A 144,179-nucleotide genomic window follows, 5' to 3' on the forward strand; every position below is an offset into this window, starting at 1 on the left:
ACTGCAACATTGGGGCAGACAAATCGGATACCAAGTGACACTTTTTTGGGGACCAGTGACACCAATACAGTGATCAGTGCCAACAAATATGCACTGTCACTGTACTGACACTGGCAGCGAAGGGGTTAACATCGGGGGCGATCAAAATGTTAAATGTGTTCCTAGGGAATGCTTGCTAACTGTGTGGGGGAGGTGTTGTAACTGTGAGAAGACAGAAATCTGTGTTCCCGCCGAGCAGAAACACAGTATCTCCATCTTCCCTACTAACAGAACGATGATCTGCCTTGTTTACATAGGCAGACCACTGTTCTAGCACTCTCAGCAACGATCGGCAGGTCCTGGCAGACATCGGGTCTGCCGGACCTGCTGATTGGCTCCTGCTGTGTCCATTCACAGCTGGAGCAGGTTGCCTGCGGCGCTCATGTACGTCCCAGACCCAGAGGTGCAGAATCACGTACCTGTACATGATTCTGCGCACAGGAGCCGCCGCCCTGCAGGAAAATGTACATGGGGCGGTTGGCAAGGCGTTAATCCCATATACAGTATCACTCCTGCCTGCCACACTTAGACAGGAATGTAACAGAGTTTATGGTAGCAGTAGCTTTCTCCAAGACGACATGGCAAACCTCACCTCTCAGGAACGATCGGCAGGTCCTGGCGGACATCGGGTTTGCCGGACCTGCTGATTGGCTCCCGCTGTGTCCAATCACAGCTGAAGCAGGTTTCCAGCAGCGCACGTGTGCCCCAGACCCAGAGGTGCAGATTTACGTACCTGTACATGATTCTGCGCACAGGAGCCTCCGCCCCGCAGTAAAATTTACGTGGGGCTGTTGGCAAGGCGTTAATCCTATATACAGTATCACTCCTGTCTGCCACACTTAGACAGGAATGTAACAGAGTTTATTGTAGCGGTAGCTTTCTCCAAGACGACATGGCAAAGCAGACACTTGAAGATGACCTTATGTATGCTTACAGGGCATCTGTGGAGCTATGAAGACCATGGCTCACTAACGAGCAGCAATTTCCAAACCTGAAGTCACATTGGCCCTGCTTCCTTAAGCCTAGTACACACGGGCCGAAGGTTGGGCGGTCGGGCAGTCGAAGGGTCATGACTGAAAAAGGTCTGCTGACCGTCTCCTAGTCAGTGCTATCAGCCAATGGCCGAGAGCGATGACAGAAGTGTTTGGGGCGGGGGAACTGTCCCCGTCAGAAGAAAATATCACAGCATGGAAGATCGCTGTACTAACATCAGATTGTTACTACACTGGCTCTTCCTGAGCCATCATTTTTTATTCCAAAAAAAAAAAAAAATGTTTGTTCCAAACGACAAAAAACTAGTAGTGTGTACAAGGCTATTGACCACTCACAATTATTTTGTCCCCAAAACAGCTAGGCTTACTGGCCAATAGTGAGACACAGGAGATAAAAGGCGTGGAACCAATCACAACTTGTATAATAAAACTGCCTGCTTTATATATTTCAAATCTAACTACTATAAAAATCAACTTCTAATGAAAAACACAGGATACAATGACACATAATAATTGTAAATACCTAATCCAAAATGTCATGTGGAAGGAAAAGGAATAGAAGGACACCAACAATTACTAAATGCATACTGTGCGTAAACTAAATCCACAATGGCAGTTCATGAACTCAAACACATTGTGCAAAAATAAATTAGTCATTTTTTGAAAAATCTAAAAACACATGAAACAAGAACAATTACCTTGTGAAACTGAAACACTTCCACTGACAAACCAAATGAGCATAGGCATTATGTATGATGTAGTAGCTCTACTGCTACTGCTCTCTTGCCAGTGTGACATCTATGTAGCACCCTCCTAGATAGGTGCTATGTAAAGGCATCTAATGCTCCTGCTGCTTATCAGGGGAGCCTGATCTTTAGTTAGGTCTGCTCTCTGCGCTCAGTGTGTATTCATCTGGTCTGAGGGAGTGTCCAATAGGGAGGCCTGTTGGACTTTGGAGGAAACCTGGCCAATGATACACAAGCTTTTGTAATGTCCCAGTGGGTTGGCACCTGCAGAGGTGCATCATGGGATTGATGATAAAAGCGGGGAGTGCATGAAGCAGGGTGTCTTTTGGAAGGAGCAAAGTCCCAGGAGGAGGCAGATGGCTGTCTCTCCTCCTGTAGGTGTGAGGAAGGTGGTTCACGCAGTCGGCCTAGTGAACCGGGTGTGTGAAGCTGAGCTACAGAGGATCCAGGGCGCTGACAAATGGAGCTGCTGGCAGAGACTTTGGGGAAAAACAGTATCGTGAGTACCAGGAGATCTGCTTCAGGCCCCTTTCACACACGCTGTCCGTTTGTCCGTTTTTTCATCCATCCGTTGACGGATGAAAAACGGACATCAATGCATCTCTATGTAAAAACGGATGACAACGGATGAAAGACGGATAACAACTGACGAAAAACGGATAACAACTGACGAAAAACGGATGACAACTGACGTTGTGTGAAAGGGGCCTAAGGGTCTGTCTAGGAGAGAGGACCACTGCATGAGAAGTCAGGAGATCAAGGAGCTAGCTCACACAGGGAGTGTAATAGTAAAGGGGGTGCCGTGTAGTTGACCCTGAAGATTAGGAACAAAGGGGGTGCCAGAAAGGGCTCTGAAGTTGTTCAGCAATACAGTACAGATTACCTCAGAGAGCTCATTCACTTATACTTCACAGCTAAGGGCAAAGTGAAGCAGCGGCCTAGCCGTGACTAGCATTACTCAGCATTTTAAAGCCGTCCCAGCCTATTGTGCATAGTTGTATAAAGTTGGAGTATCCCACTCATTCCCTTCTCCTATCCAAGTTCCAAATAAAAACACAAAAACCAAAGCTACCGGACTGTTTCCTGACTGAGCTAAAACACTTGGGAAAATGTTAAACTGTCATGTTGTTGCTAATGGTAACCCAGGGGAACCCGTAACCAGCAGCTCCCAAGGGAGTAGCGTACATCTATAAGCCTTGCAACAGGGCAGCAGTTCTCAAGCCATGGCTGCAACTGTGGTGCCACTTGGATCACGTGAACTGTCTTAGCTTTCTGTCCTTATAAACATAGTGCTGATTCACACTAGTGCAATGCCAGACATCACATATGATTCACACCGCATTGCTGTGTAGATCACATGCGATATCTGTGCGATGCGATTTCAGCCATACAAGATTTATGCCTGAAATCGCATCGCTTTCGCACCAAAATGGTGCAGGACCCTTTTTTTGGTTCGCACTGGAATCGGATTTCATGGGTGTTTACTGTGATCTGCAAACCAATCTGGGGGTGTCATTAACTTTACATTGCACCCCACCCCCCCCCACCCAGCGATTTTCAGATCTCAATGTTAATCATTGTGCGATATGGGAACCAACACAGATTCACAGGGCTTCCCGCATTGCACCAGTGTGAACTGGGACTTATTGTGCTTTACAAGGTTTCATGGGCATCCGCAAGGGGAGGCAAGTGCCCTCCCCCCCTGGAAATTTCCTGGCCTGCTTTAAGAAAGGAATCTATGGAGACCCTGCTCTAAAGGGGGATCTATGGGGGACCCTGGCCTGGCCCTCCTGCTCTAAAGGGGAACTATTGGGACCCTGGCCTGATCTAAAGGGGGTCATATTTTGTGTGTGTGTATATATATTTATATATTTTTTTTTTTTTGCAGGGAGTGCCTGGAGTTCCTGGTGGTGCAGGAAAACCTGGTAGCATGGGGAATAAAGGTAAGACTAAAGAGGGATCTATGAGGACCCTGGCCTGCTCTAAAGGGGATCTATGGGGGACCATGGCATGGTCTGTTTTAAAGGGGGATCTGTGGGGGTGAAAATGGGCAGAGCATGGGTGACCTTAAAATGAAGCCCCCTCCTGAAAAAAGTTCTGTGGACGCCCATGCAAGGTTTGCATTTCTTTTGTTTTTGTTGTATGCTTTCACTTTGTTTGCCTACAGATTAGCAGATTCTCTTTAACTAAACTAATATCAGCCCTGGGGCAACACGCTGCAAAGCTGTAAACAGGTTCATTTCATTAGTGTGACTACTCTAAAGCTGGATACACACTATACAACTTTTGTTGTTTGATTTCCTTTAGATTTAAGCCCCGTGCACACGCACAGATTGTTGTACGTAAATTGTTGGCCAACGTCCGATCTACCGATTGTAGGCTTGTTAGTATGATGCTTCCGACAACCAACTGCGAATTTTCGGCCGAAGAAAATCTGGTGTGCATGCTATAAAATTTTTGTTGGCCAACAAAGAACGGCCGATTGTTCCTCAGTCAGTACAGATTTCGGCAGACAAAAATCAGATAAGCAAGACTGGGCATGCTCAGAGAAGAAAAAACACACGGAAAGTCAACCATCACATGACATCACTTCTGAAGTTGGTTTTTGTTGGCCAACAAAAGTCCAGTGCAAGTCTAGAGCACATTTCAACCAACAAACAACACTGGACAAAAGTTGGCCGATCAGTTGGCCAACAATCTGTGCGTGTGTACGGGGCTTTACCTTCAACTGTGTAGTGCAAGGGCCTGCCTAATTGCATACTAATTGAAAGTGTTTAGGTTTGACCTCATATTATATAGTTTTGGTAAATCCAAAGTAAAAAGTCTAAAGAAAATTGTATAGTGTGTATCCAGCTTTACCATTAGGCCTCATGCACACTGGACATTTTTACAGCGGCTGTTTTGGGCGTCAGGTGTTTTTTGCTGCAGCCAGTCAACGCCCCAGCATGTTATCCTATGTGTCCATGCACACATAGGCTGTTATCAGCAGTTTTTGGCAGGGGCGTTTTCTGGCTGGAAAAAAAACCCACAACTTTGTTTTGAGAGGAGTTTTTCCGCATGCACACGGGACATTAAAAAAAAAAAGCCAGTAACTTTGTAGTGAGTTTTTCAGCTTTTTTCAGCTTTTTGCATTGGCGTTTTTAGCTTTTTTTTTGGGTTAGCGTTCTTTTTTTTTTTGTTTTTAGCTAAAAATCACCTCTCTGTTATTTTAGTAACTCCGACTTTCCCACAATGCAATGCTTGCCAGAATTGCATCGCATGGGTGTTCACACCCATGCAATAAGATTTAGGTGCAATGCGATTCTGTCAAGCTCATTGCATTTTGAAATCTGTTTCGGGGTGTTGTTCGTGGAACATTAAGCCCCCGTTCACATCGGTCAGATTTGACATGCGATTTAAGATACCGAATCACAAGCCATATCAGAGCCTATTGCCGGCAATGTCACTGTCCTAATTGGTGCAACCCTGACTTTGCAGCGCCACATCGATTCCCAAAAGGAGTTTCTGCACTACTTTTGGCGACTTCAGGACGATTTGAATAGACATCTGTGCAAGAACCGGTGCAGATGTGTGTCAAATAGCCGCCGAGCTTACACTGAGATGCGAGTTTGAAATGCACGTTCAGCTGAATGATTTCAAACCCACATCTCAGTGTGAATGGCAATAGGTTTAGATTTGACATGCGATTCGACATGACTAATCGCATACCAAATCGACACAATGTCAACAGGGGCTTCATGTTCCATGAATAATACCCCGAAACAGATTGTAAAATACAATGTGCTTGCCAGAATCGCATTGTATGAGTTCACACCCATACGATGCGATTAGGTTTGGATAAAAAAAGGGTTCTACAACATTTTGATTCAAATGTGATGCAATTTGAGGCATACAAAATATATGGCTCAAATCGTATCGCACAGACATAACATGTGATGTGCACAGGAATGCTGTGCATTTTGGTGCAAATCACATGCGGTGTTCAGCATGCATTGTGAACCCAGGCTATGTTCCATGAACGACACCTCGAAACCAAACCCAGGATTAAAAAAAAAGCAATGGAATCAAAAATGTCAAATGCCAGTTAGCAGTGTTTCTTCGGCGTTTATTGACATTAGAGCATTTTTACAGCTGAAAAACACCACTCAAAGCCCACTAGTTTTCATTTTTTTACAGACAGAAAACGCCCCTGCCAAAAACTGCTAATAACAGCCTATGTGTGCATGGACACGTAGGATAACATGCTGGGGAGTTTATTGGCTGCAGAAAAAACACTTGACCGCTGAACACACGAACAAATGGGGCGCCCGGCGGGAAGTTCGCCAGCCAATGAGCACCCCATAATGCACTGCACTGGTGCAGTGAATAAATTATTGATGTTTGGCCAAAGCATGCACATGACCTGTATGATTTGGCCAATCACAGCACAGTGTTATGTCAGAGTCATGATTGGCGAAAGTCAGGCTGCCTTTAGTCAATCATAGCACCATCAAGTCCATGCCCCACACTATATAAGGCTGCTTACATGGCAGCCGTGTATAGTGTATGATAATAGAGATTAGGCAGGTAGTTAGTGGATAGTGTGTGGAGTTATTTAGTGAAGTCAGTGTAGTGTACAGGCATACCCCACTTTTAAAATGTATAGATATGTTGTAGTCCTGGGTCCCCTCTCGGTGCTCCCCAAATTTTGTATCCCTTTCACTTAGAGTTTGTGAGCAGTGCCAAGCCAAGCTGACCAAGATTTCCCAAAGATGGCACAGGGAGCAGTGCCATGTGAAGCTGACCGATATTTTCCATAGACGCCGATGAGCACTGACAGCTGAAAATTGGTCTGGGAAGGAAGGGGGTGAAAGTGCCTTCTATTTAGGTGATTAAGGGCCCCCCCCCCCCAAAATCCCCAACAAGCCCTTTGGGTCTGGTACAGATTTTTAAGGGGAACTCTGTGCTAAAATTGAAAAAGAAAAAACGTTGTGGGGTCCCCCCCAAAAATCCAGACCAGACCCTTATCCAAGCTAGCAGCCTGGCTGGCCAGAATGGGGGGGGGTGGGATTAGCGAGAGCCTCCCCCCCCCCCCCCCTCCTGAACCATACCAGGCTGCTTGCCCCAAACCAGAAAAAGATTAGTGCTGCTCAGCACCCTACTCCTGCACTCAGAACCTGGTCCTCAGGCTGCCTCAATCTTGGAACTTGTACTCATACTCATACTTGGCATCCACTATGGCTAGGCTTTGCTGCCCCCTACGACCGGGGCGGTCGACCAAACACTGTAGATACAAAACAAAGAAAGGGCGCACCAGCCTAGCACATTATCCTCAGCAAGTTTATTAATAATAAAAGGATAAAAATCAGCTACTCACAAACATGCGTGAAAGTCAAGCATTTCAATTCCATAAAGCAGCATCTTTACAGGAGTCCAATATCTCATAAAAGCAGAGGGCTGACACGTTACGAGGCCATGCCTCTTCCTCAGAGCCTGGAGGCCATAACCAAGTCCATGGCTTGAATATGGTAGACTAGGCCTCCACATGACCCTCAGAGATGTGGGAGGAGATACCACCCATATGGGCGTGGCTACACAGTTGATTGCCCAAAACACAACAGATTTTAATTGGTGAGCCCTATAGATCCACTGGCTAAGCTGGTATATTAGCCAATCAACATCACCTTCCTAACTCATTTTAGATTGTACATTTAAAATTATAAATTATGAATAGTACAACCCCACATAGTATACTCAGTCAATGCGGCACAGACCAACTCATCCTCCTCTCATGGTACATGCACAACACCAGGGGATAAGAATCGATATGGCACATGGTGGTTTACAGCTATTGCTGAACCTGACCAGACTGCTGCCAGTGTGCAACATAAATCCATGCCTGCAAGTGTACACTGATGCAATGTGTAGGACAGAAGTACTATGCTGTAGGAACGCCAGGGGGGATCTCATAGCGATCCATAAGAAATCTGATGGACCCCTCCTTGATATTGGTAAGAAGCAAAACATTTACCTGGGAGGCCGCTAGGCAATAACATAATGCCCATCATTATTGAGGCATCGCTACAAGATTGCTCCATTCGTTACCCGTTTGGCAATAAGACAGCAGTGGAATGCACGCCGCTCATGCCGGAACTGTCATGCGCGGCGTGTATGTGAGTAGCTGATTTTTATCCTTTTATTATTAATAAACTTGCTGAGGATAATGCGCTAGGCTGGTGCGCCCTTTCTTTGCTTGCCCCAAACCCCCTTGTCCCCATATTGATGGGGACAAGAGCCTCTTCCGCACAACCCTGGGCTGTGGTTGTCGGGGTCTTCGGGTGGGGGGCTTATCTGAATCTGGAAGCCCCCTTAAACAAGGGGGCCCACAGATCCGGCCCCCATGTGATTGGATATCGGGTACATGCTACCCCTACCCATTCACAAAAGAAAAGACAGTTTTTGACAAATCCTTTATTAAAAAGTGACATCACGAGCACCCAGTAATGCACTGCACTGGTGCAGTGAATAAATTACTGACATGACGTCAGAAGGGGCGGTGCCACCAGGTGATGTAACCGGTTGTACCCGTCCCTTTCCTATAACAGAGCTGTCATGGCTCAAACAGCTCATTAGCCAGGAGGCATGTGCTTTTTTTTCCTATTTTCGGGTTCGGCAGGGGAGGTGATTGACGATGGATTTACATTGGGGGACACTATTTTTTTATTTTTAAAAATAAAGGACTTGTCAAAAACTGGCTTGTGTTTATTATTTTTGTACACTTTTTTGGGTAGGGGCACGATGTACCCAATATCCCTTTACAAGGGGAGGGCGGGATCTGGGGGGCCCTCTTGTTAAAGGGGGCTTCTAATAAACCCCCCCACCTGCAGACCCCGACAACAACAACCCAGGGTTGTCTGGAAGATGGTGTATGGGGCGCAGGGGCGCCGCCCCCCCATCCATGTGTCCGGCCCCCAATCTACATGTGGGGCGTCACACGCATGGAGTTCAATGGGGATTTTTTTAACCATGTGACTAGAACCAGAGGCTCTCACAGGCTAAAAAGAAGGGTGGGCTCGGGGCGCAGAGCACTGCGCCCCAAGCCCACCCAGTTGTGTGGCATTAGCGAAAGACAATTTGCTATTGTCACCCGGATCCTCCTCCTGGCCAATCAGGAAGCAGGTTTTGAGACCCGTTTCCCAATTGGCCGAAAGGAGAAGCCATTGGGCATGGAGGAGGAGGGAGGAGACGCAGAAGACAGGCTGAAGCTGAAACTAGTGCCGCCTGCTGCTACATCCAGGCAGGGGGAGTGAGGGGGGGGTCCTGTCTTGTCTCTCCTCTCTCCTGTCTCCCCTGTCCTGTCTCCCCTATTTCCTGTCTCGCTGTGGTCCGGGGGGGGGGGGTATGGTGTGTGCAGCCTGGTGTGGTCCGGGGGGGGTATGGTGTGGTCCGTCTGCCGCCCCCCCCCCCCGACCCATGGAGCACCAGCCGCCACTGCTCTGGTCCCCATCAACATGGGGACTAGGTGGTTTGAGGGCAAGTGGCCTGGTATGGTTCACTTCCTGTTTGGCTATGGGACAGGAAGTGAAGGGAAATCTCCACAATGGAACACAGATGGCGGAAAAAAAAATGACAGGGGCTATAACCCTCCCTACGGGCCAGTTCATGCCACATGCAGTCCAGTGCGCTTATTTTTTTTTTTTTTTCTGCATCAAAAATGCATTGAAAATAGATTATATGGTTTCCAATGGCATAGTTTACACCAGTGCAGTCAGTTCTATGGCTTTCCAGTTTCAGAAAAAAAAGAGAACATGCTGCATTTTTCTTGCACTGGACTGTACTGGAACGCAGTAAGGGTTGGTTCACACTACAAAACGCATTCCAGAACCGTTCCGGATGTGTTTTTGCATGCGCAATCTCCTTTTTTTCCCTGTTTTTTCCCCACTGTACTGGGGTCCAGTGCATTTTTGATGCGTTCCAGTGCATTTCTGATGTGTTTTACTGCGTTCCAGTACAGTCCAGTGCAGGAAAATATGCAGCTGGAAAGCCATAGAACTGACTTCACTGGTGTGAGCTATGTCATTGGAAACCATATAATCTACTTTCCATGCATTTTTAATAAAGAAAAATGCACTGGACTGCATGTGGTGAACTGGCCCTAAAATGCATCAAAAATGCATCAGAATGCACTGGAATGCTTTAAAAATGCATCAAAATTGCACCGTACCCAAGTACTGTGAAAAAAAAAAACAGAAAAAAAGAAGAAAAGCAGCTGGAATGCATCCGGAAACGCATTAAAAAATGCACCAGAACGGACAAAAAATGTGTTAAAAATGTGCATGTAAAAATGCATCCGAAACGGATCAGGTGTGCGTTTTTGAGGCGTGAACCAGCCCTTACTGTATCCAAAATAAAAAAATAAATAAAATAAAAATTTGCCTATAGTTCTACTTTAAGCTTAAGAAAAAAGAGGGGGGGGGGAAATGCAATAGACTGTATTAAAAACGCATCAAAAATATCGAAAACGCACTGGAATGGATCAAAAACGCGTCAAAAATGTGCATGCATAAAAGCATTGGGAACGCATTCGGACTGCGTTTCCTTGCTGTGAATTGGCCCTTCCACTTTTTTTTTTCTGAAACTTCCGTCCCATAGCCAAACAGGAAGTGAGAGGAAATCCCTGCAAATTAAAGGAATTCTTTAGGGACCCCCAGCTCACCAGAACTTGTGTCCCCATTGGAAGATTTCCCCTCTATTACTTTTCTGGGGGCAACCCACAATTTTTTTTTTGGTTTTTTTTCCACTTTCAATGATAATGGTAAACAGGACAAATGGAGAGGGTGAATCTCCCTCATGGGGGTACAGACAGCAATAAAACCTGACAGGGATTCTAATCCCTCTCCACTCTATCCAAAACAAAAAAAGTTTTGCCTTTAGTTATACTTTAAAAAAGGACATGTGTGTTACAGTGCGTTTTAGTTGTGCTTAGGTGCGCTCTGGTGCATTTTTGATGCGTTTAACCGTGTTCCAGTACAATCCAGTGCAGAAAAATGCAGCATGTTCTACTTTATTTTTCTGGAACTGGAACACACTGGAACTGACCACATTAGTGTTAACTATGCCATTGGAATCCATATTACTATCCATGCATTTTTGATGCATAAAAAAAACGCACTGGACTGCATGTAGTGTGAACCCTAAGGCCCTGTTCCTTTTTCAGCTCGTGAAACGCTCATCTCTGAAGTCTCAAAACGCCCAACAAGCAAAATCCCATTCATTTCAATGGCCCCTCTTCACATTTGAGCGTTTTGTCACCTGAAGCAAAACGCCTGAGGCTAAGTTCACATGTAGACGTTTTTGGGCGTTATTCTGCTCTAAGGATCAGCTCAAAAAGCGCCCAACAAGACAAATCCTATTCATTTCAATGGCCCCTGTTCACATCTGAGCGTTTTGACGTTTTAAGCAAAACGCCCAACGCTCAAAAAGTAAATGAGCTTCTTATTGGGCAGATTACAGGCGTTTTTATTTTTTTCCATTGGTCACTTGTCAACCTAAAAATGCCTGCACAAAAACACCTGTAAAACGCCTCAAAAACCGCCTGTAAATAGCAACGCCAAGATGTGAACGTAGCCTTAGGCTACGTTCACATCTTGGCGTTGCTATTACAGGCGTTTTTATGGGTGTTTTTTCAGGCGTTTTTATGGGCGTTTTTGCAGGAGTTTTACAGGTGTTTTTACAGGCATTTTTTGTGCAGGCATTTTTAGATTGAATAGAGACCAATGGAAAACGCCTGTAATCTGCCCAAAAATAAGCTCATGTACTTTTTTGAGCGTTGGGCGTTTTGCTCACGGCGTCAAAACACTCAGATGTGAACAGGGGCCATTGAAATGAATAGGATTTGTCTTGTTGGGCATTTTGAGAGCTGATCCTAGAGCTGAAAAACGCCCCCAAAACGCCTACATGTGAACGTAGCCTAAAAATGCCTGCACAAAAACGCCTGAAAAAACGCCTGTAAATAGCAACGCCAAGATGTGAACGAAGCCTGCAGCTCAAAAGTACACGAGCTTCTTTTTTGGCAGATTACAAGCGTTTTTGTTAGATGTCAATGCCTTCCTCCAAACACCTGCAAAAAACGCCCGAAAAAACACCTGTAAAAAAACGCCTGAAAAACACAGAAAAATGCCTGAAAAAGCCCAATAAAAGGCCTGAAAACGATACGCTCAGGCTACGTTCACATGTAGGCATTTTGGGCCATTTTTCTGCTCTAGGATCAGCTCAAAAAACGCCCAACAAGACCAAACCTATTTATTTCAATGGCCCCTGTTCACATCTGAGTGTTCCGACACCTTGAGCAAAACACACGACGCTCCAAAAAGTACATGAGCTTCTTTTTGGGCAGATTACAGGCGTTTTTGTTAGATGTCAATGCTTTCCTCCAAACACCTGCAAAAAACGCATGTAAAACGCTTGTAAAAACGCCTGGAAAATGCCTAGAAAACACCTATAAAATAGCAACGCCTAGATGTGAACTTTAGGCTGCATTCACATGTCAGCGTATTGATCGCGGGCAGAATCGCCGCGATTCCGCCCGCGATCCGGAAGTCATTGCAAATCGCGGGACGCCTGTGCGTTGCCCGTGATTTGCAATAGCACCCCAAACGCTGAGCGATGTTGCCACGATTTCCGCCTGCCGAATTGAGGTAACATCGTGCAAAAAAAAATCGCGGGACGCATTACGCCCAGAAAAGTACAAGAGCTTCTTTGGAGCGTAATGCGTCCCGCGATTTTTTTTGCGTGATGTTACCGCGATTCGCGGCAAATCGCGGCAACATCGCTCAGCGTTTGGGGTGCTATTGCAAATCACGGGCAACGCACAGGCGTCCCACGATTTGCAATGATTTCCGGATCGCGGGCGGAATCGCGGCGATTCTGCCCGCGATCAATACGCTGACATGTGAATGCAGCCTTAGTCTCTTCTAACTAGCGACAATTATGTCGCAGCAGATATCGCTGGCCTTAGTCAACAGTGCATGAAAAACGCAGATAAACAAGCTCAGAAATGGCAGTGAAAGATGCATGATTTAGTAGCAGTGTGAAATGATTTTAGAATGTTGCTTTCTTTTGATGTGTACAATGTGTCATCTTGCACAGAATGTGTGTTGTAGAGCTGTGTAGTAGCAGTGAGAAGGGTGTGGGAAGTGTGTAGTTCTTATGGGAAGGGTGGATGGGTGGATTCATCCTGCAGCCTCCTCTCCTCCTCCCATTCTCTATACTACGTCTAGACCATTGGCTGCTCACAGGTCGCCATACTTGCTCCATTCCTTCAGCAGATGCCTTGTACAGATCACTCCCCCCTTGGTGAGTCATGAGCAGTGGGTGTTGGTTCATCTCCCTCCCTCCTGTTGTATGAGTCTGATGCGGAAGTGTCACACTTCTGCAGCATCTCATTGTATCTTTAGCAGCTCCTGAAACTTTCTCTTTACTTCTTGAAGGGTCTGCACACGAGGGCAGCGCACGTCATCGCAGAAACTGAGCCCCCTCTGCCCTTCCACAACAGCAAGACTATACTTCAGGAACAGCGAACGAGCTATCCGAGGGCTGCGAAGACACTGGAACGTCATGAACCCATCAAAAGATGCCCCGGACACGACTCTGCAACCCAAGACGGAGTCATTGGGTCCGCCGGACAGCAGCGAGGCCAAGGCGTTCTATGACAGCGTCGCCTCCAAGAAAAAGCCCAAACTGGTACGTACAGAAACATAAACGCACATTAGAGATCACCTGTCCCCTAAGGGGGAAAACGTAGACATTGCTGTCAGGACCAATAGGAGGACGAGGCCTGTCAGTTCATGAGAACTGGTGACAATGCTCGCTGTGATGTCATCAGTTTGTAGTGAACATGTAATAAATCCCTCAGCACTGGGCCTGCCTATCTGATGAAGAGGGCACGTCACACTTACCGGGTCCCCGACCCTCTTCTCTTAGCGTCTACAGCAGTGTGGTTCATTTGTATTTAGGCGCGGTTCACACTGGTGCGATGCGGGAACTCTGCAAATCCACTGCGGGTTCCAGCATCGCACTCGACACGCAGGCAGTTCACACTGCCATATGCGAATCGCTGGGGGAGTCAATACAAAGTTATCGACACCCCCAGATCAGTTTGCATATCGCAGTGTGAACTGTCAGTTCGGAAATAAATCGGATCGCATAGGTGTGAACCACCATGCAACCCGATTCTGGTGCGGACCCAAAAAAGGGTCCTGTTTGAGTTTGGTCCGAATGCAATGCGAATTCAGCCATACAATCTGTATGGCTGAATTTGCATCGCACAGACATCGCATGTGGTTTTCAGAGCAGTGCACTGTGAATCACATGCAATGTCTGTCATCACATTTGTGCCGGTTCACATTTGTGCGATCACAAAGATCGTGTGTAATTCGGAGCACACTGCTCCAAAATTATATGCGATGTCTGTGCGGTGCAAATTTCAGCCATACACTTTGTATGGCTGAATTCGCACCGCAATCGCACTAAACAAGCACAGGACCCTTTTTTTTATCCGCAGCAGAATTGGATCGCATGGTGGTTCACACTAGTGCGATCTGATTCTGTGCAAACTGTCAGATCGCACTGCGATATGCGATCTCAACTGGGGGTGTCGCTAACTTTTGACACCCCCAGCGTATCGCATTTGGCAGTGTGAACTGCCAGGGGTGCGGATGCGATGCGGGAACAAGCTGCATATTCGCAGCGTTCCCGCATAGCAGAAGTGTGAACCGGGACATATGTGTGAACCAGGACTAAAAGCTAAAACTATATGTCCAGGGTCGTATGTCCCTGTGATTGGTGCAAACACTGGTGTATACCTGTATACAGCCATTGATTTCTGTGGGTGACACCCAGGCAGGGAAATACACCCGAATGTCTGTTTCCATTCCCTATCTGTGTTCTGATGTCTGATTGTTGTCACCAGGAATGAAAGTTGGGGAAAATCTTATATCACCAAAACAGGAACATCGGCTCATTTACACTTGCATTGTCTGTGAAAAGTGATCTGCAGCTGCAGCATGCGTATATCCATCCCCGTATGGCTGCCTTTGCATCTTAAGAGGAGGCGATTGGGGGGTGGTAAAAACTTAGTTTTGTGCCTATTTTTACCACCCCAAATCAGAAGTGTAAACTAGGCCTAAGGCTGGGTTCACACTATTGTGATGCGGGAACCAGCGTGATTCCAGTGCGGGTACCCGCATCGCATGTCTCTGGCAGGCAGTTCGCACTGCCCCATGCGAGCTGCTGCGGGTATCAATACAATGTTAATGACACCCCAAGATCGGTTTGCAGATCGCAGTGCAACCTGTCAAATGGTGTAAGAATATGATTGAATAGGTGTGAACAGGGCCGGGACAAGGGGTGGGCAGGAGGGCAGGTTGCCCTGGGCGCAATGGTTTATTGCAGGGATAGGGGGGGCACCTTGACCCTAACCCTAAGGGGGGGTGCAGTTCTGGGTGACCTTGTCCTGGCATTGGGTGTGAACACCCATGCAATCCGATTCCAGTGTGGACCAAAAAAAGGGTCCTCCACCATTTTTGTCCGAATGCGATGCAAATTCAGCCATATAGTCTGTATGGCTGAATTATCACACAGACATCGCATGTGATCTGCACAGCAATGCGGTACGAATCACATGCGATTCCTGACATTGCAATAGTGTAAACCCAGCCTTATGGGGGACAAGGGAGGAATCCCCTCCCTTTGGAATGATCTCCTCTCACTTCCTGTATTCTCTATGGGACAGGAATTTAAAGGGTAATCCTCCTAATGGAACACAGGGAAAACCAAAAATTGACAAGCGGTTTAACACTCTACACAAAACTAAAAGAAAATAGTTGGCTTCAGATATACTTTAATATAGCCCCATTCCTTAACTTGTCTGTGTGGCCCAGTGCAGTGTTCTCTGCACCATGGGCCTCTGGTTTGTACTTGCCCCCTGGGCCGAAAGTTGCCAGTCAGCCCCTGGCAGCAGAGGAGGGGACGGGACTAAGAACCAATGAAGCTCTGCTGTAGTGCACATGTGCTGACATTGAACATGGGATAGGAGCATGTGAAACAATTCCAGGAAATGTATGTTCCCTATTGATGGGTATTGCCATATATGCATTTAGGCTTTGTACGACATGACCTACAGTCATGAATTTCGATTTAGCTACCTTTAGGTCTTTTAATGACAGGTTTCTTTACAAAAACACACAACCTATTTAGGAAATGCACAGTAGCCAATCAGAAAGCATTGTCTAGTTTATACTGCCAGCAGCAATGCTGGACAGATACTGGCAGATCTTTGTTTTAACCAGTTCCTGCAGGGTGATCGGCCGTGGAGAGACAAGTCAGCTTTGATTATCCTTTAGGCTTGAATATATACCAGCGTGAGGCCGAGGGCTGTGTTTGCCTGTACGGGATGCACAGGTGTTTCATGCATCCCCATGCAGGAAGTCCCATTCATACCTATTGGGACTCAGCAGCTGCACAGACACAGCTGCTGATCCCAGTATGGCATCCACGTGGGTGCAGGTGCGTATCCCTGAACTCACAGTGTCTGTGTGCGGGGACACGCACCCACACAGGTGTCAGATTGGGAGCAGCAGCTGTGTCTGTGCAGTCGCTACATCCCAATAGATATAAATGGGACTTCCTGAACATGGATGCATGGAACACCTGTGCAGCCAAACAAGCCCCTCGTATGGAGGTACACTCATGGCAACGGAGCCATACATGCATACACTGAGTATGACTAAACTAAAATCTTCACAGCAAAGTCATTGTGAACGGTGTGTGGGGTTGTCCAGCCCTGCAGGTTCCCAAATCATTACACTTTGCACAATGATATCCTCTAAACCCAACACTAATTGTCATTTATCTGCCCTTTCAGCCCAAGCCGCAGACTGCAATAACCATCGCAGTGTCATCCCGCGTCCTGTTCAACATGGTGGATGAGAGGAAGATGTATGAGGAGGAAGGTGTAGAGAAATACGTCCTCTATCAACAGGAACATGAAGAGGAACCTCTGAGGCCAGGTCCTGCGTTCCCTTTTGTAAAGGTATGCTGGGGTACCTGACTGCTTGATATGTTATTATACAGTTGGGGCTCATTCACACTATCTTTTATTCTGCTGTGTTGATTTGCATGGATCAACAAAGGCTCAATACAAGGACACACAAATACCAATTGTTTTCTATGTGCCTCATTCCCACCACAGCGATGCATTGAGGTCGGTTGCGGTGCATTTGCCATGCTGCCTTTTTAAATCTCAAAAAAAATCAATGCTAGGTCAAGGAGTAATATATAGCAAGCAGCCACTTAATCAACTGTGATATCAGCTCTGAACAATATCTATGCAAAATAAAAAGCAGTGCTAATATAAACTTCAGCTCAAAAGAAGTACATAAAGTGCAAAATATAAAAAGTTCATGTGAAAATATTGTTAAATACGCAAATTCATATAATTACACATACTCCAAAAGTGAAAACAAAATAACATTATAGATATATATAAAACATAGGTGAAAAAGTCCTTTAAATATTTGGAACCAACATGAGGTATCCAAAAAGTGGAAATGAGGTTGAATGGTGAGATCCACCACTGGACATAAACACTCAGCATACACCTCTTACCAAATGTGATGGACCAAAAATGATAATGGTCATAAGTGCATGCGATACAACATGGGAAACCAGCATCATAAGCAGGTGATGGCCACTCGGGATTATCTCTGAACTCTGAATGTAACGGGGAATAAAAGAACAGGTCAACATAGTGAAGCCTGTTTAAACTTCCCTCTTTTATTAAAAATAGTAAAAAGTACCTTCAAGCAACTTGTAAGCATACAAAGCAAAAAGATTTCAGCAGACTTTACAAAGCGTGTGATAAAGTCAGTATCAGGCCAATTTCGATGTCTTTCACCATCCATGATGTCCTCTTAGTGGTGGGCCGAACCTGGCTTTTTACAAAGTGCAAATCACCGCAGCGCATTGCACCTCGCCGCAATGCATAGGCTTGAATGAAGTGACCCTACCATAAACTCGGAAAAAAAAGTGCCTTGTGTTGTGGTAGCAGCACAGAGCACCACCTGTCATTCCCCCACATGCAGGCTGGTGTAAATGAGCCCTGAGGGCTTAGCAGTGATGGGCCATTGACCACAACAGCCAACCCAATTTTGTGTATTTAGACAAAAAATAAGTTTTTGAATGGTTGCTGTAGATTACTCCTATTTGTATTACTGAAGGAACAGCTCCATACAAAACCAAGGCCTGGAAAGATTGCTCAAATCACACCCACAGCGCTATTGCATTATGCCAATGGGGAGCCCTCCCCATTGGCAGAGTACAATGATCACTGCTGTGCAGCTGTCGCTGCTGCCAATAATTGGGCAAAAAAAACGGACAGGCTGATTGACTTCAGTACAACCGGCCTGCTCATAGACAGATCAACGTTCGGCCAGGTCCTGCTGAACTAGCCAATGTTTGATCCATCTATGGCCAGCTTTAATGTCCATGGCATAGGGCATGATATACTTCTATCAGTATTGACATCCTCCTAACCTCATCTGTGCTTTGCTGAGCTCCTGTAATTACAAGCAGCAGGCCTGCAGGCACCCCCTACACTTAACATTCCTCCTGGGCTGCAGAGCTGACATGCCATACATAGTAATGTGACAGTGAGGCTTCAGGCCTAGCCTATCTCACCCTTCCCATCCACACCGCATTCCTGCTCTGTGGACATGACTCACACATTGGCTGCAGGCAGTGAGGGAGGGGATAATAAGTGAATGACTCCACTAAATCCCAGCTACTGTTATCATGTTGTTAGACGGGTGTGTTTACATCCTACGCTTTGTATACATGTTTAACCCCTGTCAGGTTTACTTAGGCAATAATAAGTAAAGTAGAAGTGATGTAAGGCCTCATTTACAATGGCAGCCACACAGGCTGTGTTTATACATGGGGTTGAGGGGGGCAGTAAAAATTATAACCCCCCCCCCCCCATCATCCCGTTCACCAGGCAGTGTACTGCTTACCATATGTGACCCATTTATCTGAAGGGGGCTGCCTTTTAACTGCATGCAATGCACACATTTGCAGCAAGATGGTAAGGGTTTTTAGGATTTAATATAGTAGTTGAGGAGGCCACATAAGGTCACCGCATACAAATGAGCTCCTATGTGTGTTTGTAGCAAATTTCTGCACATATACTGTACATGCAAGTAATGATTTCTAATGATAGGATTTAAACTCTGCATTTTGGTGGGTTCAGTTTACCTAAGGTGACCAGATTTTTAAAATGAAATCCGGGGACATGGCAAATGGCACAGGACTGCATAATACACAAAGCGCTGGACACAGGACTGCATAATACACAGAGCGCTGGGTACAGGACTGCATAATACACAGAGCGCTGGGCACAGGACTGCATAATACACAAAGCGCTGGACACAGGACTGCATAATACACAGAGCGCTGGGCACAGGACTGCATAATACACAAAGCGCTGGGTACAGGACTGCATAATACACAGAGCACTGGGTACAGGACTGCATAATACACAGAGCGCTAGGCACAGGACTACATAATACACAGAGCGCTGGGCACAGGACTGCATAATACACAGAGCGCTGGGCACAGGACTGCATAATACACAAAGCGCTGGACACAGGACTGCATAATACACAGAGCGCTGGGCACAGGACTGCATAATACACAAAGCGCTGGGCACAGGACTGCATAATACACAGAGCGCTGGGCACAGGACTGCATAATACACAGAGCGCTGGGCACAGGACTACATAATACACAGAGCGCTGGGCACAGGACTGCATAATACACAAAGCGCTGGACACATGACTGCATAATACACAGAGCGCTGGGCACAGGACTACATAATACACAGAGCGCTGGGCACAGGACTACATAATACACAGAGCGCTGGGCACAGGACTGCATAATGCATAGAGTGCTGGGCATGGGACTGCATAATGCATAGAGTGCTGGGCATGGGACTGCATAATACACAAAGCGCTGGGCACAGGACTACATAATACACAGAGCGCTGGGCACAGGACTGCATAATGCAGAGTGCTAGGTACAGGACTGCATAATACACAGAGCGCTGAGCACAGAACTACATAAATACACAGAGCGCTGGGCACAGGACTACATAAATACACAGAGCGCTGGGCACAGGACTGCATAATGCACAAAGCGCTGGGCACAGGACTACATAATACACAGAATGCTGGGTACAGGACTGCATAATACACAGAGCGCTGGGCACAGGACTACATAATACACAGAGCGCTGGGCACAGCAGGCTGTTTCTCAGGCCAGCCTGTCTACGTTAATCTGGCCCTGAATCCAGGGACAAAACCGGGGACAGACTTGGTCCGGGGACAGTGTCCTGAGTCCAGGTACTGTCCCCGGCAACTGGGGACGTGTGGTCACCGTAAGTTTGCCTGCAGGCTGTAATGTGCTTTAGCATAAAATTCCCAGCATTTTCACATGCCCGGGGTGTTGCAGGTGGCACATACATTCAGCCATAGAAGTGAATGGCTGTTCATGCTTGAGCTGGAATAATCGTTGATGCTATTTTGCTTCTGCATTCACCCATGCATACACGCAGACTTGTATAAAGTACTCGAAATTTCTACTTGAGTAAAAGTACAAGTGCTCGATCAAAAAATTACTTGAGTAGAAGTGGAAGTGCTCGCAGAAAAAGTTACTTAAGTAGAAGTACTAAAGTATTCAACATTTTTTTTACTTAAGTATTGCAAGTAGTTTTTTCAAAAAATTTGCTACTTAAGTACTAAAAGTAAAAAGTACCAGTAGTTTTGAAAAAAAATTTCTACTCAAGTACTGAAAGTAGAAGTACAAGTACTGTGTTATGTAGTTATTAAAGAAATAAGTCAAAAGTTTGAACATCATATTGTTTTTATTATTTCAAATGATTTATTCAAATGATTAACCTGTGTTTGTTAGTAGTTTCTTGATGCACTTTAAGCGCTGTAGCACCATTTATTTGTTTGTTTCATATTTTCTTTTTATTGGAAAGATTTGGTATAGCAGCTTTTATTATACACAGCCTTTATTTTCGTATGCGCTGATTTACAAATGACATTATACACATTTTTTTGAGCTTTATGTAACCTGCCATCTACTGTTCTGGCAGTGGTAATTTTTTTAAAAGTAACGAGTAACTATGCAGCACAAAAAAAAAATACTTGAGTAGAAGTATCGAAATCATCGAAAAAATGTAGTGAAGTAAAAGTAGAAGTAGGAGAAAAAAATTCTACTCTAGGAAAGTACAGATACCGCATTTCGGTACTTAAGTACAGTACTTAAGTAGTTCTACTTCGTTACTATACATCTCTGCATACACGTATGGCGGATTTTTTGAACACCAGAGTGTTGCATTTGGAGATGCCGTCATATGCGAATGGGGCTCCCAGGTGCAATACAGCACAGGGAATTTTACGCTAGAGGATATTTGTGCCTGACAATGTTTGTGTGCTTGTACCCTTAGAAGAAAATCTGTGTATCCATGGTAGGGATGACCTCAGGCTTGTTGGAATTCTAGGCTGAATCCCCCCTGACCTATCCTTCTAGGAAGCTATACACCACCAATCAGGAGCAGCCAAGGTACACTAAATTATCAAAAGTATTGGTACACCTGCCTTTACACGCACATGAACGTTATTAGCATCCCAGTCTTAGTTTGTAGGGTTCAATGTTGAGTTTGCTCACCTTTTGCAGCTATAACAGATTTAACTCTTCTGGGAAGGCTGCCCAACTAGTTTAGGAGTGTGTCTATGGGAATGTTTGACCATTCTTGCAGAAGCGTATTTGTGAGGTCAGGTGCTGATGTTGGATGAGAAGGCCTGGCTCGTAGTGTCCGCTCTAATTCTTTTAAAAGATGCTATATCAAGTTGAGGTCAGGACTGTGCAGGCCAGTCAAGTTCCTCCACCCCAAACTTGCTCATCCACATCTTCATAGACATTGCTTTGTGCACTGGTCCTAAACATTTGGTGGAGGGGGGATTATGGTGTGGGATTGTTTTGTTGTTGTTTTTGTTTTGCTGTGAGGGGAACTTTTAAGGTGTCAGCATACAAAGACATTTTGGAAAATTTCATGCTCCCAACTTTGTGGGAACAGTTTGGGGATGACCCCTTCGTGTTCCAACATGACTGCGCACCAGTGCACAAAGCAAGGTCCATAAAGACATGGATGAGCGAGTTTGGGGTGGAAGAACTTGACTGGCCTGCACAGAATCCTGACCTCAACTTGATAGAACACCTTCGGGATGAATTAGAGCTGAGACTGCGAGCCAGGCCTTCTCATCCAACATCAGTGCTTGACCTCACAAATGCACTTCTGGGAGAACTCTTCCTAGAAGAGTTAAAGCCGTTATAGCTGCAAAGGGTGGAACAACTCAATATTGAACCCTATGGACTAAGACTGGGATGCCATTAAAGTTCATGTGTGTGTAAAGGCAGGTGTCCCAATACTTTTGACAATATAGTGTATTTCCCTACCTGCAGCGCATGTATACACACTGCCTGTATACAGGTGGCTGTGAGGTGGGGAATGCCTTGGGCACTTATGATTGGTCCAGTACAGGTGACAGCTGTCTGGCAGGGTTCAGCCTAGGATCTAAACGTGAGTGAGCTCATCCCTAGTCTAGGGGCAGATTATTTATTCTGAATGCATATAAATGCATGTAAACACAAGTACATTTATACACAGGACAATGTGATATGGTAGGTATAACGTTTCTTTATACTTCTGTAGCACCCTACAGGTAGGTGCTAGGTAAAGGTATAGTGGGACTTGTCTGCCTAACAGCAGGGCTAGGATTTATTAGTCAGGGTGTCAGGGCTTCCAGATGTGCCTGCTGAATGGGGAGTCTCCCCACTGGCTCCAGTGAGAGGCTTCTCATAGGGCGGTGGAGGAAACCCAATCAGGGGAGACATCCCAGCTTGTAACTACCCCAGAAGGCAGATTGTGCTGCAAAGGATTCTGGGAGTGGGTATAAATTTGGGGGTGGCGCATGACACAATGTCATTGGCGGGAGCAGAGTCCCAGGAGGGAGAGAATGGCTGTCTCTCCTCCTGTCTGAGGAGGAGGATCTCGGGGTGCTGCCTGAAGATCCAGAGAGTGCTGAGCTAAGCTGAGGGGATCCGGTGTGCCGAGAGCCTGCGGAGAGAGAGAGAGGGGTCCAGTCCCAGGAAAGCCTACACAGGTCATGAGTACTGAGGATTGCCCCTGGGGGTCTGCCTGAAGTTAGAGGGGACCGCTCCGGAAGAGGTTCGGGGATCCAGTGCCAGCTAGTGGTGAAAGGGGGTACCTAGGTTGAGGACCCTGAAGTGACAGAGGGGGTACATAGTCAGTGGACCCTGAAGAGCTTAAAGTGTAAAGAGGTGCCTGTGTTTTGGGCCCTGAAGTGCCAGTGTGAAGTGTGCCAGTTGAGAGTTACAGCAGTACAGGAACTTACAAGGAGTTTCTCAGCCAGTGCAGTGCTGGAGGAAGCCATTCAGTGACTCTGAGCTATTGTAGTGTTACAAGTCAAGCGGTTCCACAGTCCTGGATCTTCTGGACTAAAGTCGAGGATCCAGCACAGTTTCAGTGATACACAGTGTTCAAGCGTCAGGAAGCGTTGGCTGGCGTCACGACAGTGCTAATAGGCATTTTTGCCAGAAAAGTCCCACAATTGTATTTAGTTGAGCCTAAAGGAGTATCCCACTCATTCCCTTCTCCCATCCCCTCAAATACAATAAAACCACAAAACAAAGATCCCGGAGTTGTCAATGTCTCACTGCTCACACCCAGGACCGCAGCTCACATGCGCTGGAGGGGTAACCGGTAACAATGGCAGACCCACATCAGACCACAGGCCTGGAAAACCTGCTACACTTCCCTGATAATTTCTCCTGCATTTACCTGTAAATAAACCACTAGCCAGAGCTTAGTGTGAATGAGGCCCAAGCCTGGATTCACATATAAGCAGATTTTGGAGCATTTTTTTTGTGCGTGCGATTATGTGCATATTTTTCAGACGTTTGCAAATTTTCTGGTGTTAACCAGAGAAAAACAAATTACTAGGAGAAGGAGACAGTTTTTAGGCAGAACATTGAGTGTAAAAAAGCAAGTTATGCGAGTTATTCAGGCACTCCCTAATCTTTTCTATGGTTGTGTTCACTCTCTGGGCAGACCAGCGAGGTTTTCTATCACTGCTGCGTCACTGGCGAGTGAGATTCTGCCAGTGAGGTAGAGACACCATGAAAGCAGATAATAATTCTTCTTGGAGATCCTGTTGCTCATAAGTTGCCTCTAGTGACAACCTAACATGGGCCTCGCAGGATTATGGGTAAGAACACATGGTATTCAGCCATGATGGCCCTGCAGTTTTCTGATCCTCCAGGCTAATAATGTCAAAATGCAGCTTCAGTCCCGTGTTGTGGGTATAAAAACTGCAGTGTAATGTGCAAAGTGCTGGATTATATGAGACTGAAGAAACAGCTACTGTATATAGGTTGGCGCTGTGTACTGTGACTGTGTACTGCTGTGTTGGACTGTATGTACGAACTTCTCTCTCTGTCGGGTACTCTTGTATTTAAAAACTGGATACATAAAAAGACAAGCTAAATATTTGCCATGGACCCTTGTTGTCAGCCCTACCCTGGAGAGGATTGTTCTCAGTTGGCCCTGTCATTCAGGACACATGAAAAATGATGCTTCTGAGGAGGCCTGTAACAAATCCATTGTCAGTTACTGGCCTGTGCCATTTTCATTGTGCTGATCTGGGAAACCGTAGAGCTTCCTGGCCTCTGACCACCTCAAATCACATTAATCATTCAACAGTGAACTGTTTATGTTCTGTTACTATCTGTATCTACATGTGGGATACTTTCCTTCACTTCCTCTGTGGTCACCAAAACAGGAAGTAAGCAAAACCCTACAGGCAAAAATAGGGCACTCTGTTCACAGGTAAGGGAAGTGTTAGCTTTTATTACATTCTAAAAAAAAATAAAATTCCCCTGACTTCTGTATTTTCTCTAGGCAGGGCTATATCAAGACATTGTACTGCCTGGGTCCAAGAATAAAATGCTGCCCCCCCAAAAAAAAAAAAAATCATGCCCAACAAAAGGCCCCCACATTCATTGTTTTATATAAATATAACATTTATAAATAAATATATATACATTAGTATCTTCTTCCATAACTCGCCACCAGACCGGTCCACCAAACACCCACTGTCTGTCCTTAGTCCTCCTGTCACTCCTGTGTCTGCCGCACCCACCGCCCTGGAAGACCCAGCCTGCCCTGCGTGAGATGGAGTGCGCTGATGTCATTGCGCACACTACCATCACTTGGGAGGCGTTCCCCAAAGGAGACGCTCCACCGCCTCAAACTCATCTGTTAGCACTATGGGTGGCAGTATGAGATGGGAAAATGCCACCCTTAATGCACCCCAAACTGATGACACACAAAACTGCTAGAAAAAGGTATAAACCTGATGCTTTCTTACTATAAACCTGACAAAGATTATAGGCTTTGTCCTAGTATAATGCTTTCTTACAGTATAAACCTGAAGGAGGCTCTGACACTTTCTTACTCACAGAATGAACCTGACAGGGGCTCTAACACTTTCTCATTCACAGTATAAGGCTTTTTGTACATTACAGCTCCTAAACTTGAGTTTAGGATCTTTTGGCGTTTTTTTGCCAAAGCTTCTAGACTCAACTCCATAAAAGCCTATGTATCCATGTACACATAGGCTTTTACCAGAGTTTAGGAACTGCTGCTGTTAAGGGAGGTTCAACCTCTTCATTCTGAACGTGGAAAAATCTCGTTCAGGATATGAAAGTTTTGGGCGCCGGCCCCAAAACATGTCAAAATCACTGTAAAATTGTAGCGCCATTTTGCTGCATTTTCCCGTAATCCCATAATAGGCTATGTGTACATGAAGCCTAAACCTGACAGAGGTTCTAACCCTTCCCAAATTCTATCCAAATAAAGAAAATCTTTCCTAAAAAAGGTCTAAAAAAAGAAAAGGTTTAGTCTAAGGCCCCTTTCACACGGTCCATTGATCCCCGCTGAGCAGGCGAATGACAGGTCCGTCTCCACTCACTGTGCAGAGACAGACCTGTCAGAGCCCCGCTCTCCTCTATGGGAGATCAGATGAGAACGGACAGCCTGTCCATTTTCATCCGATCCAACCCGCTGGACGGACGGCGAACGTATTGCCATACGTCAGTTTTCAGCCGATCTTGTCAGATCAGATGCTAGGCAGGTGTCTGCTGACATCCACCTCCCCATAGAGGACAATGAAAAACGTAAAGGCAGACCCGATCAGTCTGACCGTGTGAAAGGGGCCTAAAGTTGGACTTTTCAGTTTCTAATATTATTCTTTGTTTAAAAAAATGGGACAAAATGATGACACAAAGGACATGGGGGGGGAGATTTACTAAAATCGGTACACTCGTGCATGGTTGTTAAGTAAAGGGTAACTCCACTTTCGTGGCAAAAAAATCGGAAAATAATAAAATAATATAGCATATACAATTGTGACACAATTCATATTGTATGTTAATGTTATTAAAATTGACTTTTCACTTTTCAATCGGCAGCTCTGTAATTTTCTGTGAAATGCAATACAATATGGTTACCTGGAGGTGTTCTGTACACAGAATGTGTACATAACGCCCCCCAAATATGTAATTTCCTGCTTGTGTGATCGGCTCACTGATTTTCCCAGAAGTCTGCCCTAAGATACAAGTCAGATTTCAGGTATCCCCTGCAACAAAAAATTTATTTTTGGTCAGATACTCCCAATAGGAAATCACATCTAAAGGGATGCAGACCCTGTAATGTTCCTCATTAGAGCTTTGCAGATGCACAGCTGATTGATAATTAGACTCTCATTAGATATACTTCCTCACATGGGCACAGACAAACACACAGGGGTTTCTTTAGAATAACATCAGGTAGAAATCTGCAACAAAGTTTTTTCAAAATCCTTGCAAAGTACATACATCACTCAGAGGGGAATGTTTTTTTCTAAACAAAAGTGGAGTTAAGCTTTAACCACTTAAGCCCCGGAAAATTTTACCCCCTTCCTGACCAGGGCCTATTTTGCAATTCGGCACTGCGTGACTTTAACAGACAATTGCACGGTCGTGCGACACTGTACCTAAACGAATTTGACGTCCTTTTTTTTCCCCACAAACACAGCTTTCTTTTGGTGGTATTTGATCACCTGTGCGATTTTTTGATCATGCGCTATAAACAAAAAAAGAGCGTCAATTTTGAAAAAATAGCAATATTTTTCACATTTTGTTATATGAAATTCCCCCAAAAAAAAAAGAAAAAATCTAAATTTTTTAACATTTTCGGCCAATTTGTTTTATGCTACATATGTTTGGTTAAAAAAAAAAAAAAAAAAATGCAAAAAGCGTATTTTGATTGGTTTGCGCAAAAGTTATCGCGTTTACTAACAAAGGGAAAGATTTGTCATTTTTGTTGTTTTTTTTTTTTTTTAACGCGTAATGGCGGCGATCTGTGATTTTTTTTTTTTTTTGCGGTACTGCGACATTGCGGCGGACAGATCGGACCCTTGACTGACATTTTTGACACTTTTGGGGTTACCAGTGACATTTCTACAGTAATCAGTTCTATACATATGCACTGTTACTGTAAAAATACACTGGCAGTGAAGGGGTTAACTTTTTTGAGAGGGAGGGGTGGTGTGTGTCCCTAGGGGCGTGATTCTAACTGTGATTGGCTGTGGCTTGAGCTGTAGGAACAGTGATCAACGGTCCTACATAGTAGAACCGTATGATCACTGTTTCTACACAGGGGAGAATGACAGGCGGCTTGTTTACATCAGCCGCCTGCCTTTCTCCCTCTGCAGCGACGATCGCAGATGTGACCGGTGGACATCGGGTCCGCCGGTCACACGCGCGCGGGGGGGGTCCGTGACCACGTGGGAGCGGGAGCGTGCCTCCGGGGGCGCGCTCTCGCTCCCTAGACCCTCACAGGCTAGCAACGTAGATCTACGTCACTCTGCCTGTGAGGGGCTGACTGCCGACGTAAATAGTCGTGCGGCAGTCGGCAAGTGGTTAAAATTTGGCAATGAAACCTGGAAGCTGATTGGTTTGTATGCAGAGCTGCACCAGATTTTGCATGCTCAAGCTTTAGTAAATCAACCTCTGTGTGACCCCCTTGTAGGTTTATTGCTCTAGGCCTGTGCTGCTTCCCACAAATCCAGGCCCAGAGAAATTCTAAACACAATACATCCATGGCCAAAAGCTTTGAGAATGATACAAATATTCATTTTCACAAAGTCTGCTGCCTCAGTTTTTATGATGGCAATTTGCATATACTCCAGAATGTTATGAAGATTGATCAGATGAATTGCAATTAATTGCAAAATCCCTCTTTGCCATGAAAATTAACTTAATCCCATAAAAATAACATTTCCACTGCATTTGTGAAGAAGGCTTCAGGGTGCCCAAGAAAGTCCAGCAAGCTTTAGGACCATCTCCTATAGATGATTCAGCTGCGGGATCGGGGCACCACCAGTGCAGAGCTTGCTCAGGAATGGCAGCAGGCAGGTGTGAGTGCATTCATGATCTACATGCACAGTGAGGAGAAGACAATTGGAGGATGGCCTGGTGTCAAGAAGGGCAGCAAAGAAGCCACTTCTCTCCAGGAAAAACATTAGCGACAGACTAATATTCTGCAAAAGGTACAGGGATTGGACTGCTGAGGACCGGGGTAAAGTCATTTTGTCTGATGAATCCCCTTTTGATTGATTGGAGCATCCAGAAAAAACCTTGTCTGGAGAAGAAAAGGTGAGCGCTACCATCAGTCTTGTGTCATGCCAACAGTAAAGCATCCGGAGACCATTCATGTGTGGGGTTGCTTCTCAGCCAAGGGAGTGAGCTCACTCACAATTTTGCCTAAGAACACAGCCATTAATAAATGGTACAAAAATATCCTCCGAAAACAACTTCTTCCAACCATCCAAGAACCGTTTGTTGAGGAACAATGCCTTTTCCAGCATGATAGTTATCACTTTTGCCTTTATGGCAAAGTTCTCCAAGTGGCTTGGGGAACAAAACATCGAAATTTTGCGTCCATGACCAGGAAAGTCCCCAGACCTTAAACCCGTTGGGAACTTGTGGTCAATATTCAAGAGGTTAGGTGAACAAAAAAAACCTCCACAAATTCCGACAAACTCCAAGCATCGATTATGCAAAAATGGGCTGCCATCAGTCAGGATGTGGCCCAGAAGTTGATTGATGGCATGTCAGGGCAAATTGCAAAGGTCTTGAAAACGAAGAGTTAACACTGCAAATATTGACTCTTTGCATAAGCTTAATGTAATTGCCAATAAAAGCATTTGACACTTATGAAATTTTGTTAATTATACTCAGTATAGTAACATCTGACAAAAAGGTCTAAAAACACTAAAGCAGCTGACTGTGTTTAAATGAATATTTGTGTCATTCTGAAAACTTTTGGCCATGGCTGTAGATTGCTGAACCATGTTCAAAGATGCAAATCTCCAGGAGGCCTTCCTTGTACGAGTAGTTACCAGTTTTCTGATTTTAAGTATATATGTTTTCTGACAGAGTAGAGGAGGTCAGGTTTTTAAAGCGGTAGTATCCCGCTTTTTGACACTTTTACCTACAGGTAAGCCTATAATAAGGCTTACCTGTAGGTACAAATAATATCTCCTAAACGGTTTAGGAGATATTTGCAGTGCATGCAGCCACTCGCGCGAGCAGCGCACGCGCTCTGAAGGTCCGGGGGGACCTTCAATTATGTTTGCCGGGAGCTTGCCGGAAAATCACTCCCGCGCGCATGCGACGTCATCGCGGCTCCGGCCAATCATCGCGCCGGAGCCGTCTCTTCCGGCCAATCACCGCGCCGGAGCCGCCGAACCCGGAAGAGACGACGAGGGATCATGGCAGCGCCCGCAGCGATGTCCGGGGGTCCGTGTCGGGGCTTCGTTCTAAGGTAAGTTACACATAACATTTTTTTTTTTTTTTTAGGGTTTACAACCGCTTTAAGCTGTCTGTGGTTCTGCTGGGGAGAGTCATTCTCTTTGCCTGTCTTTGCTCCAGTAAAGAAATGTTGGGAAATCCACAGTTGTTACTGAAAATAATTAAGGGGAAATCTTTAATATGGATACCTGTTCCAGTGACAGCTGTCTAAATCTGGCTATACACTATATAATCTGATTGTACGAACTCTGGATTTGGATTTACTAAACCTATATAATATGTGGACAAATCTAAGCAATGCTCTGAATTTATAACCAATAAGGTAGACCCTTGTACTATCTAGTTGATGGTAGAACTATGGAGATTGAGATTGCACTGTGTATGGTCACCTTAAGGGGAATACTCCTTGTTTTTGAGACCTCTTTCTCTTCCTGCTGTGTCTCTGGGACAGGAAGTGATTGAAAATCTTCCTGATGGGACACATATAGCACATGCCTATGCCAAACTGTATCAAAAATAACAAAGTTTTAGCTTTACATACACTTTAAGAGGCAGAATTCTAAGGGCTAGCTTCTAGGAGCAATCAAAATGTTTTACGTTTGGATTGCTCTTCAGAGACTTAACATGTGGTGACTAGGCGTTGTATCGACTCCTCACAACCTTTAACCCCTAAACCTGGCACTGGCTGGCCGCAGGGCGCCCTTATTCAGTTGAGTGGGTACTGCCCACTGAATGCAACAGCGAGGATAATTTATGCTCCACTACAATGCAAAGCATTATGGGAATATGTGCTCCCCCTTCACTGCCTTTGCAGCATTATGGGGAGTAGTTTGGGTAGTAAAAATGCATGGCTGAGCCCCACAAACACAAGTGTAAGCAATTGCTAAAACACTTAGTCCTTGTTCAAACTGTACGCGGCTTTGAAATTGTGCGAGTTCATCTGAACTCGTACGATTTCAAAGCCGCATTTCAGTCTGACTTCAGGGGCGACTTCAAAGACATCTATGCAGCTTCATGCACAGATGTCTATTGAAAATACCCCCGAAATTGCCAGAAGTAGTGTAGGAACTACTTTTGGAAATCATTATGGTGCCGCAAAGTAGGCGTCGCACTGATTGGGACTCTCCCATTGCTGGCAATAGGCTGCGATTTGACCTGTCAAATCGAATGTCAATTTGCGCAGATGTGAATGGGGGGCTAAATCTGACACCGAGGAAACATTCACAGGTGAGCCTTCAGGTGCATATGTTTTAAAATATTTTTTGATATTATTAATTCATCACAAGTGAATGTTTGATGAATGTCACATTCACTGCTTTGTAACTATGCCCCGAAATGTGTTTCCTTTAAAGTGGGCTTTACGATAACGTATTATCTGTGTCAGAGACATTTAGATGAATTCTTTGTGGGTTCAAAATAGGCAGACAGGAAAAAATGAATCATGTAATAGGTGTGTAATAGCCTATTCATTATGATGTTTCTATATAAATCATTGCCAAGGAAATGGTTAATGATTATATCAGAAGAAGAGGAAACCTGAAATGAATGCAAGACATCATGTAAAAGAGGTACTGAAATATTTCTGTTATGTATGAGAAAGTAGCAATGTCTTTAGAGATAAGGAATTGAATGACATTTATATACATATGGCATGCAGTTTGTTGCTCTATGTCATCTGGAATGCAAGACAAACAGAGGCATGTCCAGACTCTCGATATGCTGGCCATAGTAGACAACTCTTAAAATAATAGTAAACCGCAGTTAAAGAAAAAAAAAAAAAAAATCCCTTACAAGGCAATGTCATAATGTGCTAGTATGCACATTATGAGAGACTTACCTTAAAACGAAGACCTCCTGTGCTGCACTATCACCGCTGGGAGAGCTTTCATTTTCACCCGGTCTTCCTTTCAGATTCACGTCCTCCCGCTACATGCACAATTAAGTCACATCCCCATGCATGCACGGGAGTCACTGTTTATGGCATGGACTCTGAGGGTCTGGCACGGTATGCCGTCTCCGGTTGTTTGCACTCTGAATATCTCCTAAGCAGTACAAGTTTAGGTGATATTCACAGTACTTACAGGTAGGCCTTATTATAGGCTCACCTGTAGATAAAAGATGAAAAAGTGGGTTTACTACCACGTTAAGGAAAAATTCCAGGTATAGATATTTTATACATAGTTACAATAGCCCAGGTTGAACCAATGTTACTATGTATATACTATACCTGACCGATGCCCCTAGAAGCTGGAAATAAGTGAAGAAGGCATTTTTACCCCAGTAATATCCACTTGATTCTGGGTCCCGAGCACCTGGCCTGCTGCATTCTGAACCCAAGAGGTCAGCCGGTTGGCACAGGCGCTATTCAGAAAGGGCTTTGCATATTCTGAATGAATGCAGAGGGGTTAATTTATTTGAAAAATCTGGTGCAGCTGTGCATGGTAGCCAATCAACTTCTAACTTCAGCTTTTTTAATTAGGGTTTGACCAAAAAACCCAGAAGCTGATTGGTTTCTATGCAGCACTGTACCCGATTTTTCACTCTTCGATTTTAGTAAATAAACCCTACAGTGTTCTTTGATTTGGATAAGGTGTAGACCATGATATGTCTCTGCCCTGCCTCTCTACCTCCTCCAATCAGAGAATGCTTTGCATTCATGCAGAAAGTGCAAAGCATTCTCTGAAAGGAGCTCATGCCAACCAGCTGACTTTCTCTGTTCCAAATGCAGCAGGACAGTCGCTCGGTGCAGGACCCTGAAGCAAGTAGAGATCACTGAAATAGTAGTGTCTACTTCACTGATTTCCAGGTTCCAGGGACATCAGCCAGGTATGGTATATACATAGTTACATTGGTCTGAACTTGAAAATATCAATACCTGGAATTTATCTTTAAAGGCTATCTATCTATAGGCTTTTTTTTTAATATGCACACATTTTGAGCTATTGTTGAGGGGGCTACTTCTAAACACAGGGCCAATTTTCTGTCCTTCTGTCCTAGTGGGGCTAAACTGTGGCCTGCAAAACTGGCAAATGTCCTATCATCATAGGTCAGTGGGAATAAAAATGCCCCTACCTCAAAATGTCTGACTATCTTCAACTCTATCCACTTTTAGGCGATCCCTGAAAACTTTTCTCTTCAGAGAAACCTATCCTGCCTCCACCCAACAACTGCAATTTTTTTTTCTTCATCACCTCATCCCCCACAGTTTTTAACTTTTGTATCACTTGACCCTTCTTTTTAGATTGTAAGCTCCAACAAGCAAAGCCCTCTGATTCCTCTTGTATTGAATTGTATTGTAACTGTAATGTCTGCCCTCACATTGTAAAGCACTGTGGAAACTGTTGGCGCTATATAAATGCTGTATAGTAAAAATAATAATGCCCCTGGGTTGGTGAGCAATAGGAGTAAAAAATTACTGACCCAGCTGTGGTTACTGTTAGGAGAAATAAAAGCCCACCTTTGGTGTCAGTGGAAGGAATAGTGCCCCATCATTGATATCATTTGTAGCAATAGTCCCCAATCATTGGTATCAGTAGAGGGAATAGCGCCTCATCATTATTGTCAGTGGGAAGAAAAGTGCCCTATCATTGGTGTCAAGGAAATGAATAGTGTCCCATCGTTGGTGTCAATGGGAAGAATAGTGACCCGTCCTTGATATCAGTGGGAGAAATAATGCCCCATCACTAATGTCAGTTTGAAAACTGTGCCCCATCAATGGTGTTAATGTGAGGAATTAAGGTCCCATCCTTGGTGTCAGTCGGGAGAATAGTGCCCGATTGTTGGTGTCAATGGGAAGAATGGGGCCCTATCAAGAGGTATAGTGCAACAAGTTCCTGTTCAATGCAAGTAAAGGGTCACAGTTTAGGGACTATTGTGTTCTTGTGATGGGTTCAGTGAAAGGAATAGTACTCCATCGCTGGTGTCATTTAGAGTAATAGTCCCTAATCATTGGTATCAGTGGGAGAAATAGTGCCTCATTGTTGGTGTCATAGGAAGAATAGTGCCCAATCATTGGCACCAGTGAGAGGAATAGTGCCCCACCATTGGTGTCACTGGGAAAAATAGAGCCCCTTTATTTTTATCAATGGGAAGAATAGTGCCCCATTGTTGGTGTCAGTGGGAACGACCGTGCCCCATTGTTGCTGGCAGTTGGAGGAATAGAGCCCCATTGTTTGTATCAGTGGGAAGAATAATGCAACATTGTTGGTGTCAGTGGGAACGACAGTGCCCCATTGTTGCTGGCAGTTGGAGGAATAGTGCCCCATTGTTTGTATCAGTGGGAAGAATAGTGCCCTGTTGTTGGTATCAGTGGGAAGAATAGTGCCCCGTTGTTGGTATCAGTGGGAAGAATAGGGCCCCTTTATTGATAACAGTGGGAAGAATAGTACCCCATTGTTGGTGTCAGTGGAAAGAATAGTGCCCCATCATTGATGTCAGTGGGAAGAATAGTGTCCCAATTGCCAGTTAAAGGAAGACAGAAGGAAACAGTTTAAGGACTAATATACCATTATAATGGGTTTCAGTGGAAGGAATAGTGCCCAATTGTTGGTAACATTTGACATAATAGTGCCCAATCTTTGGCATTAAGAGGAAAAATAGGGCCCCACTGTTGGTGTCAATGGAAAGAATAAAGCCCTGTCACTGGTATCAGTGGGAGCAAAATGTATTTACCGTTGATGTCAGGGGGAGGAATAGGTCCCCATTGAGGTGTCAGTGGGAAGAAAAAGGCCACACTGGGGTCCCTGTGGACTACCTCCAGTACCAAAGATCACATGTTGCTATTCAGTCATGTGACTCAGTGAATTTGTGCGCACACTCCTCAGGAGCATTTTTAATCATTGGCTACTTTAGTCAGTAAGCTAAACTTTCTGTCCTGGGACATAAACACCGCCAGGTTTTTTTGGATAAATATATGGAGAGGGAGAGCCTGTCAAGTGATATCTGTTTCTGAGATAAGGGGATCAAAGTACTACCAGTCCACCATATATCACTGGTTATATTTGCATACAGCAAGGAAAGGAAGAGTACAGTACAACCACTGTGCAATACTATGAATGAATCAAGTAGATCTGAATAATATGTAATGAGCAAATACATCTGCCCTATGTACACATATAGTTAGAATCTTGATTTTTGACCAAGGTTTTAAAACATTAAGATGAGATAACCTTTGTTAATCCAGGGCTTTTTTTCAGCGGGAACGCGGGGGAACGCAGTTCCGGCACCTCCAGTATGAATGTATGCAATGGCAAAGGGGTGCTGGGGTCAGTGGGGTGAGCTGAATGGCCTATTGATGCTGGCTGCTGGGGGATCTATTGTTGCTGGTTTGAATCTTTTGTTGCTTGAGGGCATTTTGTTTGCAGTGGAGGATTTATTTTTGCTTCGGGGAACTATTGTTGCTGGGGGTTATTGTTGTTGGGGGGGTCTATTGTGGCAGGGGAGGATTTATGGGGGGGGGGGCGATTGTTGCAGGGGAGGATTTATTGTTGCTGGGGGTCTATTGTTGCTGATTGCAGGCGATCTATTTTACAGTTTTTTCTATTGTTGCAGGGGAAGATTTATTGTTGCTGGGGGATCTATTGTTGGGGGGGTCTATTGTTTCTGATTCCACTGCTTTTCTAGTTATCATTAACAAATTATATACAAATTACCTAGAACCACAACATGATACTTGGTTCTGTATTCTCTAAAAGGGGGGGGGGGGGTACTGGGAGGTGGGTAGAGGGTGGAACCAAAGGACAGCGCTCAGAGGTGGGTAGGGGCCGGAGACAAGGGGTGACTCAGAAGAGGGGAGTACCTGCACCTATTCCCTGAGAAAAAAAGCCCTGTGTTAATCTAATCACATTCACATTTATAAAAATAAATAAATAAATAACTATAGATGTATTGAGGAATGGCCATCAGAATCACTTTGTTACTATCTTTCAAAGTCTCTGACCTTAATCCAAAAAAACAATGTTTCAGTTTTTGAGAATCGCTTTCAAAAGAAATTGTATTGCAAGAAATGTGGGAACTGCCATTGGTTACTTTCTTTGCAAACTTTTGTTGCTGGCTCCTTCCCTATTGGAGAAATGTCCCATCATTTTCTAAACCTCTGACCCCCTGTCATCATAACAGGAAATGAGGGAAAATGAACCTAATGGAGGCATAGACAGCAATACAGTTTATACCCTAAGGGGCAATTTAAATCTATGGATTGCGGGAACACGTGAGTTAATGCACATGGTATTTCAGCATATGTTACATGCATTGACGCATTGTGGTGCTGTTCATTTGGAATAGCACCCCATTGCACTGAGGTACATTAAAGCACATGGCAATGCACCGTAGTGCATTACGGAGCCTTGTCGCAAAGTCTGTGACATCTTATTTTTGGATATTTTGGTGCATCAGAATTGGTTTTAATGGGCTACCTTAATGCAATTCACATTAACTTGTGATCTATCACACGTGCATTAAAATGGTCCTAAACCCACCAATTTGAAGCCCGACTCTGGGCAACAAAAGTTTGCCCTTGCTGTAGGGCAGTGCCTGCACTATAAGGGTTAAGTGATCATCTTGTCCAGGGGAGAGGAGAAAGCCTTCTACTTACATTATCCTCTGTTCCACCTGCAAACAGCGCTCCCCCACAATTCAGTGATGGACTGTTCCTGGCATCCTCGCATGCAGAGCAAGTCTATGGAGCCTGCTCTGGGCATGATGATGCCAGATATAGTCCACCGCTCAAGACCACTACGGGGTGGGGGTGCAGGAGCTGCAGGGACCGGTCAGGGTAATTATATCTCCTTTCATCTCTGCCCTAAACAAAAATGAGCAATTAACCCTTGAAATTAAAACAAACAATTACCCCTGTTGTCCAGTGTTCAGCTTTATCTGTTTCCCAAAACAGCAACATGCAAGGCATTGCTAGTGTGCTTATGTCAGTTCTCAACTGAACTGTCAAGCAATCAAATATCTGGTGTCCTAGCCGATCACTTGTGCAGCAACATGCTGCTGATCAAAGCAAGATTGCACCGCTTCAAGCTCCGTGCATAATTCTCTGGTGCTTCATTGCTCCAGGTGTTGGCTTCTAACTGAACATCCCACTGAACATGAATAGAAAGGCAGAAAATGAAGCCGCACTCTATGAATGTCACAGCATAGGGTTTATTTTGGTTACATTGAATAAAACCTATGGTGTGACATTTATAAAGTGTGGCTTAATTTTCTGTCTAACTTCAGATCAGATATTTGCTAAAATGGCAGCTTCCATGGATTTAGGGAGGAATAAATTCCACGTTAAGGCACCACATAAATGTAAATGTGTCCTAAAGTATTTTTTAATCCCCTATGCATTTTATCCAAAACTATAAAACTGTCTTTAGAGTTGGGATTTTTGACCAGTACAAGCATATATGTATGCATGTTAATCTGGGGAAATAAAAAACCCTTGGTGTGTCATGTCACTCAAAAATGTGTCATTGGCATTGGCTATGCTCTATGGCCATGTTAGATCAGTAATTCACCAGCTGGTAATTAAAAAAAAAATGACTGACAACCATTTTTTGTTTCTCCTAAATTATTTTTAATTCCTTCTTATGTGTTTCCCTGTAAAACTTCAGTTTAGATGTTGTAAGTTGTATACTGAGAGATGGCTTCATCTACAGATTACACAGGATGTGGTTGTGTAAATTCCATCAGGCGGGACGTGTGGGGTTTCCCATCTCGTTAATGTCAGATCTGCTGAAAAAAACTTCAGGTGAAGGATTGCTTTAGCTAATTGTCAGAACATGTTTGTGATCCTGATGGACGTGTTTACAGGAGATGTAATTTGTAATTATAACATTCACACTTTTCAGTAGTTTCTGTAATTATGTCATCATTACTGGGACACAGGATTTCTAGAAGGGGAAGTGGGTCATCCAAAGGGTCTTGGTACACAGGTCTTGGTACACACAGGTCTTGGTACATACAAGCTAGGTAAGAATGTAATCTAGAGCAATAGAAAAAGCTTGAACTGTATGTCTCATGATGAATTTCTGCTTAAAGAACTCCGGCTTTTTTTTATCAATCTTAATTTGGCAAATTAATGTTATTTAAATACTTAATTCAAATAACGAAAGAACCTAAAAATGAATATGTGACTTATAGGGGCATTCATCTCTGAACAAGTGTGAAAACAGATAGTGTAGCGCTAGAAACTGATTAACGTAAATATGCACATATAAATAAGATAGGATAAAAAGAGTCCATATCAAATAGGCTAGGTAAAAAAGTCCATGCAAAGAGAGCCCTCAGGTGCAGAATATAGTGGCTCAAAATCCTGATGGGAGGTATATGCAGTACAGGTGCAGATAAAGACAGGTGCTCTTCAATATAAAGACACACAGCCCACCACCTTACAAACTGGCCTCTCACCTCAGCCCGATTGAAACAGGCAACCAAAACAGCAATCTCCTTAGACAGGACACAGACACCAATATGTGCAGGGACTCATGGATCAGTATGCCTCCGGACTCTCTCTCTCATTAAGACATCTTGCAGGAGACTTGCAGGAGTGACGAGGAGGATCCAGTTCCTTTGCCATCGGAGTAAAGCCCGCATTCCGGAGGACCTCACAACAATGATAAACTTCTAAATACAAATACAATGGATCAGTATGCCTCCGGACTCTTTCTCTCATTAAGACATCAGAAAGGAATACAGAGAGTCTACGAAAGAGACTTTCCTGAAGATTCCAGAATATGAGAAAGGGGGCTAATATAAGCCCCCCTTTCTTATGGGATGGTGGAAGGGTGAGAGTAAGGTAGTTAGCATTAGTGAGGCCATTTTAATGTGGGTTATACTGGTAAGCCATGTCAGGGGTTAGTGAACTTTTGACCCTGAGGCTTGTTTTCCTGGCTTTCCTGCTCAGGTTTTCCCGCCTCAGGTGTAGCTGGGCAAAACTAGTTGCAGTAACTAGGCAGTTTTTAGTTAGTGCAGTGGTTCCAGCGAATGAGCCCCTATCCACGCCCACACTCTCCCTCCTATGGGAGGAAGGTTACCTCAGAAGGGGGGCTATTTAATGGTCCGCCCGAGCCTTCACAGCTCAATCTCTTCAAAAATCCTCACCTGTTTTTCCCCTCCCTCCCTCCCTTTAGGTTTGTCGCGGCTTACAATATTAGTCAGGTTGGGTCACCTCTGTATCAGAGGGGGACGTTTTTTGTTATATAAGTTATGTTTATGAAATGGTATTTTGGATAATTGCTAAAATTAATGATAATTTTATTCTTGTACAACCCGAGCTGTTCATGACTGGGTTGGTTGTATTTGAATTTGTTAAAGAAAATATTGTTGGTTGAGTATTTCAAGTTTGTACCAGCTAATAAAATAAGCCGCGGTCTTTTCCATCCAGCGGAGTGTCCGAGTGCCTTATTTATTTATTTATTTATTTATATATTTATTTATTAGGAAGTAAAAAAAAAAATAAATAAATAAAAGGGTAGTTTTGTTTACAAACAAACTCCTTCCTGCCGTCCCATATAATTCCCGTATGGGGGAGGCTGTCCATCGATCTGGAAGCAAGATTGAATTTTGATGAGAAGACATTGTATTTAGAAGTTTATGACTGATATAATGCACATAAGGTACCAAGTGAGTTTAATTACCACCTTAATCAGCCACAGAACCTGTGTAATTAATGTGTGTCCTGGTTTAAAGGAATGAGGTGGCAACCCTACTGGTGAGGCTGCATAGATCGGCACTGATGAGACTTCATTGCTGGGCACTGGGCACTGGTCAGGCTGCATTGGATGGGCACTGGTAATGCTGCATTGGATGGGCACTGGTAAGGCTGCATTGCTGGCCACTGGTGAGGCATCATTGCTGGCCACTGGTCAGGCTGCATAGATGGGCACAGCCTAGCCTTGCATTCTTTATGTAGCGCACTCCTGAGCCCTGCATTCTTTATGTAACACACACTGAACTCTGCACTCTTTTTTTTCTCTATCTTATCTTCATAACATTTGGTAGTCATATCTCAAAAAATTCTAAAAAGTATCTTTTTTTTTTTTTTTTTTATTTCATGGACGAAATGTGAGAAATAACTTTTATCTCATACAATCATTCCATAAACACATACCACATACACTGCATATATCATTTGAGGAAAATATGCTTATAAAATAGTTTACTATTTGCCAATAAAAAAAAAAAAATCTGGTCACCTAAATAAAAAGGTGCTGAAGTGTTTCATGTAAACATGCTGTGAAGTGTGCCACACTCCCCTCTTGTATCCCCACTCACCAGAAAAAATGGACCCCCAGATTTTCAGTCCGGGGGTCAACCACGCTTGTATTTGGTGTTGTGAATACCAGGCCTCTTAGTGTCTTAATCGGGTCTCACCAATATTACTATTGGGGCGGCTGTAATGTCCTCCAGGCTCAATAAAACAGAATGATACTCATAGTGAAGTACTGTAAAATTATATTTATTTGCGCAAATGCAAAACAACTTACAAAATTGTAGATAAAAACGGGCATAAAACAACCGTGAGGCTCTTCTGGGTTCGCCGCAGCTCGGCGTGCGTTCCACGGAGGACGGAAGTGACGTCATTGGTTAGTGGAACCGGAAATAACGTCAACACATTTCGCCCCTCCTCCAGGGCATCATCAAGGACATAATTTCCGGTTCACTAAGGGACTAATTTATACACGCGGGGATGATACCTCCCTCTTACGTTGGGCAATCAGATAGCAACAATTAGAATGGGTGTACTGGCCTTCGCTTCCTATATCCAAATTACATCATTTCCTGAATACATTACAATGTCGTTTCTCTCATAAACTGTGCCATTATTTAAATAACATAAAAAAAAAAAAAAACTTTATTATGCAAATAGGCTCTAAAGCAGTGGTTCTTAACCTTGTTGGAGGTACTGAACCCCACCAGCTTCATATGCGCATTCACTGAACCCTTCTTAATTGGAAAAATAAAATATGATTTTATGAGTCTAGTCTCGGGAGGGGCACTGCCAGAAAATAAGGTGTTGTTTACAGAACTGAATTAAACATATCATACAAAGTAAAATGTACAGAGGTCAGTAGTATGTAGGGCAGCGTACAGAGGTCAGTAGGCTGTAGGGAAGCGTACAGAGGTCAGTAGGCTGTAGGGAAGCGTACAGAGGTCAGTAGTTTGTAGGGCAGCGTACAGAGGTCAGTAGGCTGTAGGGCAGCATACAGAGGTGCTGTAGGGCAGCTTACAGAGGTCAGTAGGCTGTAGGTCAGTAGTGAGTAGTTTGTAGGGCAGTGTGCAGTGCTCAGTAGTATGTAGGGTAGTGTACAGTGCTCAGTAGTTTGTAGGGTAGTGTACAGTGCTCAGTAGTTTGTAGGGCAGTGTAGTGAGGTCAGTAGGATGTAGGGCAGTGTATAGGGGTCAGTTGATTGTAGGACAGGATAGAGTGGTCAGTAGGCTGTAGGACGGTGTACAGAGAATAGGGCAGAGGACAGGAGTTGACAGGACAGAGGATAGGACAGTGTACAGGGATCAGTAAAGCCACACACCAGGGGGCTGGGAGGGCACACACCGGGGGAGGGTCAGGAGGGCACACACGGGGGGGGGGGTCAGGAGGGCACACACCGGGGGGTTATGAGGGCACACACCAGAGGGTTGGAAGGGCATACACTGGGGGGGAGGGTCAGGAGGACACACACTGTGGGGGAGGGTAGTGAGGGCACACACCAGTGGAGAGTCAGGAGGCCACACACTGGGTGTCAGGAGGGCACACATCAGTGGTTGGGAGGGCATACACTGGGGGAGCCAGGAGGGCACACACTGGGGGGGTTGGGAAGGCATACCATGGGGTATCAGGAGGGCACACACTGGGGGGGGGGTGTGCGAGGGCATACTATGGGGTGTCAGGAGGGCAAAATGGGGTGGGGTTGGGAGGGCATACCATGGGGTGTCAGGGGGGCACACACTTGGGGGGTTGGGAGGGCATACCATGGGGTGTCAGGAGGGCACACACTGGGGTGGGGGGTTGGGAGGGCATACCATGGGGTGTCAGGAGGGCACACAATGGGGGGGAGGTGTTGGGAGGGCATACCATGGGGTATCAGGAGGGCACACACTGGGGGGGGGGTTGGGAGGACATACCATGGGGTGTCAAGAGGGAACACACTGGGGGGAGGTGTTGGGAGGGCATGCCATGGGGTGTCAGGGGGGCACACACTGGGGGGGGGGGGTTGGGAGGGCATACCATGGGGTGTCAGGAGGACACACACTGGGGGGAGGCGTTGGGAGGGCATACCATGGGGTATCAGGAGCTTTATTGAGCTAAATGAAAAGGACATGCATCTCCATTTGTCAGCTAACAGCACCTCTATGCTAAGCTTCAGTAACTCAGCAGACTTAGCATAGAGGTTCTTGCAAACGAATCCACCATGTACAGCTAGCTGAGCCTACCTCCAGGAACATTCACTCGGCTCCCTCTGCTCAGCTGCTCACACTTCCCTCTTCCAGGCGGGCGCGATCTCTGTGGTCAGGTACATCCCCATCCCGCCCACTCAAGCAGCAAGCAGCCTGCAGGAGATAGGCTGGAAACCTGCTGGGGGAGGTACAGGGGGCAGAGCGTCAAGTGTCTATGTGTAATGGCTGTGAGTCGTCCCGACCGCAGCTCTGATTTCCTGGGGGGGTTGGCCTCACAATCAGTAATATTTTCTCGGGGGGAGCAATTGCCTCGTTGCCCCCCCGCAGAAACCCCTGTGACTGACTCACCGAACCCCTGGGGTTCGATCGAACCCAGGTTAAGAACCACTGCTCTAAAGTACCTATACAACCAATCCATCATTCTATATACAAACAACTGTAATTCTAGAACATAAAGGATAAATAATACAAAATGGTGAAAAAAAAATAAAAAAAAACTAAAAATAAAATAAAATAAAATAAAAATGAAAATAAAAAATAATACATTTAAAATAAAAATAAAAAGACAGCTCCTTTCCCTCTTTTCTCTCTCTCCCACTCTGTCCCCTCTCTGTACTCCTGGCTCTTCCCTTGAGTCTGGTGGGTGGGATATTACCTGACTGCAGATCAGCCAATCACAGTCCTGCATCCATCTATGTCCTTGCAAAAAAAACAAAAAATGGGGAAAAAAGCTCTATACTAAAGGAGAGTTATAACACCTAACGGATTGATGTTATAACTGTGCTTTGGTATAGCACTTTTTTCAAATTTTTTTTTTTTTTCATCTGATCTCATTGGTTAGGAGTCTGGGATAGTAGCGACCTTTCAGCAGACTATTTTATCCCAGTTGAACAGTGGCCCATGCACCTGGACATGTGTATGGGTATCTATCTCCTTGCAGCCTATCAAGCTGAGGGACGAAGTGAATCCAGCAGGGAGTCAGCAATGATGCCCTAAGTAGAGATGAACTTAAAATAGAACTAGAGGCAAAACTTTTTTTTTAATTTTGGGTAGAGTAAGGGATGGAGGGTTATAACCCCCGTCAGCTTTTTTTTTGCCATCTGTGTCCAATTGTGGTGATTTCCCTTCACTTCCTGTCTCATAGTCAAAACAGGAAGTAAGAGGAAATCCCTGCAAATTAAGGGCATCTCTTGGGGACCCCCAGATTACCAGAAATAGTGTCCCCATTCCAACATTTTGCCTCTATTACTTTTCTGGGGACAACCCAAAATTTAGGATTTTCTTCTACTTTCACTTTCAATGATAATGGTAAACAGGACAAATAGAGAGGGTAAATATCCATAACAGGGGCACAGACCGCAATTAAAACCGACAGGTGCTCTAGTCCCTTTCCCCTCTATCCAACACTATAAAACATTTTGCCTTTAGTTGCACTTTAAGCATCCTCTTGAATAATTTCTAACACAAACTTGTACTCCAATGAGCCAAGGGTCAGGTCATTCCCCACCATGCAGCTGATGTGGACTGTGGGATGGGGAATGACCCAACCTGCAGCTCATTGGAATACAAAAAAGCAGAAGTTTGGGGTTTTGGTTAGAGATTAGTTTGGAGGACACCCAAGCTCCTCTTTAGCCATGAACTGTGTGGGTTCTGCTTGATAAAAGGGCCACCAGCCAGGGCTACATCTGTATACATATGAAAACAGATTACCAAACATTATTAGCATATCACAGAAGGTTTTAAATGTAATCTAAGGAAGCTGGTTGCTGGGAGCAAAACACTGCTTCAAGCAATGCATTTCATGGCATGGTCCACTTCATAGTGATGCATCACAGCGATTCTGATTGGTCAGTGCCGGGACACAGAAGTGCTGCAGAAAAAGAGGGGGGAAGAACAGGTATTTCAAATTCACAGACCGTTGCATGGGCACTGACAGGTCATCACCCATGGGAGTAAGTACAGCTAGGGTGACCTAACCTTTAAAATCTGCACCCTCTGGTATACTTTTTAAGCATGTACTGTCTGTTGACCACCCTCTACAATATATGGACACCCTTAGAGGCATAGGGACCATGTAATGAAGTGTTTTAATTCAAATAAATATAGTTGTTTATCTGAAACTGCATTTAAACTTTGCTATTAATAAGCACAGTAATATTTGCTTAGTGGCAGCCGCCAATCCAGTCTTCTCGAAGCAGATGTAAAATGACAGCTTCGAAGACCTGACATGTTATTTTTATTTTATTTAGGTTCCTACTGACATATTGGCCTAATCCTGGTTAAATACTGGTGACTTAAATGTAATTTAAAGTGTTATGTGAGAATCTCAGTTCATTAATTGGGAGATTAAATGGTAGCTTCACAATGACTTTTACTTCATGCTGCCTAGTTATTCGGGACTTTGTGCAAATATTTCAGTTGGAGATCACACCTTGCAGCAAGCTCTGACCTGTAGTATTAGATAACATATGTGAATTGCATATTATATTGCACTTCTGTTAGAAGATGAATGTTAAAGTAATATTGCTCTTTAAACGAAAAGTGGACTCTGAAAGTGACAATAAAGTCTACATTAAAAAAAAAAAAAAGTAAAAATAAAGACAACCCTTAAGTGCTATGTTCTATAATATTGCACAGAAATATACAGTAGTTTTCCTGCTCTTCTGGCAGTCCCCGTTTTGCACTGTAGGCTCCTCCCTCTGGGTGCTTCCTGTAGCAAGCTGCGTGTTAAGAAGGCACTCAGATTGGGTCCTGTGCATAGATGTGTGCCCACCCCTTTTATTGCTTTAATTTTAGTTCTTTCTCAGCATCACGTATATATATATTAGCACATTGGTGAGGGCAGAGGAACCAGTAAAAGAAAAAAATAATCAGATTAAACTCTCTATTCTAATTCCTGTCACTTTGTGTCCCGCTCTTTTGACCTAAGGCCTGCCTACTCACTTATTACCAACCTGAGACCTGTTACCCAGAATAATAAACAAATGTCCAGTCCACATGCATTTTAATGCTTTACTGCACTGAACTCATGCACATTAACCAGTACATGTTCTTCACAAAACAGTCATTATCACGACTTCCTGACAGTAGTCTCTAGTGCAGAACACTCTTTTCAGATGTTATCAGACTGTTTCCCTAGGTGGTTCACACCAAGGGTGTTTCTTCCTCACACATGAGGTGCTTCTCACTTAGGCCCCAATGACTTCCTAAACCAAGCCACGGAACCAAGGCCTTCCTAAACCAAGCCACAGGTCAGGTTGGGTAGGTTTCTCCATCTTTCCTCTATGGGTCCTTCTCTGGTCACCCTGCCAGTTCAGCCCTACAGAGGTCTCTCTCCTCCAAGCACAGCACTACATCTTGCTGATCGGGGGTGTCCTACTCCAATACCCCAACTCTCCAGGCCCTACCCACAGCTGACATATAAAGGGGCTGCCACTATTTAACCAAGCAAGGGGCATCAAATAAAGGGCAATTACACCTGCCAACAAGCTGGCACTGTTAAGGTAAATTGCCTTTTTTTTTTTACAATTGCAGCATTATACTTTGAAAATGACTTACAAGTTGTCTTTTTTTAGTACAGGTGTTTTTATAGAGCCTTCAGTTAACACATCGCTTTCCGTATATATATTGTGGCAGTGCGGTATCTTGCCAGGGTCTAAATAAAGGTTATAACCCAGGATTCTCAACCAGGCAGGTTGAGGGGCCCCAGTGTGTTTATTAATGCAAAGGAAACTGGCTTTTCAGTTTTCTCATTGTCTTGTAAAGTCCGTTTTGGGACTAGAGATTTCTTCGAGATCCAGGTGGGATGAAATTTCCAATCCTGGGTCCAGATTATTGAACAGCCAGCACATTGATTGCACAGGTGTGTACTGAGATTTTTGTAGAGAATTGACTATGGTTCTGGACTTCACCTCGACAGACAGAGAAGATCTTAGCCTAGAAGAGAGGCGGGAGCCAGAGCAGCAAGGGGCTGTTAAGTGTATGGTATAAAAACAGTTGTGAGAGAATGGTCTGTAGGAAACAGACAAGGGCATGAAGAGCATGGCCAAAACTGCAGTAATGCAGGTGTAAGCACGAAGGGCTGAATGCCACTTGTTTTTTGATGGAAAAGGAATGCTGAATATCCCTGTGAGGGAAACCCATGTTTTGTGTTTTCTCTGGAACTTTCTTTTAATAAAGTTGAGCAAGAAAACCCCTAAAAAGAAAAAAGTGATATATATATATATATATATATATATATATATACAGTATCTCACAAAAGTGAGTACACCCCTCACATAATTTTTGTAAATATTTTATATCTTTTCATGTGACAACACTGAAGAAATTACACTTTGCTACAATGTAAAGTAGTGAGTGTACAGCTTGTATAACAGTGTAAATTTGCTGTCCCCTCAAAATAACTTAACGCACGGCCATTACACCGCTGGCAACAAAAGTGAGTACACCTCCAAGTTAAAATGTCCAAATTGGGTCCAAAGTGTCAATATTTTGTGTGGCCAACATTATTTTCCAGCACTGCCTTAACCCTCTTGGTCATGGAGTTCCCTAGAGCTTTACAGGTTGCCATTGGAGTCCTCTTCTACTCCTCCACGACGACACCACAGAGCTGGTGGATGTTAGAGACCTTGCGCTCCTCCACCTTCCGTTTGAGGATGCCCCACAGATGTTCAATAGGGTTTAGATCCGGAGACATGCTTGGCCAATCCATCATCTCTACCCCCAGCTTCTTTAGCAGTGGTCGTCTTGAAGGTGTGTTTGGGGTCGATATCATGTTGGAATACTGCCCTGCGGCCCAGTCTCCAAAGGGAGGGGATCATACTCTGCTTCAGTATGTCACAGTGCATGTTGGCATTCATGGTTCCCTTAATGAACTGTACCTACCCGGTGCCGGCAGCACTCATGCAGCCCCAGACCATGACACTCCCGCCACCATGCTTGACTGTAGGCAAGACTTTGCCTAGGTTGCCACCACACAAGCTTGACACCATCTGAACCAAATACATTTATCTTGGTCTCATTAGACCACAGGACATGGTTCCAATAATCCATGTCCTTAGTCTGCTTGTCTTCAGCAAACTGTTTGAGGGCTTTCTTGTGCATCATCTTTAGAAGAGGCTTCCTTTTGGGATGACAGCCATGCAGACCAATTTGATGCAATGTGGAGCGTATGGTCTGAGCACTGACAGGCTGACCCCCCCACCCCTTCAACCTCTGCAGCAATGCTGGCAGCACTCATATGTTTACTTCCCAAAGAAAACCTCTGGATATGATGCTAAGCATGTGCATTCAACTGCTTTGGTTGACCATGGTGAGGCCTGTTCTGAATGGAACCTGTCCTGGTTAACCGCTGTATGGTCTTGGCTACCGTGCTGCAGCTCAGTTTCAGGATCTTGGCAATCTTCTTATACCCTAGGCCATCTTTATGTTGAGCAACTATTCTTTTTTTCAGATCCTCAGAGAGTTATTTGCCATGAGTTGCCATGTTAAATTTCCGGTTACCAGTATGAGAGAATGAGAGCGATAACACCAAATTTAACACACCTGCTCCCCATTCACAACTGAGACCTTGTAACACTAACGAGTCACATGACACCTGGGAGGAAAAATGGCTAATTGGGCCCAATTCTGACATTTTCACTTAGGGGTGTACTCACTTTTGTTGCCAGCGGTTTAGACATTAATGGCTGTGTGTTGAGTTATTTTGAGGGGACAGCAAATTTACACTGTTATACAAGCTGTACACTCACTACTTTAGGGTCCTTTCACACGGCCGCTCCGTGTGTCCGCAAATCATCCAATCCGTTTGCGGATGATTTGCGGACATAATGTAAGTGAATGGCACTGCGGGTGTCAGCGGAATACCATGGACAAAGGCATGTTGGACAAAGGGAGGAAACCTGACGAATTAGTGCACAGGCGTTTAATACAGCCCTGGTGATTTGCCAGTGCCTTTGTGCAGGCTGGGATACTGTATAAAAGCCAGGAGCACATGTGCTCGGGGTCTTTCGTCTTCACAGTGGAGTCCCAGAGAGAGAGGGCGGCTGCCTCCTGCTCTGTAGAGGTGCCATGTGGCCTCAGGTAGACAACCTGAGGGACTAGCGTGCTAGAGAGGAACTAAACCCAGAGGTCCTGTGAAGCTGACTGAGAGAGGAGACACTGCAAGGATCTGATTCTGCATACAGTGAGTACAGATCTGTGTCAATGGGGCCTGACCTGAGGGGGGTCACCCCTGCCGCTAGAAAAATCATTGGACGGGTGTCAGAAAAGGGGATGCTAGAGAGTATCCTTAAGATAATGTAGTTCATTAAGTCTAATGTTGGAGAGAGAGCAAGGAGACTTAACCCTTTCAATACCTGTGGCAGTATGATTCAAGCAGTCCAGCTGCTTCCACAAGCAACCTGGTGCGGCAAAGTGAGAGTTGCTCTTATCCAATGTGCATAGTTCCAGTTGGAGTATCCCACTATTCCCTTCTCCCATCCAAGTTCCACAATAAATACTAAAAACTGATACCCCTGGACCATTTATTGAGCAACGAGCCATTGGGAGTAAGGATGAATGTGTGAACTGTACCCTAAGTGACTGTTTGCTGGTAATCAGAGGAGGCCCATCAAGTCATAATACAGCAAGCCCTGTGGGGACAGTGCTATACACCCAAATAAGAAAAGCTCCACATGTTTGCTTCCTCCCTTTTTTTTGTTGTTTTTGACAGGTACCCATCCCCACTTCTGTTTTGATCTCGCCACGGCGAGGTCTCCCAGAAATTCGGCCCCCCATCCATTCTTCCCCTGCTGTCCTTTTCTTAAAGTGCAGTGTGCATCGCACATGCGCAGTAGTGAACTGGCTGTGAAACCGCAAGGCTTCACTGCCGGTTTCACTCACAAGCAATGGCGGCATCTGCAGCACCCGAGAGCTGATTAAAAAATTGGCTGGGGTGCCAACATTGCGGGATCCCTGTACAGGTAAGTGTCCTAACATTAAAAGTAAAAAGCTACAGTATTTGTAGCCTCTGACTTTTGATTTTTTGGTGGGGAGCTCAGATGTAAGTAACATTACCTCAAAACACTGCACATTGTGCAAGCCACATGGTACTGTAAGAACTTACCTTTTGATAGGCAGCCAGAGTTCAAAATGCCTCTAAGAGGCTGTTTACCTTGTAGACCTGCTGCCGATATGGGTACAGCTGGCGTGAGATTTACACCCTCTCCCCCAGATTTTCAAGGGCCAGCGAAAGCTTATCGGAAACAGCCATAACCGCAACACTTTCCAAGGCTCAGGCCCCTCTCTTCTGGCGAACCCATTCCAGGGCTCCCTGCCCTTCACAAAATTAAGAGAAATCTCCCAGGGGCTCCTGCCAGCTTCTCTGGGATTGGCCACGTTGCCGCACTGACGCTGCTTACAGCATCTATAGCCTAAACTATTTATGGGTATATTGCTATCTGTGCCCCGCTAGGAAGATTCACCCTCTCTATTTGTCCTTCTAACCATTCCCGTCTGGAACAGAAAATTATGGTAAATCCAAAATGTTATGGTGAAGGGAATTTTTTCCAATAGGGACACCTTTTTCAGCCATATACTGATAGATTTTCAAACAAGCATTCGTGCCAAAATTCTTAGTACATTTGATAGCTTGACGAATGTCATTTTAAAAAAATACTTGAAAATGTAGTTTTCTTTTAACATTCAATTTAGGAATGAATGGACTTTACAGAATAAAAACCACATACACTGTTATAAATTCGTTAATTTAAGAAAAATGTTCAATCCTGATCCTTTGGGCTCCATTCCCACTTGTACGACTGCAAAGTCCCACGACTTTGGAGTGAAACTTTGAGCAACTTTGGATGGGTACGACTTGGATGCAATTTTGGCTTCGACCAATGTTAATGGACAACTGTTGCACAACTGTCACATGTATAACATTTGGGAGCAGGAGAGTCAGACCAAAGTAGTGCAGGAAAGTTTTAAAGTTGCTGCGACTTTAACCACTTGCTGGCCGCTCTATATCAGTTTTACTGCTACAGGGCGGGAGCTCTGCGCAGGATCACCTATATAGTTGTGATCCTGTACTTCTGCCTGCAGGAGGCGTGCACGCACCGCAGGCAGGCTGCTTTTGCTGTGATTCTTCACAGCAGAAGCTGATCTGCGGGTGCCAGGCACTCAATGTCCTCCGGCACCCGCTAATCGTCGGTAAACAACACAGAAGGGGATTTAAACAAGGCAGATTGCCGTTATGACTGGGGGGAGGGATAGATTGCCCTAAATGTTTAATCTCTTCCCAGCCAGTGTCATTAGTACAGTGACGGTGTACAATTCTAGCACTGGTCACTGGTTCCAGCAAAGTGTCAAAAGTGTCAATGCGTGTCCAATTGTCCACCATATTATCACAGTCCTGCTATAAGTCGCTAATTTTCACCATTACTAGTAATAATAAATATTAAAAATATAAATAATCCAGAAATATACAGTATACCATAGTTTTTAGATGCTTTAACCTTTGCATAAACCAATGTGCACCAATTTCGCAGTGCCTTGCGAAAGTATTCGGCCCCCTTGAACTTTGCGACCTTTTGCCACATTTCAGGCTTCAAACATAAAGATATAAAACTGTAATTTATTGTGAAGAATCAACAACAAGTGGGACACAATCATGAAATGGAACGAAATGTATTGGATATTTCAAACTTTTTTAACAAATAAAAAACTGAAAAATTGGGCGTGCAAAATTATTCAGCCCCCTTAAGTTAATACTTTGTAGCGCCACCTTTTGCTGCGATTACAGCTGTAAGTCGCTTGGGGTATGTCTCTATCAGTTTTGCACATCGAGAGGCTGAAATTTTTGCCCATTCCTCCTTGCAAAAAAGCTCGAGCTCAGTGAGGTTGTATAGAGAGCGTTTGTGAACAGCAGTTTTCAGTTCTTTCCACAGATTCTCGATTGGATTCAGGTCTGGACTTTGACTTGGCCATTCTAACACCTCGATATGTTTATTTGTGAACCATTCCATTGTAGATTTTGCTTTATGTTTTGGATCATTGTCTTGTTGGAAGACAAATCTCCGTCCCAGTCTCAGGTCTTTTGCAGACTTCATCAGGTTTTTGTCCAGAATGGTCCTGTATTTGGCTCCATCCATCTTCCCATCAATTTTAACCATCTTCCCTGTCCCTGCTGAAGAAAAGCAGGCCCAAACCATGATGCTGCCACCACCATGTTTGACAATGGGGATGGTGTGTTCAGGGTGATGAGCTGTGTTGCTTTTACGCCAAACATAACGTTTTGCATTGTTGCCAAAAAGTTCGATTTTGGTTTCATCTGACCAGAGCACCGTCTTCCACATGTTTGGTGTGTCTCCCAGGTGGCTTGTGGCAAACTTTAAACAACACTTTTTATGGATATCTTTAAGAAATGTCTTTCTTCTTGCCACTCTTCCATAAAGGCCAGATTTGTGCAGTATACGACTGATTGTTGTCCTATAGACAGAGTCTCCCACCTCAGCTGTAGATCTCTGCATTTCATCCAAATTTCGTTCCACTTCATGATTGTGTCCCACTTGTTGTTGATTCTTCACAAAATTTACAGTTTTATATCTTTATGTTTGAAGCGGGGGCCGAATACTTTCGCAAGGCACTGTGTGTGTGTGTGTATATGTGTATATATATATATATATACAGTGCCTTGCAGTACTTTCTTCTTGCCACTCTTCCATAAAGGCCAGATTTGTGCAGTATACGACTGATTGTTGTCCTATGGACAGAGTCTCCCACCTCAGCTGTAGATCTCTGCAGTTCATCCAGAGTGATCATGGGCCTCTTGGCTGCATCTCTGATCAGTCTTCTCCTTTTGTATGAGCTGAAAGTTTAGAGGGACAGCCAGGTCTTCATAGATTTGCAGTGGTCTGATACTCCTTCCATTTCAATATTATCGCTTGCACAGTGCTCCTTGGGATGTTTAAAGCTTGTGAAATCTTTCGCAAGGCACTGTATATACTGTGTATATATATATATATATATATATATATATATATATATATATATATATACTTATTGGGATTTTTTTTTTTTTACATGATTAAACATGTAGCAGAATAGATATTGACCTAAATTTTATGAAGACATTTGATTTGTTAAATCAATTTTGGATGTTTTATAGCAGAAAGTAAAAAGTATTGTTTTTTCTTTTTTGTTTATAGCGCAAAAAAAATGTAAAAACCCAGAGATCATCAAATACCACCAAAAGAAAGCTCTATTTTGACATTGTTGCATGACCACGCAATTGTCTGTTAAAGTGCCGTAAAAAAATGGCCTAGTCATGAAGGGGTATATCTTCCAGAAGTCAAGTGGTTAAGTCGCACATATTTGAAAGGTTGTCATTGAAAAACATGGGGTGCGACTTGCCATGTGATTTAGTGTCTAAAGTCACATGGCATGCCACACAAGTTTGAATGGAGGATTACATTTTCTAGTCACATTATGTCGATTTGTCCCCACTAATGATTATAAAATCAAATGAACATTCTTAAAGCAAAACCTTTAGAACAAGATTCTTCTAATGTATAGCCAGCTTAAGTCTCACTTTGGAAAGTTTCCCTGAACCTGAAATCTGCTAGGAGATTTCATCTTCCTTGACAAAAAAGGGAGCAATATTGGGTCAAGCTTAGAGCAAAAAATGTATTGATCTATAGCAAAGTCTTTTTTTTCACAAAAAAGACCTATCCACCAAACCATCCATACTGCTCCCCTAATGGTCATTGGGCAACACTGCCTTTCCACCTGCAATCTAGGGTCCTCTGTTCTCTTCCCTTCAGACAAATTTTTGGTTATCCAGAGATAAGAATAAATCTGAATCTCAGAATTAAATAGTAAAATTTGTTTAATTTAGCTTTGTGTAATTGTTTTCTAATGTTCCAAACAAAAAAAATGACAGCTAGGAAAAATTCAGAAAAAAACAGCGGGGGTCTGGTAAAGATTTTAAGGGGAGCCCCATGCCAATCAAATTTTACCCTAGCCAGTGGTTGTGGCGGTCTGTAGGTGGTTGGCTTATCAGAATCTGGAAGCCCCCTTTAACTAACAATTTGAATTGTTCCGAAAACTTGGAATTCGTTAGAAAGTTAATAAACTAAACCAAACAAATTCTGAAACAAATCAACAAAATTAAATTGGTAACATAACGAAACAAAACAAATTTCTCAGTTTTGCACATGTCTACCTCTGATCACTTTTGGAGATGTGGGAGTTCGAATGGTGACATTCAGCACATTTTTTGGTCTTGCCCAAAGCTTGACCATTTCTGGAATCAAGTTCTTGCAACTATTTAAAAATTCACAGACAACCCTGTTCCCAAGTCCCCTGGCCTTCTTACTATACCACAAAATCATACCACTTAGAAGATACAAGAGCTCCATCTTCATCCATATGATAAATTCTGCCTGCGCTTGTATACCAGCCCTATGCAAGAAGCCTTCCCCTCCCACAAAAAAAAACAATGGTTTGACAGAATACACTATATCATGCCTATAGAAGACCTTACTAGCACAACTGAATTACACCACCATGACATTTACACCTGGATTTATTGGCCTGACCCTCCAACCCCCCCCCTTTCCTTCAACCACCTTTTCCATCCTAAAGCTTATGCTATGTTATTCTCTAATAACAACCCAGTGTGAGATGTTGCTCTCGACACACTTACCTTCTTTCCCCTCTCACTCTCCCTTACCACCCTTCCATTTATAATATAAAACCTGCCATATTGCTGTAGACTCTGCTGTACGTTGTTGAAGAAACTCTTGTTACTACTACTAATGTGTGCAGTTGACCTAATTGTAAACTTGTAATCTTATTGATGCCAAGCATTTATGTTTATAACTGGACTTCTTTGTCTATATTGTAACCTTATTAGTGACAAAATAAAAACTTTACAAAAATAAATAAATAAATACTTGATGTTCCACAAATGGCTAAATCGTTTTTCATAGATTCAATCACTTGCTCCAGGCCATCTAACTAAATAACAAATATAACGTCACCAAATACTCTTCTTAGTACTTGGCAGCATTTGGGCAATACTTGGATCCCTCGTTTAGAGAGACTGTCCCTCTTTTGGAACAAATTCCATCAGTCCTGATTTCCTCCCCCATTTTTGCCCTCATGTATAGACCTCTATACATGAAGGCACTATTTATTTACTAAAATGATTATACTTTACTAAACCTTTTATCCATCCTACTGCATTTTTAATTTTGATTCTGTATAAGGCTCGGTTCACACTTGTGTGACTTAAAGTGATACTAAAGTCTTGTATTTTTTCATTAAAAATAACAAACATGTTATAGTGACCTACTATTTGTAATGTTTTTATACAGAGCAGCTCAGATCCTTCTATTTTCAGGTCCCTCTTTGGTGCTCCTGGTACCTCCCTCCTGTTTAGTGCCTCACCAGCAAGCAGCTTGCTATGAGGGGCACCCGAGCACAGCCGCAGCTCCCTGTGACCATTCAGACACAGATACATACATATTCGCCAGCATGCAATGGATCTTGCAAAAGCAGTCCAAAAACTGTGATCACATGCCTGACAAAGGGGTCCTGCGTGACTCTGAAACGTTGCACTGTTTTTGATGTGATCCTCTCTGTAATAAAAAGTTTTTGGACTGATTTTGAAAGATCCATGGTGTGCTGGCGAAAATGTATGTGCCTGTGCTTGATCCAGTGTCCAGCTGGGGATCGCTTCAGCACCCACAATATATGTGTCTATATCCAGGAAGGTGTGCGATGGGAATATGAACTTTACATTCAAACACAGAGCCGTGACCCGGCTCCACCCCCTTCCTCTCTTCATTGGCTCACTGACTGCTGTCTCAAACAATCAGGATGGGAGTTCCAGACAGCCAAGTCTCTTGGGCTGAGGGGGGCTGCTGCACACCGAAGGTTTTTTTTAATTTCATTGCATGGAATGCATTAAGAAAAAAAAAAAACTTCTGCCTCCACAACCACTTTAAGCCGGGTACACACTATTTGTTTTTTTCCGTTCAACCCAACGGGTTGAACGAATAAAGTGTTAGCTCCAGTCGGAGCTGCTATACTAACTATGCCCCCCCACCAGAACACTCCGATCTACCATTGGCTGAAAGTGCTGATCTGGAGTCAGTCGGCTGCTGGTTTTCCAGCATGCACTTCCGATAGGGAGCTGTTTTTCTTTTGAACCGGAAAATGTCTCCTGACATTTCGCCCATGTGTACCCCGCATTAAGATCCAGCAATTGAGACCCAAAGTTGCTGGACATGTGAAATGCCATGTACCTCTATGAGAGTTATTCCAATTGCCACTACAGAAGTTGCTGCAACTTCAGAAAAGGTTCCTGCACTACTTTGATTCTACTTTGACACGGCTTCAATGCCAGAGAGTGTAAAACTCTTATCAAAGTCACTCCAAAATCATATCAAGGTCAGACTCCAAAATTTCACTGAAAATCACGCAACTTTGGAGTCAGCTAGTGTGAACCGAGCCTAAAGTAAAACATTTGTGGGAACAGGAACCATCATTACAGATTCTTTTCTGGAAATCTCAAGGGGGTTTTAGTTGGTCTGGTTGCATGGCATTACTCTCTGGTTACAAAGCTCTCTTTGATCAGTTGCAAGTATCATTTCACTTTATTGTTTTTAACCAAGGAGTTGATAATTCATACAGCTATATGGTGAGCATAGCTTCTTTTGCAATCTATAACCCTTTAAAACAAAACCATACCATGGTTCACCCTGCCAAGTGACTTTGTTTTATTTAATTTATTTATTTGCCATTTCAGTTGATTTGGGATTTTTAAAGTCAATGGAAAATTCTACTCAAAAGTGATTTCCCGTTTGTAGGAGTACTTTTAGGTCTTATTATACGTTAGGTTCTTATGTTCCCCAGAAACCTCACTGATAAGCAATTGTTCTCTGAATTTGCATCCAGATCCAAAAAGCAAATGGGTATTTCAAATCAATATCATTTAACCAAAATTTTAAATAGGTGTAGATTTATATTTTACCACAGCCTGATGAACAACAGTTGTGGTAGTTTGTGGATCAAATAGAAACTGGCAGGGACCTTTTTAAATTCCTCTGGAGTTGGGGGTAGGATAAGTGTCAGGGTAAGGATAGGGGATTGATTGTATTGTTTCAATAAAGATACCAAGGAGTGCAGCAATATTCTGGATTTGTGCATGTTACTGAATCTCATAGATGAGCTGTGCAGCACCCTGGGTTCCAGTTCACAACATGTTAGAGTTAGTCACTCACCTAGAACGGCATTACTTTAGGTATGGGAAAAAAATTTTCACATTTTTTTTTTTTTTTTTACATCAAAAGATTCACTTCCAAATCAGGCACTAGGTTCCTGGCACTTAAAACCAACATACCACCATTAGTGCTTATTTATGTACAAACTGTTCCTTAAAAATGATAAATAAGGCCATTATTCTCTGTTACCACAAGCATTACTTAAATTAGTTGTTGGCCCTGTGACTTTAATCTCTTGGGATCATATTGAGCCAATGTGCATGAACGTAGTACATTGATGATGTTGCAGAAAGCTTCTAAAGGAAAAATACCTTTACTTACTAAGTAAAAGGCATCTGTTTAGTCTTTGTTAGCCTGACTACAGTAAAGTATAGATATGATCTCTGCTTTTTGTGTGTTAGTACATATTAATGCTCATTGCCATGTTTTCAAAAGATTAGTAAGCTCTTGAGTAAGATCCAGGGCATTCAGGGATTTTGTTTTTTCTGCAGTTGAAGTACTGTTTCTGCTGGGTAACCCATCTTTTATGTTACTGAGATTTTTCTAGTGGTGGGTTTACAAGATCTTGATTATAATGCCTGTGCTGACCTTCTGGCTTTCACTGGGAAACTGGAGGCTAAGGGCAGGCACAGGCGATGTAATCCAGGGCCATCTCATAAAAGACAGCTAATGTAGGTATATCCAGTAAAGTTAACCATCAACATCATGGAATGGTTACACTTATGGGCATGACCCGAACATCTGATCGTACCTTTGGTCCAGCTTAAGTGAGAACAGCTAGGGATGGAGGCATATGACTCTACCCAGTCATTGCCTCATTTAAAGTCCCACCTATCCCCCCTTCTGTCTCCCAAAAGCAGTTACTTGTTTGTTGACCAGAAAAGCCATAAACTGCTGGTTTGGGAGACTGTCATGTAGGCTATATGGGCACCTAAAAGTGAACCTGAGCATTACCAAATACTTGTTGTCGGTCAGCAACTGAGAAAGTAGTGATAATAGTGGGTTAATGTAACCGGCAACTAGCATTTTCAGAAGTAAGTCAGCAATCACAGGTCAAAATTACGTTAATGCTGGATTTAGTCAACTGCTTGAACACTATTTGCAACAGTTGGGATGCAGCTGCCTATACATCATATTGTCCCCACTTTGGGGAAGAGCAGTTAGAACGTGGGCAGAAAAGAACACCACTCTTACATCATGGGTGTCAGATGCTTTTTTTGCTTCCATCTCTCATATGAATCCAGCCTAAATCCTTGTTCTGGGACCTGACCAGAAGGGGTTAGCTTAAGAGTTAGGGTGTGAGGTATGTGTTAATTATTAAGTGTTAGGGTAACAAATACCTGTTTTAGGGGTTAGATGAAATATTAATTAATTGGGCAAGGGGGGATTATGCATTAAGGAAGGAATTGATATCAAAGAACACACATTAGGTACTAGACTCCTGGTGCCAAACCATAATGTACTACCTTGCTGAAAGTTTTAGTGGAAGACATATTAGTTGTAAAAAAAACATAAAGAACAGTATTTTTAATATGAACTAATTTAATAGAGATTTTTTTTTTTTTTAAAGAGAAAGTCATCTTGTCCATTCGATCCCAATATACAGTCTCTCTGCAAAGGGCCCCTCCCAACCCACTGATCAGGGGCGTAACTACAGGGGTTGCAGGGGTTGCAATCGCTACCGGGCCCCATGCTCCAGGGGGCCGGTAGCAAACCAGTGGGTGAACTTCCAGGATCGCAAAGGTCACACTTGCGACTGGACCCTGGCATTGCACCACTGTGGGGAGGCCCCAAGATTGCAGGAAGGGGGCCCACTGCAGAACTTGTGAAAGAATCCTGCTGTGGGACCGTAATAAAAGGCCATGCAACGAGTGTAAAGAGCCCCAGGATTAGTGGGAAGAGCCCTGGGCTTGAAGGTAAGGGCCCCCGGCCAGGGGTCTGGGGGGCCCTTCATGGTTTCTTGCATCAGGGCCCTGAAGGTTCTAGTTACGCCTCTGCCACTGATACTCTCCTTGCCAGTACTTTGCTACTGCTCCATCACATTGCTAGAGTCTAGGACCCAATGGATAGTCTAGAGACATGTCACATGAGGGAGGTACATCACCATTCCCTTTAGTGCCCTTCACCAGCGGACGCTAGGGATTTTAGTGCAGAATTAAACAGAGGAAGGAGTTGTAGGAAAGGTCTGGCAAGATTTCAGTTGGGGGCGGCTTTTAGGGGACACCCCAAGCAAAGGAACTGACGTTTGCACTAAATAGACAAGGTGACAGTGTCTCTACAAGCCAGGTGTGACTCAGTCCTGACAACAATCCGTGTAAGTTAATTGATTTATCTGCACAGAAAGTGGATGACTTCCTGCAGAAACGGAATTATCTGAGAAAAAGGGGACTTTCCAGTTGTAAAGATTAACTGAGTACTACAACTTTGTTCATATATTGGGATTGAAGGTGTTTAAAGAGCAGGTGCGTTTAGGCGACGGTTACAGATATCTGACATTTGTCAGATGTGCTCTGCATCCAGCCTTGGAGAAAGTTCTAGTTCTGCATACCATACAGTCTTTTCCTGTAAAGGTATTGTCATAACTAGAAAGCCCTAAGGTGCTTATTGTAAAAGTACAGCTGACAGATAAACTTTCAAAGGTAGAGCTGCAAGAATGACTTCTCTAGTATTGGGCAGGCTAGGTCCTTTTAGCCAAAATCTGTAGATAATCAGGTAATATAATATGTGTAGATTGCGCACAATGTCTATGGCTAACAGATATGTGTTTGGATAGAAGAAGGCTTGGAAGGTACATGTAATCATACAAGGATCACATTTATACATACAACCCCTACTAAGGTCTGGAAGAAGTTCAGCCACTGACCGATTTGATAGATTGGGATGAACAAACCAGTTAAAGGTCAGGGCCACCTACAGTTTGTTTGTAAACTATAGTGGGACCTTCAGTTAGATAATGTTTTGTAAAATCTGTAGAAATCAATCATAAAGTAGTAAATTATGTGTTCCATGAATATGATCTCAGAAACCATAAATTTACTTTCTTGTAAATCCATAGCGCATCGGGGGGGGGTTGGCTTACTATGTCGCTCAGTCCCTGTTCACCCCAAATGCATGATCATGTGCGTTTTCCATACGAAGTCTGGACTTTGTTTTTATTAACACCTTTTCCTAGCAACTCATCAAGGTGCTCTTGAAGCAGTATAGTGTTATCTGCAATTTCCAACCTTCAAATTAAAATGCCTGAAAACTCATGGTAGCTCATGCTTATGGATGCATTTTCAAAATCAGTAGATGGTCTGTAAGCCATATTTTTTTGCAAATGATTGAATAGTGGCCAACATTCTCAAACAAGTTTTAGGGACACTTTTTTGTGTGTAGGTAGAATCTAATTTTAATTAGGGGCGGGACATTCATTTGTGGGCATGGCCTTGTAGGAATGAGAAAATGCAGTGCATGAAAAATGGGTATGGTTGAAATAAAGCTAAATATTGGGCATGGCTTAAAGGGGGTGTGGTTAGCATCTGAGATTACTTATATCAGTGGTTCTCAACCGGGGTCCCATACTGCTCTCTCCGGGCCCCCTTGTACTATCCTCTCTTGCCCCCCTGTGCTATACTGTTCCCTCATGGTCCCCCTATACTGTTCTTTCCTGGTGCCCCTACACTGTTCCCTCCTGGACCCCTGTGCTATAAGGTTCCCTCCTGGTCCCCCTATACAGTTCTCTCCTGGTTCCCCTTTATTGTTTCCTCCTGGCCCCCTTATACTCTTCTCTCCTTGTCCCCCTATACTGTTCTCTCCTGCCCCCCCCCCCATTATGCCATTGCCTGCACTAAAACACAAATCTATCACGTGCTGCTGCAGAGCCTGCTTCTCTGCCCCCCTGAAGAAAGCATAAAGAACACAAAACTCACAGTGGATTTTGAAGGGCTGAGTAATCTCTTTGGCTTCTTCCTCTTGTTCTGCAGCAGACTGCCCAAAATGTTGTGGGAGGGGAAGGGGCTGCAGAATTGACTAAGCAGCAAGTGAGTGAACATATTCTTTCCTCCCTCTACTGATCGTGGCACCCTGCTTCTTATTGATGTTGAAGTCTCTGTACATTACAGGTTAAAGAAACCCTGCAGTTTACACACAGAGGCAGGCTGGAGGGCGGGAGCACTGATTGAATTAGGAGCCAGGTCAGCCTGCAGTCATCATAACAAGCAGGAGACCCATGCTCCACATGGTGAATCCCTTCCCCACGGCACCTGGGGCGCTGCTGATGGGTGTGCTATGAAAATTTTTGGTGGGACTATAGCACCCCTCAACCACCCACCTTGCACCGCCCCTGATTTGACCTCTGGTTGGGTCTCTGTTTTGCTGTAGTCTGCTCCTTCCTCACACATGCTGCACCTGGCAAGACTCGCTATGCCCCCTCATGAGTCCTACCCAATCATACTGTGAGGCAGGCTCCACCTGACTTCCTCAAGTCCCTAATAATGAGCCGCTGAACAGCTTTGCTGCTGAGGGAGCCGGAGGAGGTAGGGGGAGCGATCTGATTTTGCCCAATGTCCAGGACATTGGCAGTTTTTGGGATTTTTCTCCAGGACACGCTCAGACCGGGAAATTGTTCTGATGTCAGGGAATGTCCCGGGCAAATCAGGACTGTTGGCAACTATGTGATTGTGACAGGTAGCCTTGGATACTAGGCAGATTGTGCTAGCAACTGAACTGTTCATTGCTGTTGCAAGAAGTTGCTTTCTTACCCACAAATAAAAAAAAAAAAACCTGACATAAATTTTAGAGCACAACTGAGGTTTCAATTTAAATCACACAAACACACTACAGGTGCATCAAAGCAAGAGGTGTGCAAAGTCTTAGTTTGTTTTATTTAGAAAGAATTCAAAGCCTATCCCCTGCTCACATGCTGCAGAGAAGAACCCTGGCTCTCGGTTTGGAAGCAGTGGTCTTTCTGCAGAGGTGTGAAACACCCCTTGCTGAGTCAGCACTCCAATCAGCAGGGTTTAGGAGCTTTGCTAATTGCACAGCTCTTGCTGTGACTAAGCTAAGGATGTGTGTGATCTCAAACGAGAGACCACTGCTTTCACACTGCAGGATCCTGGCAGTGAAGAGGCTATGAGTGGACACTTAGGCTGTGGCTGCTTTTGAAAGAAAAAGAATGGTAAGACTTGGCTTACCTTTTGTTTTATGCATTTGGAATGTATTCGCTGTTCTAAACCTAAAGTCCAGTTGGGCTTTGACTTTTACCTACTGTCTGAAACGGAAAAAAAAAATAATAACAAGGCCAGGCTATGGACAATGAAATATTTACTTATTCTTAGCAAGCAGAAAAAAGCTTTTGGAGCACACCTCCATACAAATATTGTGGCTCCCTAAACTCCCTTACTTCTGCCCGTCTACCCACCAAATAAAAAAAAAAAAAAAAAACCTTACCGGTATATTGTTTTTGCTTACCTTAATCTGCCACATGTCTCTTGTTAGTGTTTTCTGATAGTAAAGATGTATGTTCCAGCACTCCAGTTTGTCCCCCCTCACTGACCTGTCCATTTGTGCTGATGTCATCTTGCTACTGCAGTCCTCTGGAGCCCAAGAGGACCCCACCATTGAATAGCCAATGGAAAGTCCTCACTAATTCCTGTAGTTGCCACCACAGTGGGACAATTCATCCTCAAATTTCACAGCAGAAATTATTTTCAGTTTAATTTCACCAGCTTAGTTTATTCTGCTCCCCCTTCCCAGTAGTGGATTGGCAACCTTTCAGCCTTCTAATCTGTAATACAAACATAGTGGAGGAGCACAGGAAGAAGAGATGGGAAGGGAAAGTGTATTTACTGCTATGTAAGACAATGTATATATTTGAATATCCATAGCCTGGCCACAGTTCAACTTTAAAGTGTAACTGCACCACCTGTGCCCCTAGACCTCTCAAACCGTGCGGGTTTGCAGAGGCCAGGCTGGGAAGATTTTTGACAAGCCACCGAGCGATCTAGGGAGTGACCACTTCATAGGACAGACATGACTGACCATAACCCTGGGAAGAGGGCTGGGGGTGCCAGATGCTTTAATTGTGCAGTTATACTTTGAGCATTGTAGGAACTATTTTAGTAACAATAGATGGAATCTGATTTTTTTTTGGCTATTGCACACCCTCATTGTTCTTCTGACTGTTTTAATGAATAGAGCCATGATTAAGTTGCTGATAAGAATCCTCTATTGAGGTCACCCATAACCTCTCTCTTGGCATTCCCCTTTTGCAGGCAGTGGAGGAGGTGAATGGTAAGCTGCGAGAACTGTATCCAGAAAGCGAAGAACTCTTTGATATCGTGCTGATGACCAATAACCACGCCCAGGTTGGCGTACGGCTCATAAACACCATCAATCATTATGGTAAGTCAAATAAATAACTGGCCAGCCTCAGATTTGCTACCACTGTGAAGGGAAGCGTCTGCTTCATCTGCTTGGCAGTCCTCTTTAATGTAGATACATTTATTTGCTTATGTCAGGGTTTCGGTGACAACACACATTTTTCTACTTTCAACAGACTCTCAAATCCCAGCGCCGCAGACTTAACTTGTCACGTTAGAACCATCACTGAGCAAAATGGCTGCCACCTCCTTCCATAGGCCTCTTATATCCAAGCTCTGCTGATACAGTTGTCTTAACAGAAGGATTATGTGCAGATTTCTCAGCCATGAGTAATGATGACATCTCCCCTCTTGCTGCTGGGATGTGTGAGAAGTTGAAAGAGAGAAACACAACAGGCAGCTGGGGTAGGGATGGATCAGTAGGTTTGAGGTCAGCAGATAGAGCTCAGTGAGGAGTTAATCAGGAAGTGGTGGCTTGCCCCAGGGTGGTCTTACTGAAGACTTTCATCATGACACCTATGTCAGGCACTGAACAATAACAAACCCAAGTGTTTCTTTTTCAAGTTAAACACACAGTAAGCCTAGGCCTTTTTTCTCTGATGAGAACAGCGTTTGAGTCCTGCTGTTTCAAATCATTTGCTCAAACTGCAGCATATTTTCTTAAAATTGATTCCTCACCTCTCTACAGTACAAATTACCACGTATCAAAGACTCCCCCCTCTGAAGGCTTTCTGGAATGCAGACATAAATTCTGATATTTATATTTAAGTGCATGTATTTAATTCTGATATATAGCACCAAAGTATGCCCCAGCAATTTACAGGGAGCACTGCCTTCAGTTGACACAATAGAGCTTGCAATCTAATATTCCTATTACAGTCATGCAGGCAGAGGAATACAAGGACTAATTTGAAAAGCCATTAACCTAGGCAACATTAAAATATAGTGTTGATGTTATTCAAGAAACACTGCAACAATGCTGAAGTTCGGAATCTTTTAGTTTTTTGCGCATGTACAGTGGGTATGGAAAGTATTCAGACCCCCTTAAATTTTTCACTCTTTGTTATATTGCAGCCATTTGCTAAAATCATTTAGGTTCATTCTTCTTCCTCATGAATGTACACATAGCACCCCATACTGACAGAAAAACACAGAATTGTTGACATTGTTGCAGATTTATTAAAAAAAGAAAAACTGAAATATCACATGGTCCTAAGTATTCAGACCCTTTGCTGTGACACTCAAATATTTAACTCAGGTGCTTTCCATTTCTTCTGATCATCCTTGAGATGGTTCTACACCTTCATTTGAGTCCAGCTGTGTTTGATTATACTGATTGGACTTGATTAGGAAAGATACACACCTGTCTATATAAGACCTTCCAGATCACAATGCATGTCAGAGCAAATGAGAATCATGAGGTCAAAGGAACTGCCTGAAGAGCTCAGAGACAGAATTGTGGCAAGGCACAGATCTGGCCAAGGTTACAAAAAGATTTCTGCTGCACTTAAGGTTCCTAAGAGTACAGTGGCCTCCATAATCCTCAAATGGAAGAAGTTTGGGACAACCAGAACCCTTCCTAGAGCTGGCCGTCCGGCCAAACTGAGCTATCGGGGGAGAAGAGCTATCGGGGTAAAGAAGAACCCAAAGATCACTGTGGCTGAGCTCCAGAGATGCAGTCAGGAGATGGGAGAAAGTTGTAGAAAGCCAACCATCACTGCAGCCCTCCACCAGTCGGGGCTTTATGGCAGAGTGGCCCAACGGAAGCCTCTCCTCAGTGTAAGACACATGAAAGCCCGCATGGAGTTTGCTAAAAAACACCTGAAGGACTCCAAGATGGTGAGAAATAAGATTCTCTGGTCTGATGAGACCAAAATAGAACTTTTTGGACTTAATTCTAAGCGGTATGTGTGGATAAAACCAGGCACTGCTCATCACCTGTCCAATACAGTCCCAACAGTGAAGCATGGTGGTGGCAGCATCATGCTGTGGGGGTGTTTTTCAGCTGCAGGGACAGGACGACTGGTTGCAATCGAGGGAAAGATGAATGTGGCCAAGTACAGGGATATCCTGGACAAAAACCTTCTCCAGAGTGCTCTGGACCTCAGACTGGGCCGAAGGTTTACCTTCCAACAAGACAATGACCCTAAGCACACAGCTAAAATAACGAAGGAGTGGCTTCACAACAACTCTGTGACTGTTCTTGAATGGCCCAGCCAGAGCCCTGACTTAAACCCAATTGAGCATCTCTGGAGAGACCTAAAAATGGCTGTCCACCAACGTTTACCATCCAACCTGACAGAACTGGCGAAGATCTGCAAGGAGGAATGGCAGAGGATCCCCAAATCCAGGTGTGAAAGACTTGTTGCATCTTTCCCAAAAAGACTCCTGGCTGTATTAGATCAAAAGGGGGCTTCTACTAAATACTGAGCAAAGGGTCTGAATACTTAGGACCATGTGATATTTCAGTTTTTCTTTTTTAATAAATCTGCAACAATGTCAACAATTCTGTGTTTTTCTGTCAGTATGGGGTGCTATGTGTACATTCATGAGGAAGAAGAATGAACCTAAATGATTTTAGCAAATGGCTGCAATATAACAAAGAGTGAAAAATTTAAGGGGGTCTGAATACTTTCCGTACCCAGTATAAGCTTTCCCAGCCATATTCCTCAGGCCTCCCATGTTGCCTAGCGGCTGGACTTAAAGAGGTTGTACACTCTTTTAAAAAAATTTTTTTTTTTTTAGAAGCTGCAAGAGAAAGACATAATGAGCTAGTATGCTTCGCATACTAGCTCATTATGAAATACTTACCTTAGAACGAGCCCCCGCCGTGCCGCTCTCTTACCTGTATGACGGGCGACATGACATGTCGCCCGTCTTCCGGGATCGCGGCATCCGGTCATCTGATTGGCCGGAGCCGCGGTGACGTCACTCCTGCGCACGCGCACAGGAGCCGACGGTCACGGCACGGGGCTCTGAAGGAACGGCACGATCAGCCGTTCCTTCAGAGCGCATGCGCCAGTGACGTCACTGGCTGCATTAAAGGTAAATATCTCCTAAACGGTGTAAGTTTAGGAGATATTTACAGTACCTATAGGTAAGCCTTATCATAGGCTTACCTATAGGTACAACTTCCTGAGGAGGGTTTACTTCCTCTTTAAACTGTCACTTGACCCCATGCTGTGCAGTCACCCTCCCTTGCTTCAGGCCTGTAATGGTTCAGAGAAAGAAGGATGGTGCTTGAACCAGTAAACATAGGTCTTAAGCCTAGTACACACTAATAGTTTTTTTTTTCATTCAACCCAGCGGGCCGAACGAAAAAGAAACTGAAGAGCTCAGGAGGAGATCCTGTACTAACTATCTGATGTTAGTACAGCAGTTTTCCCATGCTGAGCTATTGTGTTCTGACAGGGGGATGCCCCCCCCCCCCCGTCAGAACATACAGATTAGCATTTTCAGCCATTGAGAGCGCTAATCAGATGCCGATCCCAGACCTCTTTTGGTTGGACCGCCTGCTGTACACATGGGCCAAATGTCGGCCGGTTTCTATTGAACCAGCCAATACCACCCGATATTCAGCCCATGTATACAGGGCTTTAGTTTTTGCAGATTCAGATAACCAATTTAGGAATTTAGGTAGTTGAACAACATGAATGTCTGAATGAAAATTGAAGCTGCTTAGCAGAAAGGCCTTTATCTCTGGGTTACAGAAAAAAACTTTATCCATAACAACTTATTAAAAAGAAAAAAGAAAAAAGGGAAAATGTAGGTTGGAATACAACCAAACATGCCCTAGAGGGGGAAGTGGACTTTCAAAGGCACATAATGAGATGCATAACTCAAAAATTTGTAAAAATATATACAACCTTTATTAATTACACAATAAAATTTAGTAGAGAGTGGTACAAAAGGACCACTCCTACATAGACAGAACAGTACAGAACACCAAAAAAGAAAAATAAATTAAAAACAAAGCCATAAACATATAATGTAGTATATTCAAATATATATCTATTGAAAAGGCTGGTTAGGTTGTAATTCAAAACTCTACTTGACTGGTGAAGAATATGCTCGATTAACAGGTCTACGTGTTTCGCAATGTGCTTCGTCAGGACCTTTATTAATCAGAGTAGTTATTAAAGTAAAAGAACAAAAATTAGTAACCAGCATAATATTATAAAGGTTATTAATTAACCAAATATACATGATATTAATACTTATCAGTATGCACAGACACTAAAAAATACATGGACCAACCTTCTTTATTATATGTGTGGCGAATAATGGCTCCCGGGCGGGCACAGGGGATCAGTAGGAGGATGGGCAACTTGGGCCGGCGTAGGAAATTACATTTTAATTTTAAAATTTTAAACTTTGAAAAACTTTTAACTTTGAAAGTCCACTTGCCCCTCTAGGGCATGTTTGGTTGTATTCCAACCTACATTTTCCCTTTTTTCTTTTGACTTATTTGGATGATGGCACTTACTGGGTAGTTCACTTTCATTTTATTACTTTTCATTTCTATTATTATTAAAAAAATAATATTCTTTAGCAAGGAACATACATACTACACTAATAATTATGCTACCAAAATTAATGTGTGCTGTAAATTGCCTCCAGCATTGCTCCTGTTTCTTCTTGCTAAAGTCTGCCATTTTGCTGAAGCCCAGAGCCCCTGAGCAGCAGTAAATCTTTAGGCTGCCAACAGATCAGCTTCTAGTGGCTTGGATTTTCAGCACAATGCCAAAAATGGAGAGCAAATGAGCATGTGCAAAGCAGGATGAGACAGTGTATTACTGGACTTTAAACCATATAGACACTTATTTGAATGTTCTACATAGCTATTCCTGCAAAAGGGGCCATCCTGAAGTGACCTTGCAGGGCTTCATTTTCTGATTAAAGTTGCACTTTAAGTAACAGGTCTATTAGTAGGCTAAGTAACAAGTTTGCTTTATAGTAAGCGCTCCCTTTTATCCCAGTGTACTGTAAGAGCTTCCTTAAGCTCTAGTATAAACATATCTAAGATGTTTGAATGCTTACATAGGGCTAATAATGCACCCTGTGCACTGGTGGGCATTGTTTCTAGCAACGAGCCCACCAGGCACAAAGCACTGTATTGTGGGAGCCCAAACATGTTACCCTACACCAGGAAATATTGGATATTTTTTACTGGTTGTTTAAATAAGCGGTAAGGAAGCTACGGAGTGGTAGGCAAAGAATGGTTACTCTTCACAATATAAAGTCAACCTGTTACTTTTCTTACTGTTTAAATTGTGTGGGAAAACTGAAAGATTATTTATAGTGAAAACCTGAAGTTTTCGATAGAGTGGCAATAAGTTAGAACCCTGTCAGGTTTTTTATTACTGGGTATCCCCCTATCGGGGGAAGTTTTCCGCCCCGCTATTTTTCTTGGTACCCATTGCCACTGGGACTGAAAATGGTGAAAAATCCAAAATAACAGTTGTCATGGCAAAAAGAGGTAAGGGAAAATCTTCTAGTAGGGGTAGCTAGAGAGCTCATTCCCACCACACCGCATTTGTCATGACATGCGTTATACTATGCACTACAATAAAGAATGATAATGTGCTGCTTATGTGTGTTGTAGAGTGTTGGCCTTTCATTCTCCTTTTGCACTGCAACACACATATCCATGGTGTGCTACAGTATACTATAGGACAGCACAACATATGGATGCAAGTGGTCTGTGCCTTGCAGTACTTTGTGTTTTAAAAACTAGTGCAGCTCATATTTATTTTTCATAAGGTACGTTGTGTTGACAGCACATTCAAAATTAATAGGTTGCCTAACGCAACACACATTCACACAAGAAAACGTGCATTGCAACGGGGCGCATTGTAGTGTAAATGGGCACTAAGTGTAAAATTCACATTTTTTTTTTTTTTTGCAGTTATGAAGTGAAATCTTCCAACAGGACAATAAGAAAAAAAAACTGTTTTACCCAATCCCAACTTTATCCAAATAAGTCTGGCCTTCAGATACACTCAAATGAAGAAACACATCACTAACACAATGAGAACATATAAATGCTGAGATTAGAGAGCTTGTGCTATACAATAATGATACCACTAGGCGAATGTACTGAAATGTTAGGGTATGGAAGCCCGAAGTCTAGTACTGGTGAAATATTAGTAGTGCAGGGATGCGGTACTCAAGATTTGTGTACAACCGCTAGTGTCTTGTCCATTCTAGGGCCAATGTGGCTGTATGCTTAGAGGTGGCCCTTTCTTAATGAACTTAGGAACTAAGTGTATAGGGACTTCAGGGTTTATGCTGACCTTCCGCATCCAAATAAGACAACTCTTGGAGTATGGGTGGCTGCTAGGAAGAGGTTTCATAAACCAAACCAATGGTCGCCCTTTCAGCCACTATGGGGTAACCCTAATCTCTTACATTTTGGGTCTATCCCTGACCCCTGAGTATGGGCAAAGTTTAGTGTAAAGGTTCTATGAGACATAATGTCATCAGGAGTATTACTATAATTTAAAGAGCTTTTGAATAAGTTCAAACTGCCCAGATGGATGCATTTTCGCTATCTTCAGCTGCAACATGCAGCCCAGTCCCAATTTCAACAACCCGTTACTCTAACTATGGACCCCATTGAGGATCTTTTTTTGGGCACAGGAGTCTCTAACCATGCCTCTCTCTTCCCTCTACCCAGTGTTGCTCAGTTTGGACTCACCTAAGATGGACAGGTTGTGGGAGGCTTGGAAGGCAGATATTCCTTTATTGGAAAGAGAGGATTGGGAGGATTGTTTTGAGGATGGCTCTAAGCTGGTTATCTCCTCTAGTGATAGACTGAGACAAACTAAATTCACATAGAATGTATTACACTCCCCAGAGATTGCACAGAATTTAACCCCAGGTCTTTGGGAAAACTCTATAAATAGTGCCTTACCAATGTATAAACTCACTTATTTAAACGGAAACTGTCCCAAGAAATTTGACAGTTTGAGTTTGTCATCCATGGACGGCGTGAGTGGGTTATTTTTTCCCTTACTATGTTGGGGTATTCATGATTATAGATCAGTAATCCAAAACAAACAGTTTGTCTTCCCTTTTACATGATACCCTCTGTCTCCAGAAGAACTGGTGTATTGTCCACGATATAGGTGTGACCATCACTTTCCTGTACTTGTTCTGACTGTTCATTTTCCTTTTACTATGTACCATCTTGTAACCTGTTGTGCCTGCACAATGCTTATTTTCCCAATAAACGAATATTCTGACCGTGAAAAAGTTTGTGTACAAGTTCACCAAACAATCCCGTATGTTTCAGGTTTGAACATTGAACGATTCTGCATGACTGGAGGGAAAAGCCCCATTGGCTACCTGAAAGCTTACCTCACTAACCTGTACCTCTCGTCAGACTCGGAGAAAGTACAAGAGGCCATTGAGGCAGGTAAGGTCCACTCACTCTCCTGTTTGTCAACTTTGCATTTTAAACAGGAAAGCCAAGTGCTGGTGTCTGGAAAAAGCAATGTGTGGTGGTGAATGTGCTCTTTCTCTTCCTAACTCAGTGGCCTGAGCGTTCACTGTGAAGTCATGTTCTGTACAGCCTAAAATGGAGTTTCTTGTATGGGCTGCCGTCTGGCCACATGCTTTTCTTCTTTGGCTCCTTTCACAAGCAGTTTATTCATTCCATCCATAAGTACACTACCTGTGCCTCATATTTCATCTCTGCATCTCATTTACATATGGCTAGTAGGGGCACCTGCTTCCTTCTACATCTGTGCAAATGGAAACTGTGCTGTGCATTTAAAGCGGAACTCTAAATACATGGTTGAAATACATATACATTTTCTGTTTTATCTGTTTGTGATTTTAGCCAGCAATTCTTGTAGTACACACCTCTGCTAATTATTATGATTTTACTGCTAAATCCTGTTTTATCATTATCATTTATTCTTCTTGGGTCAGCTCACTGGACAGAGAGGTTGATATTGACCCCCTGTCCAATGAGGGGGTTGGATGTAAGAAATGGACATGGGAGCTATATTGCTATTCTAGGAAGATGCTTTGCCTAAGTATTACTTAAGTAAAGAACAAAAATGGATTATATTACAACTTACCAGTCCTTGGATGTTGTGGCTCAATTCATTTTCATTTTAAAGCTAATTAATTTGCAAGTACAGAAAATACCTGTTGATCTTGCTAAAAATGGAGAGTCCATGTCCTTTCCTGTAAGCAAAACTGAAAACATAAAATGTTATTTTCCTTCTGTAAACTATGGATTCCCCCACCCCCCATGGAAGAGAGATGAACAAAGGCAGACATGTTTGAAGTTCAGCCTGGATGGCAATCATAGCTCCAGTGAGGCCCCTTTCACACTTGTACAACCTGAAAGCCGTGCGACTTTTGACGATACATTGCAGCGCGACTTTGACATGACTTTGATGCGACTTGAAGCTATGCCTGTGTAATCTTGCAGTCTTTGGACCTCAAGTCGCATCAAAGTCAGGCAAAAGTAGGGACTACTTTGAAGTCCCTGTGACTTGAAGTCGCACAGATATGAATGGTACTCATTTGAAATTATTGTGTATGACTTGTCATGGGGTACGAATCCTTTGCTTTAAGGATCAAAACTGATTACTATTTCAGAACTGATATTCTTCTCTTTGTTATGCAGCAGCAACCCAAATTCCACCACCATAGGGACAGTCAAATTAAAGATTCATATAGCCCTCTTTTTTAAACACATATGAAGGTAGACCTTTTTACTGATGTTGCTGTACCTGTGTGGATGTAATTTAAAAGCTTTTCCTTTAGAGCAGGGGTCTCCAAACTATGGCCCTCCAGTTGTTCAGGAACTACAATTTCCATCATGCCTAGTCATGTATGTGAATGTCAGAGTTTTACAATGCCTCATGGGATGTGTAGTTCTGCAACAGCTAAAGGGCCGTAGTTTGGAGATCCCTCCTTTAGAGTAAAGCTTTTAACACTACAAGGCAAACAACAAGGCTAGCAATCAGTTTTTTTTTAAAGCTGCTAGGCAAAGCCATTTTGAATTGTATTATCCATCTCAAATTTTTTTGAGTGGAATTGTCAAATGCAGACCCTTCAGTGATAGGTGCACACTATATTTGGCTTGCTCAAAGACGCATGGCAAACCTTGATTTTATTGGTGACTGCCAGTTATTGCTACTCAGAGGGCTATGAAGCTCCAGCTTAACCACTTGCCAGAAATTTCACTGGGCCACTCCATCAGGATTGGGTTCCAGAAATACCTCAGGGGTTGGAACCACAATCATTGTTTGCGGATCTCCCAAAAAAAGTTCTACTGGGGACCAGTTTTTGGGTTACCAAGACAATAACACGTAAAGACCAATCACATAATACAACTGGATATCAACAAGGTACTTATTACAGTTCTCAGATGGTAAAAATGTACAGTCTCTATTTGTGTCAACACACCCTGGTATTTAGTGGGCTATGGTAATGATACAATTCCGCTGGTCAGTTAATTAGCTGATTTATCCACAAATCAAAGATATACACAGCATAGTGAGAATACACTCCTTGAAACACATTTATTCAAGCGCTACAGCCTAAAAACCATTAGAAGTATATCCATATCCATCCAATAGTAACCTATATGTAGACTAAGTCTAGTAATCATGGAAGACTTTTTATACTCGGTTCTTGAACAGAGCAAAGAACCAAGGAACTGGTGGTGGAACAAGTGAAAATAATGGAGTTGGTTTACTAAAGACAAATAGACTGTGCACTTTTCAAAATGTCATTGCACTCTGCAAGAGTAATTGCTCTAGAGCTTAGTAAGTGAGCAAAAGCTCTGATGACTTCCATCATCCAATCATGTGCAAGCAAAAATGCCGTTTTTTTTTTTTTTTTTCCTTGCATGTGATTGGGTATTCTTTGGAAAGTGAAGCTTTACTTCATTTACTAAGCTCTGGAGCAACTGCAATTTTGAATGTGCATAGTCTATTTGCCTTTAGTAAATCAAACCCATAGGGTCTTCTTTTTCCAGAGTTTTTATTTTTTAATGGCAACAGCATCTTGGTTATTTTTAAGTTTCCATGATGAAAAGGTTGGAATTCCCTTCAAACAAAGGACCCAAATGACTTCCAGCTAAACAGTTAATGTCTGTTCCTCTTCCTCGGCTGTGTATGTTTTTTCATATGTTTCATAAACTGTTTTTGATAGGATTGGTTTGCAGCCCTCTCGGTATAGAGTGTGAGAGCCTGGCGGATAAGCTTGGAGTCTTTCCAGCGTCTGTCAATCACACGTTTATATTGCACAGTCTGTGTTACCAATGTATATTGTTTTGTCCATAGTTTGTTGTGCCACGTCTGGCTTTGGTCTTGTAATACAAATGTCCTCAGTAGACAGCACATCAGAGTGCTAATAGACTTCTACTACTTAAAGGAGAATTCCAGTAGATATATTTATCAGGGAATGAATGCAATTCTTTCTTCATTTCAGCCACTCAATGAACAACATTTCAAAAAGGGTCCTCATGCTATTTCTAAACTTCCACTACTGGTCACATTTGACGCAGTTCAGCAATTTGCATTGAACACTGATCTAGATAGATCCTGTTATATGGAGTGGATTCTGTTATCTAGAAATAATTAGTAATGACTTTGAGCCCCTGTGATGTTAGATTAGGCTTCTTAGGTTGCTGTTTATTTTTTAACCAGTTCTGGACTGGAAGGTTTTGCCCCCTTAACCACTTCAACTTTGAAAGGATTTACCCCCTGATTTGGCACTGCGTTACTTTAACGAAAAAATGTGCGGTCGTGCGACGCTGTACCCAAATACAATTGATGTCATTTTTTTTCCCCACAAATAGAGCTTTCTTTTGGTGGTATTTGATCACCTCTGCGGTTTTCAGATAAATAAATAAAAAAAGAGCGACAATTGTGAAAAAAAATACCATATTTTTTACTTTCTGCTATAAAATATTCCCAATAAAATTTTTTTAAAAAATCACTTTTTTTATCAGTTTAGGCCAATTTGTGTTCTGCTACGGGATAGATTTTTGGACTTTTTATTTATTTATTTTTTTTATTAGTAATGGCAGCGATCAGCGATTCAGGACTGCGACATTGTGGTGGACAGATCGGACCGTTTACTGACATTTTTGACACTTTTGGGGACCAGTGACACTAATACAGTAATCAGTGCTAAATATTATGCACTGTTACTGTATAAATGACATTGGCAAGGAAGGTGTTAATACTGGGGGTTATCAAAGGGGTTAAATGTATGCCTAGCTTAGCTAAAACTCCTGATCTCTCCCTGCCTGTGTGGCAGAAGACTCGCCTGCTTTGTTTACATAAGCAGGCAGGTCTTCTGTCAGTTTCTCTGATGATCGTGGGAGGCCGGCGGCAATCACCACCGTTCCTCCCACGGCCCGCCTCCCGCTGTGTCTAAACACATCGTGAGCAAAGCTCCGGCAGTGCGTGTATGCCCCACCGAGACCACGTGCACAAAATCACATAGATCTACATGATTTTGCGCAGCCGAGTCACCATACCGCAGTACATTTTTGTGGGGCGGTCGGCAAGCAATTTAATGACCAGGCCATTTTTTAGGATTCGGCACTGCGTTACTTTAATGAAAAATTGCGCAGTCGTGCGAAACTGTACCGAAATAAAATTGATGTCCTTTTTTTCCCTATAAACAAAAAAAAAAGTGACAATTCTGAAAAAAAAAAAAAAAAATTATATATATATATATATATATATATATATATATATATATGTATGTATGTATGTATGTATGTATGTATGTGTGTGTGTATATATATATATATATATATATATATATATATATATATATATATATGTATATGTGTATATATATATATGTATATCTATTTTAATATTTTTCACATTATAACATTCACAAAAAAAATGTAAAAATCTACATTTTTTATAGTTTTAGGCCAATTTATATTCTGCTACATATTTTTGGTAAAAAAAAATCGCAATAAGCATATTTTGATTTGCTGGCGCAAAAGTTATCACGTCTACAAACTAGGGGAAAGATGTATGTAATTTGTATTTATTTATTTTTTTACTATCTGCGATTTTTAGCGGGACTGCGACATTGCGGCAGACAGATCAGAACCCTAACTGACATTTTTGACACTTTTTGGGGGACCAGTGACATTACTACTGTAATCAGTGCTACAAAAATGCACTGTAAGGGCTCTTTCACACGGTCCGCCTCCATAGGCAGATCCGTGCTGCTCAGCGGGGATTGATCCGCCGATCCCCGCTGAGCCGGCGGATGACAGCTCCGTCTCCGCTTGCAGTGCGGAGAGGGAGGTGTCACAGCCCCCGCTACTCTCTATGGGGGATCGGATGAGAGCGGACCGCCTGTCCGCTCTCATCCGATCCGATCCCCAGGACGGATGGAAAATAGGGTTTCCATCCGTCCGGATTTCACGGACAGGATCGGATGCGGATGGCAGCGGGTTTCAGCGAACATGTCACCGCTGACATCCGCTGCTTCATAGGGCTGAATGGGCATCCGATCAGATCCGCCTAAAAAACTGGTGGATCTGATCGGAACACCCGTGTGAAAGAGCCCTTACTGTAATAATGACATTGGCAGGGAAGGGGTTAACACAGTGGTGATCAAAGGGTTAAGTGTGAGCCTAGGGGAGTGTTTTCTAACTGTATGGGGGATGGGCTTGTGAAATGACCACAGAGACCTATGATTCTATATAGAAGGATCACAGGCGCTCTGTGATAATTTCAAAGAGAAGAATGGTCAGCTGACCGTCCTTCTCTCACAGCGGGGAGCGATCGCAGGTGCCCGGCAGCAATTGCGGCCGCCGGTCCTCTGGATCGGCTTCCCCGCTGCCTAGTAGGGGTGGTAGCACGCTGCTTAGTAGGGGCGGGAGTGTGCCCCGGGCGGCACGCACTCGCCCCCCAGCACCACGCGCGTGACCAACGAAGGGCTACGTCGTTTCCCGCAGTCGAGCCAGCCTGCTGCAGTTAAACTGCGGGGGGGCGCAAGTGTTTAAACGCTTAAATATGCTGAAGCATGAAAGTCAGGGCAAGGGCAATTTTCTAATCAGGTTGTTTTGTTGACGATGGGAGGTCTCGTTGCTTGTTGGAAACACATTGGGGTTGATTTACTAAAACTGAAGAGTGCAGAATCTTGTGCAGCTGTGCATGGTAGCCAATCGGCTTCTACCTTCAGCCCTGAGCTAACTGAACATACTGCCCTTGCAATCTGCACGTGGGTGCCTATGTATTGTTACAGTGCACTAGGGACCCAAGTGCATTGAGCTGCATTGTATAACATAAAATCAACCCAGGGGCAAGGCAAAAACAAGGCAAAAGCCATTGTTTCCAATAGGATCCCTTTTCTGTACTGTGTTTGTGCCTGGTGAAAAAAGAACATGCAGCACATTGAAGAAGGAAAAATAATGCATTTTACATCTACGATAAACCAAAAACCTGCATATCAATGCATTACCACCATGCAATGGGGATGATTTAATAAAACTAGAGAGTGCAAAATCTGGTGCAGCTGTGCATGGTAGCCAATCAGCCTCTAACTTCAGATTGTTCAACTAAGCTTTAACAATTAAAAACATGGAAGTTGATTGGTTTCTATGCTGAGCTGCACCAGGTTTTGCATTCTCCAGTTTTAGTAAATCAACCCCATTGCATGCAGTGAGTGGTTTGAAGTCTAGGACCTACGTTGTCAGAGATGGATACAGGAAAACATACAACCTGGTTTACTGGTCTAATCATGGCTTGAATAAAGGGGAAAACCCTGTATCAGATTCAATACCTGTCTGGTTTTATCAGTTATGACCCTTTTCCTGTCTACTGCTTTTCGAAGTATGAAAATCTTGGCCTGTCTTGCTACTTTAAGCTTAGAGTATCTGTGTGCTAGTGAAGGGAAGAGGTTACTGTGTCCTTTCCTCTGTTTTCATTGTGAAAATCGAAAGAGTGACTCCCTTCTACAAGTTAACAAAAACTTCTATGTGCAACATCTAGTGCTTCCATTATAAGAATGGCTCATTATTGCCCCTTAGATTATTCAGTATTGGCCCACTCCCTGCCAAGATATCCCACTGGGCCACCCACTCAGGAGCAGGATTGGGTGCCAGAAGTAAAAGGACTGGAACTACAGTCAGAGTTTGTGGATCTATTAACAAAATGTTCTATTTTGGGGTTGCCAGAACAACGACATCTGAAGGCCAATACAATTAAGTAGCAGCAATACATTACTTGCATTTCTCTGACTGTAAAAATGTGCAGTCTATATTTGTGGCAGGACACACCCAGGTATTTATAGCGGTGATAAATACACAGACACTCCTAAACAATGACGTGAATGAACACACCTAAGAGCATCATCTTCCTATTACTCCAGGTTCACCCCTGCCTCATATGTAGAAAAGGACATCCAACTACTTTGACTTGTTCTTCAATACATTTACTGTGTATGCCAGGGTTTCCCAATTCATTTTTCCCTTGGAAATGGTATAGCAAAACTTTGAAACCCCAACAAAAAAATGCGTGCCATAGAGTGGCACGGCGCAGTGCAGCACAAACCTTGAGAAGAGTCTAATGTTCTCTTTTGCTGGCAAATTCTTTTTATATCTGGTTTACTTGTTGACAATTGTATTTGTGTGTCTGCAGTTGCGTCAAGTCGATTTCGATACTTTGTTTTTGTTGTAGAATAAAGCGAGAATCCAGTTTCACATAAGTATGTGCTGGCGAATGGCAACAGAACTGTGATTGCTCGCTCTGACAATTCTGTGTATTGTTTGCGTAAATCACCCCAAAAGGCAATAAGAGAAACTCCTCTAAATTTTTGGCTTAGTTGAATGTCAGAAGTTAGATCGATCAGATTCTCAAAATCTACATCAGAAAAATTGGCTGGCTTGTCTTTTATAAATAGATTTCAAACCCAGTCATTATTGTTTTCATTCAAGAATAGAAAATACTGATTAATAGATGTGATTAAATGGCGAAGATGATCTACAATTTCATTGCGAGTTTCATCGTCACCTTCAATTTCTGATTCTTTAAGAAAAGCCTTTAGTGTTGGCAAAGAGTTCAAATTATTTTGCTCAACAGATGAGGTCCAAAACTGCAGTGAAAATATTTTATCTCTGGCATTAAAAATATTAGTGTTTTTTCTTTGGAGTGATGAACATACGTCATTTCATTTTGTGAATATGTCTGCAAGATATGCTAATTTGGATATCCACAGAGTGTTTGGTAATTGATCAGATAATCCAAATTTATGATCCTGGAAAAATGCAAACAACTCTTGATGCAAGTCAAACATTCTAACAAGGACTTTACCTCGTGATAGCCAACAGACTTCTGAATGCAAAAGCAGAGCAGAGTGGTGACTACCCATATCTTTACATATAATTTTTAATAGTCGTGACTGTAATGGTCGACTTTTTATAAAATTAATAATCTGGGCCGATTTGTCTAGCACAGTTTTAAGTGAGATTGAAATATTTTTAGCTACCAGTGCATGTCTGTGAAGAACACAGTGAGAACTGGTGCTGTTTTTTGCTACATTTCGTAGCAAAGAGCTTCAATGTCCCTGACAGAGCCTTTCAATGTCCCTGACAGAGCCTTTTGAATATCCTTAACAGAGAATATCAATGTCCCTGACAGAGCCTTTTGAATATCCTTAACAGAGAATTTCAATGTCCCTGACAGAGCCTTTCAATGTCCCTAACAGAGAATTTCAGTTTTGCTGACAGAGCCTTTCAATGTCCCTAACAGAGAATTTGTTTCCCTGACAGAGCCTTTCGATGTCCCTGACAGAGTCTTTCTATCTGACAATAACGGAGCTTTAGCAATGAACTCCACTCTTTATCACTCCTCTACCAAGCACCCAGCACCGTTCGTAAATTACTATTTATTAATTTTAAAGCACCTTATTTATCACTTTTAATAAAATATTTGTCACTTGCACTTGTGATTTTTACAAACACACTTGGCCATAAGTTATCCGCACTGCCTTTTTTTTTGGTAATATATTTTGCACTGGCACTTTTTTCACAGTTTGGGCACAACACAGCCCCCTTTTTAAGGTAGCGCCGTTTCCAACCACCTCTCCCCATTTCTATAGCTTCTGACCCCTACTCCCTAGGGGTTTGGTTGGTGGCTGCTTCCTATTGTCTTGTGCATACCCTCTGGAATAGTCCATAGCGCTGGTCTCCCCCCTCTCTTTTAGCAATGAACTCCACTCTTTATCACTCCTCTACCAAGAGTGATAGAAAATGGCAGATGGCAGGGCTGGCTGGCTGACTGCTGGGCGGGCTCTTTTATGGATGAACTTTCTAACTGGCTGACTGATCATGGCAGGGCAGGGCTGGCTGACTGCTGGGCGGGCTCTCTCATGGACGAACTTTCTAACTGGCTGACTGATCATGGCAGGGCTGGCTGAATGCAGGGCTGATGTCACGGCCGGATTCAGATCCTGCTCCCGCGATCTCTTGTGAGAACGTGGTTGTGCAATCTCTGCTGTTTCCGACCTTTCGGTAACAGCCGGCGGCAGCCATCTTGGATGCGGCAACCCACCACGGAACCCCAAAGTTGCATCCAAGTCGCACACATTCAAAGTTGCATTAAAGTCTCAATTTAATATCTCAATGTATGAAATTAGTGCAGGAGGATCAGGGTATGTCATGGAATTAACCACTTGACCTGCGGAAGATTTACCCCCTTCATCCCCAGCCCATTTTTTGCGATACAGCACTGTGTTACTTAAACTGACAAATGCATGGTCATGCAGCGCTGCACCGACTGTGTTTTTTATTTTTTGCACTTTAGACAATTAAAAAAAAAACATTTTTTACTTTCTGCTATTCAACATTTCCAATAAAAAAAACTTAAAAAATCAAAGTTCTTCATAAATTTAGGCCAATATGTATTCTGCTACATATTTTTGGTAAAGCAAATCCCAATGAGCGTATATTGATTGGTTTGCACAAAAGTTATAGCGTCTTCAAACTACTTTTTGTATACTAGTAATGGCAGCAATCAGCGGGACTGCGATATTGCAGCGGACAATTGGACACTAACGGACACTTTGTGGGAACCAGTGACACTAATACAGGAATCAGTACTAAAAATATGCACTGTCACTGTACTAATGACACTGGCTGGGAAGGGGTTAAACATCTAGGTCGATCAAAGGGTGTGCCTAGCCAGTGTTTTTGTGTATTTTGTGAGGTGCTTTTACAAGCGATGTGATGGATTTTGTTCCCTGCTTTGCAGGGAAAGAAAATTCATCACATCCCCACTGTCAAAACCGAGCTCTGCATTGTTTGCATAGGCAGAGCTCCGTCCTGTGTGTCTTAGGGCGGTTATTACCTTGTTAAAGTAGAACTAAAGCCAAAATATATATTTTTTTTGATTTTTAATAGAGTGAGGCTGGGTTCACACGAATTGGATGTGGTTTTTCTCCGCATCCAATTCACATGACAGGAGAGTATTACCGGCTCTCAATGGAGCCGGTTCACATACCTCTGCGGTGGCTCCTGTGGGGCACAGACAACAGGTGCTTTAATCCTATTACCCTATATCCAAAACCCAAAAAAGGTTTTGCAGTTTTTTATACTTTAAAAAAAACTGTGAAAGTGCATATTAGGGCCTGCAAAGTTGTCTTTCCTCCCCCACCACTGACTTTTGCCATTGGTTGTAGACACAGTACCATGTTTTTTACTGCTGTATGCAGCAGATGTGGTCTGGTTTGAGACAGGAGATTTATCCAAGGTAAGTAAAAGGGGACTAACAGTTATCCTTTAAATTATAAAAAGTATCCCTTGAGCGTTTGTTAAGAGTTAGCACATACAATTTTGTTTATCACTATATTATTTAGGCTCCATTGACACTTGTGTGACTTGTCAAGTGACTTTGGGCACATAAAGTTGCATGATAAGTCGCAGCCAATGTATTTCAATGGCAGCCGTTCAAATCTATGCAACCTAAAGTTGCAGCAACTTTAAAAAGGTTCCTGCTCTACTTTGAAGCAACTTTCATGCGACTTGAGTATGCATTGTTAGTTTACATTGACTGCAATATAACCTATCAAAAGACGCAGCTGTGAAACAGTCAAAGCCAAAGTTGAATCCAAGTCGCACACATTCAAAGTTGCATTAAAGTCTCAATTTAATGTCTCAATGTAAATCGCATTACTTTGGGGTCACACAAGTGTGAATTGAGCCTAAACCTTTTGTATTTGGTTTTAGGTCATTCCCTGCTGTACAACTTGTTCTAAAGGACTTTTTTCTGTTTTTGCAGGTATTGCAGCTGCCACCATGTTCACACCAAAGCGAGACATTGTCCTGCCGGAGAAGGAAATGCGGGTGGCGTTTGATGGGGATGCAGTCCTGTTCTCTGACGAATCTGAGCAGATAGTGAAAGAAAAGGGTTTGGATTCATTTTTTGAACATGAGAAACAATTTGAGGATAAGCCATTGGCTCAGGTAGGAAAATTAAATGTTGTGTACAGTGGAACAGTGGAAATATAATTTTTTAATTTTTTTTGAAAATGTCTTTTTATTGAAAAATTGAGATGTATAGGTACAAAACATAGCCTGTGGGCATTCCCCCGACTTATACATACAGCATAGAACTACTAATAACACCTCGTATTATAGAACCCCCCCAAAAAAAAGGAGGGGGAGAAACCACACATCTTCCATACACTTCGCTGTCATTCTCTTATAAAATCACTTCAAGGGTCGATAAATTATAAGGAGATTCCTGTTCCTCTCAGCCATCAGGATAATATATCGGAAGAATAATAACTCGTGTTTAGAATCCTACTAGAACAAATGTAGTGTGATTCCCTGCAGAGGAATACATGTGTTCATATCAACCTTGTTAGGGGGGAATGAATTCAGTCTGTGGACTCCTGATCATCTGTTGTACATTGCGATTCTGTCCACAAGTGCCAGACCCTCTCAAATTGCCTAAGGCAACCCCTGGACAAATAAGTAGCTTTGTATAGGGGTACAACCCTATTGATTAAACACTTCCAGAAGGGCAGGTGAATTATAATTACATTTTAAAGTAATTTAGGTTTTCCCAGCTCAGAGATCAGATTGAAAGTGATTGTAAAGTATAATATTTAAAAAAACATGTTATACCTACCTGGTCTGTGCATGGAATAGGCCCAATCCTCCCCTGTTAGTGCTCCTGGCTCCTCCTTCTTTCCGTTTTGCCGCCATAAGAAGCTGCTTCCTGCAGGCGATTGTCTCCTGCTGCTGTCATTTAAAGTCAGTCAGCCAATCAGGAGAGAGAGGGGGCAAGAACGGGTCGCAGCTCCATGTCTGAAAGGACACAGGGAGCTGTGACTCGGCCCAGGTGCCCCTATAGCAAGCTGCTTGCTGTGGGGGCTCTCAACAGGAGGGAGGGGCCAGGAGCACAGAAGAGGAGGACCTGGGCCACTCTGTGCAAAACCAACTGCACAGAGGAGGGAAGTATAACATGTTTGTTTGTTTTTTTTTTAAAAGGAGACTTTACAATCATTTTAAGGTAAAAAATGTTTAGGCTTTAGACCCACTTTAATGGAGTTCTCCAAGACATAATAATTTGCTGAACATTGTTTTTGTAGCAGGAGCTGGGTTCTCGTGGTTCTTCATGTGGGGTCTTTGTTTCCTATAACAAGTGAAAACAAAACTCTTCTGACCTTAATGTTGGCAATACATTGAAAGAAAATTGTTCGTACATGGAATTTAAAAAATCTGCCTAACGTGTGCAATAACATCATCAGTTGTATCAATAGATGTTGCTTAATTATCTACATATTATCGATCAATAACAACATAAACAGTAGATTTTTCTTCGATCAATTACACAATCCGGGGTTACATTTTAATACACGCCTGTGCTGTCGATTGTTCAATCTCTTTTCAAATCAATTACACTACTAATGTTTTGAAAAACAATTTTTTAGACTAAAAAAATCTGACATGACTGTTTGTCTTTTTTGCATAAAAATTTGCATTTCGATAATCAAAATTATCGAAGCGTATCAAACGTTTTTTTCTAACAATTTTCTAACCAGCATAAGGGCTCTTTCACACGGGCGATCCGATCAGATCCACCTGTCAGTTTTTTAGGCGGATCTGATCGGATCCTCCATGCAGCTCTATGGGGCAGCGGGTGTCAGCGGAGACACCTCCGCTGACACCCGCTGCCATCCGCATCCGATCCTGTGCTTGAAATCTGGACGGATGGAAACCCTATTTTTCCATCCGTTCAGTAATCGGAGCGGATCGGATCTGATGAGAGCGGACAAGCGGTCCGCTCTCATCCGATCCCCCATAGAGGGCAGCGGGGGCTGAGACACCTCCCTCTCCGCTCTGCAAGCGGAGACGGAGCTGTCATCCGCCCGGCTCAGCGGGGATCGCGGATCGATCCCCGCTGAGCAACACGGATCTGCCTACGGAGCGGACCGTGTGAAAGAGCCCTAACACTAACTCCTCCCCACAGCTGAACCCCACACAAGGGCAAATCCTTCCAAAAAACACTTACTTAGACTTAAAGATGAACTCCAGATTTATTTACCCTGCGGTGGAGCTTTTCAAATGCCTCAAAGGTTTGTTTGATATAGGGGGTGATACTATAAAACAAAGGGGCTTACTTAACATATTTCTCACACACCTAGCAGCCAATGCTCTCTGATGCTCCTGAAAATGTAGGTGGACGCTTGGCATACCCACACACAGTGCAGGACTGCAAAGGATTTCCAGAGCACTATGGGTTACCCAAGAGTCTGCACAGCAGTATTTATTTTCTTCCAGATAAATCTGTTTCCCATTGAAACCCAAGATGAAGATGTTTGGAGAGTGTGGGAGAGAGAAGAGGAGTCACAGCTTGATGTGTTTACATTTCAACTTGAGCTGTTGAACTTTGTATATAGTCGTTTTACACCAAAGGGGCAAAGGAGATACGTGAAATAATGTAAAAAGGAGCCTAAAATGTATGCTGGTTTGATAGAATAATAAAATCTGTATGCATTTGTTTATTGATGATGATAAATGTCCTTAAAAGTAATACTTCGCTGGCGGCGTGTCCTGCACGGGTGCCGCTACGGACGTTTTCCCTGTGAGCTCCGCCATCCTGGCTCACGAATCCGCCTCCATCGGCGGTATAACGGCTCAAATCCGCCAGCCACCCGGATATTGAGGCTCCCGGCACTGTCCTGCACAGTTTGATGCCACTTTTGGGCCGATTCGTTAAGGTCCACCGCTCGTCGGCATCGCGGCCTACCTGTAAGGCCGAAGCCGCGGCCTCGATTTCTACCCGGTCCCCGGCGATCGGTCGCGAGGCCGACCTCGCGGCTCCCGGACACCGAATCTCGAGCCACCAGCAGGGACAGACTGCAGGGCCCTCCACCCCCCAGGAATTGACCACCACGGGGCACATGCACGAAGCTCTGCGTGTGGACATGATTAATTAGAGCTCCGTACCGCAACGGGACATACTGCCGCCTCCGCCAGTGACCAGCCACCTTACAGCCCGGACACCGCTCCAATAGGAAGGCCGTTAACCCCCACCGCGCCGCGATGGTGTCCGGCGGTGCTAAATCCAAAATTAAGAGCAAGAACATCAGGGAAGTTCTGGTGCGGGCTTCATCCAAGATGGCGCCACCACTCACCTCACGCTCCGGCTCCACAGCTTCCGGGGTCCCCAGGCTCCTCATGCCACATCCGGATGAGGGTGAGTCAGATGCTGAAGCCTCAACATCACAAGGGTTCCCCTTCTATGACCCCTCACAGGCTGCCCTGATCCAGCGTTTTGAGCAGGTTCTCCATAAGGCCCTGCAGCAAACCTCCGATCAAATTACAGGCAGGCTCACTAAGGAAATTAGGGAGCTAGGCCAGCGTACCTCAGATCTTGAAAATAGGGCTGATGAACTTGAGGTCTGCTTTGCTACCCACTCTGATGAGCTTGAGACCCTAAAAGAGGAGAATCAAGCCCTACAAGCCCAGCTTGAGGACCAGGAAAACAGAGCTCGGCGCTCTAATATAAGAATTAGAGGGATCCCAGAGACTGTAGTGGATCTGCAATCCACCATAACTGCTCTCTTTCAGGAACTCTCCCCTTCCATCCCTATCGAGCGACTTGAAATGGATCGCATTCACAGAGCCCTAGCCCCCCGCAAATCCGAGGGGCCACCCCGGGACATTATTGCCAAACTTCATTATTACAGAACCAAAGAGCAACTACTCCAAGCAGCCCGCCAGAAAGAAAGCTTGGTGTTTCAGGGCCATACTTACCAGCTCTTCACTGACCTCTGCAAGGCCACCATCGTGAAACGGAGAGAGTTCAAACCCCTGTTACAAGTTCTCCAGCAACATCAGATCATCTACTCCTGGGGCTTCTCCTTTTCTGTGAGATTCACGTATCAGGGACGCAAACACACCTGTAAATCAACTGCAGATCTCCAAAACCTTCTCTATGAGTTACACCTGTCCTCCTCCTCTGACATCTCAAGCTTTCAACAACAGCGCAGACGCTCTGCCTCCGGGTCTCCCCAGAAGGCCACCACCTCCACAGCTTCAACCCCTAAGCGAAGCCGCATCACTTCTCCTCAGCCTGAACTCGCTGACTCCATGGACTGACTGAGCCCTGCAACCCTGGAATCCTCTTGTCGCCTAATCCAACTGGATTGAACACCTGCAATCTACCGCTACTTATGACCCCTACCCCCCCCCCTTTTTTTTTTTTCTCTTTGGTTGTTTTGGGACTATACGGCAGCCGCCCATCCTCAAGCATGCCGTTATCTCTGTTTATTTGACTTATGCGGAAAATTCTGTGTAGGTGTGTGCGTGTATATATGTGTATTTGCATATATATGGAAGTGTGGAAGGGTGTATATATGTTGGCATGTATATGCGTGTATACATGAGGATAGAAACATGTTTTTTTTTTTTGTTTTTTTTTCCCTATACGCCTGTTTAATCGCTATGTTATACTACACCCTTGTGAACTTGATTACCTTGTTTCAATATCTCTGGTCACACTTATGAATCCTTCTGTTCCTCATACCCATTGGCGGCACTGTCCCCTGCGGGTAGTCACTGCTGCCCCCCACTTGCCCTTGGAACTCTCCACTGGGAGATTACCTGGGGAAACCCTATTCCCTCTGTGAGGGTGCCGGCCACCTGAGCAGACGGAATGTTTTTTACATTATTGAATATTGCACTACATCTTCCAACTTTTATGTCTCCTCTACTCCTCCTCTCCCCCTCTTTGCTGAATCCCCCTCTTCCTCCCTCCCCCACGTTTCCCTCTGTCCCCTTGCCTCGCCGGGGGGGGACCACTGGCACCTATGTGGTTTTCACCACTAGCTTCCTCTACCTCCTTGATGAATGGCCTCCCTGAATGTGCTGACCCTTAATGTTCAGGGCCTAAATTCTCCTCAAAAACGGCGCAAAGCCTTCCGCTACTTTGCTTCTATCAATGCTCATGTCACGTGTTTGCAGGAAACTCATTTTACCGCCTCCCATACGCCTAAATACTTAACTGCCTCTTATCCACAGTTCTTCACAGCCTCAGCTACAGTTAAAAAGAGAGGGGCTCTGGTAGCTTTTCATAAAACAACTCCGTTCACGCTCTACTCCTCCATCGTTGACCCTGAGGGTAGGTACCTGATACTCACTGGTTCGCTGCTAGATACAGACGTGACTATAGCTTCCTATTATGCACCCAACTCCAGGCCGCACTCCTTCCTCTCCCATTTCTTGCAAATAGTAGCGCAGCATAAGAGAGGCACGGTCCTGTTGTGCGGAGATTCTAATCAGGTAATTTACCCCTTTTTGGACAAAACCCCTATCTCGCCCCACTCAACCCCCCACAAGCTCTCATTCCAACAATTACTCCACCACCACTCGCTTGTGGACACGTGGCGTGAACTTAACCCTGTCCGGCGACAATACACGTACTACTCTTATCCCCACAAGACTTTCTCCCGCATAGACCACATCCTCACGTCGGTAGCGACCTCTCCGTCGCTCCTTCTCTCCTCTATCTTGCCAATCTCATGGTCCGATCATAGTGCAGTCATCTCTACCTTTGATTCCCTAGTACCCAAACAACATGGCTTCTCCTGGTCTCTGAATGATACTCTTCTGACCCATCCCTCCCATAGACTAGAAGTAGCCACAGCAATCAAAGATTACGTCTCCCATAATGTCACCACGGATGTGACCCCACTTACGATCTGGGAAGCCCACAAGTCTGTACTTAGAGGAACCCTCATAAGTCTGGCCTCCCGCCGTAAGAAAGAACGAAAACTCCTCTATCAAACCCTAAATTCAAATTTTAACCAAGCCCATGACCAATTTCAGTCACACCCCACCCCCGATAACAAAAACTCTCTTGACAAAGCAAGATTAGAACTTGATCTCTTTCTCACTGAATCAGCTGAAAAGGCAATACGACGTTCCCAACATCAACTTTACACTAAGGCCAATAAACCCGATACCTTCCTGGCCCTTTCACTTCGCAACGCTAACTTGGTTAAGAAACCGATCCGCCTAAAGACCCCCTAGACACACTAGTAACCCTGTTAAAATACTTGAGACTTTCCGCTTACATCTCTCTAAATTGTACTCTACTACTACGCCTTTAGCGGACTCCCACGTCACTGAATTCTTTTCGGATCTCTCCATGCCCTCCATGTCCTCCTCGCAACGGGAAGAATTGGACAAACCCATTTCAGAACAAGAAATCCGCATTGCAATTAAGTCCCTTAAACTTAATAAGAGGCCCGGTCCAGATGGCTTTACGGCCTCATATTATAAGCACTTTTCCGATCTCCTCACCCCTATGCTATCTGAAGCCTATAACTCGATTCTTAGAGGTCACTCCTTCGGGGCTGACTCTCTTCATGCAGCTATCACAATGATCCCCAAACCGCAAACCGATGATTCGTCCTGGGCAAACTATCGCCCAATCTCACTCCTCAACATTGATATTAAACTGCTGACCAAAATTTTGTCCACCCGCCTTAACTCCATCATAGGCTCCCTTATCCACAAAGACCAAACAGGCTTCATCCCATGTAGACAAGCAGGGGATAATGTACGCAGGGCTGTTCACCTGGCTCACCATGCACGCACCCGCCGCATCCCTTCCTGCTTTATCTCTTTAGATATCAAAAAGGCCTTTGATACTCTATCATGGTCTTACTTACAATATGTATTGCGCGCATGGGGGTTCGGGCCTCATTTCCTGACTTGGATCTCGAGTCTATACTCCACCCCATCAGCCTACATCCGCTATGCGGGCTTCAAATCCCATACCTTCCCAATCCGTTGTGGCACTAGACAGGGATGCCCCCTTTCCCCGCTCCTCTTTGCACTCGCCATCGAACCCCTCGCCCTGAAAATCCGCTCCAACCCTAATGTTAAAGGTATAGAACTAGGGGGTCATCAACATAAACTATGCTTGTTTGCTGATGACATCCTCCTGTTTCTCACGTCCCCCCTTACCTCCGCTCCTAACCTCCTAGCTATTTTGGATCAATTCGCTGGACTTTCGGGTCTGATTGTCAACCCACAAAAATCCAAAGCCCTCAATGTATCTTTATCCCCTTCACTCCTTTCCCATCTACACTCGGTACTCCCCTTCTCCTGGGCTAATCATCATCTCTCCTACTTGGGCATTCAGTTCACCTCCGACCCACTGGAACTCTTCTCTGCTAACTACCCTCCTATGCTCCGACATCTTACCACACTCATGGACTCCTGGGCCTCCTTACCCCTGGCTTGGCTGGGACGAATAACGGTTGCCAAAATGGCTATTTTGCCAAAGATTCTATACCTTTTTCGGGTCTTGCCCATTCGAGTCCCGTCCTATTATCTACGCCAACTTCAGAGTCGAACCTTTCGCTACGTGTGGGGAAAAACCCGACCTAGGGTACCACGAAGGGTTCTGTATCTCCACAAACTCCAAGGCGGATTGGGTCTTCCGCAATATGCTAAGTATTATCAGGCTGCACAGCTGGCCCAACTTACAAAATGGCATGCGGCCCAGGAAGTTCCCCTTTGGGTAGCTTTGGAAGCAGTTGACTGCGACCCTCTCTCTATGGCCAATCTTCTGTGGCTGAAGCCCGTAGACCGTAAGTCCGTTGTTAATCCTGTTATACGTCACTCTTTACACCTGTGGGATACCCTGAAGTTCAAATACAAGCTCCAATCACCCCATAACCCTCTGCTGTCATACTTGCATAATCCATCCTTTCCCCCTGCGTGGGAATCCCCTACCTCATTTCATCGGTGGTCGGCTGCTGGTCTTATCCAAGCCCACTCACTTATAGTATCCAAATCGATCAGACCGTTCCCAACCCTCTGTGAAGCCCATGGTTTACCGAGCTCCGAAATATTTCGGTACCTCCAGATCAAACATTTTCTAGCACAATGCACCCACACTGATTCTACCTTACCTAATCTCACATCCTTCGAACATGTCTGCTTACATGACCCGCACTCCCGGGGCCTTATCTCCCTTCTCTATTCCAGGCTCTCGGACTCCCCCAACAGGACTCTGCCCGCCTACGCCAATAAATGGGAACAAGACTTGTCATTGCACCTAGACTATGTGGACTGGTCCAGCATTTGGCAAGCGACTAAGGTAGCCTCCCAGAATATCGTGGCTTCTGAAACTAACTACAAGGTCCTAATGCGTTGGTACTTAGTACCCGCCCGCATAGCAAAATTTCAGGCATCCTACCCCTCGACTTGTTTTCGAGGTTGCCTAAATGCAGGCACCCACTTACACATATGGTGGACGTGCCCTAAAGTACAAGAATTCTGGGAGGCTATCTTCCGCATCCTTTCCACTCTGCTGGATACGTCCATCCTCCCAGACCCTTCTCTGGCCCTTCTGAATATGAAACCGGACAAAGTCTCCAAATCCCGACAAAAATTGTTCCTGCAGGTAACCACTGCAGCCAAGCAGACTATAGCGAGGGCCTGGAAGTCCCCACACTTACCCATACCTGAGGTAAAGCACAGGATCACTAAGGCGATGATTCATGCCAAAATAGAAGCAGTGTTTCTGGACAAAGTGGATAAATATAACAGGCTTTGGCAACCTTGGGTTGATCATTTCCTCCCACCTGATTTTGATTCCTCTCTTTTGTTGCCGTGATACTCCTCCTTCAGCTTCATTATGTTCCTTAACTGATGCCAGTGCTCTACCCCCCGGCAACATCCCTCCTACCTTTTCTCTTTCCGTTCCCCCTGCTTCTCTCTTTTCCTCCCTCCATCCCTCTTTCTTTCTCCCTCTTCCCTCTCCTCCTCTGTACGTACACTCATGTGTTTACTAAATAAGTCCTAGACGTGATGTGCCTCAATAGCATGGTTATGCTTTTGCACTCACCATAATTACTGTTTACGTTTTCAATCTGTATATGTAACCCCTGTATTTACCACTATAGTTGTTGACTTCACTTTAGTTGATCTGTTTTCTCAATAATATTTTACTTTGGAGGTGAGTGAGTCCCGGAGTCGCCTCTATCTATGTAATAGCGGGCGGGAGGTCGCACTGCCCAGCGCGGGCACAGCTTGTTCCCTTTACGGGGTGCCTGTGTGCCGGCGGCGACAGCCCCACCTCCTCTCATCCTGGTTACTCGCGGCTTGCTCTTGCAACCGCCTGTATGTACAGTTGGGTTTTGTATTGATGGTTCCTGTACCACCATGTTATTCTACACATTGCTGTATTTATTCTTCTGTTCATTGTTCTTCTGACGCTTCTCTTCACCTGTAAACCTTAATAAAACGTTTGAACAAGAAAAGTAATACTTCGCAGAGCATCAATAGGGACAGGAACTGTAATATTTACTATTAGCTTTTACAGGGACTGCTTTTAGAGCCATTTGATTTTGAGGAGTCCTTTGCCCTTTTGTGTATGCAACCAAATAAGGTTAAATGTCAAGCTTTGTTGTGAAAACAGCTCCCTCTCAGTTCCTATAGTCATGTCTAATGTAACCAGTATTTCACAGAACGCTCTTAAGATTTGTTATTTTAGGTTTTGAAAACACGGCAGCAGAATTGTTATGTGATTTTATATGCAATTTTTGCCAAGTCTGTGCCCAGTGCTAGACTGAATTACATAATGCTGAGCACTGTTAGTCAATAATATAGTTACTTATACATGCTTATTTAATAGGGTCCTTCAAAGAGCAATGGTGGGGTGAATTAATCCATAGGTGACACTCAGATTGCAGCAAATCTATTCAGTGAAAGATCATCGCTGATTGGTTGTGCTGTATTGTAGGCAGCTGTTCTTTGCACATTCTTGCCTCCTTAAAAAAAAAGACAATGGGCCAACTGAATTGAATACCATCTGCATTGTCCTTGCAAAGGAAAATGACAGATAAAGCATCAATATGCAAACCACTGCTTTAGAATGGCACAGATCTCCCACTTCTTTAAAGGCAGCTCCAAGTGGGATTGGATGGGGTGCACATCTGTTGAGGGGGGTGAACAGGTTGTTAAAGGCTTGCTGTACCTTTAAAACCATGTTACATCCATATATGAGGTGCAACATGAGCAACGGTCCCAAGCAGACCCCCCCCCCCTCCCTGCAGCAGCCATTAGATTTGAAATCCGTAACATCAAAAAAAGAGAAAAAAACTGCGCTATAATAAATAATCAAAAAAGCAGCAACTCAAATGTGAGACAGACACAAAAGCAAATATTATGTAAAAGTTTTAAAAGTGAAGTTGCGCTGTGCATAAATAATTGAATCATATACAATTTACCAAGTGCAATAAAAACACTAAACAATATTAAAGACAAGAAACAAGAAAAAAGAAACAAGAAAAAAATCCTTCCACGCCAGTAATATAGCTGGTTATATAGCTGATTGCTAAAGAGTGGGCCGAGAAGCTGGACACCTTTAACAACCAATGAGCCATCAGCTGTCAGCAGGTTTTCCCCTCTGACAGCTGAATGTAAAAAGAAGAATTTCTGGCTAAAAAATTTGTGAAAAAAAACGTGTGGACCCCCCCAGATCCATACCCCGCCCTTCGGGTCTGGTATGGATTTGGAAGGGAACCCCATGCCAAAATGTAAAAAAAATAAATGGTGTGCCCCCCCAAAATCCATAACAGACCCTTATCCTTTAACAAGGGGACCCCCATATCTTGCCCCTCATGTGAATGAGTATGGGGTACATAGCGCATAGGTGCGAACTTAGGGTTACTGCACTTGTAGTCCAGTGACACTTCCCCCAGTGTTCTCGGTGCGGACATAGAGCTGGAAGAATAGTCTGCAGGGGCCTATGAATTGCACCCAGAACCACTGACTTTAGTGTTAATGCTGTGAAAGCTCATTAGCATTTTTTTTTTTTTTTCTGCAAATATGGGTGCATTTATTATTTTTTTGCAAAAGGTGAACTTAGCCTTTAAACCAGGCTATTGTATTGTGTAGACCTGTTTAAGGTAAAGAGACTTGTGACCCCTGCACTCTGTACCTCCAAACATACAAGGCTGGTTCACACCAGAATGCGGTGCGGAAATGGTGCATTTCGTGCATGTTTCCTGCACTGCAGGTGAACACACTGCGCTTGCAATCTGCATGTGGGTGCCTATGTAATGTTACAGTACACTAGGGACCCAGATGCATTGGGCTGCATTGTATAACATAACGCAAGGCAAAAACAAGCCAAAATCCATAGTTTCCAATAGGCTCCGTTCTCTGTGCTGTGTTTGTGCTGGGTAAAAAAATAACATGCAGCACATTGAAGAAAGAAAAATAATGCATTTTACATCTGCGATAAACAAAAGATCAGCAAATCAGTGCATTAAAACCATGCAATGGGGTTGATTTACTAAAACTGTAGAGTGCACCTAAAATCTGGTGCAGCTGTGCACGGTAGCCAATCAGCTTGTAACTTCAGCTTTTTCAACTAAGCTTTGACAAAAAGCCTGGAAGCTGATTGGTTTCTATGCAGAGCTACACCAGATTTTGTACTCTCCAGTTTTAGTAAATCAAACCCAGTGTGTTTAAAAAACGATGTCAATGCACCTCAAGTGCAATTAGCATGTGTCAACATAACAGAAATGGTGTGAATCCAGCCTAAATGTTATCCTGAAATTACACTGGGGTTATAGCTTGTAGCAGTTGGTCACATTCAATTGGACTTGTTCTGTAATTCTAAACATTACAAAATGAGTCCGAATGAATGTAACTTACTACTTCTAGCGATAACATGACGTGGATAAAAAAAAAATCTTTACAGTCACATGTTATCTACTATTTTAGGTTGAAAGCTTAGCTTAATTTTTTTAGGCAGTAAAAAGGAAAACATTTTATGCTACTAGACAACAATAATCTGCTATAGCTTATGTACTGTATTTTATCATATTATAATATTATATTTTATAGGGTCCACTGAAATGTTTCCTGGAGGCACTGGGAAAGCTTCAAAGGAAGTTTCATGCTAAAAATGCAAGGCTTAATTGCCCTATAAGGACCTACCTTGTGACGGCTAGGAGTGCTGCAAGCTCTGGGGCCAGAGCCTTGAAGACCTTACGTGCCTGGGGCTTGGAGGTAGATGAAGCCCTTTTCCTGGCAGGGGCCCCGAAAGGACCCATCTTGGACAAAATACGACCTCATCTGTTCTTTGATGACCAAATGTTTCACATAGAAGGTGCACATGAGTTAGGTACTATCGCAGCCCATGTCCCTTACGGAATTGGCCAGAAGTACCACAAGTCAACCAAAAAGGAGGAACCTAAAAAGGAGGAACCTAAAAAGGAAGAGCCTAATAAGGAGGAGTCTAAAAAGGAAGAGTCTAAAAAAGAGGAACCCAAAAAAGAGGGGCCTAAAAAGGAGGAGCCCAAAAAGGAACAGGGAAAGAAATAGAACAATTGGTATTAGTATTGTTAAGCGGATTTAGCTCTTGATGATTTTACAAATATTTTAAAGCATTCCTTAATCCCTCAAATGTGTAAGATAATGGTAATCATGCTTGCCACCTATATATATGGGCTAATTTCAGGAGGTTCACTAGGAAAGAGTAAAACTCTTTTCACTTAGATACAGCGGGAGGCAGATCAGTGATTTGTAGCTATCGGTGCACTAATCTCCACAAAAGAGCTGAAGGTTGTTTGCGATCTGAGATCTGCCCTGCTGGGATGGACTGGTTGTTAGGTTAGGTTGTTCCATAGATACTCACAGAACTGGATAGGTATCTATTTAGCACCTGTAATAATAGGTCCATGTCAGCATTGTTGTTTTTATATAAGGTCTTAGATGTCACCCAGCCCTTAGATCTCTTGTGGAAGCTAAGGAGCTGATATTTGTGAATCACTAAATGTATTATTTTATAAATAAGAGGAAAGAGTTTAACACTTTCATAGCGAACTATATTTGATAACAATGGAGAGCAATGGTGTGCAGTAACCTCCTAGAGCCAACTCTAAAGGTCACCTACCTGAACTGGCTCTTCTATTTTTTAAGTTCAGGTTAAGCAAACATTGTGTCTACATCATAAGCAGATACCTATGGCACATAATTGTAAAGAATAACTAGGATTGGATTAACACCTTCCCAACCTAGAACAGAAGTCATATGTTGGTGGTCATGGTCACACTAACACTGTTTGCTGCTGAAACTGCTTCAAATATGTAAATTATCTAAAATATAGGAGAAGCTCAAGGCTACATATATATTATGTGATTTTATGTTTAATTTGTTTGTAGAAATATTGAATACTAATGTGTTTTTAGAAGTGTCTGTACAAGTTCATCCTTAGCAGATCACCAGCTTTAGAGGTGGAAACGTGATACAGCCTGCCATAGGTGTCTTTCACACAGCTTATGACATAGATGCAAATGCTTGCATTTGCCCAAACATTAATATCTATTTCAGATGGGAGGGCCATGCTGACATCTCCAGCACTGGCCTTGTTTGTAATGAACATCAGCAACTGGTCAATATGTCCCAGCAAATTGTCCCCCCAACATGTCACATCTGGAGGTGTGTACAGTTGCCCAAAGGCATGAGATCATCACTTAATGCAAATCATTTTGGTCAGATCCTCCAATTTCTAAGGCCATGAGTTGCTTGAAAATATGCTGCAGGTGCTGATTATCTCAGGGAAGTCTGAGATAGTCTGATACATTTTAACCTACATTATCTGGCAGAATCCATAGCTCTGACAACATCACCCAATCCAACGACTGTCATCTTATGTCTATGGGTACTTTAAAAGATAACTGTAGAAATACTTTAAAAAAATGAAATTAGCATCAGGTGGCCCTAGCCAAATTTGTTCATGATAAATAACTACTTAGTGCAGGCATTCTATAGTTGCACTGTGCAACCTGCTTGCAGTTTTAGAGACTCATTTGCAACTGCTCACAGCTGGGTTATGTTAGTACTGAGCTATGTCTACAAGCTAAAGACAAGTGGGCTGGGTCTGCCCTAGGCTGGCAGTGATCCTTTATAAACCAGGCCATGGTAGGCCACACTTACCTAAATTTCAATAGATGACATACATCCTGATGCTTGCTCTGAGAATATTGAAGCTGTCCACTGTACAACGCAAGAAAAGGATTAGTCTAAGTTTTCGTTCATTGTTAGCAGCAAAATCCTCAAGCTGGATTGTTATTTGTACAGTTATCCTTTATAACCCATAAAACAGCAAGATGATTATTTGAGCTTGAGGTTATTTTGCCCTGCTGGTAGTAATGAGAACGGACATTTTGGATGTCCATGCGTTGTATCCTTAAGCTGCAAAAACTGATTGCTAATTAGATACTAAGGTTTTAGGTTTTCTGCATTCCATTGCTCTTTCACAGTTAAATATACATTTTCTGCAACCATGGGGGGTGGGGGGCAAGCATTGTGCTATTAGAAATATTCGGCCTACAAACTTACTCGAAATTGGTCACACTAGTAAATTTATAGGCTGTAAATAAATGGTTCCATACAAGATGAATTGGTGATGGGGTGGATGTGTTCAATCGCCTCCAGCTCCTTTTGTTTGTCTTTCTGCTGTGGCATTCCACTGTGACTGCTGGATTCATTGTTCAAAGATCTCTTCATCATGGTCCTAGTATGTGGATGCAGCTGGGCACACAGTTGCAGATAAACCGCCACTAAAACTTCAAATCGATTCTACAACCTGTTGGGTGATTCCACACTCCAGCATTACCAAAACACTGCATAAAATTTAGAGTGGAGTAATGTTTACTGTTTGATATATCAGAACTATTGCCTTTCGATATTCAGGTAATTTTAGCATAATTTACTGTATTTTTGTCACTCTGCATGGCTTTTGTGTTTGCCATAAACTCTGATATGTTTCCTATAAGCACTGAAACAAGGATGTACAAAAATACACATAGATCACTTGCACAAGTTAAAACCATATTCAAAGTACACCTGTAGCCAGAAGATAGGAAGAGGCAATTATTTGCTTAGCTTAGCCTAGTCTGCTAGGAAGTAATGACAATGTAACTCAGGACTGACAGTTTCTAAAAAAAGAACTGTCTCTGTTGCCCAAAGCAACTCATAGGAATGTCCATTCTATTCTTCTTGTTATCAAATACTGCTGCTCTTTTACGCTAAACTCAAGGCACTGAGCAGGGATCCCCAAAGTTTCTTAACAAGCAGCCAGTTAACTGCCCTTCAGACTTTAGGGGGGCAGACTGTGGCCATTGGGAGTAGAGAAGGTCCTGATGTCAGTGGGGAAAAAAACAATGCCCCATCTTTGGTATCGGTGGGAGAAATTGTGCCCTATTGTTGGAGTCATCGGGAGTAATTGTGTGGAGTCATTGGGGAGGGAGAAATATGGCCGATTGTTGGTTTTAGTGGATAAAATAGAACCCCAAGGGCCAGTTAAAATCAAACAAAGGGTCTGGCTCCCGGGCCACAGTGGAGAAGACCACTGAACTGGAAAAACATAGGATGTTAACTATTTTGCCTAACATTCTTTGTATCCACCCTCCCCTTGCAGTAATCAACCTTTGTTTCATAGAACTAGGAGTTCCTACCGTTCCTCTGACCACCAATGGCTATGCAGCACCTAGTCAGCAATTCAATGGTCAATGACAAACCCCTGGTCATCTTGAACTGTGGAGGATTTTGTTATGCACATTGTGTTGGCAGACTTGAAGAGGCGAACACTTGGCCAGTAACACTACTAAGTCTTCATTGACAGCTGTGTTTCCTAGGAGTGCTGAGATCTTGTGTAGTGCCACCTAAGCAAATGCCTCCAATTTGCCTATAATATGGGGCCAATGCATTGAGAAGTGTCCTAGAGCTGCACTCTCTGTGACTAAAATGGTATGCAGTGAAGCTGTCTTTCTCTCCTCCTCGGCCATGCAATGTAAATCCAAAAATCACATGACCTGGGGTTATTAAATAAATGCTTTTCAGCATTACTGGAATTCAGCTTCAATCATAACCAAAGTGACGTTTTTGCTACATGTCTTTTTAATTCGCCAACTACCTTCATTACTCATTTTATCCTGACACCAATACTGGTTGCCTTTTAATTCGTTTTTAGTTAGTTGGATTACTATTAGATTTTTATTCAAGTTCTTTTTTGACTGGTTTTATACGACATTTTATTGCTGGAAAGTGTTTTTACAAAGGATTAAAAACATATAGTATATTTGTATTGCTAGGTGAATTTAGTCTATAATAGTGCAGGATTGGGAGTTAGTACTAAAATGTTTACCCTTTGTGTGTTTGCATGTTATTAATATTGTTTAGGGCTTTAATATATGGAGCAGTTCTCTGCTGCCACTGGATGGGAATTTTCAGACTAGGGTTGAGCAAAATAAAAATTGAACTCCAGGCAGATTTAAAAGACACAAATTAATACATATTTAAACATTTTTTTTTTTTTTATTTAATTTTAAATTTGACTCGGAGCATCTTGGAGTCCCTGTACAGTACAGCTCAGAATGGGGAAGGGAGAAAATCCCAAGGAGTTAAGCAGATGTGCTTCAGTGCATGGAGAATGCTAGTAGGATGATAGAGCAGAATGACAGAGAAGCCAGCCTATTAGCCTGCTGCTTTTCCTTTCACTGTCCAGTCGCAAAGAGCTGACCTATATTACTAAACTGCAAGAAAGAAACGCCTGTCTTTATTCTTTTCAAATAGGGATATGTGGTGTAGCGGGGCTGTTTAAATCTTAGGACTGTAAGGACAGAAATACAAACCTGCCTGGATTACAGCTTTAAGAGTTTTCACTTTGCCACAGTTTCTGCAAAAATATGGGCATTTTACCAATTTAGTTGAATACCTTGGAGTCAATGGGAAGGCAAAATTATTGTGGTGTGGTAACTCATTCAGGACCAGAATAAGTTTGAGCTTGGAGGCCCATACCAAGTTAAGCAGCGTCACAATGCGTCAATTACCATGATAGTAATACTCACTCAATTTGTAGTTTGATATCGGTTAGGAGCAAACACAGTTGTGCATTCCTAGTTCTCTTCTGTATGGTTAATTGCACATTGCAGTTACTAAGGGGTTAGGGACGTAAGCTTCAAATAGCTCCAGAGGATTAGGGAAGCTCCTTAAAATATTCTGCACAGAGGACCTTTTAACAAAAGTACATGGTTTACCAGACACATATCAGGAATATGAAATGTTGGGGTAACATTATTTTAAGTGGTATTAAAGGTATTAAAGGTTCAGCCTTCTCAGGTCCCCCATGGGCTCTCCTGGCTCCTCCCCCTTTGACCACTACCCCCAATAGCAAGCCGCTTCCTATGAGGGTACTGGTGCATGCTCGCTCTTGATCCCAGCTCTATACCTCCATAAGACACATAAAGCCGAGGCTCGACCCTGCCCCTGCTTTCTCCTCATTGGCTCACTGGCTGCGATTGACAGCAGTGGGAGCAAATGGATCCTTCTGCTGTCTCAGCCAATGACAAGAGGGAGTCCCGGGACAGCAGAGGCTCTTGTGCACATCGCTAGATGAAGAGGGGACTCAGGCGAGTACTAGGGTGGGCTGTGGGGGGAGCAGCACACAGAAGGTTTTTTACCTTCATGCATAGAATGCATGAAGAGAAAAAATCCTTCAGCCTTTACAACCACTTAAAGTTATGTCTGTTATGTCTGTAGGGAGCCCAGTTGTCATCTTTGCACCCTAGGCAGTGAAAGTTACGCAGTATATGGGTTACATTATCACTAAACAGATACAAACATTTGCACATTGCCACAGTTATTATTCATGTTCATCTTGGCTGAGAAATGTTGACTTTAAAGTGTGCAGTTGTGATTCAGACAAAACTAAAATAAAGTAAATTTACACTCTTTTGGGATGTGAGGCCTTGTGGCAATGTTTTTTAGCAAATGCTTCATGTGTTAGCGGGTTGTGGTGCCATTCATTTTGAATGTTACCCCAATGTAGCTCTGATGCACTGCCGTACATTGTGGTGTGCTAAAACAGCAAAGTGTAAATGCGCCCTAATAGTCCTTTTTGGGTAGAAGAGACTACAGTATAGAATTGCGGTAATTAGTAATACCTTTGCCAGTTTCTCCCGCACTGAAAATCCATGCTATTCACTTTCTCTGCCTGTCTGTTTAGCCTGTGTAAGGAATGATTTGGGAAATGTTCCCATCCATGTGAGTTGGAAATCCTCCAAAGTTTCTCTCTGCTCAGGCAAACCAGACAGCTTCGAGCAATAACCATTAGCATGGGAAGTTCTGAGCGATAGACGTAGGCATTACTTGTTTGGGATATTCATTCTCTATCTCTCACCACCCATAAGCAATAATTGGGCTTTAAAGACCAACTTTCTTTGGATAAAGTTTCTATTCCATTTTCATAGCTGATGAGTACTGGTCTTCATGCACACAAGCATGCCTCTGAATGCAGCTCTATTTTTCCCAATTTGGATACGTATTATAGAGCAGCATGCATGGGCATAAAAAAACAAAAAACAAATCTGCAACTGGAGAGGATCTTTCTGGCATAATTTAAGCACATACATGCGTAAACGTGAGTAAAAGTATTCTAGTGGCTTGAATAAATAAATATTTTATCCAGTAGAATGAATATATGCAAACACGCTTCTAAATGCCATATGCCTGTAAACACGTATAAAAGACATGTTAATACAGCCCAAAACCAGAATTTTGACACTGCATTTTTATGCCATTTCCTGACACAAAGGTCCAAGGTCCAGCATACTTAGGAGTATTTTAATATGCATGTGTGAGGCCTAACTCTGTTAAAAAATATTTAGCATCACTTCCTGTTCCAGTGACACCAGAACCTGGTGTTACCCTTCAAAGAAACAGAGAACAATAGTAAGAAAAAATTGGATCATTTATTAAAAAAAAAAAAAAATGAATTTAGAATTAAAAATTGCCAATAGGAACCACTTAGATTTATGTTTTAGGAGTAAGTTCAAAAGAGGTGTTAGACCAGAATCCAGGAAGATGAATGAGATTTGGGGACTGATTTTAACTGATCTTAGTACCACAAAGTGGGATTCCCCCAGATAGCGGATCTCCACCAGAAAATCTAAATCAAATACGATCAACAGAGCTTCAGTCAGCCATCTTAAGAGTCCATATACATTTTATTGTTGTTACAGTTCACAGTTACAGTTGTTACATGGGGAAAAGGTAACAAATGTGTTTCAGGGGCCTAACCCCCCCCCCCCCCCTTCATCAGGGCTTATGAAATAAATGGGAGATTTCTACAGTATTTTGGCACACATTCAGACACCTGCAATGGTCTACCTTGGACAAGTACACACTTGTAAAGGCCCCTGCTAATGAGAGATTTGTAGAAATCTTCTTATATATTTCTTAAGTCCTGATGCGTGGGAGGTGGTTTGGCCCCCGATACACATTAGCTGCCTGTTATTTGAATTGTAACAAAAAATGCATATGGACTCTCAAGAAGACCAACTGGGGATCCCTTTGTTTAACTTATTTAGATTTCATTTTCAAAGTAGAACTGTGGGCAAAAAGTTAAACCTACTCATATGTGAACTGTTATACTTGCCCTGGAGCTGCACTGGATTTTGCACTCTCCCGTTTTACTAAATCAACCCCTTTGTGTCTCTTTGTATCTACCTGTTTATTGGATGAAAACACAATGGTAAAATCCTTCCGGTGCCCTTCTCCTAATGTGTCCTATCTGAACCCTCACTGCTCCATGCACTGCATGGGTGTAACTTCCTAGTCTCAGTCTAATGCTGGACATGGGATTGTGGTAAGATAAAACAGATATGATTCAGACATTTATATTAAAAGTATTTCAAAATAATTGTATTAACTTTTGAATAGATGACTTGAACATTTTCACCTGGAGTTAAAGCGGAGTTCCACCCAAAAGTGGAACTTCCGCTTTAGGGAGTCCTGACCCCCCGACATGCCACATTTGGCATGTCATTTGTTGGGGGGGGGGAGCGGGTACCTAGTTTTGACAGGTACCCGCTCCCACTTCCGCTCGGAGCGCCGCGGCGCCCTGAGCGGAAGTTCTCCTCTCCCCCTCCCTCCCTGCAATCTTCTGGGACACGTCAGAGGTCCCAGAAGATTGCCGGCCAATCACGGCGCGCAGCGCGACTCGCGCATGCGCAGTGGGTACCCGGCTGTGAAGCCGCAAACTGTAACAGCCGGGTGCCCACAGCAGTGATGCCGGCGCCGAGGGAGAGGATCGAGGCTTCCGGCGGCCGCATCGCTGGACCGTTGGACAGGTGAGTAAATGGCTGGAACTCTGCTTTAAATGTCCATTTTCCAACCAGAACTAAAAAATCAACAGATATATAACGTGATTGGCAACACATCCAATTTTGTTGGTAAATTTTTGAGCCACAGTGTGTTACATTAGGCACAAATAAAAGACAGGGGGCCCAACAAACTATCGAGGTGCACTAAACAATTGGTGCATGGAACGTGCCCAAACTTTGTTCAAGCTGATGCATTTGAGCAGGAAAATGTGATGCGAGTGCCAAATGTGGGGAAAAATCCCAAAGGGTGACATGACAACAAAAGTTGCAAGATCCGCACCAAATAAATCCTTTTTCAGTAAATGGGGTTGTCAATATTTGGTGCAACGGAGGTCTACAATATTGCACCAAGAGGATGATGATGCAAGGCATTCGAGATCACAGCACCTGCGCCTAGTATTTAACGCATGCTGCAAAATAAAGGTTATGTGAAATGCAATGCACCACATTCAGATGTGATATGTGACACTTTGCATTTCTTTACAACCGTCAATCAGTTTATTGGGCCCACTGTGTTGTATGAAAGGCATTAAACATATAGTTTGTGCACAGCTATTGTACCATTTGTTTCACACTTTTTCGTTCTTTATCCTGTTTTACACATTTATTGAGTGGTACTTTCAGCCTTTTCAGATTAGGTGGAGATCAGTGTTCAAAAGTCATAACAACCAATCGGGATTCATTTTAAACAAAAAAAGGCTAGTTTCCCTGGGTTCCTTTACATTGTCTTATAAAATAAGTCTAATTCAGTATTAAACATTATTCTATCTTGTCTGGTGGGCCTGTGTCTATGGGCTTCTGTTCATGTCACAACTGCTTCTCTCCCTAATCAAGATAATGATAATGAAAATGAAAAAGCACCTTGATGCCTTTTGATGCAACTTGGAAGCAGGTAAAGTGACCCTGTCAATGGACTGTGAATGATCTCTGATGCATCTAAAACTGATCTAAGATGTAAGCTGAATCCCCTTAAAAGTAAGCTGCCTTTGCCCACTGACTCCAACCACACCAACACAGCACCCTAAATAGATTAGTCACAAGTGATCATGTTTACAAGAGGCTGTACTAAGCACCATGATGGTTTGATAATGTGATACTGCTGTCTAAATGATTATTTGGTTTTCTATGTACAAATGCAAATGTTAATGAAAGTATTTTTCTACACCAGTTGAATGTCGTCTGTATTTCTTTGCTTTAATAAAAGAAAAATGAAACTCACAAAGTTTGCTCTCCTTGAGTTATTCTTTTTTTTCTGCACTGGTAAAATGAGTCAAATGAGTTTGCCTTTCAACAAAAGGCAAATGGCCTCTATTACCATAACCGTTTACAGAGTCTGGTTTTGAGATTCCCCATATTCATTTTATTTGGAGGCACTTGTTTTTAAGGGCTGGGTCTATAGAATAATACTACAATAGCACTTTGGATCCTGCAACAAAGCCATCATAGATCATGTCTTTTCTATATTCTGTATCTTCCTAAATATAATTGGGCTTTTCAGTAACTTTACCAGTCTGCATACATAACTTCATAACATGCCACATTAACCCCTTCAGCTCAGGAAGATTTACCCCCCTTCAGGGCATTTTTTGCGATACAGCTCTGGGTTACTTTAACTGGCAATTGTGCAGTCACGCGACGCTGTAACCAGATAAAATGTATGTCCTTTTTTCCCCAGAATTAGAGCTTTCTTTTCTTTTGGTGGTATTTGACCACCCCAGCAGTTTTTATAAACAAAAAAGCCAGACAATTTAAAAAATAAAAACAATATTTTTTACTTTCTATAAAACACATCTAAAAAAAAAAGTAAAAAATCAAGTTTCTACGTCAATTTAGGCCAATATGTATTCTGCTACACATGTTTGGTAAAAGTTATAGTGTCTAAAAACCATATCCAGGACTGATTGACGACAGTTGTGTCTGCCCAGAGTCCCAGAATTGGCATGGGCAAAGAACATTTTATTCAAAGCTGGTTTAGAATATTATGTCAGGGTGTTAGCAGGATTTTACCCAGTTCCTGCCCGGCCTATAGCAAAATGACGGCTCAGCAGAACGACTAATGACTAATCAGGATGAGAAATCAGTGTACCGGCCTGCTGTTGGTACCATGTGATCGCTGTGACCAATCACAGAAGATCACATGACAATTGTAAACAATGGAAGACTTCCTTTCATGCCATCCGTTGTAAACAATTGTGTTGCTAGCTGTGATTGGTCCCAGTGATCACGTGGTACAGACAGGGCCAATCACAGCCCATCTGTACCATGTGATTACCTGTGGCCAATCGCAGCTAATCACAGCAAAATACATTGAATGAACCAGTTTTATTCAGTAAACTTTTTTCCTTATACCAGTGAAATTCACTGGTATAATCAATGGTAATGTTTAAAAAAAATAAATCCTGATCACTTCCCCAGAATAGTACTGTGTTACAATGGTAACAGTGCGCTGCTTGGTCAAAGTGTAAAAAAAAAAAAAAATGTGAAACAAAATTTAATAAAAAAAGAAAAAAAAACTGTTATATGATAACGCGGTACTGCACTGGTGACAGTATGTAAAAAGAAAGGGGCCCCTGGATCCCCTCCCCCACCCCACCCCATGTGAATGAGTAGGGGTACATTGTACCCCTACCCATTCAACAAAAAAAAAAAAGCAGTGTAGTGTTACAAACCACAAGAGATGGATTTTGGCAAGTCCTTTATTAAAAATGCAGAATATCCCCTGTCGTAGCTCCAATGTCAATCACGATGCTTTCTTTCTCTGCTTCCTCCGCCAATGTTTTCTCTCTCCGCTTCCTCCGCCGATTTCTTCTTCCTCTGCCACCACTGCCAATGACCTGCTAAAAAATAAAAAAACACTGTTAAATGGACTGTAGTGTGTTTCTGCAAATTAGAAAATGAACGAAAAAGCGCAAGTTGTAGACAAAAACATTTTGGCCTAAATTTATATATATTTTTTTTTTTTTTTTTTTGCAAAATTGTATAACAGAAAGGAAGAAAACATTTTCAGTCTCTTTTTGTTTTTTAGCAAAAAAAAAAAGAAAAAAACCTAGAGGTGATTAAAGGAAAAGTTCACCTTTTCACAAAAAATAATAAATGCACATTTTTTTGCAGGTTAAAAAAAAATGTGCATTTATTATTTTTTGTTGCAAGAGCCTGTAAAGCAATGCACCAGCGATCAGTAGATCACTGGTGCCTTGCAGATCTCCTCAAACCTCCTATCAGGAAGCTGATACATGCTGACAGGAAGAATGAATGAGCCACAGTGCTCACAGCTCCCTGGTGGTTCATGGAAAACTACAATCTGACAGCTGCAAAGGCTGCCGGACCTTGTAGTTCCCCATTCACAGAGAGCTGTGAATGAGTGATGTGGGCGGAGACCCCACAGCCACGTTTTTTCAAAATTTTGACAGCTAGCAGGGAGGAGAAAACTCCCCGCTAGCTGTCACAGCGGGGGAGCGGGAGGTGTGGGGGCCAGTGCATTTATAACATGTTTCACCCCGAATATGGGTGTAACATGTAACATGTTAGGAAAGGTAAACTTATCCTTTAAAAACCCCCAAAAAAAACTCTATTTGTGTGAAAAAAAATTGTCATTCAAAGTGCGACAGCAATGAAAGTTGATAATTGGCCTAGGCAGGAGGATAAAAGTGCCCGGTAATAAATTTGTTAATAGAGGGGTGTATTTCTATAAGTTATATAAAAAAAATGTGGGTGTACAGGAAAAAAATTACTTCTTTGGCCCTATCACCTATTCGTATATGTCTATAGTGATTGAAGTGTATGTAAACCCCAATCATTACCTTTTCTTATTTGAGCCCTTTTCGTTTTTTAAATATATAATTAACAGCTAGGGTGTCACAGGGGTCACAATGGCAACCCTGCCCATGCACCACTGACTACAAAGACATTTTGAGAGATACTGCCACTTGAGCTTGGATTCTCTCCACCAGTTCTATTATACACATTACATGATACACTTTACTTTTCAGCATGAAGGTAAGCTACTGGATACTATGTGAGGCCTTGCACACCCATGATCCAGGACCAGTTTCATTAGTGTTCCATTACACAGCGGGCCCTAATATAGAGAACCTGCCACTTAGAAGGGCAAACCATGCAGCCACCACTCTACCCCTCGGACAAATCCTCCATTACTGGCCAGCACTGCCTCCTCTCCCAAACTGATTGCTCCTCCTTCCTTTGCTTGTCCACCAAATGATTTGGACCAGTGCACAAAGCAAGGTCCATAAAGACATGAATAAGCGAATTTGGCATGGAGGAACTTGACTGGCCTGCACCTCAAACCGATAGAACACCTTTGGGATGAATTAGAGCGGAGACTGGGAGCCAGGCCTTCTCCTCCAACATTAGTGCCTGACCTCACAAATGCGCTTCTGGAAGAATGGTCAAACATTGCCATAGACACACTCCTGAACCTTTTTGACAGCCTTCCCAGAAGAGTTGAAGCTGCTATAGCTGCAAAGGGTGGGCCAACTCAACATTGAACCCTACGGACTAAGACTGGAATGCCATTAAAGTTTATGTGCGTGTAGGCATGCATCCCAATACTTTTGGTAATATAAAAATGTATATATTTATATTTCTAGTTTAAATTTCTAAATTTCTATTGTCATTTCATACCTTATTAAAGATCAGTGATGCCATTTGCATGTAGACCTTCCTAGGTAACACACACATGTGATAGTGAGGCTCCATTATTGAAAGAACTAAAATGAAAGCAATAAAAGTGGTGGGCACACATCTCAGCACAGGACCAAATCTGAGTGCACATTCACAGGTGTCTTCTTAGCACCCAGCTTGCTACAGGAAGCACCCAGAGGGAGGAGCCTACAGTGCCAATGGGGACCGCCAGGAGAGGAGGAAAACTACTGTATATTTCTGTGCAATATTATAGCACAGAGCAGGTAAGGGTTGTCTTTTTTTTTGACAATGTACTTTTTATACAATATACTTTTGACAATACATATATTGGCACCACCAGCCAAAAAGGCAGACACACCACAGCACATCAAACCCTGCATTAAAGGTAAATTATCCCATAAGCATAAGGCAATAACATTACAGGCACCTGCCTACACCGAGGTATTGGCATCTGAACTGAAATCATTAAGGAACTATAGAAACCACTTAAAGAATAAAATTGTCTGGCCTTATTTATCCAGTACATGATTACACGGTATCCTAAACCCGACTGCATAAAAATAATGCCGAAACTTAACATACAAAAACATACAGAACCCTGAACACAATACTACAAAGACTTAGGGTCCCAGATTACAGGCATGTTATTTCTATGGTCAATGGCATATACACTCTACAAAAGGTTCCTGCACATTCTTGCACATAAACGTCTGCACAGGTTTTCACCAAAGTCTCCTTTTATTGCTAATTTAGCACTTGATGTGCAGGTGTACAGCTGTTTTTTATGTATCTGTGAAAAAAAAAAACAAGTGAGGTGCAGAGATGTTAACCCATGGTCATCACCTTAGCCAATAAGCTGTATTTGGTTTGGCATGAGCACTGTGACATGAAGCAGGGGAGCCTGGCTGGACAAGCAGCAGGGCCTTGCTAATTCTATTACGTGTCCCCCATAAAATGTTAACTAGACTATTATTTTCACTTAAGAATTTATTAGGCTCTGGACTTCCAAATTCTAATCAACATGTTGGATGTGGTCTGCAAATATGAGGAAGCAAGATCTAAAACCATGCAAATGCATTTATTATTGCTCAAAACACTGTAATTTATTCCCTAATGAAATACAAATTAAAAAAAAAAATCTTGGAAATATGCATGTGAATTTTCAAAGGAAAATACATATATAGACAAAGGGATCATTTTCACAATTTATTGGTGCAGCTGGTGGACTGGAGGAAAAAAATCCAATGGATGGCTGACAAAATCGCAGAAAAAAAAAATCTTGTTGAGGAATAATGTGTTTGGTGTAGGCTTCAATTTAGTTATTAGAGAACAATTTCCTACTAGAGTCACTGCACAGCCTGTTTTTAAGGATTTATTTATGACAACTGGCTATCTGTGAAATATTTTTCTTTGTTTGCCTTTGACTATAAACTTGAAGATTCTACTTAGAAAGATGCTAAATAAATTATATTGTTCTATCGTTGAACTTAGGAATGCATGCGAAACTACACAATATATTAATAAAGGTCAGAAGTAATAACGGAGGAATTGTATAGGAATGGCCTAGACCTACCCCAAACCTCCCTCTTCCACTGTTAAACATGCCCCAGGATTGATTTTTATTTTCCTGTACCTTTATGGCTCGTTTCCACTGAGCTTTCTGGTACGGTTTGGTTCGGTACGGTACGCTATTTATGCCGTTTCCATTATGAATGGTACCCTAATTCCAAACCATACCGTACCACTTTTTTGGTACCCTTTCGTTGGGGTACCAAGCACATTAGTACCGTGCCAACAGGGTGGAGCAACACTCTGCAGAACTTGATTGATTGACAGAGAATCGTCGATCACAGCTTTCTTGCTACACCACGCCTATCATGAAAGGGTACTATTGGCAGTGGAAACACAAGGTGTACCGTTCCGAACCGTACCGTACTGAACCGAACCGTACCGTACCACTCAGTGGAAATGAGGCATTAGTGAACAACTTTTATTACTCTCTGTGACATCATCACTAGGCTTGTAAAAAAAGGTCATAGGCTGGCAAGCACCAAGAACTACATCTGCCAGGAGAACTTTCCCTACACACATTGTGTGAGCAGGTTCTTGGGAGTCAGCAACTTTTTTGGTTGGTAAAAACTAAATGCATGTATTTGGAGCATGACAGAGGAGGTAGTCCAGCAGTTATGTAGTCCAGCTTGATGCTCTGCAGATCAGATGGATCTGCATACAAATAATAAAGTGGATTTCCAGCCAAAAATGTTTTTTTTATATATTAAATCACAACTTTAGGATGGGCGATCTCCCTGTTTCTGCCCCCACATTGGAGCACACCTGTCTCTTTAAAAAAAAAAAAAAAAAAGATATTAATAATTAAAAAACGATTAATAGTTACAAATGTCATATACTTTTTTTGCACATGCCATCATTCTGGTTGTTATTGGTCCTCTTCCTTTAGTGTTGGGTGTGTGTTGGAGAGTGACATGCAGCACTTTCTTGTAAGTCCAGGGTGGCCTTATGGCACTCCCCATGTGGGTGGATTCCTGACACTCTAGGTTCACAGGAAGTGTTCAATGATGCTGTCTACAGACACAAACAACCTGACTCGGGAGCAAGCCTGTAGGTGTGCCCCCATAGGAAGTTGCTTCCTATGGGGGCACATAGAGAAGAGGAGCCAAGAGCACCGGCGGGGGATCCCAGAAGAGGGATTTTGGCGGTGCTCTGTGCAATAGTATTGCACAGAGCAGGTAAGTAAAATATGTTTGTTATTTAAAAAAAAAAAATATATATATATATATATATATATAGCCTTTACAACCTCTTTAACCGCTTGCCGGCCGCATCACAAGGATGTACAGAAGCAAAAGTGGCCTCCCTGCGCTGGATCACATACCTCCTACAGGCTATAAATTTCACACAAGCCAATCAATATTCTTATTGGGTTTTTATTTTACCAAAGACATGTAGAAAACCTTTTGCCCTGAATTTATTAAGCAATGTGATTTATTTTATTTTTTTTTTTAATGGAATATATTTTATAGCAGAAAGAAAAAAATATTGTTTTTTTTGTTTTGTTTTTTGTTTTGTTATTTTTTTCGAAATTGATGGAATTTTTTCAGTGATATATAAAAAAAAAAAAAAACATGGGTTGATCAAATATCACCAAAAGAAAGCTCTATTTGTGGAAAGAAAATGATATTGATTTTGTTTGGGTACAGTGCTGCATGACCACGCAATTGTCAGTTAAAGTATCACAGTACTGAATAGTAAAACATGGCCTGGTCATGAAGAGGGGTAAAATCTGCCAGAGGCCACTGGCTAAGGAGAAAGGGGGCACCTTCAGGTAAGCCTACATTCCATTTTTTCATTGTTCATATGTATTGGAAAATTTATTTAGAAACACCTTGGTCTTTAAATAAATGTTGAAATCATTTAATTATATATTTTTGTGCTGACCAGCTAAATGGTGCTGATGAATTTTTCCATTAAACAATAAAAACCTGACATGAGTTCTAACTCTGTTCAATAGAAAAAAAAAATTAAACATTCAGGTCATAACTTCATTTTAAGATAAATAAAAATAAAAGTAAATTGTGTCTCCCACTGTATGGCCAAACCTGCAATGACACAGCATCGTCATTGAGGAGTGGGGAAGCAGATCTTGTGAATTAATGGACTTTCCCCATTTGTAATTCGGCCTTTTGGCTAAGATCAAGTGTAGTATCTGGTCTTATCAGTTGGTATGGACCCTGATGGTTAGTATCGGTAGGGGCCGAAAGGAACCGGGGCGCTCTGGGCTTAACTGGAGGACCGGGAAGTAAGCCATGCCAGAGAAAGCCGGATGGGTCCATTGCCTTCTGATTTGAATGGGTCCGCCCCTACCAGTTTGAAGGGAGAGAGAAAACTGGATTTGTTCCGTGGCCAGTTAGTACTGCTCCTGGATGTGATTGGTAAGGAACGGCGGATAGCGGTGGGGGAGTCTTTCCTCCTGGGTTGAATCTGGCCTTGCAAAAGGCTTGTCCCCAGTTGAAGGTAGGTTCTCCCTAAACTGTCTAAAGTTCCGATGCCTCCTTGTAGGATAGGGCTACACTGGGTCTGGCCATGGGCCGAGATCGGAAAAGCCCGTGGTGTACGTGCCCCTGGGGTGGCAGCCCAGGGGTGCCTTAATTCTCACTGGTGAGGGGCAGCTCGCCTTGAGTTTTTCGGCACCCTGGTCACTGCACCATCACACTTTTTCAGCACCTGCCTCTTGGGCCAGGCCTTTTGGCTTAGACCAGAGGAATATTTATTCTGGCCGGAAGGCCTGCCTTTGTATTTTCACATTGGCACCATTGGCACTAATTCACCTCTCCACTTCCCCTTCCCCACCTTTTTGTTTGCGTGTATCTTTCTTTGTAGTGTGTCACTTCACTTTCACCTTTTCTTCCTGCACGATGAGTACGGTGTGGGTCTCCGGGCCTACCTTGAAAGTCTTGGGAGGGGGTGGACATGGCCTTTTGGCTTAGTTCGCCCTCTTTCATGGGGTCTCCCTTCGGGGGAGCCCCACCCAGTACTTGGGGTGGGCTGTTTCGGCAGTCCCCCTAGAGAACGGGGTTTGCCAGGTTTCGGCCAGGCAAACCATAGGAAGTACCTCAGTCCCTGTCAGGAGTCTTGCGCCCCGGGGGATCAAGGTATAGGTCCAACCTCTTCGGAGGTCAGACCATTCGCACACCCTGTGCAGTTTTTGTGTTCTTCACGTTTGCGTGTGTGCACTTTTTATGCACCGGGTGTTAAGTCTTTTTGAGTGTGATTCACACGCTACGGGCTTTAAAAAAAAAATTGTAATTCCTTTTCCACTGGCAAGAGAGAAAAATATTTTTCAGTAAATGGTATATAAAGACCAGAATGGCATGCAAAGTATGCAGATTTATTAAATAAATGTTCACCACCACAGAAAAGTATTAAATATCTTCTATATGATTTTAGCATCTAAACATTTTTGGCTTGAACAAGAAATTAAAAAGAAAGAGAAAATAGGACAACTTGACAGGCAAAGCCAGGAAAATATATGTTTTTTCTATATACAGACTAAGATGACCTGTGCTGACCTTTAAGAAAATTCCAAAGTTATTTTAGAAATCCTATGGCAAAACTGCAGTTCTGAAGCTACAAATGTAATAAAATTAACATCCCAGACAGTAAAAGGAAATTTGGCATCTCATTTTTGTGAGAGTTGTTTTCGTTTATATAAACCATCAGGAATGTATGTTCAGGTCATTGCGAGTTCTGATCTCTGCCTACCTGCTGCAGTCATAATGAGAGTCCCACAAAACTAGTTTTTAATAATGTAACTTTATCAGGAACATGGATATATCGCCGTTACAGCCTATGTCAAATTAAATAATCTGCTGGAAGAATATTCTCACAAATTGGAAACAGTAGTTATTTAGTGGATTAACCAACTAAAGCCCAGCTCCAATTTTTTAAATGTGTTTAGGAACATCTTCTGACAAGGGTCAATGCATATTCTCGTAACTTACTTATATTTTGTTTGCGTAACAATCGTTTGGGTTTTTTTAGGTCTAAAGCCTACAGAATAAAGTAGGGATGACTGATTATTGGCAAGGCCAATATATCGAGGGCCGATATTGACTTTTGCCAATATATATCTATATCAGCCCCGAAACTGGCCGATATTGCCGATATTCCAAATATTGCTCATTTGAGGGTAAAATGATGTCACATAGCATAATTCCGTTTACAGATGTTATTGAATATGTCACTCACATATGTACAAATTAAAGATATAAGCAATGAAGTGATGTCATGACATCACTTCCGGGTACTGGCGCCAGATTAAAAAAATTAAAGTATTCAAAACAGCCAAACTTGGGGTTTTAAATGCTTTTAAGTGCAGAGGAGGGATTTGGGGGTCAAGAGTACCTGTCAAGTGATATATATTAAAAAAAAAAAATGTAAATGTACAAAAATATCGGCTAATATCAGCGGATACCGATATGCAATGGCAAAAATATCAGTATCGGTATCAGCAACGAAAAAACCGATATCGGTCGATCACTAGAATAAAGGATACCTTCACAGAGAAATTGCCTGGCTGTCATGCTGATCCAAGGCTTTAATTACTTCTCAGTCACTGAGCCAGAACAAATCTACAGATCAGGGATTCTGGCTTCACTCTGGCTTTGCTTTTTCCAGGTCAGTGACTCAGAATGCATTACAGCCAGAGACAGCCAGGGAATGGGTATCAGGATTTTCAGAAAGAATAGTAGAACCTTCTTAGAACAGAGGGTATTAACATGTCTCATTCCATCACATCCCAAAAATAAAATCATCTTTCTTAGAACAGTGGAGGAGCCATGCTACATTTGTTGCCCCAATGGCCAATGGTGCATCCAGAATTGCTGGTGTATAACACAGGTTTAGCCTAATATTATAGAGTACTTTTCAGTATCCTGTATGGAGTTTATATGTTCTCCCTGTGCTTTTGTGAGTCTCCTCCAGGTACTCTGGTTTCCTCCCATACTTCAAAGACATGTTTGTAGGTTAATTATCTTTTGTCCAAACTGGCCCTAATACGCATGTACAAATTGGATATGTGCATGTGTTATCACATTCTACATGCCTGTGCCAAGCCTGAGCCATTAGGATAAGTAGAGCCAAGACCAGGTACCTACCTTGTAAAAAAAATAAATAAATAACAAAATTCGATGGAAAAAAGCTTTCAAGCTTATCATACATGATGCCCAGAGAGGTGGCCCATAGAATTGCTGAGAGTCTGATACAACTAAATGGATATGTAGCACTGTCCCTGTAGAGCTTGCTGTGTGCTGACTTCTTAGGCCTCCCTCTGGTTACCTGCAGACAGTTGCTGGGAGGTTTTCACATATCCCTCCTTACTCCCGTTTGTTCGTTACTCAATAAACAGTCAAGGGCAGGGCTTGAGTCCTGCGGGAACGCATGGGAAAGGCATTCCTGTACTTTTTCCACAGCAGGAACGCTGTACCCTTGTGACACCCAGGATTGGCTCTGCTGTGGGGGTGCAAGAAGGGGAGGGCGTCCAAGTCAACAGGGGGTGGTCTGCCCCTGATGGGGGGGTGTCATCCCGGCATGCCCGTCCTCCCCTCCCTCGGTCCTCCTCCTCCAGCAGCCGCTATAACAAAGTCCCGCCTCCTAGACAGGCTCCAGTTGTAGACAGAGAATACTGATCCAATGCAAGAAAATTGAATCAGTGTGACCTGTATTATAGGAGGCGGGACCTTGCTACAGCAGCTGATGGAGGAGGAGGACCGAGGGAATGGAGAAACCGGCGTGCTGGGATATTCAATTCCAAGATGAGCAGGGATGCGGCGGCAGCCAATCACAGGAAGGTAAAGAAAAACAAAACAAATGTGCAGCGCTGATAATGATGAATATGTATAAGTAAATGATACATAAGAGTCCAGCAGACATGAAAAGTCCATTAAAAAAATTTCATGTGAATAATGGTGATGAAAAAAATTCCAACAGAGAATAATGTGAACTAATTGTGCAGCAAATCCCAACACCAGTGAAGATAAAATGAATTGCGCTCACCAGATGGATGGGACCCAAATACCATATAGTATAGGGGTCAAACAAGCTTGAGGGGATAATGATGGAATGTCCCAGCAGGATTCACCAACCTCGATGGATAGCGTGTAGATCAGTAGCGAGTATGAACACTCAAAATCTCCACTCCAACACAATAGATGGTAAATCAAAAAAAGGGGGGGCAGACTGTAACGCTCCTGCGTTTCATGTATGGTGTGGATTTTCAGCTGCAGAAATATTCCACTTCAGTAGTCATGTAAGAGAGATGCTGAGATACCATTCCCAACCTCAATGACTCATCATATGTGGAAGGTCTTAATTCAGCTAGTAAATACACACACTCAACAAGCTGGTTCCTAGAGTGACTTTATGTATTTAGTAACACAGTGATGAAGATTTAAGAGACAGGTTGAGTGGAGGTGGTAGGTGACAGACACTTGAAGGTAAGACAGTAGCAGATGGATGCAGGTAGGTTTAGCAATCATGTATGGTAGCAGATGACAGAGTAGCAGGTGGACATACAAGAGAGATCAACCCAGTGCAGGAATAAGTAGCAGTAGTCTTAAGAGCTAGCAATCTAGATATGCAGATGTGATAAATAGTCTTTACTATGCAGAGCTAGATAGTGTAAGCTTAGTATAAGTTTATAGAGGGTTCCCCTGCGGGGTACTTAGCACTAATAGCAATACAGCCGAAGGTTGGTTCAGGAGGAGCGGATGATCCGGAAGCGGGATGCAGGGATCAGCGCAGCGAGGTTCCGTCAGCGAGGTATGCTTGCAAGCACGAAAGCTTCAAGCCAAGTTAGCATCCAGGTAAGGGTGTTTGAACGAACACATGTGAGTGAGAACCGGCGATTTAAATAGCCATCTAGTCCGGCGCTGAGTGATGACAGCATCAGTCTTAAAGGGAAACACACCTATATGTGTTTCTTCTATCTAGGTAGATGGAAATCACCCGGAAATAATGTGATAGGAGGCACTGAGAGTGCCAGAACCTTACAGTACCCCCCCCCCGTAAGGCCGGCTCCGGAAGGCCTCTAAGGCTGGTTGTCGATATAAGAATCGGAAAAGACTGGTTGCCGATACGAGAATCGGATAATACTGGTTGCCGATACGAGAATCGGATCAGACTGGTTGCCGATGCGAGAATCGGATGAGACTGGTTGCCGATGCGAGAATCGGAAAATACTGGTTGCCGATATGAGAAAAGTCCCGCCTCCTAGACAGGCTCCAGTTGTAGACAGAGAATACTGATCCAATGCAAGAAAATTGAATCAGTGTGACCTGTATTATAGGAGGCGGGACCTTGCTACAGCAGCTGATGGAGGAGGAGGACCGAGGGAATGGAGAAACCGGCGTGCTGGGATATTCAAATCCAAGATGAGCAGGGATGCGGCGGCAGCCAATCACAGGAAGGTAAAGAAAAACAAAACAAATGTGCAGCGCTGATAATGATGAATATGTATAAGTAAATGATACATAAGAGTCCAGCAGACATGAAAAGTCCATTAAAAAAATTTCATGTGAATAATGGTGATGAAAAAAATTCCAACAGAGAATAATGTGAACTAATTGTGCAGCAAATCCCAACACCAGTGAAGATAAAATGAATTGCGCTCACCAGATGGATGGGACCCAAATACCATATAGTATAGGGGTCAAACAAGCTTGAGGGGATAATGATGGAATGTCCCAGCAGGATTCACCAACCTCGATGGATAGCGTGTAGATCAGTAGCGAGTATGAACACTCAAAATCTCCACTCCAACACAATAGATGGTAAATCAAAAAAAGGGGGGGCAGACTGTAACGCTCCTGCGTTTCATGTATGGTGTGGATTTTCAGCTGCAGAAATATTCCACTTCAGTAGTCATGTAAGAGAGATGCTGAGATACCATTCCCAACCTCAATGACTCATCATGTGTGGAAGGTCTTAATTCAGCTAGTAAATACACACACTCAACAAGCTGGTTCCTAGAGTGACTTTATGTATTTAGTAACACAGTGATGAAGATTTAAGAGACAGGTTGAGTGGAGGTGGTAGGTGACAGACACTTGAAGGTAAGACAGTAGCAGATGGATGCAGGTAGGTTTAGCAATCATGTATGGTAGCAGATGACAGAGTAGCAGGTGGACATACAAGAGAGATCAACCCAGTGCAGGAATAAGTAGCAGTAGTCTTAAGAGCTAGCAATCTAGATATGCAGATGTGATAAATAGTCTTTACTATGCAGAGCTAGATAGTGTAAGCTTAGTATAAGTTTATAGAGGGTTCCCCTGCGGGGTACTTAGCACTAATAGCAATACAGCCGAAGGTTGGTTCAGGAGGAGCGGATGATCCGGAAGCGGGATGCAGGGATCAGCGCAGCGAGGTTCCGTCAGCGAGGTATGCTTGCAAGCACGAAAGCTTCAAGCCAAGTTAGCATCCAGGTAAGGGTGTTTGAACGAACACATGTGAGTGAGAACCGGCGATTTAAATAGCCATCTAGTCCGGCGCTGAGTGATGACAGCATCAGTCTTAAAGGGAAACACACCTATATGTGTTTCTTCTATCTAGGTAGATGGAAATCACCCGGAAATAATGTGATAGGAGGCACTGAGAGTGCCAGAACCTTACAGTACCCCCCCCCCCCCCGTAAGGCCGGCTCCGGAAGGCCTCTAAGGCTGGTTGTCGATATAAGAATCGGAAAAGACTGGTTGCCGATACGAGAATCGGATAATACTGGTTGCCGATACGAGAATCGGATCAGACTGGTTGCCGATGCGAGAATCGGATGAGACTGGTTGCCGATGCGAGAATCGGAAAATACTGGTTGCCGATATGAGAATCGGATCAGGTTGGTAACCGATCTGAGAATCGGATCACTTGTTGCCGATATGAAAATCGGATCAGGTTGGTAACCGATCTGAGAATCGGATCACTTGTTGTTAGGGTGTCTGCTACATGAACCCCTCACTAGAATCGGACGCATAACCATCCGAAGTAATCCTAGTAGTCCTTTTCTGATATAGAACGGGGACAGGGCTGGCAACAGCCTTGGTAATTTCCAGGCTGTTTTTCAGGGAAGACCCTTCAGATTCGCCTGGCCTCCATTGGGAGAGCCTTAGGCCTATGGGGTCTGATTGGGCAGAATGTAATGAAATGTCCTCCTTCACCACAATAAAAACAAAGGCCACAGATTCTCCTGTGATCTCTTTTTTCTTGTAAGGACAACTTAGTATGTACGGCACCAATCTCCATAGGCTCTTCATCCATCTCTGTAGGATCAGGGTTCAAATGGGATGTGTCAGAGTGACAAGGCTGACTGTTTAAGGCAGGCTTGGACCATGACCAGGCAGGATCACCATATTTATTTGGTTTCCTATTTTCCCTAGGTAGCCGGGGTCTGTGGTTACCTGGAGCAGGTTTAGGAGTGGGGTCAACGGCCGAAATCCGAGAAGAACTGGATAATGGCATTCCCATTTTTTCAGACTTCCTTTCTCGTAGTCTTCTATCTATGGTGATACAGAGTTGTATCAATGCATCCAGGGTTTTTGGCAGATCCGCTCGGGCCAGCTCGTCTTTAACGGCCTCTGATAGGCCAAGCCTAAATTGGGTTTTCAGAGATGCATCATTCCATTCTGAATCAAGGGTCAATCTCTTGAATTCTGCGACAAAGTCTTCCACAGGTCTCCCACCTTGGTTCAAGGATCTTAATTGAAAATCGGCAGTACTCTGCCTATTGGGATCATCATATAGGCTAGTAAGTTCTGCTAGAAACAAGGCATAGGAGCTGAGAAGCTGGTCGTTTTTCTCAAAAAGAGAGTCTGCCCAGGCCCGAGGATCGCCTGTTAGGTAAGAAATAATAGTACAAACCTTAATATGATCAGTAAGGTAGGTACGGGGTCTTAACAAGAAAACTAACTCACATGCGTTTTTAAATTCGCGAATTTTTTTGCGATCGCCTGTAAATACCAAAGGAGGATTTATTTTGGGTTCAGGGGACTGAGCAGAGGTAAGTTGTGTCAGTCTAATTACCTGCTGCGACAGAGCCTGATTGTCTTCTTTTAATTCAGCAAGTGCGTGTATTAACGCAGTTACTTGCTGTTTTAATTGTGTCACCTGAGTGGTTATTTCTGCTGAATCCATTTGTAGGTTCGTTCAATCTGTAACGCTCCTGCGTTTCATGTATGGTGTGGATTTTCAGCTGCAGAAATATTCCACTTCAGTAGTCATGTAAGAGAGATGCTGAGATACCATTCCCAACCTCAATGACTCATCATGTGTGGAAGGTCTTAATTCAGCTAGTAAATACACACACTCAACAAGCTGGTTCCTAGAGTGACTTTATGTATGTAGTAACACAGTGATGAAGATTTAAGAGACAGGTTGAGTGGAGGTGGTAGGTGACAGACACTTGAAGGTAAGACAGTAGCAGATGGATGCAGGTAGGTTTAGCAATCATGTATGGTTGCAGATGACAGAGTAGCAGGTGGACATACAAGAGAGATCAACCCAGTGCAGGAATAAGTAGCAGTAGTCTTAAGAGCTAGCAATCTAGATATGCAGATGTGATAAATAGTCTTTACTATGCAGAGCTAGATAGTGTAAGCTTAGTATAAGTTTATAGAGGGTTCCCCTGCGGGGTACTTAGCACTAATAGCAATACAGCCGAAGGTTGGTTCAGGAGGAGCGGATGATCCGGAAGCGGGATGCAGGGATCAGCGCAGCGAGGTTCCGTCAGCGAGGTATGCTTGCAAGCACGAAAGCTTCAAGCCAAGTTAGCATCCAGATAAGGGTGTTTGAACGAACACATGTGAGTGAGAACCGGCGATTTAAATAGCCATCTAGTCCGGCGCTGAGTGATGACAGCATCAGTCTTAAAGGGAAACACACCTATATGTGTTTCTTCTATCTAGGTAGATGGAAATCACCCGGAAATAATGTGATAGGAGGCACTGAGAGTGCCAGAACCTTACACAGACATAGCGTAATACTGCTAAAAACAATTTTTTAAAAATAATGCCGATACACTTACAAACATCCGTGAATGAATAGCATGTCAAGTATACACAGCAGGGCTGACTGTAGTCCTCTTAACGCATTTCAGCATACATGCCTTTTTCAAAAGATCAGATTTTGCTTCCATATTAATCACAGGAAGGCATCGGCCAATGGGATGGAGCGATGTCAGTCTTGAGACTGCGCAGGCGACCAATCAGAGTGCTCGGGTGAGAGTATAGGGGGATGGAGATGCTCGCTGGGTAAAAAAGCTGAGAGTGCCATCTGCAATGACCTGAAAATAGGAGCGAATGATCAGGTAAATAAACCACCCAATGCTGGGGGGGCTACAGCCTACCATTGATCACCAATGCTGAAGGGATGGGGGCTACAGTCTACCACTGACTACCAATACTGGATGGGAAGGGGGCTACATCCTGCCATTGACCACCAATACTAGGGGAATGGGGCGCTACAGTCTACCACTGACCACCAATGCTGGGGGGGGGGCTACAGCCTGCCACTAACCACCAATGCTGGGGGGAAGGGGCAGGGCTTGAGTCCTGCAGGAATGCATAGGACCGGCGTTCCTGTACTTTTTCCACAGCAGGAACGCTGTTCCCTTGTGACTCCCAGGATCAGCCCTTCTGTGGGTGTGCAGGAAGGGGAGGACCTCCGTGTCAACAGGGGGCGGTCTGCCCCTGATGGGGGGGTGTCACCCCAGCACGCCCGTTCTCCCCTCCCTCGGTTCTCCTCATTCAGCAGCTGCTGTTACCATGTCTCGCCTCCTAGACCGGCTCCAGTGATAGGCGGGACACTTATCCAATGCGGGCAAATTAAATAACTGTGACGTGTATTATAGGAGGTGGGACATGGTTACTGCGGCTGCTGGAGGAGGGGGAGGAGGACCGAGGGAGGGGAAGACGGGCGTTCCAATTAAAATTCAAGAACCACGACACAGAGGGAGATCGCCAATGTGTGTTATCTATCCAGACACTTATGCAGCTGCATTGCTGGGCATTTATCAATCATATGGTCAAGGGTATTTGTTTTGTTTTTTTGTGGAACCTGGATGGGAGAAGGGAATAGTGGGATACTCCAACTGAACTATTCACAGTATATAAGGACAACTCTCACGTAAGTCTCATCGGATTATTTGTGGAAGCAGACACACTGCTTTTACCATACTGCCACTTCTATGGAAGAATTAAGTCCTCTTGCTCTCTCCAGCAGTAGACTTGATGCAACTTTTTTATCTTCAGGACACTCTCTAGCATCCGCTTGACTGACACCCATCCACTGACTCTTCTACTTGAAGGGATGGCTCTCACAGGACAGATCTGTACTCACTTTAGGCAGATTCAGATCCTTTCCAGTGTATCCCTTCCAGTCAGCTCTGCAGGACATCTGGGTTCAGCTCCTCTCTAACTTCATGCCCCTTAGGTCGACCACCCAAGGCCTTATGGCAGCTTCTACAGGGGAGTATCAGCTGCCCCCTCCCTCTGAGAACCCGCTCCCCAGCCGAAGACCCTGAGCACATGTGCCCCTGACATTTATACAGTCACCCAGTATGCAATGAGACATTTTCCTCTGCCAATCGCCATGGCTGTAACAATGCCTGTGCCCTCACTTATCAGGTTTTCTCCCACTGTCCCCTGTACAGGCCATTGGAGTATGTCTCCACCTGCTATCATGAAATAAGGAATAATCCTTTTATTTTGGGGATATGAGATGGAATAAGTCATGGAAATACCTTTTGTTAAAAGAAGATTTTACTGTGCTACATACTAGTTCAGTGGAGGGCTTTTGGTTCCGTTTATTTATTTCTCACTATAACCTTCTGAATTTTACTGTCCAGATGGAGGATAGTAATGGCAACCTCCATATTTCCCTCATGACCAATTTACTTTAAACTTCCCCTAGCTGATGTTTTATTTTGCTTCCAAACATATTGTTTCTTGATATAAATGTCAGATGTCTTGTGACTTGTGACACTTGTCTTCATGGTATGGTCAATTCCTCATCTTTTCAAGCAGATTGTTTGTTTACAGAAGAGTAGAACTTGATTGAAACATGAAAACAGGGGGCAACATATAATTCAAGCAGGGATGAGCAGATCCTTCACTTTATTCTTGGTAATGGTGTATGACTGGATTATGAGGCTACAGGATATGTCATTAACTGCACCATAGAAAAATGCCAAGGAGCAATTGTCACCTATTTTAGGAGCCACAAAACTCAGCAGGTGTCTTGTATTGTCAAGTTTATCTGTACTTTATAGAATGGGATTTTGTTTTAAATATTTCAGTGATTTTTTGTGAAGTGAGGGCATCCAAAAAACGATAATGTTTACTTTGGCTGTTCATTGGGTAGCTGAGCTGTACCAAACATCAGTAATAACATTCAGATGACATCAGATGTGTCTGCTGTTTGCTTTGGACCGGGAGCTCAGTATGTTACAAGCGAGGACTTGTTGTAGCGTCTTTCGCACTCAATACTGCATCTCTCACATCGTCTTTTTCATCGCCTGCACTACTACTTCCCTATAAACACTGACCTCAATCCCATCTACTCCACCGCGTTCCCTGGCAGCATCCAGCAACGGAATGTCAGTGTCATGGAACTGATGGATTTTGCAATGCATTGCAAACTGATACATTAATGGCCCCATTTCACTAATTCTGCCTTTATTGCTCTTAAATTTTAAAATTCAAAGACTGAAATAAAAAACTGGGGGGGGGGGGGCAGAAGAGGAGGTTTTGGGCTGTTCTGCCCAAAACTTTACAACTGCTTTAATCTAGAGGTCCATCCACTACTGCAGTCTTTCTACTGTGACCTTTGAGGATGAATTTCGTGACAGTGCCCACAGCTACAGATATCAGTGGGGATTGGTTTTAAAGCTCATGTATTGCTCATTAGAAATTTGCAAATACTTGAATGTCCACAGGCTGGCTAAATATTTACTTTAAACTGAGGTATTTCAGCACTAGGTTGATACTGATTAGTTGAATCACCCTTCAGTTTCTGTATCATGTAAAGACTTCATAGTCTTGGGATCTTTTCTAGCTGTATCCACCATCCATTGGTATTACCAGGGCAATATTTGTAAGGTTTCCAACCTTGGCTCTATAAAAGTATGTGGGGCTGAAATGTGATGGGGAAGATATTGTACAGCTGGAGAAATTTAAATAGAATACCATCATTTTGATGCCTTAATGGAAAACTACGTTTTTTTTTTATATTGATATACAGCCCCCTGGTAAACAAGCCATTTTCTATTTTTTTATTATGAATATAATTTTTGTATTTAAATCTGTATCTAATCATGATTTCCTGTAACAGACAAAAAAAAAAATAATAATAAAAATTCTGTTTCCTACAACCACGACAGTTTGCAAACAGGATTCTTCACAACTTTATCTCCCTGCTCCTGCAGATTGTCATTGGAGTTTGCACAGAGGTTGAGATCACATTTGAGGGAAAGTACTTCATGAACAATTGCTGAAAATGTTCTTACTACAACTGGTAGTGATAATGTGAATGCAGGAAATTACCCATAGTACTCACATTTTAAGGTTACAGCAAGTAGAACGGGTATCGAGATATACAGAAACAGGCTTGTTGCCTAAAGAGACCCTGTCCACAACATAAAAACTTGCAGGTTGTCAGTGCAGAAAAATCAAGTATTTTGAATGACTACTTGCAGTGTTTTTCCTTTCCATAAACTTTAACTATTAGAGCCCATTCACATTAGCGCGACTTGTCAGGCTGACAAGTCGCGGTATGTCGCAGTCCATTGAGTAGTACAGGACCCGTTGTAATAGGAGCGACACAAGTCACTCCGACTTAGAAAAAGGGTCCTGTACTACTTCGGGGCGACCTCGGAGCGACTTGCATAGACTTCCATTATGTGAAGTCTCTGCAAGTCGCGCCGAAGTCGCGGTGCACGCAACTTCACAGGTCGCCCCCCGAAGTCGTGTCGCCTCAATGTGAATGGGCTCTTATTATTTTTTGCAAATTCTTTATTTAAATTATAAGGCTTTCACAGAACAACAAAATACAGAGAAGACATACATATGCATAGTGGTACAGTATCATTCCATAGTTAGTAGAATGATACATCAATAAGTGCATAAACAATAAATTGCAAAGATAATCAAACAGTAGTATCCAATAACAATATCACTATCTAGTCCAAGATCTACTGAATGGTATGAATGCAGAGGACATAAATTATCTTTTACTCATTTGCAAGGAGCCTTTGAACTTGCTAGAAAATTTGAGTTGTCAATTCCTTTAGCACAGTCCCCTCTTCCGTCAATGTCACAGCCTCCCTCCTCTTTTGGGCATGTATAATTATTCTCTGTACTGGCACAGCTCCTCAGCCCCTGCCTCCAATTTCTTTCATAAACTTTTATATATTCCTTGGGGAACTAAAATGTGTCACTTGAGTTACACTCTATAGCAGGGGTAGGCAACCTTTCAGAGCTTGAGATCTACCTAGACAACATGAAGGAAATCAAAGATCTTGGGGGTCTACTGTGCGGCACCCTTTAAAAAAAAAAAATAAATAAATAAAAACAAAGCTCCCAAGAAAAAGACAGCATCACAGTATTGTCCTCTGTCCCCTTCACATCACACTCCCACTGTAGTGTCCTCTGCCCTCCATAGTAGTGTCATCTGCCCCCTCCCCCCATATTAGTGTTCTGTACCGCTCTAAGACAGTGTCCTCTGCCCCCTGCATATCACCCCCTCCCCCACTGTTGTGTCCTCTGCCCCCCCCCCTCTCTCCAAAGTAGTGTTCTTTACCCCCCCATGCAGTGTCCCCCCGCCCCTTCACATACCCCCCCCCATTGTAGTGTCCTCTGCCCCTCTCCCCCCACAGTAGTGTTCTGTACCCCCCCAACGCAGTGTCCTCTGGCCCTTTACATCACCCCTCCCCCCCCACACACACACACACTGTAGTGTCCTCTGCCCCCACACAGAAGTGTCCTGTATGCCCCAATGCTGTATCCTCTGCCCCCTTCACGTCAACCCTCCCCCCACTGTAGTTTCCCCTGCCCCCTTCCTCCCTCTAGTAGTGTCCTGTTCCCCCCAAAACAGTGTCATCTTCACATCAAGCCCCCCTCCCCTCCATAGTGTTATCTGTATCCTCTCCAAAAGTGTACCTCCCCACATACACACACAGCACTGTGTAGGTAGCACTTACCTGCCAGTTTGTGTTCATCAGAGCGGAGATCAGGTGACAACATAGTGCTTGGTTGAAGGCGGGAGCTCCCGGAGTTCAAAATAGCAAGCTGGTGATTAGTTGCTATGGCCGCCTAGCAACCAATCACTAGGCAGCTCCCACCCTCCATCATGGTCCCACCTCCAGCTCTCCACTCTGCAGTTAACCGGTTGATCGCAGTGAGTGAAGCCTGATTACTGTCAGAGGTTTGTTGGTGAGCTCCTAAGTCCAGATACAAGGCAGGAAGCCATGGGAGAGGGGGGGGGGGAGACCTAATTGCTTCTAGGAAGTCATCGCCACAAATTTTTGTTGAAATAAATGGTCTGATGACAAGGTCACTTTAAAGGGAATCATGTAAAAGACATAACCTTGACGCAGTGGCGTAGCGTGGGTTGTCAGCGCCAGGGGCAAGGCAAGTAATTTGCGCCCCCTAACCTGCAGACTTTTAGCACTCCCTGAGTCCCTTCCTACAATAGTACTGACCAGCCTGATTCCTATACTGACCTACCAGTCCACTACGCTAACATACCTGATTCCTATACTGGCCACTACACTGACCTACCTGTCCACTACAATGACCTCTACACTGACCTACCTGTCCACTACACTGACCCTTACACTGACCTATCTGATTCCTACCTGCCCACTACACTACACTGCCCACTATACTACCCACTACACTACATTGTCCACTACACTACCCACTACACTACACTGTCCACTACACTAACCATTACACTACACTGACCACTACACTACACTTACCACTACACTACACTAACCACTGCACTGTCCACTGCACTGCCCACTACACTACCCACTACACTACATTGTCCACTACACTACCCACTACACGTCACTGTCTTCTACACTACCCACTACACTACACTGTCCACTACACTGCCCACTACCCACTACACTAAACTGTCCACTACACTACCCACTACACTACACTACACTGTCCACTACACTACCCACTACACTACACTGTCCACTACACTACACTGTCCACTACACTACCCACTACCCACTAAACTACACTACACTGTCCACTACACTACACTCCACTACACTACCCACTCCACTACCCACTCCACTACACTACCCACTACACTACACTGTCTACTACACTACACTGTCCACTACACTACACACTACACTGTCCACTACAATACACTGTCCACTACACTACACTACCCACTACACTACACTGACCACTACACTACACTACACTGCCCACTACACTACACTTACCACTACACTACACTAACCACTGCACTGTCCACTACACTGCCCACTACACTACATTGTCCACTACACTACCCACTACACGTCACTGTCTTCTACACTACCCACTACACTACCCACTACACTACACTGTCCACTACCCACTACACTACACTGTTCACTACACTACCCACTACACTGTCCACTACACTACGCTGTCCACTACCCACTAAACTACACTACACTGTCCACTATACTACACTCCACTACACTACCCACTCCACTACACTACACTACCCACTACACTACACTGTCCACTACACTACCCACTACGCTACACTATCCACTACACTACACTACACTACACTGTCCACTACACTACAATACCCACTACACTACACTGACCACTACACTACCCACTACACTACACTGACCACTACACTACACTACACTGCACACTACACTACACAACACTGCCCACTACACTACACTGTCCACTACACTACACTACACTGCCCACTACACTACACTGCCCACCACACTACACTGTTAACTACGCCTCCTCCCCAGGCTGTGTCTAGTCCTGCAGCCAGCAAAATGACTTACCTGTTTTCATGATCCATCTGCTCTGCCACATGGTGAAGACGAGCCCTAACAGGGGGCGGGTCAGGGAGGATTGTGAGAGCTTAGAGGAGGCGGGACGGAGGGACATGCAGAGCTGACTTAGAAGACAGCGAGGCGGGCTCCAGAAGCAAGGCGGGGCTCTGCCACTGGCCAGGCCCGCTGCCGCAATGACAATGTTGGCCCAATCACAGGGCGCTGGGCCATCGTTTAGCCTGAAGATGGCGGCTGCTGGAGTGACACGCTAGGAAGAATTTTTAAAGTTTGCTGGTCACTGGTGTGGGATGCGCCCCCCCCAAATGTTGCGCCCGGTGCGGCCGGCCCCCCCTGCACCCCCCACGCTACGCCACTGCCTTGACGTATTAATATGTGCCAAGGTTTTAAAAGCAGCGTTCCTGGGCATACTATGTAAATATATGGAGGAGGCAGTCAGTGGTAATTTTTACATAAAATTTCAATCTGGTTAGTTTTAGTTTTAGGGCCCTTTCACACGGGCGCTCCGTATGTCCGCAAATCATCCTATTTTTTTGCGGATGATTTGCGGACATAATGTAAGTCAATGGCATTGCGGATGTCAGCGGAATACCATCCGCTGACATTCGATTTTCCTCCTTTCAGTTCTGTTCCGTTTTTTGGAACGGAACAGAACCCTATTTTTCCTCCGTTCAAAAAATGGAAAGGAAGGAAAATCGGATGTCAGCGGTGTCATCCGCTGACATCCGCAATCCCCATAGACTTACATTATGTCCGTATATCATCCGCAAACAGATGGGATGATATGCGGACATAAAGAGCGGATGACACTAGTCCCGCAGCGGAGCAAAACACCGGAGCGGCCGTGTGAAAGAGGCCTTAGTCATATTTTAGTCGACTAAAATCTCCAGTATCAGAAACAAACAAAAATATTGCTTTTTGACAAACAGAAGTGCAACTTTAAAATAAAAATAAAAACAAAACAAAAAACTGTAAACTCTATTTGCTGCAATGCCATTGCACATATTACCACCTGAATAAAAAAAATGAACAGGTCTCTGGTAATAATGAAAACAAGAATAAAGAAACATCTTTATAAATGAAACCAAGTTTCTTAAACAAACAAAATATTGCGTTTTGACAACTGTTAATCTTAACGTCAAATTTCGATTTAGTTTTAGTCATAGTCTTTTGACTAAAATGCCATTTTAGTTTTAGTCATATTTTGGTCAACTGTATTGTTTTGGTTTTAGTAGTATTTTAGTCATCTGAATTTTGGTTTAATTTTTCGTCACTGAAAACATGCAGCTGACAAAAACTTTGACAAAAATATTTTCATCAATGAAATTAACACTAGGGGCAGCCATATTGTTCAATACATAATTAAGTTTTCCTTCCTGCTTTGCAGTGCTACTCAAAGTTGTGTCCTGTTGCTCTTTCTCACAATACAAGCCCTAGGAGTCATTCTTCTCACTACAAACAATACAGTACTAGCATGACTAATGTCTTATTCACACCTACTGTACATAAATATGAGGCCCCACTGGACTAGGATTTTTTCTGTAGGGCCGCATATTGGCATATCTCCGTTTGTGCTGGGAGATTGCTGCATGGTGTGCTGCCAGCACAGTGACCAGGGTCTCACTGCGAGCGCCTGATCCCATTCTAATGATCGGGACCTAAAACATCCGATTCTGGGTCACGTGATCACTGTGATAGCCTCTGATTGGAACAGTGATACAGTTACAGTTACTTATCGCTTCTCGGCCTTCTGGCTAAGATCAAGTGTAGTATCTGTTCTTATCAGTTGGTATGGAACCTGATGGTTAGTATCGGTGGGGGCCGAAATGAACCAGGGCGCTCCGGAACTACCGGGGGACTGGGAAGTAAGCCACATCAGAGAAAGCCGGATGGGTCCATTGTCTTCTGATTTGAATGGGTCCGCCCCTATCAGTTTGAAGGGAGCGAGAAAACCAGCTTGTCCGACTGGTTAGTACTGCTCCTGGATGTGATTGGTAAGGAATGGCGGATGGCGGTGGGAGGGCCTTTCCTCCTGGGTTGAATCTGGCCTTGCAAAAGGCTTGTCCCCAGTTGAAGGCAGGCTCACCCTAAGCTGTCTAAAGTTCTGATGCCTCCTGGTAGGATAGGGCTACACTCGGTCTGGCCTTTGGGCCGGGATAGAAAAAGCCTGTAGTGTATGTGCCCCTGGGGTGGCAGCCCAGGGGTGCCTTAATTCTCACTGGTGAGGGGCAGCTCGCCTTGAGTTTTTCGGCACCATGGTCACTGCACCTACACACTTTTTCCAGCACCTGCCTCTTGGGCAAGGCCTTTTGGCTTCGACCAGAGGAATTTTTATTCCGGCCGGAAGGCCTGCCCTTGTATTTTTCACAAGGGCACTAATTCACCTCTTCAGTTCCCCTTCCCCACCTTTTTGTTTGTGTGTGCTTTTTCTTTGTAGTGTTTTGTCACTTCACTATCACCTTTTTCTTCCTCTGCATGACGAGTACGGTGTGGGTCTCTGGGCCTACCTTGAAAGTCTTGGGAGGGGGTGGACATGGCCTTCTGGCTTAGTTCGCCCTCTCTCATGGGGTCTCCCTTCGGGGGAGCCCCACCCAGTACTTGGGGTGGACTGTTTTGGCAGTCCCCCTGGAGAACGGGGTTTGCCAGGTCTCGGCCAGGCAAACCATAGGAAGTACCTCAGTCCCTGTCAGGAGTCTTGCACCCCGGGGGATCAAGGTATAGGTTCAACCTCTTCGGAGGCCAGACCATTTGCACACCCTGTGCAGTTTTTGTGTTTCCTCATGTTTGTGTGTGTGCACTTTTTATGCACCGGGTGTTAAGTCTTCAGTTACTGTGAAGCCTGCCACTATGTTATCTGTCTCTGTGAATGGATGAGACAGATACATTGTATCTTTCTCCGTCCTTGCAGAGATAGAAAAAAAAAGTGTGTGTAAAAAAAAAAAAAAAAAAGAATAATAATAATTAACAAAACAAAATAAAAAACAAATACCTAGATCAAGGGTTGATCTAGGTCAGCCCCAGCATTAGTGTTTGAGTAAAGGTCAGGGTCAAAGATCAAGGTCAAATGTCAAGGCCAGGGTCAGGATTTTTTTTTATTTATTTTTTTAAATTAGTATTAGTATCAGTTAGTGTTAGTGTCGGTGTGTGTTTTAGGTAGAATAAAAAACAAAACAAAATGCGCACTATTTTTCTGGGCTGTACTAAGGTTTTTATTCAACTAACATACACGTATGTGGTATCACTGCGATCATTGGGAGCTGGAAAATTTATTTTGGGTTGTCCTTTGGTGGTAGGTTATGGTAGTAGCAAGAAGTATACAGTTACATTTAAATTTTTTTTTTTTTTTTTTTACTATTTTGGGCCAGTTTTCCTTAGATAATTATAATAAAAAAAAAAAAAAAATTCAGGAGACATCATTACCATTTACCACCAAATGAAAGCCCAATTTGTCCTGGAAAAACAAGGTATAATCCATACAAGTGGGGGGAAGTACCGCGCTTCAGGGATTAATTATACAATATGCATATACAGTTGTGTTCAAAATTATTCAACCCCCACTGAAATTGATTGTTTTGGCCAGTTTGACATTGATTTTGATCATTCAGTCATCCTGCTTACAATTAAATCAAAGAGGCACGTGAAGGTCAGACAAATATAACATAACATTTATAATGAAATAACCAAAAATGTATTTTCTGTGCTCACATCATTATCAGTTTTATTCAACCCCCAAGTGACATTCAATCTTAGTACTTAGTACAACATCCTTTTACAGTTATAACAGCTTTTAAACGTGAAGCACAGCTTGACACAAGTGTCTTGCAGCGATCTACCGGTATCTTCGCCCATTCGTCATGGGTAGAGTTGAGCGGACACCTGGATGTCCGTGTTCGGCGGGTTCGGCCGAACTTGAAAAAAAAGTCTGGGTCCGTGACCCAGACTTTTTTCGAACTTTACCCAGACACCGAACCCCATTGAAGTCAATGGGGACCCAAACTTTCAGGCACTAAAATGGCTCTAAAAAACCAATGGAAAGGGCTAGAGTGCTGCAAATGGCAGCAAAATGTAGTTAAGAGCATGGCAAGTGCTCTTAAAAAAAATTCCCCTTTAAATTTGTAATTTTTAAATAGCAGATTAGAACTGCACTCTGTAGTAAAATGTAGCTGAACGCTGCACACAACAGACTAAAATAATTATTTTTTTTCCTCCCTCCTCCTCCTCAGTGGGCTCAAGTGAGGGCAAAAAGATTTTTCACTGCACCACCCCCCCCCCCACACAGCAAAATCAATGTAGATCGCTAACGGACGATTGTTCTGTCCTGTGTCTCCTAATCTCTCCCTGCCTACTCTCTCCAGCCTGTCTCTAAAATGCTCAAATATCTTTCCCTGCCTACACTCCGACCTGTCCCTGCATTCTTTTTGGACACAATGTTGTTTTTCCCTGTCTGTCCCTAATCAGCAGCAGCCAGCACCGGTATGTGTGCTCTCTCTCCCTACACTACAGCAGACTGACGCACAGCGCGCTGTGTCTCTAGCTTATAAAGACCTGGGTCACATGCTTCAGCTGGCCAATCACAGCCATGCCATTAGTAGGCATGGCTGTGATGGCTTCTATGGCACACCAGTTAAACGCTTGTTGATTGGCTGTTGAAAGCCCGCCATTAAAACCGCGCCATTACATACAGGAAATAAAATTACCGAACACGGATTTTAAACCCAAACATACAGTAAAGTTTTCGGGTCCGTGTCCGGGTAACAAAAATCCAATTATCCGGTATATATAATAATATATAATAATAATAATAATACAGTCCGTGTTCGCTCAACACTAGTCATGGGCAAAAGCCTCCAGTTCTGTCACATTCTTAGGCTTGTGCACTGCAACTGCTTTCTTTAAGTCCCACCAGAGGTTCTCAATCGGATTTAAGTCTGATGACTGTGATGGCCACTCCAAAATGTTCCAGCCTTTAATCTGCAACCATGCTCTAGTGGACTTGGAGGTATGCTTGGGATCATTGTCCTGTTGAACGGTCCAACGTCTCCCAAGCCTCAGGTTTGTGACGGACTGCATCACATTGTCATCCAATATCTCCTGGTACTGAAGAGAATTTATGGTACCTTGCACACGCTGAAGCTTCCCTGTACCTGCAGAAGAAAACAGCCCCAAAGCATGATTGACCCCCCGCCATGCTTCACAGTAGGCAAGGTGTTCCTTTCTTTGGAGACAGCAAGGGGGTGCGCCTGGGAGTTTTGGCATGGAGGCCTTCATTACACAGTGTGCGCCGTATTGTCTGAGCAGAAACTTCAGTACCCACATCTGACAAATCTTTTCTCAGTTCCTCAGCAGTCACACGGGGACTTTTCTCCACTCTACGCTTCAGGTAGCGCACAGCAGTCGAAGTCAGCATCTTCTTTCTGCCACGACCAGGTAGCCTTTTTACCAGTGCCCTTTGCCTTGAATTTGCGAATGATGCTTCCTATGGTGTCTCTTGGTATGTTTAACATCTTTGCAATCTTCTTATAGCCATTGCCCTTCCTGTGAAGAGTAATCACCTCTTCTGTTGTCTTCCTGGACCATTCTCTTGACTTCACCATGTTTGTAACCACACCAGTAAATGTCTAGAAGGAGCTGAGTATCACAGTCATTTTAAAGCTGCCTAATTGCTGCTTATAAGGCTTTATTGCTGCTCCCTGACATCCACAGGTGTTTTCAATACCTGATTGAAAACACTTAAATGAACCTCTGTTCTTCAGAGTGGTAGTCTTTAAGGGGTTGAATAATTGTGTCAATGAAGAATTCACAAAAGAAACATTTACTACTGTATTACAAAACCAAGTGATGTCATTTTCGTTGCATATGGTTCTTTAAGAAGTCCTTGTAGGATTTCATTCTGAATACAATTACAAATGTACACTAAATTCCCTAAAACTCGTTACAGCACTGGGGGTTGAATAATTTTGAACACAACTGTATCTTAGTGATGATAAATAGTGTGAATCAATATAAATAGTAAAACCATATGTGGTGTCCAATTAAAAGCACATCTATTGTTATATTCAGATACAGAATTACCCCAAGCACTTCTAGTTCTCCACTCAATAGAATTGGGTTATTGTTTCACATTACCTATTTATTTATATATATGAGATTTTATTTATTTATTCTGAATATTTACATCATTGTTGCTTTTAATTGGACACCACATATGGTTTTACTATTTATATTGATTCACACTATTTATCATCACTAAGATATATGCATATTGTATAATTAATACCTGAAGCGTGGTACTTCCCCCCACTTGTATGCTTTCTAACTGTGTAGGTTACAGTAACAAGTACAAGCAGCATTAACCACTTAAGCCCCGGAAGATTTTACCCCCTTCCTGACCAGGGGGTATTTTGCGATTCGGCACTGCGTGACTTTAACGGACAATTGCGCGGTCGTGCGACGCTGTATTTAAACGAATTTGGCGTCCTTTTTTTCCCACAAACAGAGCTTTCTTTTGGTGGTATTTGATCACCTGTGCGATTTTTTGATCATGCGCTATAAACAAAAAAAGAGCGTAAATTTTGCAAAAATAGCAATATTTTTCACATTTTTTATATGAAATTCCCCCCAAAAGAAATGTAAAAATCAAAATTTTTTAACATTTTCGGCCAATTTGTTTTATGCTACCTATGTTTGGTAAAAAAAATCGCAAAAAGCGTATTTTGATTGGTTTGCGCAAAAGTTATCGCGTTTACTAACAAAGGGATAGATTTTTGTCATTTTTGTTGTTTTTTTTTTAACGCGTAATGGCGGCGATCTGCGATTTTTTTTGCAGTACTGCAACATTGCGGCGGACAGATCGGACCCTTAACTGACATTTTTGCCACTTTTGGGGTTACCAGTGACATTTCCACAGTAATCAGTGCTATACATATGCACTGTTACTGTAAAAATACACTGGCAGTGAAGGGGTTAACTTTTTTTGAAAGGGAGGGGCTATGTGTGTCCCTAGGGGCGTGCTTTCTACTGTGATTGGCTGTGGCTTCAGATGTATGAAGAGTGATCAATGGTTCTACATAGTAGAACCGTATGATCATCCTTCATACACAGGGGAGAATGACAGGCAGCTTGTTTACACAAGCCGCCTGACTTTCTCCCTCTCCCCCGCCAATCGCAGAGTGACCGGCGGACATCGGGTCCGCCGGTCACATGCACGGGGGGGGGGGGGGTCCGTGACCACGCGGGAGCGCTCCTCCGGCGGCGCGCGCTTGCTCCCTAGACCCTCACAAGCTAGTGACGTAGCCCTACGTCACTTTGCCAGTGAGGGGCTGACCGCCGACGTAGATAGTCGTGCGGCGGTCGGCAAGTGGTTAAGGGCTACAGAAACTTACACCTAGGTCTCTCCAAGATAGCGCGAGACTCACATCTACATACAAGGTATAATCCACCTGGATGCACAAAGTAATTGTGATAATATGTACATGTTTTTACACATGTCAAGGTTGCAAAATTGGGCTTAGGCATTAGGATTTGTTTTACCCTTAGGCATGAAGGGATTAAAGGTAATTTGGAACCATGTATGGGCAGGCTGATTATAACCAAGTTGATTGATCAAATTTTTCATGCGATTATTGACAGCTGCTTTAGCCGCTAGCAAAAATCACTGTGTGTTCTCCCCGGTAGGGACGTCTCCTCTCGCCGGGAGACAAACACAACAAAATATGGCGCAAAGAGTGGGTTAAGGGAGTCACAGTAATCAGTGAAGATGATGACAAGGAAAAAAGCACAAGTCCTAGACTAGTAAAATGGCAAATGTTCATATAGTCCATGAGGTGTAATGTACATAAAAATGGCAAAAGTTCATATAGTCCATGAGGTGTAATGTATATAAAATGGCAAAAGTTCATATAGTCCATGAGGTATACATAAAAATGGCAAAAGTTCATATAGTCCACGAGGTATCCTTCTCTCGCAGGGAGAACACAATAGCTCCACAGGAGGCATTCACCCCAGAAAAAAATGACTGTATTGATGGGGCAATCAACCAGTGGTTGCAGGAAAGAACATTGCACCATCTACGGCCAGCCTAATTGCACTTAACCACTGAGAATTCCTTCTATTGACTTATCTACTAGTTTGCATATTTATTACTATAAAAATTATAGAAGAACAAGTCTGTAAAGATGTAGAAGTCAATTAAAATAGATGAACACTACAAATATGTAATCTTGATTCAATTTTAGCTGACCCTTGCTATTACACCTTTAGTATTATAAAAATAAACACTGTAATCAATAAAATGAGCATACAATGCATGGTAATGAGAATACTGCATGTGTTGTTCTTTAGCGAACTGACCCTAGAATTTATTTTCATAGTTGGACCAAATAAAAAAAAAAAAAAAAATGTTGTTCATGAATCTATCATTAAATTATGATCTTTTCTGGTTGTGGAATGTTATTTAATTTTTATTAATACATATTTACAGCTTTATCCAACCATTCCAGGTCCATGTCATAATCCGTGTCTACAGAAATTCACATAAGTGAATAATATTTCATTATTTTTACTGGTGTTTGCATAGCCACATAAACACTACAGAACGTCTGGGTTAGGTCACCAAATCGCTTTCAAAAGAGCTGTATGATTTAAATATCATATTAAACATGACATTTCCTTTTGAAAACGTTTTAATTGAGAAACATCTGGTGAAGATCGAGCTGATTGGACGTAACTTGTTATGAAAACATACCAGTTATGGACTGTAATGGTCTACAATACATCTTGAGGTTTAGAAGTTCACCCAACTGATAACATAATATAGCCTGCAATATGTCACGTCAAGCAAATTCATTGTTGAGGTGCCTCTTACTAATAAATACTATTTGGGTTTAAGAATCAAGTGATGTCACTGCCGTAGTTATTTTTGGAATGTTTGGAAAGTGTTATAGCTGGATGTTATAGATGTCTGCTCAGATACTGTAGACTCTGACATAACCTATAAGATCATAAATCACCTCCCCCCATTCTTTATATACAGTTAAAGATCCACACGCAGTTAAGATCTGGATAATACAATAGCTTATTATTTGAACTCGTAAAGGAATTCTATAATGAGAGAAACATGGAGGCCACCATTGCTGAAATGTTCTCCTGAAAGTGATAGTTGACTAGCTGTCATACTGATCCAATGGTTTTGATACATTATGAGCCACTGACCTGGAACAAAAATGCAGAAGGACAATTCTCCAACTTCCATAATCTGCATACATGAAAATGGAAGGATAGTAGCATTTTAAGAGCCAGGTCAACAACAACATCCCCTGAATTTCACCTATAGCAGGACACTAAAAAAGGAAGGATTTCTGAAATTAAAGTATAAGTAAAGGCTGAATTGTGTACATACACTAACAGGTGTAACTAATACTACTCCTGCTCTCTCTCCATCAGATAGGGCTCTGTCTCTGACATACTCACACTCTACAGGCGTGCAGAATTGCTATTTAGGCACTTTTGGGTGAGGGTGGGTGTCTAGATTTTACAGGATTTGGGCATCCAATGGAAGACCCTAGATACCGCAAGATGTCTACCTGGATCCCAAGAAAGAGGACAACTTTATTCCTCTATGAGTTCCTGCCAGCCCAAAGATATGGCACAGTGCCAGGTCAGCGGAAATATTGCAGCTTCTACTTACTACAAACTGACACCATTGATCTGTTAGCTCTTTGTATGGGGACTTTCTTCCCACTGACGACCAATGTAAGGAACATTTCTCTTACATAAAGGAACACATGGCTAGGCTTAACCACTTAAGCCCCGGAAGATTTTACCCCCATTCCGACCAGGGGGTATTTTGCGATTCGGCACTGCGTGAATTTAACGCACAATTGCGCGGTCGTGCGACGCTGTACCTAAACGAATTTGACGTCCTTTTTTTCCCACAAACAGAGCTTTCTTTTGGTGGTATTTGATCACCTGTGCGATTTTTTGATCACGCGCTATAAACAAAAAAAGAGCGTCAATTTTGCAAAAATAGCAATATTTTTCACATTTTTTTATATGAAATTCCCCCAAAAAAAAATGTAAAAATCAAAATTTTTAAAAATTTTCGGCCAATTTATTTTATGCTACCTATGTTTGGTAAAAAAAATCGCAAAAAGCGTATTTTGATTGGTTTGCGCAAAAGGTATCGCGTTTACTAACAAAGGGAAAGATTTTTGTCATTTTTGTTGTTTTTTTTTTTAACGCGTAATGGCGGCGATCTGCGATTTTTTTTGCGGTACTGCGACATTGCGGCGGACAGATCGGACCCTTGACTGACATTTTTGACACTTTTGGGGTTACCAGTGACATTTCTACAGTAATCAGTGCTATACATATGCACTGTTACTGTAAAAATACACTGGTAGTGAAGGGGTTAACTTTATTTGGAAGGGAGGGGCTGTGTGTGTCCCTAGGGGCGTGGTTTCTACTGTGATTGGCTGTGGCTCTAGCTGTAAGGACACTGATCAACGGATCTACATACCAGATCCGTTTTATCAGTGTCTTTGCAGCGATGAGAATGACAGGCAGTTTGTTTACACAAGCTGCCTGACATTCTCCCTCTCCCCCGCCGATCGCCGAGTGACCGGCGGACATCGGGTCCGCTGGTCACACGCGCGGGGGGGTCCGTGACCACGCGGGAGCGGGAGCGCGCCCCGGGGGGCGCGCGCTCGCTCCCTAGACCCTCACAAGCAAACAACGTAGCCCTACGTTAGTTTGCCTGTGAGGGGCTGACCGCCGACGTAGATAGTCGTGCGGCGGTCGGCAAGTGGTTAATGAAATTAAAATATCTTTAAAATGTAAATGCATTGTAAAGAAAAATAAAAAGATTCAAATGCTGCTTTAGGCATTGACCTACTGTACCTCCTTAGACACAGCCTGTCCGAACAGTATGATCACCTGCTGACTTGGCACCATCCATGGTCAGCTTAAGTCTTCAACAAGACACAGAAGTGGAATCCAATGCAATTTTCTTCAGCTAATTGAAGGAAAGAAAATGTTTTCAAGTCCTTTAAAGTGTAAGAAGCCAATGACTTTCCTAAGCCCTGTCTCTGAAAATAACTAACACTGACTGAGGAAGCACAGAAAAAGTGGGGAGGGTCTAGCTAGGACTGAGCTAACTAGCTACTTCTGAACAATAATAACCCAATTAAGTGTAACACAATGCACAAAAATGTAGGTGGGACAGAAGACCAGTTCTGAACATAGCCAGGTTTTTAGTCTGGTTTATCAAGATTTTCCAGTTCATGCAACCCCCTTTGAGTTTTTATGGCCATGTTGGATCATACAAAAGACTATAGGTTAAAATTGTAGCAGACTTCTCTGGGTGAAAGGTGGGTTCTTGCCATAATGTGCTAGTATGCATAGCATACGTATTTCACACAATAACTTCTCCAGTGATAACAGGTCTAGGCTCTAGTTCCTCCATCCCTGTGGCCGCTATCTTCTCTGTCATCCTGCAGTGCAACTCTTGGGCAACTGGGCAGCCTCTAATGATGTAACTTCTGCGTGTGAGCATGGGAGCAGGGCCCACCTCCTCTTACTACATTTTAAATCCTTCGGAATTTTGTTCCAATTTTAAGGTGCGTTCCAGGCATATGGATTTGTACATTTTTCTAAACCTTTGCTATTTTGTAAAACTCCTGTTAATAGAGAGTGTCTTACCGAAATAAGTGTGTGTAGGCCCCACTGAGTGGCTGCAAGAATTTACAGCAGCAGTTGTGTCTCCCAGTGACATCAGAAATGTGTATATGACAGACACCATTTTTGGTGTTGTACCTTCACCCCCTCCATCTGTTTAGCCATTCAAAAAGCATAGCTGCAGCATCATCATGGCCTGCACTTTATAAATGGCAAAGCAAAGGAAGTTTGGTTTTAAGATTTCTGTAGAATTCTATCTAGATCTAACAGTTTTCGCAATATTATCCTAATTGGCTCTTGTCTAAAAATTGGCCCTAGTGTGTGTATGTATGAATGTGAGTTTGGGGACCCTAAATTGTAAGCTCCTTGACGGGCAGGGATTGATGTGAATGTACAATGTACTGTATATGTAAAGTGCTGCGTAAATTGTCACCTGCTATATAAATACCTGTAATAAATAAATAACCTATGTGGCCAGCTCTAGTCCTGTTGCATATGAGGCACTCAGGATATTCAGGCCTGTGACATAAAACAATGCAAAGAGTAATGGCGATATGTACAATTCTATAACTGATAGAAAACAACCAGATTTAGGTTTGCTGAAATCAGGGTGGTAAAAGATGAATTCCGATTGGTTGCTGTGAGTTACTACACTTTGAAAACCCTTTACCCTAAGAAATCAGCATGTTTCTACAGTAGTTTATCCCAATCAAATAAAAAAGCTTGAATATTAGAATCTAAGGTACACAGAGGAAGCATATCCAACTGATAATAACATTTGATTTAAAGAGGTGGGATCTAGCACATAAAAATGTTCAGACATGAAGCAGTTCACATTTCGGATAAAATATTATTTTCTGCTGAGCCCTTTATGGTTCAGATAAAGAAATGTTAAACTCAGAGAAAGCATTGCCATTCTGAGTATTTATCTGTCCTGTCCAGAGAAAAAAAAAAAAATTCCCGCAATCCCAACTCCTATTATGAAGGAGATTTAAAGTTGGACTCTGAGGAGCTATAAAAACACCAGTAAGTACAGTTATGTTTTTATTAAAATGAATTCATGTTTATTGAAACTAGTTTACGAATATGAATGTGTCTTGATACCTGTGCAGTAGAAATCAGACTGGGAAAAGAGGGTCTGTACTCTAGACCAATCAGGCTCTGATGCATGCACATGCATTGACAAAGAACATGCTGACAGGAGACAGATGGACTCATCAGTCAGGGCTAGGAGCAGGAAGGACCTTGCTGTGTTCCATACGTCCAACATCCTTGGGGGTCAAAAGAAGCTTATGGATCCAAGAAATGTAGTAAAAAAGTGTTTTTGTATGTAATATTTTATAGTTGTTGATCTGTTATAGATTTTGGTATATATATATATATATATATATTGTAGGGGGTATGGGGATACATACATGTGTAGCACCCTCTAGCTAGTGTGCTAGTGTACATAGTTTAGTTGTTAGTGTAGGTAAATTGGAATGGCTGAGAGCCAGGCCTGGATTGAATCTGGGTCAGGAATTAGTAACTCAGAGAGGCTGGATGATCATTCAGATAGCTCTTCTGGTGCCTCCCCTTGTTTTCTGGAACCTTGGAGAAGCTTCCAGATGCAGTGAGTGGAAGCTAGGAGGGGCTGTTTGGAATAGTTATGAGGGCCCCAGCTAATCCCCAGCAGAAAGGGTCTGGAAGGGGGCAGGCCACCTCATAAATAGGCATGAGTCATGCCAGCAGGGGCAGTCAGGTGGAAGATAGAGATAGAGTGCTGAGGTGGCTGTCGGTGGCCCTTGGGGGTGCCCTCCTAGTCTGGGAGGGGGGTGACTTTGGGCCAGGGGCTTGGGTGCTAAAAGGATCTTCCAAAACACATGGAGGAAGGTCGCATATGATAGCACATGCACTGACAAAGAACATGCTGACAGGAGACAGATGGACTCATCAGTCAGGGCTAGGAGCAGGAAGGACCTTGCTGTGTTTCATACGTCCAACATCCTTAGGGGTCAAAACAAGCTTATGGATCCAAGAAATGTAGTAAAAAAGTGTTTTTGTATGTAATATTTTGTAGTTGTTGATCTGTTATAGATTTTGGTATATATATTGTAGGGGGTATGGGGATACATACATGTGTAGCACCCTCTAGCTAGTGTGCTAGTGTACATAGTTTATTTGTTAGTGTAGGTAAATTGGAATGGCTGAGAGCCAGGCCTGGATTGAATCTGGGTCAGGAATTAGTAACTCAGAGAGGCTGGATGATCATTCAGATAGCTCTTCTGGTGCCTCCCCTTGTTTTCTGGAACTTGCAGAAGCTTCCAGATGCAGTGAGTGGAGGCTAGGAGGGGCTGTTTGGAATAGTTATGAGGGCCCCAGCTAATCCCCAGCAGAAAGGGGCTGGAAGAGGGCAGGCCACCTCATAAATAGGCATGAGTCATGCCAGCAGGGGCAGTCAGGTGGAAGATAGAGATAGAGTGCTGAGGTGGCTGTTGGTGGCCCTTGGGGGTGCCCTCCTAGTCTGGGAGGGAGGTGACTTCGGGCCAGGGGCTTGGGTGCTAAAAGGATCTTCCAAAACACATGGAGGAAGGTCGCATATGATATTATATAAGTGGTTTACACAATCGATTGCACCTGTATATGTTTTAGTCTGTTCTTTCACATGACTAACTTGCTTCAAGCTTAACAGATTTGCCTTACCTGATTTTTAAAGTTCACAAAATTGTTTTGTCTGTAAGGCCTCCATCCATTTGACAGCATTGTCTTCTCTGTCGGTCTAAATTTCACAGCATGTAATATTAATCACATTGTTATTTTTTAATCAGTTGCATCAAAAAAACTTTTTTACAATGCCATCAAATATCTGTTTTCTTTTAGACATTGTAGGTGCACAAACTGTGTAGAATTTATTAGGAAAGGTATATCTAATCAATTAAAGGGGAAAAAAAAGCAAACAGCGGAGTTTGTAAAATGTTTTTTTTTTAAATGTGCTCTCCCCGTGTCCAAGTTACAAGTTACATGTTACAGAATCAACAATTATGTCCAATGTGTCATACAGCAAAAATGTGGAAGGGCAAGCTTGCCATGTACATTGGAACGCTCCTGCCATCTGCTGGCCAGCGGGTGAAAATAAGAACAGCTGGATCCTCTCCTTACAGTTTGATTCATTGAAATCTAGGAAAGGTCTGCAAAATCCCGCTTTGTAAATAGCACTAAGGATTTGCAAGCAGCATATACATTACATATTTGGCCCTGGTTTCCTTCTAAGACAGGCAAACCAAACTCTCTTGGTATATAAAAAAGTACTTTCACAACCCAAGCAAAATAATCACATTTTTTCCGACAGCTCTTCCAATATCTTATGGGAAGCTTGACGGGATACTCAATACCTTACTTTCTCAAACCTATATAATTTGCCGTATTCAGCTGACAAGCTTGTCTAAGGCAAATCTTTTATCTAGATTATTTCAGCGTGTTGTCACTTCACAATGTCCAGCGCTGCCTTCTGTCTCTCTGCTTCGTACTTAACCTTTACATATGGAATTAATAAGTCTGGATGTTGGCTGTGGCCCATCTATATGTAATGTCAGTGAAAGTAGCAGCCTTCTGTATTTTATATCCCTAAAATAAATGATTTAATTCCTAGATCATTTGTATTTATTCAATGGAATCCTTTTAAAACTTCCCCCTGAAAGAAAAACGATATATTTCTTATATCTTATTATTTGTTCATTGATATTAGCCGTATGTGTTTTTTGAGGGCTATTAATGGAATGAAGGTAGCAGTTAAGCCTAAAGGTGTTAGGAAACGCTTGTGTTATGCAGTTCCCCTGGAAAAGTATAGCTTAAAAGCAGTACTTTGTCATTTGTCAGTTTGCAGTGGTATAAATAAAGTCATTTTAAGAAATTAACCTGTTCAGTTCCCTCAAGACCTAGGCCTGATCAAAAAAGAAGGAGGTCTGTGCTAGGCCTGCTGATAACTACACGGATATATCCTGTACTGGAGACTGAATATGTAGGCTACGACTTCATAAATCAACTACTTCAGCTCTGGAAAATTTTACCCCCTTCATGACCAGATCATTTTTTTTGCTATGCTACTTCTACTGCTACTTTAAAGCGGAGTTCCGGCCTCGGGGGTGAATTTTAGATAAAAATACCCCGGGGACAGTCAAACTGAACTGTCCCGGGTCGCACTTACCTTTTAGAAGAAATACTTACCTTGAAATTTTCTTTCCCAGCGCTGCCATCTCAGGTGTGGGCAGCTGAAGCCAGCAAGTCCTCTTCTGCCTCCTCTTCGGTGACGTCGGAGTCCCAGAATGCCCTGCACCGGCCCCGCTCGTCACTTCCGGTGCGGGCACGTCATCCCTGCACAGCTTCTGGGCATGCCCAGAAGCTGTTTAGCAAGGAATGCTGCGACTGCACCGGAAGTGAAGAGTGGGGCCGGTGCAGGCGCATTGACTCCTGGGAGCGATGACGTTCAGCTCCCAGGAGTCATCGCAAGCCGGAAGTGAAGGCGCGGGCCGCGGCTGAAGAGGGAGGAAGTGGAAGGAAGGTGAGTATATTTTCTTCTAAAACAAGGTAAATGAACAAGAAAAAAATCGGGAGCATCCATTTCTTTTTCAGGTGACCCTCAGCAAGCGGATGGCCCAAAATCGATTTTTTTCGATTTTGAGGCCGGAACTCCGCTTTAACTGGCGATTGCACGGTCATGCAACGCTGTACCCAAACAACATTTTTTGATTTTTTTTTCACACAAATAGAGCTTTCTTTGGGTGGTATTTGATCACCACTGGGTTTTTAATTTTTTTTAAAATATAAACAAAAAAGTACTGAATATTTTGAAAAAAAAACAATAGTTTTTATTTTCTGTTAACTACTTCAGCTCCGGAAAGTTTTCAATGTAGAAGAAACGGCTGCACTCCAAGCATAATCAAGATTCTGGTTTATTAACCGAACAACCCAATGTGGCAAACAACAGGTGTTAGCTGTTGTTTGCCACATTGGGATGTTCGGTTAATAAACCAGAATCTTGATTATACTTCGAGTGCAGCATTTCTTCTACATTGATTGTCTGCGGAGGCGAGCCGAGGCGTTCACCTGTACATCATCAGGCTTCCTGATTCACCTGGAGCAGTGAGTTCTCCTTGTCTTTGTATCCCAGAAAGTTTTACCCCCTTCCTGACCAGGCCCTATTTTGCGATTTGGCACTGCGTTACTTTAATGGACAATTGCGCAGTCGTGAGACACTGTACCCAAACTAAATTTACATCCTTTTTTTCCCCACAAATAGAGCTTTCTTTTGGTCTTTTGTGCGATTGATTTGATCACCTGTGCGATTTTTATTTTTTGCGCTATAAACAAAAAAAAAGTGACAATTGTGAAAAAAAAAACAATATTTTTCACATTCTGTTATATAACATTCCCAAAATAAAATGTAAAAATCTACATTTTTTTAAATTTTAGGCCAATTTGTTTTCTGCTACATATTTTTGGTAAAAAAAATCGCAATAAGCGTATTTTGATTAGTTTGCGCAAAAGTTATCGCGTCTACTAACTACGATTTATTTCATTTTTATTGTTTTTTTACTAGCAATGGCGGCGATCTGCGATTTTTAGTAGTGGGACAGTGACATTGCGGCGAACAGATCGGACCCCTAACTGACATTTTTGACACTTTTTGGGGACCAGTGACCCTAATACAGTAATCAGTGCTAAATGATATGCACTGTTACTGTATAAATGACACTGGCAGGGAAGGGGTTAATACTGGGGGTGATCAAAGGGGTTAATGTATGCCTAATATGCTTACTGACTGTGTGTGTGTGTGGGGGGGGGGGGGGGGCATTCTGTGACAGGCACAGACAGATCGCAGTTTCAGCGTCCAACCATCCGTCTGGTTTTTGCTGGCAGGTTCGGATGGGATGGCAGTGGGTGTCAGAGGACATGTCCGCTGACATCCGCTGCTCCATAGAAGAGACTGGAGGTTTTGATCACAAAAACGAACAGGTGGACCTAATCGGACAGCCCGTAGGAAAGGGCCCTTATAATGGGACTTCGATAGTGCAGCGGGGAATCTGACACTAACTGACACTGGGGGGAACTGACTAAATGCCACTGATATCACCAGTGTTGGAGTGGAGATGTTGTCGGCACTCCTTTCACCAGCGGTCTGTCTACCAGAGCAAAGGGAGCAGATTCAGGCTGCAAAGGTTCCTAGCCTGTACAGAGGTACGGAAATTCAAGAGTTAAGTTAAGTGCACAGTGGTAAACAGTGGCCAGGTGGATGTGGACAAAGCTTGGTGTGTCCCTCCTAAATGCAGGTTATGGAGAAGGTGTACATTGTCACCAAAACCTTAAAGTTAACTAGAGAACAGTTGCAGTGCAAAGTCTACACAGTGTACGTTCACCTCTAACAGTAGAGGCCCACCTTAAGGTCGAGTACTCCCCCATGGTGGTCTCAACTTTGTTCCAGGGCATTGATGAAAATGGCACAAGAATAAAGGTACCCCATGTGTAGTAAAGTGAACCTGTTACAGGTGCCTAGTATAGCCCAGAATAGCCCACCCCGGGGTAGGCCTCTCATGCGATCCTTGTGTGGCGCCCAACGAGGAAGAAAACATGGAGGTCTCTTTAATAAATGGTCTCTTTCACAACTCTTGTAAACCAGTTGTACTCTCTGTCCAAAATGT

At 43.3% G+C, this 144,179-nt stretch overlaps 1 protein-coding gene across 1 annotated transcript; it reads left to right on the forward strand.

Moving 5' to 3' along the window:
- The first annotated feature begins 13,029 nt into the window (after window positions 1-13,029).
- LOC309551591 (cytosolic 5'-nucleotidase 1A-like) lies at window positions 13,030-93,725 on the forward strand. Its single transcript, XM_082252232.1, has 7 exons — window positions 13,030-13,111; window positions 13,246-13,498; window positions 16,680-16,847; window positions 62,721-62,850; window positions 70,126-70,248; window positions 81,119-81,303; window positions 93,229-93,725. The coding sequence occupies exons 2-7, from the start codon at window positions 13,373-13,375 to the stop codon at window positions 93,706-93,708; spliced, it is 1,212 nt and encodes a 403-aa protein (XP_082108358.1). The 5' UTR covers window positions 13,030-13,111; window positions 13,246-13,372; the 3' UTR covers window positions 93,709-93,725.
- The last annotated feature ends 50,454 nt before the right edge of the window (window positions 93,726-144,179 follow it).

Source organism: Pelophylax lessonae, assembly GCF_965119305.1.
Source record: "Pelophylax lessonae genome assembly, chromosome: 3".
NCBI classification, from domain to species: domain Eukaryota; kingdom Metazoa; phylum Chordata; class Amphibia; order Anura; family Ranidae; genus Pelophylax; species Pelophylax lessonae.

Bases quoted from the DNA above. Each gene is read 5' to 3' on its own strand.
- LOC309551591 (XM_082252232.1), top strand. From the start codon at position 13,373: ATGAACCCATCAAAAGATGCCCCGGACACGACTCTGCAACCCAAGACG. The intron at 13,499-16,679 runs GTACGTACAGAA...CTGCCCTTTCAG, and splicing joins CCAAGAAAAAGCCCAAACTG to CCCAAGCCGCAGACTGCAAT. The intron at 16,848-62,720 runs GTATGCTGGGGT...CCCCTTTTGCAG, and splicing joins CTGCGTTCCCTTTTGTAAAG to GCAGTGGAGGAGGTGAATGG.